General features: G+C 36.3%; 9 protein-coding genes, 1 long non-coding RNA gene and 4 pseudogenes across 14 annotated transcripts in view; 4 read left to right on the top strand and 10 right to left on the bottom strand.

Annotated features, from left to right (window-relative positions):
- LOC125680285 (lactase/phlorizin hydrolase-like) overlaps window positions 1-29,793 on the bottom strand; it is a 43,028-nt gene extending 13,235 nt beyond the window's left edge. The window contains exons 1-19 of the mRNA XM_048919749.2: window positions 29,558-29,793; window positions 16,765-16,875; window positions 14,484-14,614; window positions 14,087-14,344; window positions 13,827-14,013; window positions 13,482-13,724; window positions 13,268-13,397; window positions 12,962-13,146; window positions 12,262-12,591; window positions 6,076-6,206; window positions 5,259-5,703; window positions 4,917-5,156; window positions 4,701-4,827; window positions 4,397-4,581; window positions 3,904-4,233; window positions 1,629-1,759; window positions 1,248-1,505; window positions 915-1,098; window positions 78-320 (exon numbers count right to left, since the gene is read on the bottom strand). Coding sequence (XP_048775706.2) covers window positions 78-320; window positions 915-1,098; window positions 1,248-1,505; window positions 1,629-1,759; window positions 3,904-4,233; window positions 4,397-4,581; window positions 4,701-4,827; window positions 4,917-5,156; window positions 5,259-5,703; window positions 6,076-6,206; window positions 12,262-12,591; window positions 12,962-13,146; window positions 13,268-13,397; window positions 13,482-13,724; window positions 13,827-14,013; window positions 14,087-14,344; window positions 14,484-14,614; window positions 16,765-16,875; window positions 29,558-29,633 — 3,925 coding nt within the window. The 5' untranslated portion in view covers window positions 29,634-29,793. The remainder of the gene's footprint in view (window positions 1-77; window positions 321-914; window positions 1,099-1,247; window positions 1,506-1,628; window positions 1,760-3,903; window positions 4,234-4,396; window positions 4,582-4,700; window positions 4,828-4,916; window positions 5,157-5,258; window positions 5,704-6,075; window positions 6,207-12,261; window positions 12,592-12,961; window positions 13,147-13,267; window positions 13,398-13,481; window positions 13,725-13,826; window positions 14,014-14,086; window positions 14,345-14,483; window positions 14,615-16,764; window positions 16,876-29,557) is intronic.
- Window positions 20,318-28,628, top strand: LOC125680300 (lactase/phlorizin hydrolase-like). Its single transcript, XM_048919773.2, has 16 exons — window positions 20,318-20,602; window positions 20,712-20,958; window positions 21,713-21,843; window positions 22,214-22,394; window positions 22,557-22,633; window positions 22,739-23,129; window positions 23,242-23,371; window positions 23,537-23,712; window positions 23,859-24,092; window positions 24,174-24,278; window positions 24,409-24,794; window positions 24,995-25,178; window positions 25,809-26,048; window positions 26,155-26,284; window positions 27,726-27,907; window positions 28,099-28,628. Exons 2-16 carry the CDS (start codon window positions 20,811-20,813, stop codon window positions 28,296-28,298), a joined length of 2,895 nt encoding a protein of 964 aa, XP_048775730.1. The 5' UTR covers window positions 20,318-20,602; window positions 20,712-20,810; the 3' UTR covers window positions 28,299-28,628.
- LOC125680309 (cytosolic beta-glucosidase-like) lies at window positions 29,249-38,864 on the top strand. 2 transcript variants are annotated; one of them, XM_048919786.2, is made up of 16 exons: window positions 29,249-29,798; window positions 29,998-30,265; window positions 30,848-30,978; window positions 31,346-31,526; window positions 32,527-32,603; window positions 32,705-33,092; window positions 33,212-33,341; window positions 33,503-33,678; window positions 33,843-34,076; window positions 34,169-34,273; window positions 34,702-35,087; window positions 35,310-35,493; window positions 35,686-35,925; window positions 36,057-36,186; window positions 37,936-38,117; window positions 38,464-38,864. In XM_048919786.2, exons 2-16 carry the CDS (start codon window positions 30,118-30,120, stop codon window positions 38,661-38,663), a joined length of 2,892 nt encoding a protein of 963 aa, XP_048775743.2. In that variant the 5' UTR covers window positions 29,249-29,798; window positions 29,998-30,117; the 3' UTR covers window positions 38,664-38,864. The 2 variants fall into 2 exon arrangements, with proteins under 2 accessions (XP_048775743.2, XP_048775752.2); XM_048919795.2 differs by lacking the exons at window positions 29,249-29,798; window positions 29,998-30,265; window positions 30,848-30,978 and adding an exon at window positions 32,202-32,281 and having other exon boundaries at window positions 31,410-31,526.
- Window positions 38,865-47,790: 8,926 nt separating this feature from the next.
- On the bottom strand, window positions 47,791-49,436 carry LOC125672772 (beta,beta-carotene 15,15'-dioxygenase-like). Its single transcript, XM_048909014.2, has 2 exons — window positions 49,275-49,436; window positions 47,791-49,164 (listed from the first exon to the last, which is right to left on the bottom strand). The coding sequence occupies exons 1-2, from the start codon at window positions 49,434-49,436 to the stop codon at window positions 47,791-47,793; spliced, it is 1,536 nt and encodes a 511-aa protein (XP_048764971.2).
- An 8,340-nt stretch (window positions 49,437-57,776) lies between these two features.
- LOC125680353 (uncharacterized) lies at window positions 57,777-59,313 on the bottom strand. Its single transcript, XM_048919854.2, has one exon. The coding sequence runs from the start codon at window positions 59,201-59,203 to the stop codon at window positions 57,827-57,829; it is 1,377 nt and encodes a 458-aa protein (XP_048775811.1). The 5' UTR covers window positions 59,204-59,313; the 3' UTR covers window positions 57,777-57,826.
- A 5,523-nt stretch (window positions 59,314-64,836) lies between these two features.
- On the bottom strand, window positions 64,837-69,449 carry LOC130053800 (uncharacterized). 3 transcript variants are annotated; one of them, XM_056161386.1, is made up of 5 exons: window positions 69,135-69,449; window positions 67,752-67,783; window positions 67,464-67,608; window positions 67,077-67,199; window positions 64,837-64,928 (listed from the first exon to the last, which is right to left on the bottom strand). In XM_056161386.1, exons 1-5 carry the CDS (start codon window positions 69,214-69,216, stop codon window positions 64,909-64,911), a joined length of 402 nt encoding a protein of 133 aa, XP_056017361.1. In that variant the 5' UTR covers window positions 69,217-69,449; the 3' UTR covers window positions 64,837-64,908. The 3 variants fall into 3 exon arrangements, with proteins under 3 accessions (XP_056017361.1, XP_056017357.1, XP_056017364.1); XM_056161382.1 differs by having other exon boundaries at window positions 67,464-67,623; window positions 69,135-69,448; XM_056161389.1 differs by lacking the exons at window positions 67,752-67,783; window positions 69,135-69,449 and adding an exon at window positions 68,363-68,630 and having other exon boundaries at window positions 67,464-67,623.
- A 2,975-nt stretch (window positions 69,450-72,424) lies between these two features.
- On the top strand, window positions 72,425-75,694 carry LOC125654649 (uncharacterized; annotated as a pseudogene).
- Window positions 75,695-77,018: 1,324 nt separating this feature from the next.
- Window positions 77,019-79,400, bottom strand: LOC130053796 (uncharacterized; annotated as a pseudogene).
- A 3,428-nt stretch (window positions 79,401-82,828) lies between these two features.
- On the bottom strand, window positions 82,829-86,057 carry LOC130046540 (uncharacterized). 2 transcript variants are annotated; one of them, XM_056161371.1, is made up of 4 exons: window positions 85,943-86,057; window positions 85,483-85,627; window positions 85,096-85,218; window positions 82,829-82,920 (listed from the first exon to the last, which is right to left on the bottom strand). In XM_056161371.1, the coding sequence occupies exons 1-4, from the start codon at window positions 85,994-85,996 to the stop codon at window positions 82,901-82,903; spliced, it is 342 nt and encodes a 113-aa protein (XP_056017346.1). In that variant the 5' UTR covers window positions 85,997-86,057; the 3' UTR covers window positions 82,829-82,900. The 2 variants fall into 2 exon arrangements, with proteins under 2 accessions (XP_056017346.1, XP_056017342.1); XM_056161367.1 differs by having other exon boundaries at window positions 85,483-85,642; window positions 85,943-86,053.
- Window positions 86,058-88,045: 1,988 nt separating this feature from the next.
- Window positions 88,046-93,273, top strand: LOC125676241 (uncharacterized; annotated as a pseudogene).
- Window positions 93,274-94,568: 1,295 nt separating this feature from the next.
- LOC125666152 (uncharacterized) lies at window positions 94,569-96,971 on the bottom strand (annotated as a pseudogene).
- A 3,387-nt stretch (window positions 96,972-100,358) lies between these two features.
- LOC125680405 (uncharacterized) lies at window positions 100,359-103,669 on the bottom strand. The gene is made up of 4 exons (XR_008802117.1): window positions 103,587-103,669; window positions 103,133-103,292; window positions 102,741-102,893; window positions 100,359-100,930 (listed from the first exon to the last, which is right to left on the bottom strand). It is a non-coding gene; the product is annotated as an uncharacterized LOC125680405 (long non-coding RNA).
- Window positions 103,670-116,017: 12,348 nt separating this feature from the next.
- LOC125680413 (uncharacterized) lies at window positions 116,018-117,614 on the bottom strand. Its single transcript, XM_048920000.2, has one exon. The coding sequence runs from the start codon at window positions 117,539-117,541 to the stop codon at window positions 116,114-116,116; it is 1,428 nt and encodes a 475-aa protein (XP_048775957.1). The 5' UTR covers window positions 117,542-117,614; the 3' UTR covers window positions 116,018-116,113.
- Window positions 117,615-120,686: 3,072 nt separating this feature from the next.
- Window positions 120,687-129,068, bottom strand: LOC125664841 (prokineticin Bm8-f-like). Its single transcript, XM_048897641.2, has 4 exons — window positions 128,934-129,068; window positions 127,216-127,357; window positions 120,897-121,019; window positions 120,687-120,797 (listed from the first exon to the last, which is right to left on the bottom strand). The coding sequence occupies exons 1-4, from the start codon at window positions 128,982-128,984 to the stop codon at window positions 120,778-120,780; spliced, it is 336 nt and encodes a 111-aa protein (XP_048753598.1). The 5' UTR covers window positions 128,985-129,068; the 3' UTR covers window positions 120,687-120,777.
- Between the last annotated feature and the right edge of the window lie 8,432 nt (window positions 129,069-137,500).

The raw sequence follows: 137,500 nt of genomic DNA, 5'->3' as shown, positions 1-137,500 counted from the left end.
CAGAAATCACACTGGATCAGAATCAGTAGACTTTAACAGTTCTATGAATGTCAAACAATGTTACTGGTTCTTCTTACCTTTGATCAAACGTTGCTCCTCTTCTGTGAATGGTGTTAGTCTGGTGCTTGAATAATTTTGAATCTTGCTTTTGTATGCAACTTTATCAAGCATCACCTGTGGATAGTTTCCATCGATAACAATTGGGTGAGCAAACCACCCAAAGTCGAATTGCAGCGCCCGTTCTGAGGCTTCCAAGTGATCCGGATTAAAAGGATCATCCGGCTCTGACCACCCAACATTCAATGTTATTCCAAACTGACCTGAAGACACAAATTACACGTAGATGTCTTTACATTAGTGGCATGATTTATATCCAAATCAGCATTTCTGTAGATGGTAATAAGTTGTTTTGCAATTACCAAACCTTCCGAAATTCTATGATGGTAGAAGTGTGAAAAGTATATGAATTGGGGGAATTTTCGTCCACAGGTTGTATCTTTGTACTTAAATTACATGCAATTATGATATGAAAGGTGAAGATAATGAACAGTGATCACTGGTCAATCTCATAACTTCTATAAGCAATACAAAATAGAGGGTTGCGCAAACACGGAACCCTGGACATACCAGAGGTGCAGATTATGAAAGTCCTATGACTAACCACTCAAATAGTGATGACCAAAGTAAAGTTTTTCAAAAGTAGATCACAGTCCTTTGTTTGGGTCATGAGATCAAACGTTTTGGTACTAATGGGTTTTTTTTTTCAAAAGTATGTCAAACTGCAATGTCGATGGTGGTTAAAGTTTTTGCAGACAAACAGACTAATGAAAAGACCAACAACTTTAAACAAAAGCACCATTCTAAGAGAGGTAGGAAAAATTCCAACTGTTTATCTGAAGAATTGTGGCGCTCACCATTCTGCGTAGCTCGGTAAGTATCATTATAAGTATGAAATGCCTTGGCGTGTGATTTTATTAGGTTGTGAGAAACGATGTAAGTGTTGGTTCCTGGTCCCCATTTGGCCGGGGCAAACGTAGATACACCGTATCCAAGCCAAGATACAATCCATGGTTCATTGAAAGATATCCATAACTTCACCTTTAAATATAAATCAACATTAGCATTAGAGAAAACTTAGAAGAAAGTGTTTGGTACAATTGATGGATACGTTTATCATTGATAACTATTTGTCTTAATATTTCACCGATCGATAGAACTACGAATTGACTCCTTTACGTATTGCTTACCCTATCTCCAAACCTCTTGAAGCAAAATTCAGCATAACGCTGGAAATAATCCACCATTGTTTCATTGAGCCACCCGCCCTTATTTTCAAGAGCCTGGGGTAGATCCCAGTGGTACAAAGTCACCATTGGCTGGATATTATTTCTAAGTAACTCATTAATCAAGTTGTTATAATATTGTACTCCTCGCTCGTTAACATATGAGGTCGTTCCGTCTGGTAGAACTCTGGACCACGAGATGGAGAATCGATAGTGTGATACCTGTAGTTAATTAGGTGAGATGTTCATTTAGCAATTCGTGTTACCATTACTGAGAAAATATATATCATCCACAACCGGAAAACAAATTAGTGCACAATACTTTTTGAAAATTGAAAATCATACCCCAAGATTTTTAAGTAATTGCACATCTTTTTCATACTTGTGGTAGCTATCGCATGCTATATCGCCTGTTGCGTTGTTGTCCATCACATTAGGTTTATGAGCAAATGTATCCCAGATGCTTGGTCCTCGACCTGAATCATAAAAAGCATTTTTCATCCTTAGCCATACAGTATACATTCCTAAATCAGGCTAGATCCAAAGCCACTTTTTTCAAAACGGTAGCGACTGTTCCTTCGCCAAGCGCTACGTATTAGGTTTTTTTAGTCTTCGGCATAATAAAGAACCCTCAGTACTAAATGACCCTGAGTGCATACAGTACATAGTGTGCTCTCACCTCTGGTGTGTACAGGGGTCCGTGCTTGCCCTACTCTTCTTTACAGAATTTATGAGATTGATCACTGTTCTTTACTTCACTTTTTCCTAGTTCTAATTTGGTGGCACTTCTCCTAAAGCCTTTGGCGTCTCTAAACAACTTAACAATTACCAAAGGACGTAATACTCCAGTCAATCGATCCATTTTAAAATGCTGTGCTTACATGTTTTTTTTAGATAACATTTTTAAAAGCAATATTAGAAAGAGTCAATTCTCCAGGTTCGTAAGATGTATATCACTCTGCACATGTATTTTTCATTCGTAAATAAATGAATGTTAACATGGTTACGTTTCCCCATTCTCCGTATAGGCAAAGTTTGTGAAAATAAGGTGAGTGCTTTATTGATTGATTGGTCGTTCTTTAAAAGTTATCCAATTTACAAGTACATGTAAATGAACAGTACAATTTTCATAACGATAAAATATAAGTAAATAATTGAAGGAGAAGCTCTACGAGCATTGTGGGTCAACTTAATCATAGAGATGGTAAAATTGCAGCGCCACAATAGGGTACTGTGCAAAAGATTGACGATTTTTTAAACATCTCGAAATTACATACTGAGTAACACGGTTTTTGACTTGCACTGCAAACACAAATGAAATTGTCAGAGCTATGTATTAACCCTAAATATCACAGAATGCAGTTGACAGGTATGTGTAAATAAGCCCTACCTAACAAATATACACTTCTCCGCAGATCAGCTATTCGTCACGTGAGCTTTTGTAATATCGTACAATTTAAAAAAAAAAAAAAAGAATCTTATGCAATTTGTAAGTTCCTCAAGACCATCGTTATTTACGATTTAAGATAACCTGAAATTTGATACAAAAATGATTTACGTTTCACAAATAAAATGATATGCTCTATGTAGTCTTACGAACGGTTGAGCATGATTTGTTATGCTTCCTCCATAGTTAGGAATGATATGGGATGGGTATTTCTACATACAAATGTACCTAGACATTCTATCTAAGTTTTAATGGATTCACTCTGCTTAACAAATATTATTCTCTTTAATTCTACTGGACTAAAGTTATCTGACGAAGAAGATATGATATACAAAAAACATAATTGAAGAGTATGGACCAAATTAGAAAATCTTAATTATGTTCAAGTTTTTTGCAATCCTGAATTCATTGGTACGCTATGTAACTTGTACAAAGGACTGAAATTTTGAATGGAAAGGAAATTCGATAGTCTTTCTTATATATCATCAAGATGATGCCGTGTCAGGCCATTCTTGGCACACTGATTTCGACTGCGGATAGCTCCGTTTACCTGATCAAGATATAGGGCTCACGGCGGGTGTGACCAGTCAACAGGGGATTCTTACTCCTGATCCCACCTCTGGTATATCCAGGGGTCCGTGTTCGCCCAACTCTCTATTTTGTATTGTTTATAGGAGTTATGAGATTGATCACTGTTCGCTATCTTCACTTTTCATGATAAAGACGTTTAATCACTTTGAAAATGTTGGCCCCATTCTGGTACTAAATCCCCCATTCTTGGAATAATCAAATGAACAATTTTGAATGCACAAGTTTCTATCCATTCAGTTTCAATTTAGTATAAATTGCATTAAAGAAGACGTTATTTAATGATTTACACATAACACTATATGCCAAGTCTGGCGCTGCCCTGCAGGAAAAACCTCTAACCCAGGGATCAGGAAATTTACAATTTCGGCAGAGACCTTCTTCTTCTATATGACTAACACGTAAAGAGATGAATTTCTTCTACATATCTAAATGTTCAATTATTTAATGCAATACCAGATAAGATTGAAAACAACTTGAATAAGTCGAATTTCATTAAAAACTAGATTTGGTAATGGTTTACATTTATTCTGTAATGTTATTGATATACATGACCCCTTAACCTTTCAATTCATTTATAATTACCATCTTCATTCCATGCTCCCTCTACTTGATATGCAGCAGTAGCTGTGCTCCAGACAAAATCCTCAGGAAAAGTGTCATAAAAAAACTCGCTCTCTAACGCGGGAGCTGTGCCGCGCCCTCCGATGCTTGAATATCCCGGTTTGAAACCATTTTCAGCGATCAGTTGTTTGTAAAATCGAGCTGACGCCTTCGGAGTTCTTGTCCTGTTTTTATCGTTGAAATCAACATAATGAAGTCCGAAACGTTCTGAGTATCCCGACCGCCATTCCAGATTATCCATCAAAGACCACGCGGTGTATCCTTTCACATTGCACCCATCCAGCTTAATAGCTAAAAATTAAAAGATAAAAGCCTGATCACCAAAGAAACTGATCTCTTATTTTTTCATCAAAGTCATATCTACAAAAACTTGTATGTTTAAACTTTTCTTAAGTGTCTGTCTTCTGTGTTAGTAAAAAGATAAATAAAGAATGAAACAACAGCAGATGATTACCCTTTAGCATCTCGTTTATATAGGTTCTATAATAATGAATCCTATGGAAATCCGTCAGAGATCCGTTTTTGTCCGATATACCATTCTCAGTGACGTACACGGGCATATTGTTGTAGTGCACATTTACCCAGTTCAACATTTTTCGTAGGCCAAACGGAGTTACTTTCAACCATCCAGAACCAGATCTATTTAACAAAGAGAGCACAAGTTCATTAATATATGCATCATTGTAAAATCTACACACGGTTTCGTTTTGTAAAACGTGTTTTGGTTTAAGTTACTTTCGTGCTATAATCTTACTAACCCGACCCAAGATGGATCTGATTTACCCCCGGTTCCTTTATCCGCGTCATAGCTGATATCAAGTCTGACGTCATTTGGATAGACAATGCTAGAGGTATAGAAGTTCATCCCCAAAAAATCAGTAGCACCTGTTTTAAATACAATCATCCAATTAGTAAATTAATTACCTATCTTCAAGTTAAATATATAGTCTGTTTTAAAGATTCGCTTAGAAAACCTTTCATAGATCGCTGCTCTTCTTTGGTAAATTCTGGAAGTCTACTTTCATTAAGTTTTTGTAGTCTACTTTTCTCTCGAACTCTATCAATCATAACTTGCGGATAGTTGCCATGCACAACGGGATGAGCAAACCATCCAAAGTTGAAAAGTATATCCCTTTCGGAGGCCTCTAGGTGATCGGGATTGTAGGGATCTTCGGGTTCCGCCCAGCCAACGTTTAAAGTGATCCCAACAGCTCCTATTTCAAATACAAATTGACAATAAAGTTACACAAGTTAAGGAAGAATATTTCTTCGTTGATATAACACGGTTACTGGTGAAATAGATACGTGTACTTAACCTCCTTGTGTCCCTTTGTAAGTGTCATTGTAAAGATGGTACACTGCTACATGTGACTTTATAAGGTTGTGTGACACAATGTACGTATTTGTTCCCGGTCCGTATTTATTTGGCGCAAAACTTGCCACACCGTACCCCAGCCAGGATACTATCCAGGGTTCGTTAAATGTTAACCACAACTTGACTTTGTCCCCGTACTCCTTGAAGCAGAAGTCGGCGTAGTCGCGGAAGCGGTTAACGATGGACTCGTTCATCCACCCTCCCTCGTTCTCCTCTAGGGCCTGGGGCAGATCCCAATGGTACAAGGTAATCATTGGTTTTATTTTTGCCTTTTGCAGTTCATTTATAAGGTTGTGATAATACTGCACACCCTTTTCATTTTTACTTTCTTTTGTGCCGTTAGGAAAGATACGTGGCCACGAGATAGAGAATCGATAGTGCGAAACCTACAAAAGCATCATATAAGAATTAAACTGGCTTCGTTTTCATTTTAGAATGAAATCATGTTAATAAGATAATAAATTTCAATATATCATTTAGTCAAGTATTAGCATAGGTTATAAGTCGTTTGCAAAACGGTGTCGTTTCCACTGACACTAAAATCAAAGCATTTTAGCCACTCCTTTCCATTATTCCGGTACTCTCCTCTGCTTCAGGATGGCATTTGCTGCAGATGTGAGACTAAAGTGCAATTATAGTAATGCTGCTGGAAAGCATGGAAGAACTAAACACTCTGTACAGAACCTTAATATATGTCTTGTTTCTGTGAAGTACAGTATTCATTTATTTAACCTTATGATGTACATTTGTATAATTACCCCTAAGTCCTTCAACAGACGGACATCCTCCTTGTATCTATGGTAACTGTCGCATGCCACGTCACCATTGTCATTGTTGTTGATGTAATCTTTTTCATGAGCTTTTACATCCCAGATACTCGGCCCTTTTCCTGAAAGTTTGTACAACGCACACGTATATTGGATGAAAAACAATTCGTACCTAGGTAATCCTACCAATATCATCACCCGAAGAGATTGTAAACGACACAAAATTTGGCTTTTCGTGTAGATTATGAAGAACAAAGAACCTTAGATATATTTTCCCAATTATTTTTTTATTTTCAAATTACATATGTTCATCAATCGGTGCAAAGTCTCCCCTGAGACCCCCTTAGTCTTCACCTGGTGTGTTAAGAATTCACTGGATTGTACACATGCCTCATTTTATAGTTTAACTATGACGAACTAGGTATATATTCAATTATAAAGGAATTGATCTCCAATACACATTGTACATAGATATATCTTTAGCAGTTTATAGTTTCAGATCAATAAAAGTACAATATTTATAATTCATATGATTACATATGCTATAAATATTGAATATAAAATTTCATAATCCATTGTGAATATATATATAAATCCTAGGAAATAAACCTCTTATTCTTCAACTGAGATACTCTACCCCCAGAAGATTGATTCGAACTTATGAAGGCTCGTGGTAGATACAGTATAATTCCAGTTTAGAGACAAGGCTTTTTGGTAATTTCCTTTCCTTGGATCTATGCAATGCTTATAGAACGAGACACTGCGATCTAAATGTATTGTTTAATAGCAGTATTTATACATCACTTGTTTCATCAACTTGTACGATTTTACAATAGCTTTTACATTTATAAATTTTAAAGCCATAAAATACAGAAATTAAATGTACATCTGTGTTGGTTAGTTATCTTCTAGATAGAATCCAACAACGTGTTTCCAAAGAATTTTTGATTCCAAACAAAAGCCATCTGACGTGTTTCATACCAATTGTTAGGCCGTTCTCTTCATACTGATTTCAACTACGGATTACTCTGTTTACCTAATCAAGATGGGGGTTCACGGCGGTGATCTTCTTTTTTAATCAAGCTACTGACAATTAATAAAATGTTACAGGGAGTTCAACAGTCTCGTTTGAAGTCGGCATTTTGCAAATTCTATGATCGATATATATGTAATGATCTTATTTGCAAATACAAGTTTTCGCTGGTTCGAATGTTGTCTGACGCGTTTCATATCAATTGTCAGACCGTCCTTTGCATACTCATTATGGCTTATATTCCGTTCACCTGCTTTTAAGATATAGAGTTCACGGTGGATGTGACCGGTCAACAGGGATGCTTACTCCTTTAAGGCTCATCATCTCACCTCTGGTACATATATATCCTTTCTCTAAATGTTGCTTTGTACAGGGATTCATGAGATTGTTCGCTGTTCTTTGTCTTTACTTGTTCACCAGGAATTTTAGAAAATTCGTATCTTAATTCATTTTTATAGGATTTATGAGATTGATCAATATTCGTTATTTTTTTTTCCTTCTAAATATGCGTTGTATCATCTTATGAAAATAATGGTTGATATTCATATCTACTTTGTATTCCTTATGGGATTTATGAGATTGATCAATATTCGTTATTTTATTTTTTCTAAATATGCGATGTATCATCTTATACTAATCTATAAAGGTTGTATGAAAATAATGGTGGATATTCATATCTAATTTGTACTACGTGTGGGATTTATGAGATTGATCACTGTTCGTTATCTTCACCTTTCATCAGATGAATCATCCCTCTTAAACTACTGCTCTCTGGGAATAGATAATCTGTATCTTATTAAGTTTCAAGGTACGATTATATACATAAAAAGGCCCAAAACTTTTCTCTCTATAAAATGTGTCTGGAATTAACCTTAACCAGCGTTTTAAGAAAGTAAAAAATATATGCCAGGTATACTATGTCAACAAAATCAGAATGATATTCCTAATTGGATAGCATTGTGACATTATGAATAAGACATTTCCCGCCCGTTTTTCAAAATAAGCCTGAAAATTGTCAAATATCATACAGATTATTGCTCAGGAAAAGATGTGCGCATTTGTCGAGCAAAATGAAAATGATATATATTGTGTATTGTTTTAAGATGAAAAACATACTTGAACATGAATTTGCTCGACGTATGCGCTGTATGTTTTCTGAAAGTAAAACCACCTGAATTTGTGGATATTTTCATTGAAAATGGCATTTTTTGCAAATTTTTGCTAACATCTAGCTCTTGTCATATGACACAAATCATTTTGCTGATCAAACTGAGCGGATTTTGGGTTTGTTAATATATTCCTTATTTGAATGCCAGGGTTTGTGCTCCAAGTGAAATCATCGATATTTTGGGCCAAATGACTTTAGAAACTGTACCTACTTCTTTGCTTTACCTGTCCTTTGTGTAATAAAATAGTGAAATATATCTTACCACAAAGGGTCATATTTCAAACTAAAGGCAAATATTTATTTTCTACATAATTCAAAATCGCCATAGTTTCTATAAAAACGTAGCGTGAAATACAGTCCAATCTGCCTTTATTGTACAACTGACAAGTCTAAGTAAGAAACCGTTTTGTTCTAATAATGTATAAAATTTCAAACATTGAAATATAAAACCTTGCAACAAAGAATTAATTTCCATCTCTAACATTTGTTGCAGGATACATTCTAATGGATGATTCCTACATGAAACAAATCGTGTATACATACATGTCGCATTTGATTGTCCTTTTTGCAAGTGGCATTTGACTAATCAACATTGATACAATTAGTACTGATATAAACTAATCAATAGTATCTAAAAGTCGTTTTTTATGGTGAATATGTATAACATTTTATTTAAAGAGTTATTTGCTTACTGCGTGTTGGGTTAATCTTTTGCTATTGTGTTATATTTCTAATGCACTTTTCAGTAGAAATTTAGGTTAGAAAATGAAATATTCATAATTATATAAGCACAGCAAAGTGTGTACTATTTTATATTTTGCGTGTGTTTATAAAATATATTAGAAGACATAATTATATTATATCTATTTTATATAATGATGCTTATGTTTTGTTGACACCAACAGACAAATCAAGTTTAAACAAATAAATCTGGAGTAAATTTTAAGTGCAAAAAGGTGAAGTATAAAACACTGTAGCTCAATAACAAGCACTATGACCCCAGTTTTTTAAATTGGTATCCTAATTCTCCTTCAATGTAGAAATAAAAATTACACTTCCCAAATTTTTTTTTTTTACAATACTACAAAACTAATTTGCGAACCTCTTTAAGGATCGAAAGACCTGTGACTTTTGCTTTGAAGGTCAGGCAGTAAGCGAAGGAACAGGCACTATGTTAAATGTCCTAGGATTGACGTGGTACCAGAATACAGAACCGAGCCCGATCGCGAATGGACCGTCTTATAAATAAGGCCACTGCGATCACTGCAAATTGTATCTCATTGTTTATCATTATTCATTGAGTTATCATTGTACAACCATTAGTAGACATCATACTTCGGTGATTGTTACATTGTACTCCCTACATTAAATCCACGTATCATATAGAGACACCAGGGGATATTCTTAATGCAATAAAAAGTCTGACGACGACAAACGTGTACTTATTTAACGCTTAATAAGACAGACAACCGTATAGGCTCTTATCAGATTACCTAAATCCCACCAACAGAGGAGCTATGTGCGCAGAAAAAAACCTTTGTTCATCTTGCAGCGATCTGTCCATGAGTGATATATATCAACCCTGGAACATTTGGAACCCCACGGTGATGTGAAAAACTCGCATATATGCGTTGTAACATGATATAGCAAACATGTTTTGGGCTTGATCTACTTTTTGGCCGCAAAATTCTTTAGTTTCTATGAGATGAAGTATGAATAGGTTTGACGAGTAAACACACATGTTTTGATGATGAGAATTTATTTAAACAAGACAGTCATTCTAAATAATACCCGACAGTAGAGGAAAGTCATTGAACTGAAATGTCTCTCAGGGTGCAAAACACCTGATGCATTGTGATTTGAACAACATTCTGTCAAAATATACTTATCACAATAACACCTTCCATATAGAAATATCAAACGAATATATTGATATATTTATTCGATTTTTCATTACTGGGACTTTATGTTCACCATTAATGTAAGGGAGTACATATAAGAAATAAATTTCACTTTTGAAAATACATGAAATATGAACTGCGACACTCCATGCCGGCATACTTCATAAAGTGCATTGGTAATGCACACCCTCCTTAATTTTCAATAATGAAGTTTACTTGTTATATATACATTATTCTACTTTATATTTGTCGGAATTCCCAGCCGTTCAGATAGACGCACTGTATTCATCTGTATTCACTCTTTGTTTATGATTACAACGCATTCATGAGGAAATGGATATCATTTGTAATTTGTGGAGATAATCAAAGACAAAAACATGGTAATATAATTGTATATACAATATAAGCCAACTAACAAGCGTAAACAGATGATACGTTAATACACATACACAGGGCAATTATTCTATGACATCATTCATCTATAAATTTCGCAACATCTTTGATGTGAGGGGATTTTTTGTTTTGTTTTACGCCCCTTTGGAGATTTTTCTTTCATACTGAAACGTCACTAGCTATAAGTGAAGTACTATTAATCTAGAGATCAGGACATGGGAGTTTTTATACAACGTGCCAACGACTGCTGTGACACAGGACTTCTGTTTTTGAAGGTCACATCCACTAAGCTCACTTCTGAATGCCGGTCACTGCATAGATTAAGATTTTAGGTTTGTCACAGTCATGGCATGAGCAGGGCTTGAACTAGTTGCAAAAATGTAGCCCTATCCGATATTTTAATTCTGGCGTTTTCGGGATAGGGCTACAATTCATAGGATCACCGTAATGGGGCAAAATAATTTTATGAGTAACCGATGATAAGACCCATGTATTACTCTCAAATGTTATTTACACCAAAAAGAGTACCAACTTTTTGCTCGGGCATGTCTAATGAAGATGTTTTTCATTAAACATCATGTACAGCATGCAAAATTATTCGTCTGCTCCGCCATGCTTATTTTCGCGAGATCTCGTAGGTGGATCTACTGAAAAACTTAAACATTGACAATCTGCGCGAAAATGTAGTTACTCGAGCCAATCCGTCAAAGAAAGGAAAATCATATGGTTGCAAATAGAATTTACACTCTGCTGTTCGTTTTTTAACTTGATATTAAATCTAAAGCTTTTTGATACCGACGATCCGTACTTGTCCATTGATGTAAATACTATATGGCATATGCAAATAACTTGACAATCGGAAGTTGAAACTTCATTACATAAAACATTGCGCACAAATATGAATCGATAAATTATAATATATCGAAATTGTTGAAAACGGTAGAATAGATCCTTACAAATCGTAAATTGCTGGTTGTACATTTATACATTGACTAAGAAATATAGAATATCATTTTATTTACGTAAAGAAAATCAGCAAATGTTTAGAATGATCGAAAATGTTGCGGGAGTTAATCACTCCCGCATTTGTACCATTACGGAGATCCTAAGGAGTTGTAGCCCTCTCCCCCCCAAAAAGATCGGAGAGGGCTACATCATTGCAGCTAGACTTGAACTAACGAAGCAAACTCTCGTACGTAACACTAGATTGTCGCGATGCCGGGAGATAATTTGATTAGTTTACGATAACAAAAAATTCGCTGTAATAGAAAATCAAATCAATTAACATGCTAGATATCCTATTTTGTTCTAATCAGCTAAGTATTGTAAGTGTGACTGCTAGTGTATGACGTCACCACTGTAATAAAACGTTAGAAAGGTAAATCAGGTATGCAAAACGAACTTCTACAAATCAAGGAATATACATGCATTTGATGACGGGTTTATAAATATAAATACCATATTTCATATGAGCATTTTATATGTAACATCGCTTACTATATCTTAAATGTTTTTAACATAAGTTATCATCCTCTAAGATGATACATAATTGTGCATGGGTATTTGTACTGCAAGGTAAGCAACATCTAGACGACACTAGCGGTAACTGTCTTAACTCTCCTGCAGAAATTGTTCACGCTAAATACCAAGTCAACAATACGCATGATAAAATGTTCACATACCGGCTTCATTCCATGCTCCTTCCACCTGATAAGCCGCTGTGGCTGAGCTCCATACAAATTCCTCAGGAAACAAGTCGTAGTAAATTCCCTCCTCGTGTTCCGGGGCAAGTCCACGCCCTCCCTTCCCAGGGTAACCAGGTTTAAAACCATTCTCCTCGATGACTTGTTTGTAGAATCTTGCCGACGCTTTTGGGGTGCGTTTCCTATTGGGGTCATTGAAATCTACATAATGCAATCCGAACTTCTCAGCATACCCTTTGTTCCACTCAAAGTTATCCAGAAGAGACCATGCTGTGTATCCCAAGACATTACATCCATCTCGCCTAATAGCTGCCAATGTCAGAAATTCAAAACGATGAAAATATATTCAATTTTACAAATAATTCTATCTCATTGATTGGTAGAAGTACCATGTTTTTTGTGAAGTAGGACACTCTGAAAAGGTATACCCAGTGATGGGTCCAAATGGGCATCCGGGGGGGGGGGGGGGGTCAGACCCCCCCCTCTTTTTCGGAAGAAAATTTTGCTAAAAATAACGCATATTGAGGGCGGAAACCCCCTTGGATAGCTACATTTTAATTCCAATGGTAAAACTCTCCTTTCAAAATTTCCTGGATCCGCCCCTGATACCGGAGCTGCTTACTTAGACAATGGATTATAACGTTTGACAGTTCTCATACAGTGGAAAATCTCCATATACCTTTCAAAACTTCGTTGATATATGCCCTGTAATAATTAATTCGATGGATGTCCACTAGTGAACCGTTTCTGTCCGACACTCCATTTTCTGTGACGTACACAGGGACATTGTTGTAGCGGTCTTTAATCCATTTCAGCTGTTTTCGAATAGCGAATGGCGTAACCTTTAACCAACTTGATCCAGATCTACGAAACATGAAAATCATTTTATGTGTGTATATTAGCGTGTGTACTAACTTTTGCGATACATGTACACTTGAGTCAGTACTGATTTCTTCTCCATCTAAAACATCAAAAACTAAATTACCCCGGCCAGCTCGGGTCCAGATCAAAATCGGCATCTTTGTCTGATTGGTAGCTGACGTCATCCACACGAAATTGAAAAGGAAATACTTGTGAAGATGTGTAAAAATTAATTCCGACAAAATCCGCAGACCCTACAAAAATGACATGAAGCATTATCTCGCATTGTAGACTTTTACTGGTTGCTTTGAAGACAGTAACAGGGTGATTATTGTCACCTTTGATCTCTTTTTTCTCGTCGTCTGTGAATTCGGGAAGTCTAGAGGAGGAAAGACCCTGGGCTGCACTTTTATTTCCTATTTTCTCGACCATAACGTTGGGATATGAACCGTCCACAAATATAGGATTGGCAAACCATCCAAAGTCAAACTGCATCATTGTCTCAGAGGCTGTCACGTGACTGGCGTCATCCGAGTTCTTAGGTTCGGCCCAGTGAATATTCAGCACTATACCAACTGTGCCTACAAGTATGAGAAGAAATGTATTATAAGAGTAAGAATACCCCTTCAAAGTAAAGGTAGAGTCTAACTGATCACTTTGATCATGTATACCCAGTTGCGTACCATTTTGTTTAGCTTTATAGTTAGTTTCGTATGTTCTGTAGGCTTTTGCATGTGCTTTTAGAATGTTATGAGTTGCAATGTAAGGATGAGTTCCAGGACTGTCGCTTTTACCAGGCGCAAATTCGCCACTACCATAGCCTTTCCAAGAAATTATCCATGGTTCGTTAAACGTGATCCAGACTTTGACCTGCAAACACAAAAAGAGTCAGACGTGGTGTATCACTGGGTTATTATACGTTTGCGATATGCAGATGAGTTACCTTCGAACCATATTCTCTGAAACATAGATCTGCGTAATTTTGGAAATGCTGAACGATAGATTCGTTCAGCCATCCCCCTTCGTCCTCCAGAGCTTGTGGTAGATCCCAGTGATAGAGGGTCACCATTGGTTCAATGTTAGCCGCCAACAGTGCGTTAATTAGTCTGTGATAATAGTCCACTCCGCGCTGGTTTAACATCTCTGTGGTGCCCAGTGGGTAAATACGAGACCAGGATATAGAAAATCTGTAGTGGGAAACCTGTAAAATATAGGTAAAATGAAGGTCATTGAAATACTCTCCACGTATGTCATGAGTGATAGGTTTGTCTTGGAGTAATTGCTAACAGTGTCAAAACAATTTAGAAACAATCTCAACTTTGTTTAGAAGTTTCGTGTACCCCTAGTTCTTTTAGAAGATCTACATCTTGTTGGTAATTATGATAACTGTCACACGCCACATCACCAGTGTCATTATTTTCTATGTTTCCTTTAATATGTGAATACGTGTCCCAGATGCTCGGTCCTCTGCCTGCGATATAATCAGAAATAGACAATGAATAACCTGATTTAAAGAAAATCACATTGAAGATAAATCAAGTAGTAGAAGTCTTACTTAAAGTGGAACCTAAGATAAACACGTTACCGCTAAGCTGGACAAACAAATACCAGAATCTTAAGTACTACAGTCCCTGAAACGTTCTACTTTCCCATTCGCTCATCATGCACTCTCCGTTCACAGTTTACAAAGCTTTCAACGTTCACTCAACGTTCAGTTGTCATTTGGAACTCCGAAGTGAAAGAATTGACGTTTCTAACGACGACAAATGTATGCGTTAGGGTGAAAACACTTTTATGAATACTATATACTAATGTATTTGTGTATTCAGTTGTTTTCACAAAGAAGAAATAAGCTAGACTTAAGTATATAAACTATAATCATTAACAATCTTATCTATTTCTCTACCGTGATGGAAACATACACCCAGGTAGTCGATTTAAAAGTTTAAAATATAATTTCAGCTCTGTGAGAATAAACCCAGCCCTTAACATCGACCTTCCGAAGTAAACTTTCAACGTGTAATACAAAAGAATTTATACTTTTATAGTACATTTACTTTTTTTTTTTTAAAATATTGGTCATTAAACAAGCTAAACAACTTCTTGAAATCCCCATTAATTATTAATTGATCGTATTCTAACTGGGTTTTTTTTTCTTCATGCAGGAAATGTAAACGTACATCTTACAAGTAAGAAACATATATGCAAATCAATGTGTATGTACCGTTGTATGTAGAGATCAATGTGTATGTACCGTTGTATGTAGAGATCAATGTGTATGTACCGTTGTATGTAGATATCAATGTGTATGTACCGCTGTATGTAGAGATCAATGTGTATGTACCGTTGTATGTAGATATCAATGTGTATGTACCGTTGTATGTAGAGATCAATGTGTATGTACCGTTGTATGTAGAGATCAATGTGTATGTACCGTTGTATGTAGAGATCAATGTGTATGTACCGTTGTATGTAGAGATCAATGTGTATGTACTGTTGTATGTAGAGATCAATGTGTATGTACCGTTGTATGTAGAGATCAATGTGTATGTACCGTTGTATGTAGAGATCAATGTGTATGTACCGTTGCATGTAGAAATCAATGTGTATGTACCGTTGCATGTAGAGATCAATGTGTATGTACCGTTGCATGTAGAGATCAATGTGTATGTACCGTTGTATGTAGAGATCAATGTGTATGTACCGTTGTATGTAGAGATCAATGTGTATGTACCGTTGTATGTAGAGATCAATGTGTATGTACCGTTGTATGTAGAGATCAATGTGTATGTACCGTTGTATGTAGAGATCAATGTGTATGTACCGTTGTATGTAGAGATCAGTGTGTATGTACCGTTGTATGTAGAGATCAATGTGTATGTACTGTTGTATGTAGAGATCAATGTGTATGTACCGTTGTATGTAGAGATCAATGTGTATGTACCGTTGTATGTAGAGATCAATGTGTATGTACCGTTGCATGTAGAAATCAATGTGTATGTACCGTTGCATGTAGAGATCAATGTGTATGTACTGTTGTATGTAGAGATCAATGTGTATGTACCGTTGTATGTAGAGATCAATGTGTATGTACCGTTGTATGTAGAGATCAATGTGTATGTACCGTTGTATGTAGAGATCAATGTGTATGTACTGTTGTATGTAGAGATCAATGTGTATGTACTGTTGTATGTAGAAATCAATGTGTATGTACTGTTGTATGTAGAGATGTAACATCTTTCTCTCTGTATTACACGAGTTTTTTTTAAATTCAGGAAGTCTTCACAACAACAGAAAGTGATATAGTTTCCAATCTAGTCTGGTGATGTCTGCAAAATTGATGAAACTGATTTTTTGGTCTGAGAATGGAATGTGTGTATAACGATGGAAACACCCAATACACTCCATATTGTTCATCTGCATCGTGCGTTCAGTGTTTGCTCTGCGCTCCGTTGGCTCACCGTTCACTAACTATTCACAGAGTTGGATTCCGCGTTCCCACGCCGATCGTTCATCGTTCGTTTACCGTTGACGTAGTAAAACACACATATAACGTTTCAGAAACTATACGAAGAAGGCTATATTTGGTTTTTCTAGGCTCGCAGTAATTGTGCATCTTACCATCTTCGTTCCAGGCACCTTCCACTTGGTACGCGGCAGTGGCAGCACTCCAAATGAAGCCATCGGGAAACTGTCCATAAAATACCCCACTGTCGTCTTGAAGGGTTTGTGCTACAATAATTTATAAACGATAATTATGGAGAAAAACATTTATAAACCAATTATACTGTACAGTACGTTTAAACCCTCGTACTTTCTGATCAGCGAAGTGAAATTCTGAAACTGAATCATTGTAAACATGTGCTTGTTTCAAATCTCATTGTCAAACACTAGATTTCGTAAATAGTATGGATACATCATTTTATTGGATCACCATTTCTTTACCATCAGATTGGTTATTAAAAGAATATCAAAATTGCGTATTGGTGGGTGGGTGTGCAAGCATGCGTGCGTTGTACAGTATTAAAAATGACAATTTCTCGAATGGTAATGGATGCCAATCCCTCGCCCGAGTTCATTTCGTGTTATGCCCAAGATACATGTATAATGATATACATTTCTCTACATGTACCTGTTCACTGTAGTGTATAATGAGGACATTCATTTTTCAGTGCTATATCGGCGTTTAGGCAGTTGATAAAAACAAAATTCAGCACACTCACAAATGAAAATTTAGCGCTTGTCATAAGTAAGCAAAGTGATTGAAAATATTTGATTCACGCCGTGTGTTAACGTTTTACTGTTGATTTCAAGGTGTGTACCGCTATATTGAAAATCGGTCATGCACAAATACAGGTGTACTGATAATATGTAATACAAAGCTTTTAATTAGACTTTGTAATGAAAAAAGAGAGAAGAGAACTGATTGGTTCCATCTACCGATGGGATTATGCATCACGAAGAATTGTCAGTGAAATCATTCGATGTTACAGGAGTTTTGTCCAAATAAAGATATAGTACTACAGTTTATCATGATAATAAATTGTTCAAATAAAGAGACTGATATAAACTAAGCTAGTTAAGTATATATTTATCAGTATTTTGAAATTTGTAATCGGAATATTTAAATGAATTGTTAGCATATGAATACAGTACATATAGCACTGTTTTACAATTGTAATATGAATGACGTCCAAATTTCTACGGAAACCAGCTAGGATAAATTCACGTAAAAGAAAATGTTTTTATTAGCGTTATAGCGTATGTACACAATAAAAATGTGTGATAATGCGAATCAAAGGTGTCAGAATTGCAAAATAAAGGGGTTATAACGCGAACGAAAGGCCTTATTAAAATGCTGGAGAAAGTATTATAACGCGAAACAAACGCGTTACATGGATAGCGTGGTTTTAAAAGGTGTAATAATACGAATCAAATATGTAGTTACGCGAAGTTATAAATAATAAAAATCGACAAGAAATACAAAAAGACGGATATTTTACACTTTTTTTTAAAGAAAATGATAGGAGTATCCTAGTTTCTCTTAATTAAGGCCTTTAGTGCTGAATCCAGAACTATTTCTCTTAATGATACAGCGTCCAATGTAGATATGGGACCCGACAATTTTCCCAAATGACGGACAAAGAAATTATACTTACCTGCATAGAACACAGATGTATATATGAAAATGTACATGTAGACTTTTGTACAATAAAAAATATATATGAATAAACTACCTGTAAGATGATCGGACCAGAGCAGAGCCATGAAAGAAAAAACATATTGGGTGTATATTTTGAAAATTACCGAAATACAGCGAACTTGGCGGAGATAGAAGGTCTAGGTGATTGAGATTTTGGTGGTAATGAATACGGTCATGTCATGGTTTTCTAGATCTCTTATCGTAGAAGAGAACGGTGATAAATAAATTTGCATCGCATAATCCGATATTGTCCGATGTAATTTCAATTTAATTACAATGTACATGTACCATGAGTAAATATTCTTAGTATACAGACGTCATCGCTTTATTTAAAGAAACAGTACCTGTGACCTCGGCTGCGCCTTCGTTGACAGTAGTTTTCGCGGGTGAAAATTTTCAATGTTACCCTCAACTACATGTACACGTACTTGCACTACATGTATGAACAGACACCATGCTCGACATTGTTCTTGTTCTAACAAATCTATAGTGATTCGGTCTTTGCATTTATATACAAATATCTTTCAAAACCCTCTAATGCATTTCATCACAGGATTAAAGAGTGCGTATATATATATATATATATATATATATATATATATATATATATATATCAATCATGTTAACACATTTATTTTTCTTGTTTCGATAATGGTATATTAATGAATGTAGTTGTCTTAGTAACAGTGATCCTTTTCATACGTTTATTTTATATAAACCATTGTATTAGAATGCAACCATTGCTCATTCGTTAAATACAGAAAATAACAAGATTATGAACAAAGATATCAAATGAAACAGGATCTTACACTGTGTGTTCAGTACGATATAAGGGGAAAGTGACAGCGTTGTGAAAGCTCACGTAAAGTCATAATCTTTGTGTGAAAAATTGATGACTGAGATTTAAGATTGATTGATTGAATATCATTTAGCGCCCCTCTCGAGAATACTTCACTCATATGGAGACGTCACCATTGCCGTTGAAGGTCTGCAAAATTTAGGCCTATGCTCGGCGCTTATGGCCATTGAGCAGGGAGGGATCTTTATCGTGCCACACCTGCTGTGACACGGGAACTCGGTTTTTGCGGTCTCATCCGAAGGACTTTCAGACAAGATTTCGCACGAGTTACGTATTAGAGCAAGTAAACTTCAAAATCATAATTGGAATACATGTTCTTTAAATATCCGCAAGCTCATATCGATAAGGCATCATAAGCGATGAAGGTTCTATTCCAATGATAACGTCATCAAATCTAATATTTGCTTGGTTTTTTTCCAGCCTTTCTGGAGTACAGGAGCGAATCCAGGAATTTTTGAAAGGGGGTTCTACAATTAATATTGATTTTCAAAGGTGGGGGTTTCATCCTCAAAATAGGTTATTTTTATGTTTTTGAGCGTAAGTTTTCGGAACACCCTCTGGATCCGCCACTGGAATAAATCCTAATACGGATGTTGTGCAACTATCATGATATATTATAATTTTGTCGTTAAAATGGAGCTGCCTCACTCATAGCAATGAACTTTGAGTTATTTAATTTCTTTTTACCCTAGTTAAGTTTCCAGTCACGATAACCTATTACAGTGGTGAGGGAGCACTCTGGTCTGGCATTTGATTCTCGACCCCGACGCTGTTTCACGCGTAAGATGTTTAGCATAGGTAGTGACTGTTCCTTCATCTAACACTCGGTATCAGACGGGAAAGTCACGGATCTTTAGGATGGAACCTTAAGAACCAGTCCCGTGGTAGATGTTGGCACGATAACGAACCTTCTCTGCTAAGCGCCATACATAGATCAAATCGTGTGACACTTCCCTTACAGCTGGTGGAGATTAAAGTATAATTATCAAGCAGGACGTTAAACAACATACATACATTCAATATATCAACATTGTTTAACAATTTTATATATCCAGGACAAGTTCTACTACTTTGGTATGATTATGCATGATGAAAGGCATATAACACAAAGCAAAATTAACCTTACCACTGCATAGAGACTTTAAATTCAGAGTGATCTTTAATACTAAAATCCCAATTCCTGTTACGACTAGCAACATGATTTGTATGAAATAGACCGACCCTCAGACAAACCTAGACTCATTTCAGTTACTATATATCACAATCATCTGACAGAACATTTAAATTTCTTGGTTACAAAATTTGTTTTTTATCTCGCTATGAATTTTTTTTTCAATATAAGGAGCTTATTTTGGAGATAAAATTTCGATCGAAACGTTGTCGACGGAGGATATCAAGTAAGAATTTCCTTTGATTTTAGCATTTCCTGGATTTTTTAACTTATTCATATCATTCAATCTGTATGATTATTGCAGATAAGTAACACGTATTTTATTTTATGCATAGGTAGCCAGGATTTGGATGCAATAACCATTGGGAGCACATTCTTTTCCATGTGAATCTTCACAGAATATTTCAGTGTGGTTTGGTGGGTTGTTAAACACGATGACAGCAAGGCAGACATTTCTTATAGCCATTCTTGGTTTGTCCATCCGAAGCACATTATCGTTTTATCATGCAAAGTTCCCAAAAGGTTTTGCTTGGGGAGCATCTACGTCCGCTTATCAAACAGAAGGAGCTTGGAATGAAAGTGGTAAGTAATTAAAATATTTTCCATTGTAATTGTCTTAATTGTAGAATGTCTCGCTGCTGCCAAATATTGCTGATATTCGACCATGTTACATGTACATGTTGAAGATTGTTACTACTGAAAAAGGTATTTCCAGTTACATAACACGAAAGGCCCATGACCGGAGAAAACATTACATAGTTAGGTTGTCCTTTAAATGTGTATTTTCAACGACTTATTCTTAGATCAATCAAGAACGGTTTAACAATCGGTATGAAACACGCCAGACCGCATTTGAGATCGATGTATATTTATTGGAAAATTGTTTAACGTGCCATTCAAGTATTTTTCACAGATATACAAGTTGTTACATCACGAATTATAAATGGAGTACAACACATTGTTATCTATGGATGAGGTTCAGGGTGGTATCAGTGAAAGTTCTTTATTGATTTGACGCGGTGCCTTTGATTTTGAAGGTCATGTACGAGTTCGAAAGATATGAAATGTTATGAGATTGATCTTCGCCTTTCATCCATAACTTTCACTTCTAATGACGTGCATTTGGCGAAGGAACCTATGTTAAATGCAATACTATACATGTATGTAGGTTCCACGCATGGCCGGTGTCTAAAATCGAACACAGGACATTCAAGGTGCAAAGCGAGTGTCCTACTCACTAGACATCTAGTGTTTTGCCCTCGTTCCATTCTATCTAAATATTTCGACTATCTACATAAGATGTTACATTTACAAACAACCCACTATTTCTTTTAAGGTCGTGGAGAAAGTATCTGGGATAATTTTTCCAAAGTATCGGGAAATATAATAGACGGATCAAACGGAGATAAGGCTAGCGACTCTTATCACAAATTCAAGAAGGATGTCCAGTTACTGAAACAGCTAGGGGTAAGAATAAGAGTATGCTTCATCATACTGATAGAAAACACATTAGGGCAAGCACCACATGAACAATATGTATCCCCAAAGATAGTGATGTCGCTGTTTCCAAACTTTATTTCAAAATGTATGCAAGTTAACACATATTAGTTGAAACGTTGAATATGAAACCCTTTGTACATAACCGATCGGTTATTAGTATGGACAGCACATCTTGCAATATTGACATTATAAATTATGTTGCGCAATAAAGTACTGATCGTTTGCTTAATAGGCGTGTCATTAAGACTCTATTTTTCTGGGGCACTTTTACTATAAGTGTTCTCATGTGATGAGTTTTCATAGAAGCCTGTTTGTTTACATGACATATCTAATCTAGGTAACGCATTACCGATTCTCCATCTCTTGGAGTCGAGTTTTGCCAAATGGTACATTGAGTTCTAAAAATGACGAGGGCATAACATTTTACAAAAATCTGGTACAAGAGTTAAAGACCAACAACATAGAACCAGTGGTGACCCTCTACCACTGGGACTTACCACAGGCTCTTCAGGATATCGGTTTGTAATTCCAGAATATATACTACTTCAATACGGATAACGTTTTCTAATAAAATTTTCAATATGTTTCAATTTGAAATACATGTAATTCAAATTGTGAAACGTATGTAAATGGTTTGATTTTGATGATTGTGGAGAGAAATAACATTTTTATATTTTTAGGCGGATGGGAGAATAGTAGCATTGTTACTTATTTCGAAGATTATTCTAAACTGATATTCGAAGAACTTGGTTCTCAGGTACGTCGAATGAATATATATATATTGCTAAGGAAATAAATACAGGTACGTCTAAAATAGTGAGTTGGAAGCTGTAACTATAAAATCTATTACAAATATAAACAGGTGAAGATGTGGATTACAATCAACGAACCATATAAGATTGCCTGGTATGGATATGGAACCGGACATCAAGCACCTGGAATTAAAGACCCCGGAAGCAAACCTTATGTTGTTGGACACAACTTAATCTTAGCGCATGTAAGGGCGTATCAGGTTTATAAGTCACTTGCATCCAAAGAAGGCGGGAAAGTAGGGATTGCTTTGACCTCAGACTGGAAAATATCCAAAACAAAAAATCAAGATGATGAAGATGCTGTAAAGAGAGCAGTCGAATTTACTCTTGGCTGGTTTGCGAACCCAATATTCGGAGACGGAAACTATCCAGAAATAATGAGAAACCGAGCAGGAACTCGTCTTCCAAATTTCACTCCTGCCCAGATGAGGAGAAATAAAGGTAAATAAAATCTACACCCTGTATCGCATTTAGAATTACAGAACAATAAAGAATTGATTGAATTTGCATACAATGTTCTCTTTCACATGCAAAACCCATAAACTATCAACAGGTTCATCCGACTTTTTTGGAGTCAATCACTATACGACCAAACTAGTTGAGGATAGTCCATCAATGGTAACTGGTAACAGCTACATGAAAGATCTCGGCGTGAAGGAATCATCTGATCAAAGATGGGGCGGGTAAAAGATAAATGACAAACGTCTACAAGTATAATCCATTTATAATTGTTTAGGTTAAACTGATAATTGAATATGATGCATTCGAAAACTTGAGTTGAGTTGAGATATTTTTTGATAAAGTTCTGATGATACTGACTTCAAATATCTAAATCAATTTCATCACAGACCAAGTGACAACAAAATCTATCCTGAAGGAATTCGAGAAATTCTACAGTACATTAATACTACGTATGAGCATCCCGTTGTCTACGTCACAGAAAACGGTGTTGGTGACTGTGGGACACTTTTAGATCAGCTTCGAGTTAGTTATCTACGAAACTTCATCGACCAAGTTCTTACTGGTAATTTTTACGCTTCTTAAGCAAATGATACATGACAAATAGATGATTTAAATCCTCATATCACAGCAGCAGAGTTTTAGAGAATATAAAAAATCAATCTTATTGCTTATTTAGACTTATACTGTAACTATTATTCATCTTGTCAGCAACTGTCAAGGACAAGGTTGACGTTAAGGGCTACTTTGTGTGGTCTCTAATTGACGATTTTGAGTGGAGTGCTGGTTATACCAAGAAATACGGACTTTATAAAGTTGACTTCGAGAGGGACGGCCGCAATAGAACTGCCAAGGCTTCGGCAAACTTCTACAGAGACGTCATCATTCATCATGGATTCCCGACTGATTGGAAGACATCTGACACGGCGAATTACATCAAGCAAGGTATGAATGATTTTACTCCAATGTGTTCATGTACGATTCAAGAGAGTTCAAAATATAAGTAAATTCTCTGGATCTTCTTAGATTTGAATGACCGTGATGATTTCATTATGGGGCAGTTTCCACACGAATTTGCGTGGGGTGCAGCCACTTCAGCTTATCAGATTGAAGGTGGATGGAATGAAGATGGTATGTGAATATATATGTGTGTGTCAGCGCTATATCATATTTTATCTAACCACAAATCTATGCAACACATTCGTAATTTTACACATCTTCTTTTATATGAATTTTTACAATATTGTGTCAATGTCTACAGGAAAGGGACCTAGTATTTGGGATGTCAGGTCACACAAAGGTGAAATAGTCGATCAGCAAACAGGAGACATTGCGTGCGACAGCTACCATAAATATAAAGATGATGTCCAAATGCTTGTCCGTCTTGGGGTTTCTCATTACCGATTCTCCATTGCTTGGAGTCGTGTCATGGCGGATGGTACTCTTCACACCATCAACAGTAAAGGCATCGAGTATTATAATAACTTGATCAATGAACTTTTAGCCAATAATATACAGCCTATGGTAACGTTGTATCATTGGGACCTGCCCCAGGCTTTACAAGATATAGGGGGCTGGCAAAATGATAAGATCATCGAATACTTCAACGACTATGCTAGACTCTGCTTTTCTTCCTTCGGTGATCGAGTAAGACATATTTATAGTCAATGTTCTTTTACTAGGCCTAATACAGTTTTTTCTTCCAAAATGTATGATTTTAAATGACATATGCTATTTCTATTTTCCTTTATTTGATACCACTAGCTTTTATAAGGTTTTCTTACATTTCGTTTTGCAAAATCTGATTCATTATATTGATCATTTTCTTATTCTATTCAATTTAACAGGTGAAATTGTGGATTACATTTAACGAGGCCTTCGTGGTATCCTGGTTGGGCTATGGTGTTGGAATTTTTGCCCCTGGAATTCACAGTCCTGACACGGGTGTCTATGAGGTGGCCCACAACATTATCCGTTCTCACACCCGGGCCTACCGTACTTACGAGAACATGTTCAAATCCATTCAGCAGGGTAGATATTGTCAACAGTGCATTCCTAACAAATACCATCTAGCTTAGAAAATTTACAAGATTTGAATACAGATTGAGATTGTAAATGGATCAGACGATTGACTGCGTTAGTAAGGATGTAGCTTACTGTCTAAAGTATTACACATATTTCAGAATTTAATCTTTAAGAAATGTGACATCTCAATATGAATGAAGAATTCCCTAAGGGACAGAAAACAAAGTCTAATAAATGTAATGGTATCATTTACTTTACATTTTTAATCGACCAGTCGCGGTAGCGGAGAGGTCAGGGCGCTAGCTTCGCAACCGTTAGGCCTGGATTCGATTGTTGATCCCGGTGCCGCTTTAAATAAAGCGTTTAATGTTCCTTCGCCAAGCTTCCAGCTTTAAAAGTAAAAAAAGAACAACCGTCTTTGAGATGTGACCTTAAAAAAAGGTCTTCAATTATGATGTGCTTTGGTATGATAAAGAACCCTCACTGCGGCACTGAGCGTCATGCATAGGTCAAAAACTGTGGCTTTCAACCAAAGCTGGTGCGTGACGTCTCCACATGAAGTGAAAAATTGGGACGTAAAACAACATACAATCAGAAACATTTCAATGAACTTATTTTTAATGGCATACTTTGTAGGACAAGTTGGCATAACTCTAGACTGTGACTGGAAAGAACCCCAAACAGAAACCACCACCAGTCGATACGCGGCAGAGCGAGCCCTCCAGTTTAAGCTCGGTTGGTTTGCCAATCCCATTTTCGGAAACGGAGACTATCCGTCAGTCATGAAAAGGAAAGTAGTGGATAAGAGCAGACGTCAAGGCTATCCAAATTCTCGTCTACCTGAATTTAGCCCAGAGGAGATCCGACAGAACAAAGGTGTGAGAAAGTAGACCTGTTCTAAATGTTATCCATCAGTTTTAAAGTTGTTGCAAAACTGATAAAGATATATTTTGTTATTACATGGCATTTGAATTTGTTGTAGGTGCATTTGATTTCCTTGGCCTAAACCATTACACAACTAACCTTGTACGTGAAAGTATCCATGACATTAACTCGCATAGCTATGACAGTGATCAAGATATTGACACTTCAGAAGATCCGTGCTGGAACACGTAAGTAGTGCATGTCACGAAGTCAGACAAACGTGGCGGGGCTGTTGTAATCACAGAGACAATTCTGTAATTTGATTGGTTCTCTTTATAACTGATCCACTAACTCGGATGGAATGTATTATATATGCTGATATGTTGTAACTATCATTTCTACCATGTAAATATATACCGGCTTTGTTTGTTTTGATGTTTTCTGCCACACTCAACAATTATATACCGGTAGTTACGCCTTCGTGCTTTTTTGTATGTTACCCTCAACTGCATGCACTATTTGTTTTATCATACTGAATGACATACATTTATTAGATGTATACAACAAAGCACACACTGAGACAGCTTATCGAGACGAAAAGCATTCTTTGTGACGTCATAATATAATGACGTAAAGACATAACTTCAATCGTAAACTTTTCGTAACGTATTTCATAGAATAAGCAAAACTCAGCGAAATAGGATATTAACATCAAGCAAAATTGCATTAGAGTGGGAATATCTATCTTGTTTTGCGACTGTTAATGTTGATTTCACGGTCTTAAACATCCGTTTTACCATCTGTGTTGTCTGGCAATCTACCGCGAACCATTCGGCCACAATCTGTGCACATGTGATACATGTATTTCTTTTTATCATACTTTCATGTAAAATACTCGAATCTGATTGGTCGAGAAGAATTTGAAGAAAAAAATTCTCTGAGAATAGAAAACACGCGTTCCAGGGTGATAGTTTATATAGCAACGTGTAACATTACTTGACAACGGGTGATATAAAAATTATCACATGCATCGAATTTATCCGCGTAGGGTTCGCCGTAGATTGTTGTATGACGTCGTTTGAGCGTTTATGATAAACGTAAAATCCCGATTTGATATACAAAACATCGCGTGATAGTGATTGATAAAATGTAAAAAGAAGTAAGGTTGTTTTTTTGTTGTTGGTTTTTTGTTGTTGTTGTTGTTTTTTGTTTTTTGTTTTTGTTTTGCTGTTTATACAACATTCAATATAATAAAACAAGCATTGCATGTAGTTGAGGGTAACATTGAAACATTTTACAACTCGAGAAATCATTTGCATCTTTAGCTACGTCTCAGTTGACATTGATTTTCTTGGGGTGAATTTTTCAATGTTACCTTCAACTAAATTTATATAATAATATCACCCGTTGTCAAGTATTGTTTCCGGTTGCTAGATATTTAATCCCGTCCTAGAGGGCGTGGGTTTTATTTTAAGACGGTAACGATATCTTTTTCTTCCAAATGTTTCTCGAGCAATCAGATTCGACTAATTGACATGAAAGTATAATGATAGGAATTCGAACCATTCACAATACGTCTATCTTCCGACAAGTATTTCTAAGTGATTTTCTCAACTTGGTATTTCCCATAGCTTTATGTTTGATAAGGTTTACAAAGTAAGAAGAAAAAACAATACTTTTCTCAATCAGGACTGAATCAAGTTGGTTACGAGTGAATCCATGGGGAATTCGTCGGTTACTAAAATGGATCAAGGATCGCTATGGGAACCCACCCGTTTATGTTACAGAAAATGGCGTATCTGACAAAGGCGAACTTATGGACTATTCAAGAGCCAGATATTACACCTACTACATTAATGAGATTTTAAAGGGTAGGGAAACTATTAAAGAGATTTCTTACAGACTTATGCAACTACCAATAAATTTTAGTAAACAAAAGCCTATCGTTATCAACTAACCAGATTATCAAAAGACAAAGGCTGGGTGTGCATTTTTAAATATATGAATTATACCTTTGAAGCTCACAATAACTATAATCTACATGTATATTTTTTATTAATAGCAATACGACGAGATGGATGTGACGTCAGAGGGTACATGGCATGGGCTTTGATGGATAATATGGAGTGGAACAGCGGGTACACCCAGAAATTCGGACTCTATCATGTGAACTTTGATGACCCCAAAAGACCGCGTACAGCCAAACACTCGGCTGAAGTGTATAGCAAAATAATCAGGAATAATGGATTCGGCTATTTGTGATCAAACGCTATTATGATTTATAAAAGTAATGTAGGGTGTAGTAATATGTAAATGAGGAATACATAATACACGAATTACAATTATTAACCTTTCTCCTTTCATAAATAACGAGTACCAGAATTGTAACCAAAATGCCATTGTCCAAAGAGTCAATAAAATTGTAATTCATCAGCACCAACAACTGAATATGTTTTACGGGTGGGATGCTGACATAATCATTAATCACTTCGCGCATTGTTGATCAGCCCATTTGACGAATGGAACGTGACCTAATTCGTTGTCTAGAACACTTTGATTAGCAAGTTATAAATAAATACATTTGTAGCTTTTTGTGCGCCTTTTTCTGTCTTTAGTCATCTCATGTAAAACCTTATCGTTTGTCCTGAGGAAGGGATAATCAAGTCAGCTTAGAAAATTCGGTATTCTGTCAATTTGCGATGCACAGTTTACCTACTTTCGATGCAGTCATCGTTTTTGCACAAAACACGTTAGGGAAATGGAACACAAAACACACCGTTATAACATTCATGTTTGCATTTCAAATACTTATAAAAGAATTTCATACCTTGTTGTAATACTACTTACTATCAAACCCGCGAATTCAGTAGAATTGCAGACTTCGCTCTCCGACTACAGAAAAACACTCGCGTGATTAACAGATTTGATATATATTTTCATTGATACGTTCCTTTTGCAATTAATGAGCTTGAAATGTTAAATTAATAAAGTTATCTAGTTTCGTCGACTGCTTCTATTCAAACGTCCTACTTTTACACCCTACTCTTTGGAACGCAATCCCGATCCCGATGAATACAAATATAAATTAATTTCTTAAAACTTCTCCATCAAACGTTAAGAAATTCGAAATTGATCTGTAGTTTGCCACTCTGAAACTACACTGCAAGTTTCGAATGAATCCTAGCAAGCATAACAGAAAAAAAATCTGGAAAACCAATGGGACAAACTGAAAGAGGGATGGACGGACAGAGAAGAAAGCCATAGTTTTATTTTACAAACCGTTAGGGGACTAATAACGAAATTATATGATAAGAAATTATTACTATATATTTTGGAGGATAGGGATATCAACCACAAAAGTGGACTGTACATATGCATCATCGCGCTTCGTGCATTAATGCAGTTGTCGCACGCGTATAATTGTTTCTGTAAATATGTCGATCTTCCAAACAATGAGTTGATTTCTACTGACGTAATCGTATAAAACAAACAAAATACACATACACACACATACATCTTACCGCTGCACTGAGAATTTAAATTCAGAGAGATCTGCAAATACACCAAAACCCCAATTCCTGTTACGACCAGCAACATGGCGTCTATATTAGAGAGGGATCTTCTAATACAAGAAGACGCACTTCAGTTACTATATATAATAACCATCCAGTAAGACGTTTAAATTTCTTGGTTACGAAATTTGTGACCTCTTCTCATGTGACGGGGTGGCACTGTCCCACTTTGAGAATCTTTTCCTGCAAGGTAAGCAGCTTAAATTTCAAGATAAAATCGAAACGTTGAGAAAGGTGTGGTATTTCTAGTGAAGAGATAAGATTTTCTAGAGATTTAAATTTTTCCAAAGTCTGTATTCTTGGATTTGTATATCTTGCAATGCCATAACACGATTTGATGCATAGTGTACATGGTTGTTTGAGAAGATTGTCTTATTTGGTTGAAATAGGTGAACAGTGTTGAACAGGCTGCTATAGGAATTGAATGCAACAAACATACGAAACACATTCTCCGCTGTGTGACTCTCCAACGATTCTTCACGTGTGATAATCTAGATCGTCAAAAAGCGATGGCAACAAAGCATATACTAATCGTGGCCTTTCTTGGTTTGTGCATTCAAAGCACATTATCATTTTATTATGCACAGTTTCCTACGGATTTCGCTTGGGGAGCCTCTACCTCCGCTTATCAAACAGAAGGAGCTTGGAATGAAGGTGGTAAGTGATGATAATAATCATAAATCTCAGACTCAGCATTAAGTAATTTTTTTCATCTAGTCTTTCTCGATAATTGTTGATGATTTTTCATGTTTAGATAGTTACCTTTGTTAAAAGAAATCCCTGTAATTTGAAATACCCTGTACAGTGTATATTGTTTTGCGTCACATTCGAGAACTTTTCACACACAGAGACCTCCCCAGCTTTAGGTGAAATGCCACAAAGTTTGACCTGTGAAGCAGGACTTACGTTTAAAAGCTTATATCAGAAAGACTTTTATTTCTAATGTCAGCCACTTTAATAGGCAAAACTTATGTTAAATGGTTTGGGTTTGACGCGAATCCGATGACTCCCAGTTGCGAGCGTCGGTGTCCCTGTGACATGGTCGGGTCCTAGACATGAATCAACGATATTTTTTGCTGAACTTTCCAACAACGAATCAAAAGATTCTATTGTCAAAATGACAAAGTAGGATTTTTCTTCTTTCTTCCAAAATCCCTTAAACTTTTCATATCGGCTATTGGTATTGTTAAATATTACTTTGAGAAACAACCATTATACATCATTGGATATTCATTTAAGGTCGTGGAGAAAGTATCTGGGATAGATTTTCCAAAGTATCGGGAAATATAAGAGACGGATCAAACGGAGATAAGGCTAGCGACTCTTATCACAAATTCAAGGAGGATGTCCAGTTACTGAAACAGCTAGGGGTAAGAATGAGGACGACTGATATGCAATGTCATTATCTTCACATGCTCTCAAAATGCCATAGGTACAAAATGTGAAGTTTAAGTTACTGGTGAGGATGTGTAGCCGTAGCAATGTATCTGTTAAAACTATTTATAAGGAACCGCAATGTCTAAATGAAAAATGGTGGCCACATCATTCAAACATGGGGATCCATATATTGCGTAGTGACTGGAGCGATGAATATTACTTTAACATCATGTATGTGTTTAGCTTCCAACATCAAAATTCCAACAACCAAACAAAAGATCCTTTTGTGGAATCTCACGATTTTATTTTGTTTTTCTTATTAAAAGCACGTTTGTTTACCAATTAATACATCTAATTTAGGTAACCCATTACCGATTCTCGATTTCCTGGAGCCGAGTTATGCCAAATGGTACATTGAGTTCTAAAAATGACGAGGGCATAAAATTCTACAAAAATCTGGTACAAGAGTTAAAGACCAAGAACATAGAACCAGTGGTGACCCTCTACCACTGGGACTTACCACAGGCTCTTCAGGATATCGGTTTGTAGATTCCAGAATATATACTACTTTATTACGTTCACCAGCTGGATTGATATGCTAAATATGTTTTATCACGGTGCAATTTGAACGAAATAACTTACCCACTGCTTGTGATTATTTGAATCAAACAATTATTAACTAGTGTGGACAAGGCACACTGCATTGCTGCAATAGTTTAAAACTTTTATTGAAATAATCTATAGTGTTTGAACAAGCATATCAACAATAAACAGCAAGTGCTTAAATTCAGAAATAGTTCTTAAGGTTGTTTACAATTTGGAATATTCCATTTATTCAAATTGAATAAAGAATCCAGTTAGAGCCTTTAAATTATTTTTATATTTTCTTAATACTTCCTTATTATTTTTGTCATTGCATTCATTATCATCTGCATATGATGTATTTCTACTGATTCGATACGAGAGAGCATGTTCTGCCTATGATATTTTTTTTAAATCGAGGCAGAACACTGATAAGTTGATGTTGCAGGATTTTCAGCAATCGTGTTGAAAGTCAGCATTTTGTTTGTTATATGGTCATTATAATGACCTTTTTTAAAAATACAACCTGTCATTAGGTCGAATGCTGTTTGACGCGTGTCATACCAAATGTTAGACCCTTCTTTACGTACTAACTTTGACTAAGGATTATTCCATTTACTTCATCATGATAAAGAGCTCACGGCTGGTATGAGCGGTCAACAGGGGATACTAACTCCTCCTGGACACCCGATCCGAACTCTGGTGTGCACATGGGTTCGTGTTTGCCCTACTTTCAATTTTGTATTCTTTATAGGATTTATTAGATTGATCACTGTTCCTTATCTAAACGTTTTCATACATGTATGTTCAAACTCGGAGAATTAGTGTGAAACCTTAAACCATTTCATAAATTCAATTCGTACTTCACAAACGATGAACGTGTCACTATTATATGGCTCAATACATTCATACTTTTGACAAGAAAAACATTCTACATTTTTTTCATTTAAAATGTTTAGGTGGATGGGGAAATAGCGCGATTATCTCTCGTTTTGAAGAATATTCCAAAGTGATGTTTCAAGAACTCGGTTCCCAGGTAAGACAGACTCGACTCTCGTACGCAAAGTTGTGAAGTACTTGAGAATTATAAACGTATGTAATATTTTGCAAAATGATGTAAAAACTATGAATATATAGGTCAAAATGTGGATTACCATCAATGAACCCTATGACATTGCTTGGTACGGATATGGAACAGGAAGTCAAGCCCCTGGAATGAAGGACCCCGGTACTAAACCGTATATGGTTGGTCACAACTTGATTTTAGCGCACGTCAAAGCGTACAAGCTTTATAAATCATTATCTGGACAAGGTGGTAAAATAGGAATCGCACTTAACTCGGAATGGAAAATGCCAAAAACAAGCAAACATGCAGACATACAAGCCGCAGATAGAGCAAAAGACTTTATGATTGGTTGGTTTGCAAACCCAATATTTGGAGATGGAAATTACCCAGAGATAATGAGAACCAGAGTAGGAACACGTCTTCCAACTTTCACTTTCGATCAGATGAGGGAAAACAGAGGTGACAAAAATCATTTTCCATCGCATTCTTAACTACAGATCAATAAAACAGTTCATTGAATTTGCATACAATGTGTTCTAATGTGCCCTTTTATATGCAAAGATATGAATTGTAAACAGGTTCCTCCGACTTTTTTGGAGTCAACCACTATACGACAAAACTTGTTGAGGATAGTCCATCAATGGTAACTGGTAACAGTTATGCTAAAGACCTCGGCGTGAAGGAATCATTTGACCCGACATGGGATGGGTAATAGTATATTTATCCTGTGGAAGTGTATATTCCTGAACATGAAAATTCGTCATTGAGTATGATTTTGATCTGTAAGAAAAATGTAACGAATGCAAACATACTGCAGATGTGGGTATATTGATTAAAGATATTGAATATCTATATAAATTGCGTTACAGACCAAACGACAAGAAAATTTACCCTGAAGGAATTCGAGAAGTTCTGAAATACATCAATACAACGTATAATCATCCTGTTGTCTACGTCACAGAAAATGGTGTTGGTGACTGTGGAACACTTCTAGATCAGATTCGCGTGAACTTTCTCAGGAATTACATTGACCAGGTTCTAACTGGTAATCTTCTTTTGTAACTTTTACAAGCGTAATATTGGATGGTAAATACAGCGTACATAATTGGAGTATAAAAATAATGTAAAAGAAAAATGGGTTCTACTATCATAGACGTTGATATAATATTAGTCTAAACATCACTGAGTACTTCTTATTTATTTTCCCAGCAACTGTCATGGACAAGGTTAATGTTAAGGGCTACTTTGTGTGGTCTTTGATTGACAATTTTGAGTGGGGTGCTGGTTATACCAAGAAATATGGACTTTATAAAGTTGACTTCGAGAGGGATGGTCGCGATAGAACTGCCAAGGCCTCGGCAAACTTCTACAGAGACGTCATCAGTCACAATGGATTCCCGACTGATTGGAAGACATCTGACACGATGAATTACATCAAACAAGGTATCAGAGATACTACAAAGGGTTCGGTTTGTGTAAAATTCTTTCAATAAACCAAGAGAATTCAATTTAATTCCCTTTCAATTATATCATAGATTTAGATGACCGTGATGACTTCATTATGGGACAGTTTCCACACGGGTTTGCATGGGGCGCAGCCACTTCCGCTTATCAAATCGAAGGTGGATGGAATGAAGACGGTTTGTAAAAATACTAATGGTCATAATATCACAATTTTATCCAATGTCTCCACATATAAAGTACAATGTATGTTATTTTAAATTAGTTATTTTACAACTTTGATTTAATTTATATAAAAAAAAATTAATATAATTGGTTTTCTAATGTTTTTTCTAATTCATATAATCTTGATCGAAATCACCTGCATATGGATTTTATACATCTCAAATGATTCGATATACAATGTATGGGTATGTTCGCCGTATGATCACGTTTCAACAAATCCAAATAAATTCATGTTACAGGGTTTCTAACAATCTTGTTTAAAACCTGTTTTCACAAATTCACCTGTTCCCATCTCTGGTGTTTCCAGTGGTCCATTATTACCTTCTCTCAGATTTGTATTCTTTATATCATTGTTCGTTAACTTCATCTTTTTCACCTACAGGAAAGGGACCCAGTATTTGGGATGTCAGGTCACACAAAGGTGAAATAGCATTTCAGCAAACAGGGGACATTGCGTGCGACAGTTACCATAAATATAAAGATGATGTCCAAATGCTTGTCCATCTTGGGGTTTCTCATTACCGATTCTCCATTGCCTGGAGTCGTGTCATGGCGGATGGTACTCTTCACACCATCAACAGTAAAGGCATCGAGTATTATAATAACTTGATCAATGAACTTTTAGCCAATAATATACAGCCTATGGTGACGTTGTATCATTGGGACCTGCCCCAGGCTTTACAAGATATAGGGGGCTGGCAAAATGATAAGATCATCGAATACTTCAACGACTATGCCAGACTCTGCTTTTCTTCCTTCGGTGACCGAGTAAGACAGGGTTTTTTTTGGTAGTAAATTCATTGTTCTATGATTTATATACCTTCCATGACATTTGAAGATATTCTCAGTAATTCATGAAGTCGGGTGTATGTACTTCTATTATCTTTATCTGATGTCCCATGGTTTCAATTCTTTTTACAATTCACTTATATCTGAATGGCGTGTTCCTCTGGCACTTTCAATGCATGTTTTCATCAATGTATTCAACAGGTTAAATTGTGGATAACATTTAACGAGGCCTTTGTGATATCCTGGCTGGGCTACGGTATCGCAGCATTTGCCCCAGGAGTATACAGTCCTGACACTGGTACCTATGAGGTGACCCACAACATCATCCGTTCCCACACCAGAGCCTACCGTACCTACGAAAGCACTTTCAAGTCCATTCAACATGGTAGATAAACCCTTCCCTCCCTCAAATGAAAACTATGATAGTATGTTTAGTTTAGAAACAAAGAGATATTGAAATAGGGCATGGAAAAATATGTATCTAAATTAGTATCAATTGAGGCGTTCGCATATCTCTGGACATGGAATTATATCGTTTTATTTATTTTTGTATCAGTGTACCTTCTATTCACTCTAGGACAAGTTGGCATAACTCTTGACTGTGACTGGAAAGAACCCCAAACAGAAACCACCACCAGTCGATACGCGGCAGAGCGAGCCCTCCAGTTTAAGCTCGGTTGGTTTGCCAATCCCATCTTCGGGAATGGAGACTATCCTTCAGTCATGAAAAGGAGAGTAGCGGACAAAAGTAGACGCCAGGGGTATCCAAAATCTCGCCTACCCGAATTTACTTCAGAGGAGATTCAACAGAACAGAGGCATGAGCACCATATCAAAGGAATTCAGATTTTTAAAATTAAACGTTAATGCGAAATAAAAATACCAGTGATGTGATTTATTTATAATTATTGCAGTATCAAATGAAATATCACTTTTAAATCTTATTTAGGTGCATTTGATTTCCTTGGCCTAAATCATTACACAACTAATCTTGTACGTGAAGATATTCGGGACATTAATTGGCACAGTTATGAGAGTGATCAAGACATCGATACTTCAGAGGATCCGTGCTGGAACACGTAAGTTGTGCGTGTAATTACGTCAATCTACATAAATGGCGGGAAACTCTTAGTCAACAAGCATTCTGTAAGTATTGCATAACAATACATATTGATCCCACATCAAGTTCTAGGCAATATTCTACGTGCGGTCCCCTCGAAAGTTTAATTATATCGCTTTTTTTTGTTTTCTTTAATTCTGATATTGAAAACGTATCTGTCCCAATAATGCCCAACTCTCTATTTTGCATTGCTTTTGGGAGTTCTGAAATTTATCACTGTTCGTTATCTTCACCTTTCATCTGTTCCAACGATCAAAGATGTCTTTGTCTTTTTCGTCGCATCAAACAACTCTTCATTCGTAACTCCAACCTAATTTTCCAAATTAGGGCCCTCTTGGGCATACAACATACATGATTGTTAATATTTCGATGTACAATGTTTATAAAAATGATAATAAAAAGAGAAGAATAAAAATACAGAATATGCACTATTAGTATGAGCTCAAACAATGTTCATAACATGAGACATTTTGAACGTATGATATCGATAATACTTAATGTATTAAATGTAAGTACCACCATGTATCCTAATGCAAAACAGTCAGAAATACACACAGGAGGAAAATATGTACATGTACATAACAATACTACATGTAATAATAGTAAACTCAAGGTAGTACAAATACACATGATTAATACTCCACTGTAATTCAAAAGATACCACAGGACGGTGCATCGGTACTAGGTCAACATGTCTTGTTCATAATGAGTGCATATGTGCAAACATGGTTTCAAATGGTTCACACATAATATACAGTAGTACTAGTAGTATGAACTTAGACATTGTACGTAACATGAGACATTACTTGATGTAATAAATGTAAGTACCACCGTGTATCCTAATGCAAAACAGTCAGAAATGCACAAGGGAAAAATAATAACAATATATGCAATAAAGATCCGTATTTTCAATTCTACCTAGCGTCTTCAACATTCACAGATTTTTACCCGTGTTTCTGTCACCATGTGATGTGCGTTTAAATAAAATATCGAAAAATCAATAATCGGATATTTTTGGACGATCGGATGGATTCATTTTAAATATTATAATTTCGATCTCTAATAATACAGATCCGGAGAATGAGCCGAAGTGGATTACAAACTTAAATAACATGAAACTCATACATTAAAAAAATTACAGAGAACTCGGCAGAGTATAAAAATAAATTAAATTCATTCAACCATGATACCAAGTTTTACATTTTTTGTCAGGATAATTCAACTATAACGGAAGTGAAATCTAACTCATTCAATAATTACATATCAAATTTCTGATTCCTAAGTTAAGGCGTTATAGAGAAAAGTCCGAAAAATTACATTCGGCACAAAGTCCAATAAATTTCGTCAATAATTCATTAAACTGTGTCGAAACTTGATCTGTAAACTTATGGTAGTAAACGCCATACCCAACTTTCAGCTTCCTAAATCAAAGCATGATGAAAAAGTCCGGAAAAAAAACCCTGTGATAGACGGACAGACGGAGTGCAAACATTTTGTTATCTACTCCGTTGGTTTTATCCTCTGACACAAGAAATATGTTATGCCTTACATATATTTATGTAATACCCGTTTAATGATGATCACAGAAACGTGTTGCTCTGACCCCAACAGTAAAACAGACAACATTACTTACATATATACATATATTCTTAATTGGCAATGAAATGCTGCTGTCACACATATATATGCTTATACGTTTTTATACTAGGACTGAATCCGGTTGGTTACGTGTGAATCCATGGGGAATTCGCAGATTGTTAAAATGGGTCAAGGATCGCTATGACAACCCACCTGTTTATGTCACCGAAAATGGCGTATCTGACAAAGGCGAACTTATGGACTATTCAAGAGCCAGATATTACACCCGCTACGTTAACGAGATCCTGAAGGGTATATAAATCTTAAGAAACATTTTGATGCAATTTGCAATGTGTAATGTTTGTCACTTGTGTTATTGATAAAGTAGTGTCCTTAATATGCATGTAATTTCATTCATGCGAACGTCAAATTATCTGTCTTATGCTTGTTGTACAGTAAAACTCGGTTATAGCAAACACGCTTATAAAAATGACCGCTTCTAGCGAAGTATATTCATCCCCGCATTGATCAAAATAATTGAACGTCCTAGCGCTTTGCTATGCCTGTATATTACTGTATGGCAGTTACTAACTAGGAAAGGATTAACATTCTGGTTGTATCTAAATGTATGAATAACCGGTTCTTCCGTTTGTTTCAGCTATAAGACGTGACGGATGTGACGTCAGAGGGTACATGGCGTGGGCTTTGATGGATAATATGGAGTGGACCAGTGGCTACACCCAGAAATTCGGACTCTATCATGTGAACTTTGATGACCCCAAAAGACCGCGTACAGCGAAACACTCAGCTTCTGTGTTCAGCAAAATAATCAGAGATAATGGATTCGGCTATTTATAGACTTTCATAGAGCATTACGTGTATCTATATATAGTCCCTATAGTGAATCAGAAAATGTGAGAAAAGCTCAACTGTAACAATATGCTTAATTACATGTATTCATACTTTATATGTCAATAGAAACTACTAGAACTGCTGTTGTTGTCGAAACCAAAATTCTATGCATTCAAAATATTGCAATAAAATTTTATTTCCATTTGATTTGAATTGTGTAGTACTGTACTGTGATTTCAGCTGTATATGGAATATTTCCAGCCTTGGGTTTGGGCCATTTCAGTTTGGGTTATGCCCGCTCGTCAAGGGAATGGTCTACCGACTTGTACAATGAGGAGGTCCTGGACGATGGAAAATTGTTCATAAGATTGTCTAAAATCGTCAATCATCGGTATCTATATTGAAAGGTGACTCGTTAGGAACAGATCACCCAATGTGATGACCATGATAGATAAATCAAATTCAAGTGGATTTTATAATTTCTGTCAATACAACGATAAAATTCAATCAGCAGTTTAAATGACCGGAATTCCGCGTCTCCCAACATTCACCTGACATGAATACTAAGCTCATTGGCGGATGGAATTGGACGATGATTGATCGCTAGATTTGACGACTTGGTATTGACTGGATTCTCACGATCCTCCACAGTAACCTGGCGTGTTCAATCCGTATTGATAAGACATTTGATAGATAAGTTAGATGTTTGCTTTTCAATATTTAAAATGCCTAGGTGAAGATGCTTGGTCTGAACTTTTCCATTCCTCCAGAAACTAATTTCAGTCAAACGTAAGGTGGGTCATCGTATGAAAAACATAGCTGGTACCCGGTGTGGCATAAAAACAGTACACCAGAAAGATTAAAGAAATGATGTTAAAGATGCATTATATTGAACATGCTGCAAAAACACATTCATTCAGATATATTTGCAGTATTCATTTTCGGTTAATATTCCCTTTTTAATAAACCAATGCCAGTAGTAAACCTTTGATGGTTTATGGTGAAAGAAAAATTAAGCAAGCTCACACACCCTACGTCCTCACAATGAATGACAATACTACACATAATGAATAACAATACGAGCATCTAATTGTCATATAAAATAGATGCCTTTATTTTACGAGAAATACGCGCATTAGATTCGGGTGCGGGATATTGGGGCCCCAATAAATAAGTACAAATATGCATTACATCGGGATCGGCCTCCTTTCTGATGCTGACTTCAATCAGAGCAGTCGAAGAAATAATTTGAGAAGTATCTTTTTGTTATAGCCATTGTATTATGGCATCTGTTCAAACAGACAATGCTACACACAATGAATGACAATGCTACACACAATGAATGGCAATGCTACACACAATGAATGGCAATGCTACACACAATGAATGGCAATGCTACACACAATGAATGACAATGCTACACACAATGAATGGCAATGCTACACATTATGAATGACAATGCTACAATAATGAATGACAATGCTACACATTATGAATGACAATGTTACACACTATGAATGACAATGCTACACACAATGAATGGCAATGTTACACACAATGAATGACAATGCTACAGATAATGAATGGCAATGCTACACACAATGACAATGCTACACATTATGAATGACAATGCTACAATAATGAATGACAATGCTACACATTATGAATGACAATGCTACACACAATGACAATGCTACACATTATGAATGACAATGTTACACACTATGAATGACAATGCTATACATAATGACAATGCTACACATTATGAATGACAATGTTACACACTATGAATGACAATGCTATACATAATGACAATGCTACACATTATGAATGACAATGCTACACACAATGACAATGCTACACATTATGAATGACAATATTACACATTATGAATGACAATGCTACAGATAATGAATGGCAATGCTACAGATAATGCATGACAATACTACACATTATGAATGACAATGCTATGCATGAAGTACAACAAATTCGTGTGTCTCTGTTCTATACTGTACTATTGTAACGCATGTATATGTAACTAGATGACATTACTCAAGCCATAATATAATATTGTTTAGAAAAGTAGATTATATAAAATATCAAATGAGAAATATCTTAATTACGTATTGCTATAAAACTGATTGTACTCGAGTTGAACCAAATAGTATATGTTAGCCATACTTCTATGTTCAAAAGGGACATAACTCACAGAAAAAATAAGAATTTCCTGTGAATATGCACATCTTCATAGTATATCTATATTAACTACAAAGTTACATGATATTCTGATCAGCGGTTTCAGAGGAGTTGCGCACAGATATGTTTCAGTAGAACATGCATATTTAATTTTGGTCAAACTCAGGGGGGAAATCGAATCAGAATTTTCTTTGAATATGTACCTCTACACAGTATGTTCTTGGTTCATCTAACAAGGAAATCTGCTGACAAAAACAGGACTGACGGAAGCCAAATTTCAAAAGGGGCGTAGCTCCCTAGAAAAACATCCAATCAGAATGCATATCTACACCGTGTATCCTTATCAACTACAAAGCTGTATGAAATTTTGTTGAGTGGTTTCGTAAGAGCTGCATGCGCAAAACAAAAACAAAAACAAAAAAACAGAACTGACGGACGGGTCAAATCCACAACTTATTGCGTGGTGTATAATAAATCTCGATTTAAACTGTGACAGGCAATTTACAATTACAGTAAAACTTTGTTCATTACGGGAAAAGTTAAATATCAATATCAGGAATATCCATTTAATTGCTTTGTACATTGGACATTATGGAGAACCAATGCCAGTAGTAAACCTTTGATGTTTTATTGTGAAAGAAAAATTAAGCAAGCTCACACACCCTACGTCCTCACAATGAATGACAATACTACACATAATGAATGACAATACGAGCATCTAATTTTCATATAAAATATATGTAGGGGGTATTTTTCTCAACATGCTTCCACTGCTTTCATACCCCATAATAACAAGAAACTCCGCAGACATTTATTCCTTAAAACTGATTTATTGTTTGATCCAACACGATGACTACGATCACCAATCTATTGTTTATAGAATACACAGTAGGCCTCACCTACCAATGAATAAGTACGCATAAAGTGATTAACTAAAATACTGATAATATTTTTGAAATGTTTATTGTGACTTTTTATCGAGAAATTCAATACAATATCATTTATACTTATGCGACTTTCCAACCAAAACACATACCTTAGATTCATTTAAAAGTTATTGCCATTGTTTTCACACATTCGTGTTAACATTTAACGTTGCTCTACATGTAGATTTTGTATTTATAAAAGGTATCAAATTCTGTATGCAGGTAACGGCATTATAAATTTTTAAAAAGAGACCCAGTTCACGTACATATACCGTTATTATCGTTACGTTACCGGAAGAATAAAATGTTTTAGATATGCTTAATTCGATTGTAAAGAATAGCAATACCAGAAAGAGAACCAGGTGGTACAAATTAACTTAGGACTGTACCACTTTATAAGTCAAAACTTCTAGCAAAGGCATTATTTCATGTTGAGAGCAAAGAAGTGTTATTCATCTTCTTAACAATATGGTTGATCTAGATACGACTTATGTTTTTTATTATTAAAACATTTTTTCTCCATTTCGAGACCACAAATGGAAAACTGTATTAAACGTTCTATTAATCCTGACCTACATACTCCAAAACTTGTTAACTTGGTTTGTAGGCAGAGGAGAGTGCCTGTCCTTGTACCGGATAAACATCGAATATAAGGTAGGTACGATTCTAACACGCTTGGTCCCGTTCTTCATGCATGCTTTTATCATGTTTATTCTTGATAACTAATCCCGAAATGAATCAGCAGCCAGTTTGACTTGTGTCCGTCTTAGATCCGCACACAATCTATCTATAAGAATTGCGAAATTGCTATGAAGTGTTGACCTGGATATCGACCATTAAATAAACAGTATTATCAGATTTAATGTAGAAGTCAAGCATCTGAAATCGTTTCAAATGAATCCCAATTAATAAAATAATACACGATGTTGCCCGTTACTTATTTACTGTTTATATTTCTACTATGAACTGTTTTGACGTTTCCACTATAAACTCTACACCAAGCACCTGTAGCTTTGAAGTTCTATCTAGGATCAAAAACCAATATTACTGGAAATCGATAGATCCAAGTAGAGAAGACGAGAAACAGTGTTCAGGTCTTCAAGATATTTATTTAGAAAATTTAAAGTTGTTTTACCTACAATTCATCTATTATCATTGGTTTGTTGACTCTGAAATAGAAAAGCAACTGATATAATAATTTTTAGCCAAAAGTTCTCACATACCGGTAATTAAAAAGAATAAAGTTATCCCTCTTTCGTTATTCTCTTGATCTAAAGTTTTATTTTTCACAAATATTTTTTATCATTTTGATTCCCAGATGGAAATAGTTTTTTTAAATACCAGATCAAATATGTTCTACATGTGTGTACCTTTCATAAAAGTGCAAAGAACTGCGAACAACAGCATTGTTTCGCTGCCTAATACTAGCCAATTTTTAAAAGTGATTTTTTTTTTACGACAAAACAAAGAGAGATAACTCTATAATTTGGGTTAAAATCACGTATTTTATTACAGGAATAAATGAGTGAAATCGGAAAATATTTTTAAAACATCGTCCCCCTCCCCCTGTGAAACAAATTCCTATTACAGGTATTATAAATTATCATTTAGCAATTGAATTTATACAAAACCTTTAGTTGTTTAACAGGAGGGGGAGGCGTATGTTTACAGACCAAAACAAGGCGAAAATGTCCACTCTCCTTTTTCTTAGGTTATCAAAACTTCCAAACCATGAAGACTAATCATTTTTACTCAATAATACAAAGTAATTCGACTTAAATAGTTACTGATTTACATCAATAAGCATTCTAAAATGCATGACGTTTTATAGCAGATTTTTCTACCCCAAATCAAAAGGAGTTGTAATGAAGAACGATTGATTAACTGGTGTTAAAATCAATTACTAATTAATTCTACCTTTCATTTTAAATAAAGCGTCATTAGCAAAATTGCAAATATTTTGAAAATATGCAAGTTGAAAATGTAGGCGGGAATCCAGAGTTAACGTGCGTAGTTCAAATTCGGTTTGTAGAACAGCAAATATAACACATTGTTTTTACAGAATAATGTAGGTGCGAATTTAACACACCTGGTCCCGTACTTCATGCATGCTTTTATCTTGATCACTAATCCTGAAATATCTAGCAATAGTGAATCAGGTGCCAGTTTGACTTGTACTCCCTTAGATCCGCACCTCTAGTTGTGATGTTACTCCCTTAGATCCGCACTTCTAGTTGTGATATTGCTCCCTTAGATCCGCACACTCTTGTTGTGATATTGCTACATTAGATCCGCACCACTAGTTGTGGTATTACTCCCTTAGATCCGCACCTGTAGTGGTGATATAGCTCCTTTAGATCCACACACTCTGGTTCTGATATTGCCCCCTTAGATCCGCACCTCTATTGTGATATTGCTCCCTTAGATCCGCACCTCTAGTTGTGATATTGCTCCCTTAGATCCGCACCTCTAGTTGTGATGTTGCTCCCTTAGATCCGCACACTCTAGTAGTGATATTGCGCCCTTAGATCCGCACCTGTAGTTGTGATGTTGCGCCCTTAGATCCGCACCTGTAGTTGTGATATTGCTCCCTTAGATCCGCACCGCTAGTTGTGATATTGCGCCCTTAGATCCGCACCTGTAGTTGTGATGTTGCTCCCTTAGATCCGCACCTGTAGTTGTGATATTGCTCCCTTAGATCCGCACCTCTAGTTGTGATGTTGTTATGAAGTGTTGATTCTTCAATAATCTGATTATCGACCCCTAACTACACAGTATTATCAAATTCAGTGTACAAGTTAAGCATGTGTAATCATTTCGATTGAATCCTTGAAACGAATAAAGATAATGAACTGTCCTTTTCTGCTGTTTCAAAATGATCAAATATTGGGAAAAAAATACTAAATCAATGCAAGGTGAAGATAACGAACAGTGATCAATCTCATAACTCCTACAAGCAATACAAAATAGATAGTTGGGCAAACACGGACCCCTGGACACACCAGAGGTTGGATCAGGTGCCTAGGAGGAGTAAGCATCCCCTGTTGACCGGTCACACCCGCCGTGAGCCCCATATCCTGATCAGGTAAACGGAGTTATCCGCAATAGGATAATATTTTGATCATTATTGTACCCGTACACCAAGCGTCTGTTTCCCTGCATTTATTGCTGAAATGTTCGACAATATTTCTATTTCACATTATTCTCATTTGGACATTGATATTCATGGACTTCCGAAGACTTCAAAATTTCTGTTGGGATCCAATGGAACACAGGGCAATTTGTGTATTCCGTTGAGAATTAGAGTGCAGTGACATCTTAGCCATACAAAAATGTATAGTATGTTGTTTTACGTCCGAATTTTTCACTCATACAGAGGCGTCACAACATAAGATGAAAAGAGAGGAGTCACTAGCATAAGATGAAAAGAGAGGCGTCACTAGCATAAGATGAAAAGAGAGGCGTCACTAGCATAAGATGAAAAGAGAGGCGTCACTAGCATAAGATGAAAAGAGAGGCGTCACTAGCATAAGATGAAAAGAGAGGGTCACTAGCATAAGATCAAAAGAGAGGCGTCACTAGCACAAGATGAAAAGGTAAAGTGTCACAAAATGTGATCTATGCACATGTACACAAGACCGCGGTTGTAGGGGTTCCACCAAGGAGAGGTGGATCATATCAGAAAGACCCTTGACATTCACACGAAAAAAATCCTTTTTGAAAATACATGAGTGTAAGAATTGCGACGCTTCATGCCGATGTACCAGCATATTTTGTGAAACGAGTTGGCGCTTCGTAAAAAGTAGGTCGAAGTGCAGCGTCGGCACTTCATATCCTCACGTATTTTCAACAAAGAAATTCATTTTATATTTACATTCTGCATTTATTTCTGTCGGAATTCCCAGCCATTGAAATAGACGTACTAAATTTATCTTTGGGTTGTATTACTTGAAGTTTTTCTCTTTGTGACTTCACGCGTTCGTGTGCAAATTTCTTTTAGTACGTGGGATGATTGATTGATTATATATTGTTTAACGTCCCGCCCAAATTTTTTTTACATAAATGGAAACGCCACCATTGCCGGTGAAGGGCTGCAAAATTTAGGCCTATGCTCGGCGCTTACGATCTTGGAGCAGGGGGATCTTTATCGTGCCACACCTGTTGTAACACGGGACCTCGGTTTTTTGCGGTCTCATCTGAAGGACCGCGTCATTTAGTCGCCTCTTACGACAAGCAAGACGTACTGAGGACCTAGAATACCCGGATACCCGCGGGAGTGGAATGACGATGGTTGTTTTTTTTTTTTACCCTCCCTACTTTTATGCGAGTGTTACATGTATGTTTCGGCTTTCGAGGAACAGGTCAGTCATTGATACATCCAATTAAAAAAAATAAATGAATGTTTATTCGGTACATACATGTACATACATACAAACATACATACATAAAGACCAAGGATAACCCATGAAAGATCGAAAGCTTATTTCCAATGGAGTCCGTTGATGCACAGATGTTTGCGCTAGGGGGTCATCCAGAGTAATCAACAGGGTGTAGCGTAATGGTGACGTGTGGATACAGTGATTGGTATCGCCCTGCATTCAGATTTCCATCTTTGGTGTCAGCTTAACATGATCTGAATGCTGGAGGATGTTAAGGACTGGGGATAGGGTAAGGAACTTGATGAAAATACTTATTACACCAGGTGTAATATCTGGCGACTTTCAATGTTATTAACTTGAAAGATCCATATGATTTTAAATACGTATATGAGGATCTCTAACGAAAAAGGGAGTATTTGTTTGGAAACATTCTTTCGTATGTACAAACTGTTAATGTACACATTTAAAGCTCTCCACGGTCTTGCACCTGTCTACCTTGAAGAACTGGTCAGCCCATACAATCCACCAAGGTCTTTACGATCCGAAAACGCCATGCTTATTCAAACACCAAGAGTTAAGACCAAAACGTATGGCGACAGAAGGTTTGACAAAGCAACCGCCACACTCTGGAAAACCCTTCCAAGTTACATCCGCAACGAAAATTCTTTCGAACTTTTCAAGAAAAATTTAAAAACTTACTTCTTCAGACTTGCTTATCACGATTTTATGTAAGCCATTTCCAGTGACAGTATTAATATTCTTTTTTATAAAACCTTTTTGTATGTATTTTCTTTAGTTTAATCACGATTTTGTGTAAGCCAGTGCTAGAATTCATATTCTTTTAATGAAACGAATATTATTTTTTACACTGCTTTAGATATGATCAATAATTAATTGAAGTTTATTATTGTTTTAATGTAAAGCGCTTAGAGTAATTTTTTTATCATATAATGCGCTATATAAATACTGTAAATAAAAATGTTCCCGTGGGGATCCGTCGATCCGAGAGGGATGTTAAATAATATGCAATAAATTTTTCATGTGAAATAGCCCACATTTTTGTATCATGAAATCCATCCTAGCTTATCCGTAAAACTCCAAAGAATTCTTTCCCCAAAAACTTTTCATTGTGCATATTTTCATCTATTTTGTGGAAAAGTAATTGCAGATTGACATTCATAATCATCAATTTTCGAGCGGTTCTCGTCAGAAAAATGCTTCTCTGACTTGGATTCCTCTGTATATTTCTTCTAGGTAATACAATCAAATATACGAGTCATACATACATACATCCAATACCTTTAGTTCACAATCGATTACGAATAGCGAAAAAACCAAGTAATTTGCTCATTAACTTGTCAAATTAATTTATTCATACAGTGCTGTTTTAAATAAAGCTATTCATTTAAACAACAATATCTAATATAATTAAGTAAATATTTTATTATTTTACAATAGATACGATATTATAAAACATGTATATATCTATATATATCATATATAATAATAACACCTGTTATCTGACGATATATATATATATATATATATGTCATGTTAATGAGATACGTGTTCTTATATTTCTACAAACTTTTACACCTAGACAAACCATAAAATACTACGAGAATGACAATTTTAATGCAAGTTTTCAAAAAAACGTCCATGAAAATGAAAGAGGAGACTGACAGGTAAATACGCTGTGGTCACTGGCTTCATTGTTTTAGGGTCAAGAATCATAAGATAAGCTTTCTCATTGTTTCCGTTGAAAACCGGAACCATGAGGACTCCGTCGTCCTCTGCCGATCCGTTTGGATGTGGAACAAACCAGCCCTCCATCGGATAATGGCCGGGAAGAGACCACGAAAGGTCCCCTGTGGAATTACACATGTCTTTCTTCACAAACGAAAAGTTGCCCCATGTTTTAAAGTCACTTTTAAAAGCGACACCATACACGTAACAGTAGGGTTTGGACCGGTACTGTTCATTAATGGTGGGCAGATCTAGCGTATTGGCTTGGGGAACTCTGGGATTGACAGCAACAGAAACAGGTGTTATCTTCTTTCCTTTCAGATCAATTTTGTATCTTCTTAAAGAGGGTTTATACGGAAATGTGTCGCGTCTTGTTTTGTTCATCAGAATCTTAAATTCAAAGAAAGGCATTATAGCGGCGTCAGGGTAAGCCGCCACGTCCATCAGAAGGGTATCCTCGTCTGCTTCGTACGCGTTGACATGATGCATAGAAAACACAGTTTCCGTCTCAATAGTGGTCACCTTTCCTGTACTAAGGTTTACTATATATGCAATAGTTGGTTCGTCTTTGTGAAATATAAGGCTGTCTATTGGGGTAGATCCCTTTAATATATTTTCTACATTCACGTAAAAAGGGCATGCGAAGATAACGGCATACCGTTCAGTTACCGAGAAAGAGTGCAAATAGGGCATCTGTTTTACATTCCACTCCGCGATTTTTTCCCGAATGCCTGCAGACTTTATTCGGACAAAAGTTAATTTATGAGGCAGCAATGGTAGCATGCTTATACTCTGCAAAACAGTTAAGTGATGGTCTGTACCATATTCTCGGAGCGGATGTGCCACGGATAATTTACTTGCATAAGGGAAACTAATGTCTTCACCCGGAACTTTTGCCGTTACAGATCGTATCGTTTCCAATGTGTTACAGTCGATTTGGTACAACTTCCAGTAGTCATTGAGAATAACACAGTCTCCGGAATAGTTATAGATATTGACGTTCATGTTGTCCATTCCACGAGAGAAGGCCACCTTCTGTTCGGATAGATTCAGAGGCGGGGAGAGGGCGTCCAGTGTTTCGTACATTGCAATATCATTTATTCGCAATGATTCCTTGTATGTTTCGCTTTGAACAAATTTAGATGTGAAGAAAGAGGACCCATTTCCAGGAAATTGCCACGAATGCAATTTTGCAAATCCATCAAACAAATTCTTAAACGATCGTTTACCCACTTCTATACGTCCTGGTCCATTGCGGATCTAAAACAAAACAAAAACTACTGAAAAACTGCTGAAAATAAAATGATGATTATCGACATGTACTAGAAAATATTTTACACTGTAAAATTCATATTTCTACGTCCACAAACCAATGTTCCTTTGATCCATTTGGGAAGAGGATTGTCAAATATTAAGGGTTCTCTCCAAGTCTCATTCAAAACGGAGGTTCCAAAAAATAATTTAAATGCTGGAGTCTGTGCCTGGCATGTCGTGCAGCACAGGAACAACAGAAACAACGATGACCAGTACATGACGAGAGGTTGAAGTACTCAATTTTTCAAAGATTGCATCGGCCTTATATACCCGACAGGACCATAGTTGTGACTATTTATAACATACACATGTACTAGTATTCGAGAATGACTTGTGCGCACTTATCATCTATTTGACTTTGTATTAGATAAACGATAAATTTAGACAGAAATCTGTGACTACAAAAGTTACTAAAGGTGATAGAAGGTATTTCAATAATTCAAAATGATATGAATGTCTAAAAAATATTTTTTAAAAGGTATTTAATCCCCGAGTTACAAAGCAAATAGTATCAAATTTAATAAATTTGTGTTACTGTTATACACACCAAGGAATTGTCTCCGCTCTAGATGGATATAATACAAAGTGTATGGGAGAACTGACATAGCTGATTTACATTATTTCCCAAAATTTCTCTAAATTACATCAAATGCTAATGCATTTGTTAAATCGTCCTTACAGCTTTAAAAATCTTTGAAATCAGTTGTCTTTAAGTATCTGTGCTTATCATATCAAAATATTTTCCAACAAGAACTGTTGACGATTTTTTTTTAATTTTTTTTTTTTTGTTTGTTTGGTTACAACACGGGTAATTGTGGTTAGAACTGTTTAAATGGTCACCAAATAAATGTACAGGCCTGTCTACTTGTCAATTTCATGGATTCTGCCTCCCTGGAACCTGAGGGATGTGACCAAAAGCATCGCCATGAATGTAATATTCAAGAATCATTATTCATGGACTTCTATCAGTCAAACTACTGACATTATAATAAGCGCGATACGAAAACTGAAATTCGTGACCCATCGCTTCAGGGTCCATGTTTTAAAGTGAGGCTAAGCTGGTCATATAGTAAAAATGCATTATAAATGTTTCTTTGAAAATCATCTGTTTACTTCTGGACACCAAGCAGTCAAACCATTGGCATGGTTACAATAAACAATGAGCCTTATACCAAAAATAACATTCATTAGTCATGGGTTCAAGGTTCATGCCACATGCTAGAGCTAATTTGATTACACATCTAAATGCATTATATGTTTGAAAATACCCATCATTACTTCCGGGCATACTGAGGCAAAATGTTTGCATGGTTATAATGGGCATTGAGCCCTCTACAATAATTGTGAAATTCATGACCCCAGGATTCAGGTACGGGGGTGAGGTTACATTAATCATTTATACATTATGTTTAGGAAATTCAATAAAAATATTGTTACTGCTGCTGGGCATCAAGCAGACAAACTTTGTGTATGATTATAATAACCAATGTGAAATTCATGACCCCTGGGTTCAGGCCCCAGGATGGGGCTTATGTAGTCATATGTTTGAAATTCTTTTTTATTCCAGGACATCAAACCAGGCCAATTGTTTCCATGATTACCATGAGTAATGAATCCTCTTTGGAAACTATAAAAATTCATTTGCCCTTTTTGAACTCGATTGATTGATTGTATATTTTTTAAAGTCTCGCCCAAGAATTTCTCACTCATATAAAGACGTCACCATTGGCGGTGAAGGGTTGCAAAATCTAGGCCTACATGTATGCTCGGCGCTTACGACCTTTGAGCAGGGAGGGGCCTTTATCGTACTACACCTACTGTGACACGAGTCCTCGGTTTTCGCGGTCTCATCCGAAGGACCGACCCATTTAGTCGCCTCTTACGACAAGCAAGGGGTACTAAGAACCTATTCTAACCCGGATACCCACAGGAATTTTTAAACTCGAATTGAGAGTACTATTTTACTGTGATAAGGTAGAACTTGTACTCGCCTTTATAAGAATTTTAAATCGAATGTGTACGAGTTATACCAATATATCTTGTTATCAGGGTCGGATCCAGGAATTGTGATGAGGAGGGGGGCGCAACTTTATGAGGCAGGGGGTCTGGGACCGCCTTGAGGCTCCCAGTGGGTCCAGCTACAGGATCTTATAGATATCATATGGCTTGAATTATGTCTCCTATGTTGTCATTTTTACTATTTTCTGTCATTTTTAATAAGGTGAAATTAATAAAATGACGCAAATTTTAAGGGTTTTTGGAATAAAAATGAAAGTTATCCCAATAAAAGTAATCCAATAAATTAAAAGATTTTGTCATTTATTTCTCGAGAGTGGGAGAAATTATTGCTTCCTTTATAGTTTACATCTTTCTAAACAAGAGACCACGATTTACCTTAAATTTGAAAAATTTTAGGGGGCTGCGCCCGCCCCGCCCCCTTAAACCCGCCACTGATCATCTGATACAAAGTACAAAAATGGAGAAGCATAAAAAGCACACGAGTAACACAATGATATCTACAGACCAAATATATTATATTTTATATACCGGTATTGCACATTTCTGAATTCTCATCGCAACTGATCATAGGATGCTGTATTATGATCTTCATTATACGTGACAGTAAACAATTGCCTATTTTCCGAAGAAGCTTCAGTTGTAAATTAAAAGGCTAGCTTTTATTCTTTAATATAACCTATTTCGTCACCTTCTAGTTGGGCCCTCTGAACAAAATTATATGGGATGGACCCCGACTCCCTGTGAATAAAATAAGATTTTTTAAAAAACCTCATTGGATCTGCACTTGCCACTGTAAACATGATGTTCTTAGGTAGAGAAATTCGAGTGTTGGAATCAGTGTTTATGCCTAAATTCTTGAAAACTGGTTGCATGTCAGTAAGTAATCCGAAATTCCTCTGAGCCAAATAATACCTGATGTGAAACAAAGTAATGGGATTTGAATTGTGAAGATATACGAGTATCACGTGGGGACGTCTGTTAGGATGCATATTTATTGTCATTTTCCCCTTTAGATTACCAAACTTATCTTGATTAATACAGAACGTTAATTAAGCACTGGACTTGTCCACAATCCCTGGAGAAAAAACCAAAGAGCTTGTGGAACACTCAGACATTCTCATACATGTCGAACGAATCGGACATTAATTGTTGGTTGGTTACTCTGCATGTAATGATGCATCGCATTAAACGAACGGCGAATTATCAAAGTGGAACCCCATGGCGTATTTGATCGATCGCCATGTACCTTAATGCACTCTCAATGGGTATTAACAATTTGAAATGCTCCTATCAGATACATGCACGACCGGTTATTACCCAGATGTGGTCAGGTAGTATATAATTCTTAATCAGCATTCTACACAGTCTGAATTCCAAGGCCAACAAATAAACTTACCGTACTGATGTAACAATGTATTCAAATCAAATAAAATTTCATCAAAGATGTACGTGTAGATTCCGTTACTAGTTATATACATGTATGTACTGTACTTCAGTCCATTCCGTTACTAATTATATACATGTATGTACTGTACTTCAGTACATTCCGTTACTAATTATATACATGTATGTACTGTACTTCAGTACATTCCGTTACTAATTACACATGTATGTACTGTACTTCATTCCATTCCGTTACTAATTATATACATGTATGTACTGTACTTCAGTCCATTCCGTTACTAATTATATACATGTATGTACTGTACTTCATTCCATTCCGTTACTAATTATATACATGTATGTACTGTACTTCAGTCCATTCCGTTACTAATTATATACATGTATGTACTGTACTTCAGTACATTCCGTTACTAATTATATACATGTATGTACTGTACTTCAGTCCATTCCGTTACTAATTATATACATGTATGTACTGTACTTCAGTACATTCCGTTACTAATTATATACATGTATGTACTGTACTTCAGTCCATTCCGTTACTAATTATATACATGTATGTACTGTACTTCAGTACATTCCGTTACTAGTTATATACATGTATGTACTGTACTTCAGTCCATTCCGTTACTAATTATAAACATGTATGTACTGTACTTCAGTCCATTCCGTTACTAATTACACATGTATATACATATATGCACTATACTTCAGTCCCAAAATGTCAAGGTTGTAAAAAAAGAGTTGAAATCGGTGTATTTTCTCCAAAATGCTCATTTGCCCTTTAATTTTCATGCTATAAATAATCGTGCGTGAATTACAGATTGACATGTTATAATTTGATGAAAATTGACGGAAATGCGTTTTTCCATGGTAGTTTTTTGATAGTAGAAAATGATAGGGCGGATGTTAGAATATAACCGTATAGTCTGTACACATGTAGGTACAGGGGGTCTAATGTTGCTCGATGACTTCGCCTAACTTTTCTAAACTAAAACATATGCTGAAATGATTTATTTTCTTGCGTTTCCAGTTTTCATGTTATATTTATATTTACCTTCACCTAGTATTTAAAAACTAGAAAATAATGCATGCATTATCGTGTGATATTAGTTGTTCTCTAACGGTACAGAAAAGGCAAATGTACAGTACTACTATGTATAGAAAGGAATTATTGCTATAATTCTAAGCATCCGTTTTATATTCTTAATTCTAACTTGGATTAACTATGTAACATTTTCAATTCCATGTTACATGTATCTTATATTTTAATTTCCATTCTTCATTTTTATTTTGCTACATGGTATTCTTACTTCAATGTCACATTATCATGGTTAGATTTGCCTTCTACGTCATGATTATGACATGAAAGGTGAATATTGTGTCTCACCTTATTGCATTCATACATCCCTTACATTTTAAATTCGAACATTTTATTGAGATTCAGTCTATAGTTCGAGTTTTCTTTTTCATCCTATCATACATCGTTGCTTTCGTCGTTTTATGTCTCATGATTACACCAGAGGAAACTGCTCCCTTCCATTCCTCACGATAAATTAAAGACTAGATTTTTTTGACATCATAGACAGTTGCTTCTTCCACAAAAATGGAAATCGAAAATATTCCTATCTAGTGATCAGTCATCCCAAAAATTTGAGGAATAGTCGTGTAAAGTGTTGAAAAGTCATAGTCACATAATTCATAATAGAGGGGTGAAGATAACGAATGGTGATCAATCTCATAACTCCTATATATAAGCAATACAAAATAGAGAGCTGGGCAAACACGGACCCCTGGATATACCAGAGGTGGGATCAGGTTCTGAAGTTCTGCCGCCAATCGAAAGACCGAGGTTCTCTGCATTTAGGACCTTTTAGAATAAGTGATTTGAGGTCCTCATTTTCAACTATATCAACATCACCAGTCATGACATGTCCAGCTGGACTATAGTTGAAAGAAGACGAAGAACAAGAACACATAGGTGGATTAACTATTAGATGGTCTATATCTAGGCACTGCAAAGTTTGTTTATAATTAAAAAGTTTGGATGCAATGATAGAATTATATATATTTGTAGGAAATGCTGGGTGTAGATTTGAACTTGAAATAAGTTGGAATACACGACTGAACTCTTTTATGACGAAGAATGTTGCTTATGTTGACGGCATCTATTCCTTTGTTCGTAAATTTGAGCTTAAGGAACTGGCGGCATGATTTTGAAGGAATATCATCCATGACCCGTGGTGGTTTAAAGAGCCTGTGATTGGCAACATCCATAATCATCTATAGTGTTCAGTCAATATTCAGGTGTTGAAAAATCCAAATATAGACAAGCTGTGGCTTTTTTGAACAACGTATGTAAAATTCTCAATGGAACAGAGTAAAGTTTTGTACGAATATGATGTGGACCCAATTGTCTGTTGACGTAAGACAAAAGTGAATCAAACGTGACATCATTTATACTTGGTCTTTTATATGAACGTTGTCCATGACTGCGTTTCCTTCTATTACTCTCTTTGTTTGAAAATTATATTTAGATATATGATTTGTATAAATTATAGGCCAGTCTGGGTATATACTTTCGATCAAGTTTGATTAGATAATTCTTTGATCTCTATAGCTCTCTTATAAATGAAGGATATGTAGTTAAATTGGTAATTCTGTTTGTATACAAGTGTCAATCGAACGATTCACTTGAAGTTACTTAAACAAAAAAGGCACCATAAAGTAGATGGGGAAGTTGAGGAACATTTGTAACGAGCCTTGTTAGAATAATTAAGCACATATCATGTGTTCACAGCTCTAAAATAAACAGTGGATGATTAGGAGTACTTTTAATGAGTCTTTCACTAGTATCAATCTCAATGGAAGATGATGCAAATTCCAGTGGGGGAACAGTAACCTGCCAATAAATATTTATTAAAACCTTTGCCTTAGTTTTGGAGTTTTCCATAGCTAGACTCTCCACAGAAATACATCTACTCTAGATTATGAGTAGAATTTCTCCATCTTTCGTGCCCAGAAAAAGAGTTCCCTGTCTTTGAAAAAAAATTGCGTAACATTTGCTTATATGAGGAACATGGTTTTGATTTAATTCAATTGAGGTGATTTTTATAGGAAGAATATATTAAAACACACTATTTATTTTCTAATTCCTGGTATTTATTCGCATTAAGTATCCACGACATTGTACACAAGAGCCCCACCAAGCCGTATAAGTCACATGAGTATTACTAAAAGTACATGTATAATGTAAAACTTATACGGTACCAATTTTGATGCACCAAATGCACATTTCGACAAATAATGTCTCTTCGGTGATGCTCAACCGAAATGTTTGAAATCCAAAATAACTATGAAGTTTTGGAGCTAAATATAGCCAAAAACAGCGTGCCAAAAAAAGTGGAGCCAAATTCGTCCAAGGATAAGAGCTATGTACAAGGGAGATAATCCTTAATTTTGAAAGGAATTTCTAAATTTTATAACAGCAATTAAATATACATCCGTATTTCAAGCTAGTAACGAAGTACTTAGCTACTGGACTGTAGAGACCCTCGGGGACTAACAGTCCACCAGCAGAGGCCTCGACCCAGGGGTCATAATGTAAAACTTATACGGTACCAATTTTGATACACCAGATGCGCATTTCGACAAATAATGTCTCTTCAGCGATGCTCAACCGAAATGTTTGAAATCCAAAATAACTATGAAGTTTTGGAGCTAAATATAGCCAAAAACAACGTGCCAAAAAAGTGGAGCCAAATTCGTCCAAGGATAAGAGCTATGCACGAGGGAGATAATCCTTAATTTTGAAAGGAATTTCTAAATTTTATAACAGCAATTAAATATACATCCGTATTTTTAAGCTAGTAGCCCCAAAGACTATGAAATCTAAACTAAATTCTAATAGTCAGTAGCAGTATAAAACAAAATGTGTTCTTAAAACACAAATAACCCCGAAAGTTTCCGGACTGATGAAAGACTTAACATGATTAAATATATATGTATACGTTATATTAACACTGTATGGCTATTGTAGATCCGCCCTAAAGTCAGCACTCTGTGGTTGCAAAATTCACGATTTTGGTACACCCCTTTCTGCTTCTCCTAAATATGGATATGGTTTTTATATAGTATCAGGAAAATTAAAGAAATCTTTCAAACGATAACGACAATACCCTCTATCACGATTCATGGCCACATACCGTGGAACCGAAACCTCTAACCCTGGGATCATGAAATTTACAGTGTTGGTAAAGGGCTACATACCGTGGAACCGAAACCTCTGACCCTGAGATCATGAAATTTACAATGTTGGTAAAGGGTTACATACCGTGGAACGGAAACCTCTAACCCTGAGATCATGAAATTTACAATGTTGGTAAAGGGCTACATACCGTGGAACCGAAACCTCTAACCCTGAGATCATGAAATTTACAATGTTGGTAAAGGGATACCTGCAACCTGTTCCTTCTAAACAATTCAGTATCAATAGCTTTAAAGACGATAACCGGTCGCGATATCTTAGTGGTAGAGCGTTCGCTTCGAAACCGGGAAGTCGTGAGGTCATGTCCCGCTCATGTCATGGCTGCGTCAAACCCAAGACGTTAAAATAATTAGTGATTGGTCCTTTGCCAAACACTCGGCATTTAGAAAGGAGAATCAAGAATCTTTCGCATATGACTTTAAAAACGGAGGTCCCGTGTCGCGGCAGGCGCTGGCTCCCTCACTGCTACAACCCTGAGTGCTAAGCATAGGTCTAAATTCTTAAAACCCTATACCCCCTGGTCAGGTTGGTGTGTAAGGGTTTGACTATCTACCTGAATAAATGTTGTTAAAACTGAAAAAAAAAATCAAAAATGTGTGGTACATCACGTACAGTTGAAGTCTCAATATGAGCGAAAAATTCTGGACGGGACTTCAAAACAATATTTTTAAATGTTTTACACATAAACACTATATACCAAGTTTGACACCGTTGACTCAGAACCCCTCTACCACGCATAAGGGGACATGGCCAGTATTAGAGGAACATCTAATTTGTCTATAAGTAGGACGACAGTCATCTACCTAATAATGACAACATTGTCGTGCAAGGCGAGAGTATAAATTATGTACAAAAAACAAGAGTCATATGACTGTTTCTTGAGAACAAGTACCATTTATTTTCAAACGTACATTTTCCTTACGATACATGACCATACAGTTCCATGAGTTCAATTGCTGACTGAAGTCTACAGTAAGCTAATAAGGGATACAACATAAATGCTATGTATTTAAATACATTGCGTCTTAATACGCGCTCCATGTTCCACAAACCATAGAGAAAACAATTAAACCATTCAGCCATGTTGTTACAAGCCAAAATCAAGACAAATTGTTGTAACAGGTGAATAGTGGATATTTCATTACCAACCAGGTCCATTCTTCTGCCAAACAAAATGATGATGATCTGATACAGAATGGATATCAGGTTGATAACATGAAGTGCTGTTAGCAGACCATCCTCTTCTGACCTATCAAAAGTTTCTATTGTAATATACGCCACCAACGCCACAGTACTAACAAGAAGCGCAACTTCGTCGACATTTAACTTAACATATTTTACGCATAATTTCAGTTTCTTGAATATTAAATAATTAATTGCTAATATACAAATCAACACTGTTGTTTTTTCAGCCAAAAGTGTGTATATCCAAATACGGGATTGTGTTTTGCTTCCAGGATTGACAAACTTAAATGGGAAATAGACCAGAGGGGGAATATTCATTAATGCCACTACTATAACAATCTCTGCCAATCGCCTGGGGGTTCTCCAGGAACATTGGATGAAAGGTGAAGTCAATGTACTGAAGAGTGTTTCTGTGTCTGGTTTCATGCTGAAGGCATGGGTTATTGCCAACGCAGTAAATTGCAGCGCAATAGGGGTTTTAAATGCCTTATGAACAGTTACCATTTTGTTAAGTACATTGTGACTGTATCCGATGCAGTTGACAATAGCTGTGCTGTTTCCATCAAGGATAAGATCTTTGTTTCCGTTGACACTAAGAGTCATCAAAATCAAAAACTCCATAAAGTTCGTCATTACAATTACAGAGACGACATATTTAATTCTGGGCTTGTTGGTGAATGTGTAGCGACCCACATATAAGAAGAAGATCAATTGTAAAATCACAAATGGTATGTTTATAAAACATTCTATGGCTAAGATAGTCGTCAATTTCCTTGGAAATAAATTTCTGCACTTGAGATAGAACGTCTCATGAATTAAATTGAAGACGATTTTGGCAAATCCAAACACCCACAGAAATCCCAGTTTGGTTTTGATGATTAAGGAAGAAGACTTCTTACTGACCCATTCGGTTTTGTTCTTGTGGATGGATACGATAACAAACATTATAGCTGCTGCTGCAAGGACTTTTAGAGTTACGTTAATTCCATTGACGACATTAACAGCATGGACATCAGATTCTTCTCTCTGTCCATACACAATGATAGGCACCACCAGTATCCCCAGCACGAGGGACATCAGTAGGTATGACCCCCTCTCGCCGTCGTCCATACCACGGCCAACAAAATCCAGATGGCAACGAGGATGTTTTATTAAGCCTAATATTTAACAAAGACTCAATTGCTATTCAGTTCAAGTTATAGCTTAAGCATATATCATGTCACGGCGACAACCAAACCAAATAATGCATGATCTGTTGACAATCAGTATTCTTTAATAGAGAATGTTAATACGTCAATGAGGAAGGTATCAGCTAATATCAGGAAGAGGAAACTTGTATGGCTTTTCAACTCAAGATCATTCTTCAATTGTATCATAATGATGATTCTGATTGCACAATGTATAATTGGATAGACCATTAATCTTTAAAACAGCTATAGAGGGCTTAAGGAGGGTGGGACCGGTCGACAGGGGATGTTTACTCCTCCTAGTCACATGATCTCACCTTTGGTATATTTATGGGTCCGTGTTTACCCTACTCTTGGTTTTGTATTTTTATAGGAGTTGTGAGATAGATCACTGTCAGTTATTTTCACTTCTTCATACACACCATATACAGGTTGTAATGGAATATCGCAACATAAATATGGAAAGTTGAGGACAGATTGATTGATTGTATATTGCTTAACGTCCCGCTCGAGAATATTTCACTCATATGGAGACGTCACCATTGCCGGTTAAGGGCTGCAAAATTTAGGCCTATGCTCGGCGCTTAAGGCCTTTGAGCAGGGAGGGATCTTTATCGTGCCACAAAGGCTGTGACACGGGGTCTCGGATTTTGCGGTCTTAACCGAAGGACCGCCCCATTTAGTCGCCTCTTGACGACAGAGAAACTGAAGATATCCCGTTTGTCATGAAGTTCAGTCGTTACTTTGCCGTTAACATCTATGTTCAATAAAATATCTAAGTATGAAACAGATGTGGAAAATTATTGTGTATTTTATTTAGAACACACTGGAATATATCAAATCGACATATGAATGAACATGATCATTGTTAATAGGTAAAACGTCGTCGATATATGTAAATGAAAAGTTAAAGGCCACAGCAAGAGATTTTTTTGTTCTCGCATAGAACTTTTGAATACATTCTGTCTGATAAGAATAAAAAAGATCAGCTTATAAAGGAACACAATTCGTGTCCATAGGAATCCCAAGAGACTGTTGGAAATCCTGATCACCAAAGACTACGAAGATATTGTCAATAAGGAACTCCGACATCTTTTTAATAAGATTTAAGAGAAATCAATCATGGGGGAGAAAGCCTAGGTGAGAGCCAGAAGAATCCTCATCCAAGAATCTCTTCCAGGTCTTCCATGATCCTAGCCGTGGCCGAGTGGTTAGAGCATCGCTCTCAAAATCACACGGCCTCTCACCTCTGTCGGCGCGGGTTCAAATCCCGCTCGCCCCGGTAAGTGAGAAAGTTTCCCAGTTCACTTTCGAAAGGTCGGTGGTCTCTTTCCAGGTACATTGTATCAGGGTTCTCTCTTCCACCAATAAAAACTGGGCGCCACCAGATAACTGAAATATTGTTGAGTGTGGCGGAAAGCATCAATCGATCTCCATTATCCTAACCAAGTTGGATTGGCATTCATACCTACGCAGAACTCTTGGTTGTACATGATTTGTCCGTTTAACAAGTGAGGACCTTGTTATATAAAGTGTTTGTATGGGTATTGAAGATATGCATGTGGGAGATATTTGATCTTCAATCTTTTAGAAAATGTCTCCATGTTAAAGTTAGTCAGTTTTAAGGAAATATTATAAAGCGAGTGCATGGTTTGTCCTTTCATAGTTTTAAAGCTAGCGCCTTTGTAAACAACTTGAAGATGAGCGGATTGCAAGGATTTTGATTCTCAACAAATGGATGGCTTATTGAGGGAAGGTTAAAGGAGGTATGAAAACCCAACAAATTCATAATTAAAGGAAAGTGTGAAAGTATAACATTCATATGATATTGAGCTGATGTAATAAATTTTGCATAAACTCTTACAAAAGAAACATCGTATTGTTATATTGAAAAATTCAACTTCTGCGAGATTCACAGATTTATAACTTAACCCACACCCTGAATAAATATGATAATTGAAAAGACCAGGAAATTTATATTGCTGACCTTCATTCATATGTTACAAACGAAGTACATGTATGTCACAGCTTGATGACGGCTGATATGTCTACCGTGACACAGCTTGATGACGACTGTTATGTAACAGCTTGATGACGGCTGATATGACACAGCTTGATGACGGCTGATATGTCTACCGTGACACAGCTTGATGACGGCTAATATGTTTACCGTGACACAGCTTGATGACAGCTGATATGTCTACCGTGACACAGCTTGATGACGGCTGATATGTCTACCGTGACACAGCTTGATGACGGCTGATATGTCTACCGTGACACAGCTTGATGACGGCTGATATATTACAGCTTGATGATGACTGATATATTACAGCTTGATGATGACTGATATGTCTACCGTGACACAGCTTGATGACGGCTGATATATTACAGCTTGATGATGACTGATATGTCTACCGTGACACAGCTTGATTACGGTTGATATATTACAGCTAGATGATGACTGATATGTCTACCGTGACACAGTTTGATGACGGCTGATATGACACAGCTTGATGACGACTGTTATGTAACAGCTTGATGACGGCTGATATGACACAGCTTGATGACGGCTGATATGTCTACCGTGACACAGCTTGATGACGGCTATTATGTTTACCGTGACACAGCTTGATGACGGCTGATATGTCTACCGTGACACAGCTTGATGACGGCTGATATGTCTACCGTGACACAGCTTGATGACAGCTGATATGTCTACCGTGACACAGCTTGATGACGGCTGATATATTACAGCTTGATGATGACTGATATATTACAGCTTGATGATGACTGATATGTCTACCGTGACACAGCTTGATGACGGCTGATATATTACAGCTTGATGATGACTGATATGTCTACTTTGACACAGCTTGATGACGGCTGATATGTCTACCGTGACACAGCTTGATGACGACTGATATGTATACCTTATACAGCTTGATGACGGCTGATATATTACAGCTTGATGACGATTGATATGTCTACTGTGACACAGCTTGATGACGACTGATATATCTACCGTGACACAGCTTGATGACGACTGATATGTCTACTGTGACACAGATTGATGACGGCTGATATGTCTACTGTGACACAGATTGATGACGGCTGATATGTCTACCGTGACACATCTTGATGACGGCTGATATGTCTACCGTGACACAGCTTGATGACGGATGATATGTCTACCGTGACACAGCTTGATGACGGCTGATATGTCTACCGTGACACAGCTTGGTGACGGCTGATATATTACAGCTTGATGATGACTGATATATTACAGCTTGATGACTACTGATATGTCTACTGTGACACAGCTTGATGACGGCTGATATGTCTACCGTGACACAGCTTGATGACGGCTGATATATTACAGCTTGATGATGACTGATATATTACAGCTTGATGATGGCTGATATGTCTACCGTGACACAGCTTGATGACGGCTGATATATTACAGCTTGATGACGACTGATATGTCTACTGTGACACAGCTTGATGACGGCTGATATGTCTACTGTGACACAGCTTGATGACGGCTGATATGTCTACCGTGACACAGCTTGATGACTACTGATATGTCTACCATGACACAACTTGATGACGGCTGATATGTCACAGATTGGTGACGACTGATATATTACAGCTTGATGACGACTGATATGTCTACCGTGACATAGCTTGATGACGGCTGATATGACACAGCTTGATGACGACTGATATGTCTACCGTGACACAGCTTGGTGACGGCTGATATATTACAGCTTGATGACGGCTGACATATCTACCGTGACACAGCTTGATGACGGCTGATATGTCTACCGTGACACAGCTTGATGACGACTGATATATTACAGCTTGATGACGGCTGACATATCTACCGTGACACAGCTTGATGACGACTGATATGTCTACCGTGACACAGCTTGATGACGGCTGATATGTCTACCGTGACACAACTTGATGACGGCTGATATGTCACAGCTTGATGACGACTGATATGTCTACCGTGACACAGCTTGATGACGGCTGATATATTACAGTTTGATGACGGCTGATATATTACAGCTTGATGACGACTGATATGTCTACCGTGACACAGTTTGATGACGGCTGATATATTACAGCTTGATGACGGCTGATATATTACAGCTTGATGACGACTGATATGTCTACCGTGACACAGTTTGATGACGGCTGATATATTACAGCTTGATGACGACTGATATGTCTACTGTGACACAGCTTGATGACGGCTGATATGTCACAGATTGATGATGGCGGATTCTACCTTAAGTAAAGTTCTACAACTCCTGGCACTTTCGCCATGCTTGATAATAAAAAACACGCTATAAGCCTATTACCTTCACACAGGCGTATATGTACCGTTTACGATACTAAATCCAACTCTGAGGAATGTTAAATCGCATAACTGACCAAGTTGCACAAAAATTAGTTTACTTTAACTGACAGTTAACGCTATATACATGTCAGAGTTAATAACAAATTAACTGTTAGTACGTTTCTATTGATTTTCAAGGGCAACATTAATTGGTCATTCAAGACTGTGTACAAGTTCATTGTATTTGGTTTCTATCAAACGCTCAGAAATTTCACGGTGTATATGTTAAAAGATGTGGGTTCCAGGGGGATTTTATCTGTAATAGGCCACGGTACACTGCACATGTAACATGCAAGAGGATTTTTGAAAAATCCAAATTCAATGAATGTTACCTTCATTTTTGTTTCTAAAACTACAATGTAGTAGTTATGCAACACATTAAACGAACGGCGAATTATCAAAGCTGAACCCCATGTCGTATTTGATCGGTCGCAATGTACCTTAATGCATTCTCAAGAGGTAATAAGTTGAAAACTGTACAGATTTTTCCTATCAGATGTGACTGGTTATTACCCTGAAGTGGTCGGTGGTATAGAATCTAATCAATTTGAATTCCCAGGTCAACAAATAAACTTACCGTACTGATCTGCACTTAACATTTAACTATGAATTTGTCAATAATGAAAGAAAAATGTTTTACCTGCAAATATTTACAAAGTTAAAAATGCTATTAGTCTTGCAAATTTATTTAATAGTGATGACAGATTCATTTTTGGCCAAATTTTGTAGAATTGTAATGTCAATATTCAAAAAATGATAATCCTTCCACTAGCAGCCTGACAATTGTACTGTACGTATGTTACTTTTTACTCATCCATTGCCTGTCTGTTACTGTTTTTTATGTTTGTGCTTTTATGCCTCATGTGAGGCCAAAAAGTGAAATAAAAGTTTCAAAGTTTAAAATTGAAACGGATATTTTTTTCCGAGAACTCTGACTGGGTTATGTTCTAGACTCTGCCCAGAGGTTGTTCTAACTCCCTTCCTTTCTCCAGGTCATACATATCGTACTGTATTTTCTCAACCTCCAGAACTGGAAATGGGGCGGTATAAATCTTTTATATGATAAACGGAAAATATTTGTAGTGTGGAATGATATTAATAAATATCAAAAAGTATGGAACTCGGTCCAGTCTAACTGGCATTAGGGTCAGTTTTACGAAGACGATAAGTATGTTTAATGGGTCTTTCACTCGTTCCAGTTTTAATGGAAGTAGATACACAGCTCAGGGAGTGGAACAGTGACCTGCAAATAAACGCATAACTTTATCAGTACCTGTCCCTTAGTGTAGGATGTTTTCCTCCCAATATGCTCTACATCTAGAGTCAAATTCTACCTAGAACCTAACTTCCCAATCTGTCTGTCCCAGAGTAGACCCCTGTGTTTGACAAAACCTACGTTATATTTGAATCTATGTTGAACATGTGCTTAATTTATACCAAAGGAAGTGAATTTTTATATCCGGTATGAAATATGCAAAAACAAATTATGGTCTGATTTTGTACTAAGTATCCACAGAACAGTGTATGTATGTAACATGTATATATACATGTATATAACTTTTTCGTTTGGCATGAGGAAGGGACGGGTTATCCCTAGGATTTATCGAATACTTTGTGTTGGTGGTCATATCAGTGCTTTATAGATAGAGATAGATAATAGAGAGAGAGAGAGAGAGAGAGAGAGAGAGAGAGAGAGAGAGATAGATAGACAGGCAGACAGACAGAGGGGAGATTGAAGTCTTTAACTGTAAACTAGATCAGAATTTTTCCTCCCAAAAACGGACTCTGAAATGGAATTTACGTGGAAAAATTTCTATTCAAGAGCTTTTTGAGAGGAACATTTTACTTTAAATTCAGTTTTTTCGGAAAGAAACTTTAAAGAGGGTCTCTCACTATATACGACCAGTGTAATACATGTACAAATTACTGCAACACGAGTATTGTTATACTCCCCGAACGAAGTTCAGGGGGTATATAGGAATCACTCTGTCTGTCCGTCTGTCTGTGCAGATCGTGTCCGGGCCATAACTTCTTTATTCTTTGACATAGGCATACCATATTTGGCTCACAGGTGGATCACCATAAGACGATGTGTCAAGTACCTTCATGACCTCTATATGACCTTGACCTCAAGGTCAAATTTAAAGGGTTTTTTTAACAATGGATTCGTGTCCGGTCCATAACTGCTTTGTTCTTTGACATAGGCTTACCATATTTGGCACACAGATGGATCACCACGAGACGATGTGTCAAGTACCTTCATGACCTCCATATGACCTTGATCCCAGGTTTTTTTTTTACAATGGATTCGTGTCCGCGCCATAACTTCTTTGTTCTTTTACATAGGCATACCATATTTAACACATGAGTGTATCACCATAAGACGATGTGTCGGTTACCTTCATGACCTCCATATGACTTTGACCTCAAGGTCAAAATGAAAGTTTTTTACAATGGATTCGTGTCAGTATCATAGCTTCTTTGTTCTTTGACATAGGCATACCATATTTGACACATGTGTGTATCACCATGAGACGATGTGTCGGGTACCTTCATGACCTCCATATGACCTTGACCTCAATGTCAAAATTAAAGGTTTTTACAATGGATTCGTGTCAGCATCATGGCTTCTTTGTTCTTTGACATAGGCATACCATATTTGACCCATGAGTGTATCACCATGAGGCGATGTGTCGGGTACTTTCATGACCTCTATATGTCCTTGAACTTTGACCTCAAGGTCAAAATTGTTTATAAGGTTTTGACATAGTCATACCATAAGACATGGGTGTATCACCATGAGACTATGTGTCATGTACGTTTATGACCTTGACCTTTGATCTCAAGGTCAAAATTATAGGTTTATACCATGGATTTGTGTTCGGACTATATCTTCCATTTCCTTCTACAAAGGCATACCATATTTTTACACTCAGGAAAGAGGTAATTTATACTTATTAACAACACCCTTTGGGAGATTGGGGTAAGCGGGGTGTATTCTTAGTGAGCATTGTTCACAGTACCTCTTGTTATCTTTGTCTCAATACAATCATTAATCCTTTACATGGTGTTATCTGATAGATCTAAACAGGTATGTCTAAGAGAGAATAAAACTTCATATTTCCCTCAAACCTCAAATAATATTATTTTTCTATAATCATATCCATCTCTTCGGAAATTTCTCGTGTATTTTCCATAAACTGTACGTGAAGGTAAACAGATTTTTGTGACGTCACAATACGTTCGCGTCATTTCCATAAAATGAACTTTGTTTACACACACCGTGAATACAAGGTTCTCTGAAGTGTGACGGACCGGCAGACAATCAACGGATAAAGCAATATCAGTTTCGATGTATCGCTATGCTACAGACGACTGTGAAATATGTTACCTATTTCTCCCAAGGGTACTTCGTATCTGTGATCACCGTGACAATACAATCCTGGAGTACAGGGACAGGCAAGTACCATGTGACTTGGTCTGGATGTCGTGTTGCCGAACTTAACCATACATCCTGTGCAGATTGTGGGTGCGGATCAAAAGTCTGGTAATCAATATTATTGCAAACATGCAAGGTCATTTAAAGATACAAACAAGACAATTACTGAAATGAAATTCGAATATAATACATTATATCATACAGAATTTTCCTTTAGTTGATTTTGATTAATCCAACAGGACATAGACCAAAGTTGATATTGTGTTTTTTGGAGTCATTAAATGAACTAAAACGAAAGTCAGTAATCATAATACATTATAGAAAAGAAATTATATGTACCATCCCCAATACGTCCCATAGGAACACAGTGTCCATTGTTGTGCCTAATTTGTCGTTTTCCGATTGGCTGGACGTCAGAAACGCAACATTCGTTGTCGTAGCAATCATTTGCTGTATCACACATTCTTTGTTGATAAATGATTTCCTTGATCATGAAAGTCTATGAAAATTAGGTACAGGTGTGTTAAATATCGTAACGTAATTGGAGTTTAGCATTATGAATCAATTATTAGTGCAATTTCAAAATGAATATTGTTACAGACAGAAGATCCAGACATTTTACAACACCTGTCTCAGGCGCATCTTCAACATCCGATGGCCTGAAAAGATCACAAATGAAGAACTATGGAAGAGAGCAGGTCAGGAACCCATAGATATACAAATCAGACGTAGGAAGTGGGGCTGGATTGGACACACCCTAAGGAAGCCACCTTCCAGCACCACACGCCAGGCCCTGACCTGGAACCCACAGGGTAAGAGAAAGAGGGGACGTCCAAGAAACACCTGGAGGCGTGACTCAGAAGTAGAACTAAAAGCGCAGGACATGACCTGGCATGACGCCACAAAAGCAGCCCAGAATCGTGTTCGTTGGAGGACTGTCGTAGATGGCCTATGTTCCTCACGGAACGACAGGCCTAAGTAAGTAAGTAAGTATTATGAATCAATTATTAGTGCAATTTCAAAATGAATATTGTTACGAAAATAGAAAATAATACATTTTTAAAATTTTCGTTTTTGTACAACGTGTGTCCTCTGTTTTCTGTGTATTTTCCAAGTTTATCAGTTTATAAATTCTGACCTCAATGTATATCTAATATGTAAGTCAACGACATCATAGACTTATCATTTCCCCCATCAGCATTACCCACCCTTTAAAAAAACACCTATGGGTCACTTACATAGCAGAGTCCAATGCATATTGCCAGAGTTAGTACGTGTAGTGTGTGCATCATGATTCAATATCCTTCACTTTCATTTGACCTGCTTTATTATAACATTTCATACGTTGGTTGTAAATGCTGATAACGTATGGCCTATCTTGAGGTGTCGTCGTGTAAATACGGACCATATTTACTGTTGGTACTTACGATGAACTAATATCATTTTTATTGTTGAAGATTACTCAAACCAATAACTATTAAAAGATCAGTTACACTACCAGAAAAGTATGCATACTACTATCTGGTGTTTATTTACTTTTATTCATATATTTTATTCTATTTCACCTGCATATAGTGTTTATATCTCTCAACTGATTCGATACGCAAGAGCTTGTTCTGGTTATGGTCAGTTTTTTAATCGAAGCAAGCTACTGACAAACAAGTTGATGATGCAGAGGTTCTAACAGTCTCATTTAAAGTCAGAATTTTGCAAATTCTATGGTCGTCATAACGATCTAGTTTGCCAATACAACCTGTCATTGGGTCAAATGCTGTCTGACAGTGTTATTTGTGATTTCTCCATATGAATGAAAAAGTCTCGAGAGGGGCGTTAAACGGGATACAATACAATATAATCTAATAATTTAAGATTGGAAAGGAGGCGTAAGTTTGCTGCCCGATTTGTGTTTAAGTTACAGTGTCTTAGCAAAGATATTGTCGATTTTTCAAAATGGCGATCGTAAACAGCTTCAAAATATCAAGGAATAAAACATATCGAACACTGACTTACTTTTGAAAGATTTTGTGAGTTGACCTTTGGATCTTAATACAGCCGTCAGGGAATTAATAGTTATAGGGGTTTTTTGTAGCATACTCAAGGGGGATCCGGGTTAGAATAGGTCCTTGGTACCACTTGCATGTCGTAAGAGTCGACTAAATGGGTCCCGTGTCATAGCACACATATTTTTTGGCAAGATAAAGATCCGTCCCTTCTTAAAGGCCATAAGCACCGAGAACACTCCTAAATTTTGCAACCCTTACACCGGCAATGAAGACGTCTACAAATGAGTGAATGATTCTCAAGAGCGACCTTAAACCATAATCAACTAACCTACATACGCTAGGGCCGTGTTTTGCCATATGTCAAACATTGCGATAGGAAGTGAACATTTATATTCAATTATATTGATGTCCTATGTGGGTGTCTGGAGACCATGTGAGAGAAGGGAGAGTGATTGTTCTGTTAGTATTCACGTGTCATCCTGGCCCTGTGCACAGAAGCATTGCCGTCTTAAAAATATGTACGGTTTCTGGCCACAAATGTTCGTCAAGTATGTCAGTATACTTTTGAGGAGTTATGTTACAATCAACAACACACAAAGTTCCCATGATATCATAAGTGATGCGTCCCCACAGCATAACATGAACATGCCTGTTCATGATTATTATATATATAGAAAGCTAGTGCTTGCTTTTAAGGTTCTTAAAAATATGACATCAGAATATATTAACGTTTTTAGTTTTGTCAGCCAAGTTAGTTCTACACATGTAGAACAACAAGAAGTAGCGATAGTGGCATTTTATATTTACCAAAAGTTCGAACTGAATATTATAAACGGTCTTTTAAGGTATCCTCTACAATTTTATGGAATCAGTTGCCTGAGTCTGTCAGAAGCTGTGGTTCTATTACATCTTTTAAATCAGCATTTTTGCAGCATTATTACTCAAATAAGTGATATATAGATATGCACATGTTTATTTTTCCCAGTGATATAGTGTTTATAATTTATGTATATATTTTATATCATGTTATCTATTTTTCTATTCTCATTTATCTGTCTGTGAATATGCTTTATACAGGACCACAATGTAAACTATCCATTTGATACTAATTGTGATATCCTGTCTAAATAAAAAATATTATAATCCAACGTTTACGAGGAGGACACACGTATTGAAGGTAGATACGCCTCATTTGCTTTTCTCCAGACATAAACCCCGTGTTTATCTCCAATACCAACTGGACTTTTGTCAGAAGATATTATACCTAGTACCCGAGGCCTTCCGAGTGCAAGCACGAAGGCCTGGAATCCCCCGTCCAATGGCTGCGCTCCATGTGAAAATCAATATGGCGGCTAGTAAGGTAAAACAACATTGACACACTTAAATTTTGATCAATTTGGCATTTTCTTGCTGGTTCATATGCAAATCAATTACATGAATACAATTTATGCATCATTTTCTACGCTGTAGAAGCATTATACGGCCTTGAACCATCTATTAATAGCGAACTCGAGTATTAAACGAGCCTCGTCTATCTCACAATATCACCAGCTGATCACCATATCATCTCCCTGCTTAAGTTGAAACATAAACAGTGCATACAAGCGTTATATGTACATCAATATTTTGTGTAGGTATATTTTTGTCACTGGGGCATGAAATTACTTTCTCTTTAGATTATGTCCAAATGCTTGAAAATTAGTCCTACGTTGATTTAGATAAACAAAGTTGCACCATGCATGTACTCCTGATCTATCTTCCAGTTACAGTAAATACAGTGCAACATTGCACTCGGACTTGACACATACACCTATATTGCAAGTAGACATATCTGTATGAAACAATTAAAGGTCTGATATCATAAAAACAACATCCATATATGCAGGGATAGCCCCGCCCCCTTTTTCAGATTTTTTACATGTTAAACATTTTGGAAAGGGGACCTGACTCCCACACTTTTGCCACCCCCCTTCAAAAACGGTGCTGCAGGCCTGCATAGATGGAATGCCTTGGTGTAAGTGGTCAGCACACTTCATGCTTTTACTCAATATTATGGCATTTGAAGAGGATCAGGTTCAAATCCTGGAGGCATTTCACATTGCAATTTTATGTAACCTACTTATCTTAAGCATCCCTCCTTTATGGCTAATTAGTTATGTTTCATTTTTCTGGTTTTTGTGTTTTCATATTAGACACATGAGGAAATTCACAGTTTTTCTCGTCCATATGAGGAGGAAAAGATGCCGTCATTTTTTGTGGAACATTCTTATATGAGGAACAGCAGGAAGAGGTGTAGGGGGACACCCACAGGGAAGACCCCCATTCAAGTTTCCAAAAAAAAGCCCCATTGGTGGGATGTTTTGAAATAAATTTAACTTTTAAATATTGCATATATATATATGTTGATATGTTATTAGCATCAACATTTGTAAGTCCATGTACTTGTAAAAGAAAAGTAGAAAATATGACAAAATCAAGATTCTTATCAGGACCACCTGAATCTCTAGTCAGGTGTTCTTTTCACTGAGCATCTTGCTACTGACTAGTTTCATCTAGTAAAATTAACTATGGTATAATAATTCAAATTATTCACTATGCTATACAGTGATTGTATTGTTGTTCATGAGGTTTTCTTTCAAATAGTCTTCCAGATGGAGTGATGAGGAGAAAAACTACTTAGCTAGTTTTGTGCAGAAAAATATTCCTGAGTACCCTATTTCCAATGAATATTGGAAAAACTGTGCTCGTGATATGAATGCAGACTTGGGCACAAACCGAACTGGTGAGGTTTAAAAATTATAAAATAATGGTGTTAGAAATATGATTTAATAAAGATCAATAGGATTTAAGGATTTCAAATAGCATGGATTAAAAAGAACATAAATCAAATCCTACTCATCTGTACTACCTCAGTTTAATTGAAATTATATATCTTTGATACACAGGCAGTTGTATCGCTTGGGTTCGAATTTACCATTAAAGAGTAATTTAATAGTAAATTCGAACCCAAGCGATATAATTGCCTGTGCTTTGATAATGAATAGTAATTCTGGAAATTCTTTACAGGCAGTTCCAAAAATTGATTCTTTACTGTTGCCCTCTAAAAGCTTTTTCTTTTCACATTTCATCTTGAGTACAATCTATTATGACAGGTGCATCCTGTAAAAGTTTTTACCGGAGATTTCTTGCCTCTGACACCTTACATACCCGTTTGTCTGAAGCCGAGAATGAAATTTTGGCTAAACCACTTAGCAAGAAACTGACCAATACTGTCAGACTGACCTATCATTTCCAGTAATGAGGTATATTTTAAGGTCTTGTCTGTTGTGAAACAGTATAAAAGGCAGTAGGGTTGTTTTTACTTGTGGTTAGACAATAGACATAGTACATTTAATTGCCCTTTGCTTGGCTGTATGATAAAAATACATGTACAAGGAATATTGTAATAAGCATTGAAACAGCCCAATTGAGAATTTGCATTGTTTACGTGAAATTGCTGTCAGATATTTAAACATGAATGAGATGTCCCAATTATTTTTTGTAACCTGACTTTTATAGAACTACCAGTACCTTAACTCAGCCAACTGAACCTGTTGGAGACTGTGATCCCTGGTTAGAAGAAAGGATTACACCGCAAAAATATTTAAATTCTGCATTTAATCAGACAAAACATTCAAAAACAGAAATCGACTCAGACAATCAAGGGAAAGAAATTCTAAAACTCATTACCCTACTTTTTTGTAGTGATAATGCTTTAGACATTTGTAGGGCAATCCTTTAGATAAAAGTCTTCAAAAAGTGCTTATGGAGGCTCTGCTTAGAGGAAATTCATGAAAACACTAAATATATGTGCATTAAAGGACACAGTTATTTAAGTCAAATTGATTTCGAAGCTATGAGAACTTTTCAGTGGGAAAAGATTGTTGAAGAAATGTATGTTCAGCAGAGGCAACTTCTTCAGGTCTTGTTGACAGTTTGTACAAGCTCCAACAAATCTGAGGACGACCAACACTATTTGCATGCAGGCAAAGAAGTAGGACTTATCTATGACATTCTTATGAAGAGGAGGTGCAACAAACTCTCGAGAGTGCAACGGGTGGTATCCATCTCCCTAGCAGATGAACGAGTACACCAAAAGGTGAAAGCAATTCATGTGAATACTTGTTATTGTTTACAGTTCTCATGTTTTACTAATTACTGTTGACAGTTCCTGTGTTTTACAAATTTTTGAAATATTGCTCAAAGTCCTCAAGTTCTGCAATTATTGTTTAAATTTCTCATATCTTGCTATTTCTGTTCTTTTCCCAACAGGTATTTTTAAGTACAATTTGTTGAATTGATTTCTTTACATTTTAAAGACTTTTCAGACAAATCCTGCTGTTGTTCATCCTGTTGTTTTAAAGATCCATTCAATCATTTACTGCGCATTCTTTTTACTAAATGATGAGTATGCCTTTATATGATGAAATTGGATCTTGTTTACAAATTACATGTGCTGCATGAAGTTTTCATTCTGTTGAGTTTTAAAGCAATAGTTGGTATAGTAAGTAGACCAAGGTAAGTTAAGTTTTGATTTCAGCATTCCTTTTTTATGGCAATTTGAATGCATGTATGAACATAAAAAGTATTTTCAAAAATAAACAAATGTGTATTTTATGATGCCACATCAAAAATTAATATTTATGCATACAAATAAAAATAAATTATGATTATAAATTTGTGAGTCTCTTATTTCTTTTTATTTTTAAGGTGTATGACAGATTGCAGCCTCTAGGTGGTACTACTTCTCACTGCGTCATGCTCAGAGCACAGAAACAGATTGGAGGACATTTCAACTTGCAACTTATTAATGCTGTCCAGGAAGGCAAAAAATTTCGTTTGATTGGAGACAATGTGAACTTCATGATTGATGTTAGTCATCAAAGAGAAACAATGAAGTCACATATGGAACACTGGTTTGGATCCATGGCTATTATTCAGCATGGCGACTTCAGCCAACTTTCTACTGCAAAACCACAAGTCCCATTGCTGGAGCTTGAACCAACCACTTTTTTGCCCCAGGAAATGGATTGGGAGAACATCAAAAACTGCTACATTGTTATAATTCTTGAAATTCTCTGTAAATTTTGCAAGTATTTCCAGAATTTTAAGTCTGTACTAGAGAACATGAAACAAAAACTCAGGCCAGATGACTACGACATCTCTGAAGCCCACACAAGTGTTCCATTACCAGTTCTGCCAAAGAATGAACAAAAGTACTCTGATGTGATAGAAATCTTGGATTTTTATGAGAATATTGTGGAAAATGCGTGTGGAGTAAACAGTGGTTCGATACATATAGGAGGAGATCAGCTTACCCGAGAGAGATTCTCTGGTGCCAAGAGACTTCGTGTAGCATCCATCACTCCAAAGGATAGATTTGAACATCTTTCTCCCATAACGTTTGAATTTTTCTATCTTCAAATGTCAGTATTGACTCTTTTTTACAAGCTTCTCTACAGGAAAAGTGGAACTGCTCTAGGAACACTAAATGCTGGAAAAAATCACATTGGGAAGAACCAAAGCAAATGGAGATGATGTCAAGAATCATTACAACGACTGCAGAGAACTTGCAGATTCCTTCATTTCTGGTTATGTGGTCAATGCTGTCATGCATTTCTTTGAAATGGAAACAATCAATTCACAACCTAATCGAGCATTTGCAGCAGTAGATATTTTTTCTGCAACAGAAGAAGAAAAAGAGAAAGTTGTTGTTAGTTCATTTGGAGAATTCATAGATGATGTCATACTGAAAGAAGCTAAAGCTAACCTTACAGAGCTAAAGAACTTGTACCAACAAGTTACATGTGTGCTTCCAGATGGAGGAAAATTGATCTTGAATGTTCCCGTTTCTGTTAATAAGCGTGTTCCAGAGAATAGAAATGACTGTGTATTAGGCTATGGAAAAACTGTCTTAGAAATTGGCCTTTTATATCAATGTTTAAATCTAAATATCAAGATTCCCAATCGAGAAATCATCATATCACTCATGAAATACATCATGTGTGTGTTAAAAGAGAACAACAACCAATCTAAGTATGCCTTGGAAGATTCCTTTTCCTGCAAACTTCGCTGCTGGACCTGAATACTGCCAAAGAAACTTTTTACGGACTCTTTGTTAACCAGAAAGGCAAAGTAGACACAGACATTCCAGCTGATCTACACATGGAACACTTTGTGAAAGAGATAAAAGAGCATCTTAAGTCTCTTCATGCAAACAAGACAGAGTCATCGGTGCAGTCTCGATCATCTGCCATTGCAGGAATGCGACAAATATCAGTAAATTATGATGACACAACACAAGTACTTTACAGAGCTAAAAGGCACAGCACACCTTCCTCAGATGAGGATGAGCTTAATATCATTCATAGGCTATTGCGTGTCAGGCCTTTTGAAAATGATGATGGACGTAGTCTTGAATGCTACACAAAACCACTTACAAGTCCCCTTGCAAATATCAACTTGGTACACTTGCAAGAATGGATCAGGAGTCATCAGTATGAGATTATCAGTGACTTTGGCATTTAATCTGGTGAGCGATTCACAATTAAATATATACAGCCAACTCAACTTTCTAACTTTATATATAGCCAAGGCCTAAGAAAAAAATATATCTGTTTACTGTTACCGTATATACTCGCCTATAAGTCGGTCCGCCTATAAGTCGGTTGTATTTTTTAAGGTTATTTTGTAGGAATTTGCCATTGACCCGCTTATAAGTCGGTACAAATTGTCAGATTCGGTTGACAATTTCAAGTCAATGCTCTAGTGTTTTTACCTATGTTTCAACAAATATTTCGAGAAATTAATAATTATGATCTGCTCAATATCCAAGCCATATCTATTTGGGGTTTAAACGCAACCCTTGTTCTGTAATGGGCAATGATCCCTTGTTACCTAAGCAATTATGGTCTCCTAATTACCAATACCTGACACCGTGTTTACTTAGTGACACGCGCCTCGTGCAAACTGTTATTGTGGGAGTCCGGTATAATTCATTGTATCAACAATAAAGTTTTTAAGAGTCGAGAATGATGATCTAAATTATCTGTTAACAATATTCAATCTGTTATGAAATATATTTCAGTCGGTATACATATGAATATTTCAATATTAAATCGGGTTCGTAATTCAATTTTACCGATATCGATATGTAAATAATTTTTAACTAGATAAAAATATGTAAATACTTGTACTTTATACATGATTTTAAAATACACAAACAATACAATATGTCTAGATATTTATGAACAATAATCATTTGTGTGGTAGTCCATGATAATCGTCAAAGTTGTTAAAACACTATATTTCGCCGCCCAGAGAAATACCAATCTTCTTAGGACGCGCCTATAAGTCGGACATAGAGTTTTGGACCAAAAATCCGACTTATAGGCGAGTATATACGGTACATGCTGTTAAAAAAATAGGGTCGGTAGATAGGTTTTTTTTTCTTTTCAATTTTTGAATATTTTTTTAATTTCAAAAATTTCTGCTATCTACTAAAAACTGGTTCATCTATGTGCAGCATGTGTTTTTAGTTTCACTGTTTCTGTATGAAGAATTTACAATGCTCTTTTTCAAATAATGACCATAAATTGGCAAAAACAAATGTACATGTTTATGTTTGTTCAATGAATTTTACCAATAATAACTGTTGTGTTCACAGAAAAAAATAGCGTTGGTCGGGTAACAGTAAACAAAGATATTTTCTTTTTGTTAGGCACAATTCAGCATAAGAGCTTTTCTGATCACTTGTTGTCCGTTGTCTGTGGTGACACAAAAATTAAGACAACTGATTTTTCCATTAAGTACTTTATCTATGCACTGGGAAGCACAAAACATTTGAAATGCATTACAATGACACACTTAATTTGAAAATGGTACATAAATTTTTTGCGTGTTCATGATTCAAACCAAAATCCTGAATTAAATTGTATGTTCCATATATCTTGAATAATTGTGGATGGCTGCTTCTATTTGGTAAGGAGATATCTCCAAGTTATGAAATGAAATGTAATCTGACAATGATTGTCGGATGGAAGACTTCACCTCTTGCCGAAGAGGTAGAACTGAATTCCATTCCATTAAGCTTGGATCACAAATGTTACAGCACAAAGATTGTTTGTTTTCACTATCATTGGTGTCCTCTGTGAATCCAAAGTAATCATTCAGGATATTTCTCCTACAAGTTGCTTCATTACGGCAGAAAGACTTCATTATCTTGTTCATTTCAGGCCTGCCTACATCACTATTGTTGAAAAACAAAATGGCTGTTGCCTGTTTTCCTGTTCTACCTGTTCTTCCCACTTGCTGAATATATGCTGTTGGAATGAAATTTGTTCTATTAATTACCTTGATTAAACTATATATAATTGTTTTCACAAGATATTGTTTAAATTTGGAATAATCATTTGGCTCAGTTTTCCTTAACATTTTAAATTTTTTGCAAGAAAAATTAAGTTAGAAGTGGTCTATGTGAAGGAACATATCGTTAAAAAGTAGATTGACATGTTCTGTTAATTTCCTTGACACTGGCAGATTAGAGTTTTTAACAGTACATATTTATATTAATAAAGATTTTTATTTGTGCATATTTTTGATTGCTTATTCAAATCTGTTTCGGTTTTGGTTGTTTTTCCCCATTGTTTTCTTTTGGATGCAGTTTATTATAAGCCATATTTTATGCTACATGTAAGTAGTAGGACGTCATGAGTAATGGATCCTTTTTATTGATCTTGACCTTGCATCTACAATAAGATTTGACTTTTTTTTTTTCAAAATCACTAGACCAAATATGATGATGTTCTGTCCAAATTGAATGTGATTTGCAACCATTGTATAATTAAAATGAAAAAGTTACCGGTACCTTCAATATTTTTAGGTGGGCCTGCATGCACAATTCTTTCTACAAGACCAAAATCTGCTCCCATCCCGAGGGCAGAAGAAGCCAATATGATCCTTAGGGGGCTGTCTTCTGAGGAAATCTGATGAAATATCAATTCTCGTAGCTAAAAGAAATAAATTAATTCATTTACTTGGGCACATCAACATTCTTTTCTTGATGATTTAAAAAAGTAAAGAACATCTTAAATTTTTTCGGTCATTTGGTCAAGGTCAACAGTTATTTATGATAACTATACAAGTCATGACACTTCTACCTTTAAATGTTCTTTTTACATTATCTTCAAAAATAAATAATTAATCGTGATGTACATTTAGTGGGGCCCTGGTTGAATTTGTCAGTCTTCTAGTTTTAATTACATTAAAGTCAAACATTGCTTAGCTTTACATTATTTTTCTTTACTGTAACCAACTTTTATTTGCGAGTGAGAAAAATTCGCGAGATTTGAGAGGGCCTTCTAATCATAAGTATTTCTTGTCATGAACAAGCTTTGAACCTCATTTGTTCTTATATTATGTTATGATGATGGCCAAATCATGGAAAATAGTCATCGCGCACGAAGCCATCGTGGACACAGCAAACTAAAGTCGTCACAAATAAAAGTTGGGTTACAGTATATGAAAGAGTAAAAATTGTATATCCTCATTCAACTGTTTAGACGAAGAATTTTTTGTGTGACAAGCAATTCGTACTTCTTCACTCCCATATTCCACAGATGCATGGTACATGACAACTCTGGCATTTTCTGGTGTCTTCTCCCCATCGTATAAAAAGTTCCCCAAGACTCGAGAAGCATGCTCATAGGCAAATTCAATATGGTTCAATGATGAATTGAAATACACTATAGTGAGTGGAGTTGCATTTAATTTAACTTTTAATTCATTGAACAAGACATCCAGAATGTGTCTGTACGACAGTGTCACAGCTGTAGAACTAGCAGGTCTTCTTAAAACACTAATTGAAATATTAGGCTTTACTGGAATTCCACTATGAATCCTACAATCCTTCAGAGATAAACATCTTTTAATATCAGCTTGACCTTTGACGGAAAGTGTTGCCGAAAGACAAAGAATAGTTGCCTGAGGAAGCACAGCTCGAAGTTCAACTAGCTTACTATATTCAGGACGAAACTCGTCCCCCCCATTCCAAAATACAATGGGCCTCATCAATGACTATCACAACTCTGTTCTCTTCAAAACATTTGCACTGAAAAAATTTGTTCACTGATGGTTTACCTAGTATGTTCTCAGGGTGGCTGTAGATAAAGATATAAGAAAAATGCCCATCTTTAATTGCTTTGCACATATTCAACTCTTTGAGTTGTACAGCCATACCATCTAATTTGCTAATTTGCTGATTAATAATCACATTGAGTGGTTCAACAACTATAACTTTAATGTCCTGCAGTAAAAATGGAATTAGCTCATAAATCAAACTTTTTCCATAACCCGTTGGTAATGCTGCAATAACATCATGTCCATTTACAACATCCAAAAGAGCACTATATTGTTTAGGCTTAAGCTTGTCAATTTTGCGACCAATTCTTTCGTTATACTTTGCCAGTGCTTTGTCAATGTCATCTTGAGTAAGCTGTAAATAAATAAGAATGTATAAGAACACCAACCAGAGTAAAACTTACCAAGTTGTAATAACTGGTCCTATTTTAATGTAAGTTGTCTTCAGAGTTTGAAGCTGGTCCTTTTCATTATACATGATAACCTAATAAATAGCATGCAGTGACTGTAAACTAACTAATTACACAAAAGCATTACATGTTGTTGTAATGTTATGATTATGAATTGTAAAAATACATAAAATTGCAAAGTGAAATGCCTCCAGGATTTGAACCTGATCCTCTTCAAATGCCATAATATTGAGTAAAAGCATGAAGTGTGCTGACCACTTACACCAAGGCATTCCATCTATGCAGGCCTGCAGCACCGTTTTTGAAGGGGGGTGACAAAAGTGTGGGAGTCAGGTCCCCTTTCCAAAATTTTTAACATGTAAAAAAAATCTGAAAAAGGGGCGGGGCTATCCCTGCATATATGGATGTTGTTTTTATGTTATCAGACCTTTAATTGTTTCATACAGATATGTCTACTTGCAATATAGGTGTATATGTCAAGTCCGAGTGCAATGTTGCACTGTATTTACTGTAACTGGAAGATAGATCAGCAGTACATGCATGGTGCAACTTTGTTTATCTAAATCAACGTAGGACTAATTTTCAAGCATTTGGACATAATCTAAAGAGAAAGTAATTGCATGCCCCAGTGACAAAAATATACCTACACAAAATATTGATGTACATATAACGCTTGTATGCACTGTTTATGTTTCAACTTAAGCAGGGAGATGATATGGTGATCAGCTGGTGATATTGTGAGATAGACGAGGCTCGTTTAATACTCGAGTTCGGCTATTAATAGATGGTTCAAGGCCGTATAATGCTTCTACAGCGTAGAAAATGATGCATAAATTGTATTCATGTAATTGATTTGCATATGAACCAGCAAGAAAATGCCAAATTGATCAAAATTTAAGTGTGTCTATGTTGTTTTACCTTACTAGCCGCCATATTGATTTCACATGGAGCGCAGCCATTGGACGGGGGATTCCAGGCCTTCGTGCTTGCACTCGGAAGGCCTCGGGTACTAGGCTACCGTTACACAGCTTTCTGACGGCTGATATATTACAGCATGATGACGACTGATATGTCTACCGTGACACAGCTTGATGACGGCTGATATGTCTACTGTGACACAGCTTGATGACGACTGATATGTCTACCGTGACACAGCTTGATGACGGCTGATATATTACAGCTTGATGACGACTGATATGTCTACCGTGACACAGCTTGATGACGGCTGATATATTACAGCTTGATGATGACTGATATGTCTACCGTGACACAACTTGGTGACGACTGATATGTCTACTGTGACACAGCTTGATGACGGCTGATATGTTTACCGTGACACAGCTTGATGACGACTGATATCTCTACCGTGACACAGCTTGATGACGGCTGATATATTACAGCTTGATGATGACTGATATGTCTACCGTGACACAGCTTGATGACGACTGATATGTCTACTGTGACACAGCTTGATGACGGCTGATATGTCTACCGTGACACAGCTTGATGACGGATGATATGTCTACCGTGACAAAGCTTGATGACGGCTGATATATTACAGCTTGATGACGACTGATATGTCTACTGTGACACAGCTTGATGACGACTGATATGTCTACCGTGACACAGCTTGATGACGGCTGATATATTACAGCTTGATGACGACTGATATGTCTACCATGACACAGCTTGATGACAGCTGATATGTCACACCTTGATGACGACTGATATATTACAGTTTGATGACGGCTGATATATTACAGCTTGATGACGGCTGATATGTCACAGCTTAATGACGACTGATATGTCACAGCTTGATGATGGCGGATTCTACCTTAAGTAAAGTTCTATAACACCTGGCACTTTCGCCATGCTTGCTAATAAAAAAAAACACGCTATAGGCCTTTTACCTTCACACAGGCGTATATGTACCGTTTACGATACTAAATCCAACTCTGAGGAATGTTAAATCGCATAACTGACCAAGTTGCACAAAAGTTAGTTTACTTTAACTGACAGTTAACGCTATATATATGTCAGAGTTAATAACAATTTAACTGTTAGTACGTTTCTATTGATTTTCAAGGGCAACATTAATTGGCCATTCAAGACTGTGTACAAGTTCATTGTATTTGGTTTCTATCAAACGCTCAGAAATTTCACGGTGTATATGTTAAAAGATGTGGGTTCCAGAGGGATTTTATCTGTAATAGGCCACGGTACACTGTGCATGTAACATGCAAGAGGATTTTTGAAAAATCCAAATTCAATGAATGTTACCTTCATTTTTGTTTCTAAAAATACAATGTAGTAGTTATGCAACACATTAAACGAACGGCGAATTATCAAAGATGAACCCCATGGCGTATTTGATCGGTCGCAATGTACCTTAATGCACTCTCAAGAGGTATTAATAAGTTGAAAACTGTACAGATTGTTCCTATCAGATGTGACCGGTTATTATCTTGACGTGGTCGGTGGTATAGAATCTAATCAATTTGAATTCCCAGATCAACAAATAAACTTCCCGTACTGATCTGCACTTAACATTTAACTATGAATTTGTCAATCATGAAAGAAAAATGTTTTACCTGCAAATATTTACAAAATTTTTAAAATGTTATTAGTTTTGCGAATTTATTTAATAGTGATGACAGATTCATTCTTGGCCAAATTTTGTAGAATTGTAATGTCAATATTCAAAAAATGATAATCCTTCCACTAGCAACCTGACAATTGTACTGTACGTATGTTACTTTTTACTCATCCATTGCCTGTCTGTTACTGTTTTATATGTTTGTACTTTTATGCCTCATGTGAGGCCAAAAAGTGAAATAAAAGTTTCAAAGTTTAAAATTGAAACGGATATTTTTTTCCGAGAACTCTGACTGGATTATGTTCTAGACTCTGCCCAGAGGTTGTTCTAACTCCCTTCCTTTCTCCAGGTCATACATATCGTACTGTATTTTCTCAACCTCCAGAACTGGAAATGGGGCGGTATAAATCTTTTATATGATAAACGGAAAATATTTGTAGTGTGGAATGATATTAATAAATATCAAAAAGTATGGAACTCGGTCCAGTCTAGCTGTTTTGTATTCGGCATTAGGGTCAGTTTTACGAAGACAATAAGTATGTTTAATGGGTCTTTCACTCGTTCCAGTTTTAATGGAAGTAGATACACAGCTCAGGGAGTGGAACAGTGACCTGCAAATAAACGCATAACTTTATCAGTACCTGTCCCTTAGTGTAGGATGTTTTCCTCCCAATATGCTCTACATCTAGAGTCAAATTCTACCTAGAACCTAACTTCCCAATCTGTCTGTCCCAGAGTAGGCCCCCCTGTGTTTGACAAAACCTACGTTATATTTGAATCTATGTTGAACATGTGCTTAATTTATACCAAAGGAAGTGAATTTTTATATCCGGTATGAAATATGCAAAAACAAATTATGGTCTGATTTTGTACTAAGTATCCACAGAACAGTGTATGTATGTAACATGTATATATACATGTATATAACTTTTTCGTTTGTCATGAGGAAGGGACGAGTTATCCCTAGGATTTATCGAATACTTTGTGTTGGTGGTCATATCAGTGCTTTATAGATAGAGATAGATAATAGAGAGAGAGAGAGAGAGAGAGAGAGAGAGAGAGAGAGAGAGAGAGAGAGAGAGAGAGAGAGAGAGAGAGATAGACAGGTAGACAGACTGAGGGGAGATTGAAGTCTTTAACTGTAAACTAGATCAGAATTTTTCCTCCCGAAAACGGACTCTGAAATGGAATTTACGTGGAAAAATTTCTATTCAAGAGCTTTTTGAGAGGAACATTTTACTTTAAATTCGGTTTTTTCGGAAAGAAACTTTAAAGAGGGTCTCTCACTATATACGACCAGTGTAATACATGTACAAATTACTGCAACACGAGTATTGTTATACTCCCCGAACAAAGTTCAGGGGGTATATAGGAATCCCTCTGTCTGTCCGTCTGTCTGTGCAGATCGTGTCCGGGCCATAACTTCTTTATTCTTATTCATAGGCATACCATATTTGGCACACAGGTGGATCACCATAAGACGATGTGTCAAGTACCTTCATGACCTCTATATGACCTTGACCTCAAGGTCAAATTTAAAGGGTTTTTTTAACAATGGATTCGTGTCCGGTCCATAACTGCTTTGTTCTTTGACATAGGCTTACCATATTTGGCACACAGATGGATCACCACGAGACGATGTGTCAAGTACCTTCATGACCTCCATATGACCTTGACCCCAGGTTGTTTTTTTTACAATGGATTCGTGTCCGCGCCATAACTTCTTTGTTCTTTGACATAGGCATACCATATTTAACACATGAGTGTATCACCATAAGACGATGTGTCGGTTACCTTCATGACCTCCATATGACTTTGACCTCAAGGTCAAAATGAAAGTTTTTTACAATGGATTCGTGTCAGTATCATAGCTTCTTTGTTCTTTGACATAGGCATACCATATTTGACACATGAGTGTATCACCATGAGACGATGTGTCGGGTACCTTCATGACCTCCATATGACCTTGACCTCAATGTCAAAATTAAAGGTTTTTACAATGGTTTCGTGTCAGTATCATGGCTTCTTTGTTCTTTGACATAGGCATACCATATTTGACACATGAGTGTATCACCATGAGACGATGTGTCGGGTACTTTCATGACCTCTATATGTCCTTGAACTTTGACCTCAAGGTCAAAATTGTTTATAAGGTTTTGACATAGTCATACCATAAGACATGGGTGTATCACCATGAGACTATGTGTCATGTATGTTTATGACCTTGACCTTTGATCTCAAGGTCAAAATTATAGGTTTATACCATGGATTTGTGTTCGGACTATATCTTCCATTTCCTTCTACAAAGGCATACCATATTTTTACACTCAGGAAAGAGGTAATTTATACTTATTAACAACACCCTTTGGGAGATTGGGGTAAGCGGGGTGTATTCTTAGTGAGCATTGTTCACAGTACCTCTTGTTATCTTTGTCTCAATACAATCATTAATCCTTTACATGGTGTTATCTGATAGATCTAAACAGGGATGTCTAAGAGAGAATAAAACTTCATATTTCCCTCAAACCTCAAATAATATTATTTTTCTATAATCATATCCATCTCTTCGGAAATTTCTCGTGTATTTTCCATAAACTGTACGTGAAGGTAAACAGATTTTTGTGACGTCACAATACGTTCGCGTCATTTCCATAAAATGAACTTTGTTTACACACACCGTGAATACAAGGTTCTCTGAAGTGTGACGGACCGTCAGACAATCAACGGATAAAGCAATATCAGTTTCGATGTATCGCTATGCTACAGACGACTGTGAAATATGTTACCTATTTCTCCCAAGGGTACTTCGTATCTGTGATCACCGTGACAATACAATCCTGGAGTACAGGGACAGGCAAGTACCATGTGACTTGGTCTGGATGTCGTGTTGCCGAACTTAACCATACATCCTGTGCAGATTGTGGGTGCGGATCAAAAGTCTGGTAATCAATATTATTGCAAACATGCAAGGTCATTTAAAGATACAAACAAGACAATTACTGAAATGAAATTCGAATATAATACATTATATCATACAGAATTTTCCTTTAGTTGATTTTGATTAATCCAACAGGACATAGACCAAAGTCGATATTGTGTTTTTTGGAGTCATTAAATGAACTAAAACGAAAGTCAGTAATCATAATACATTATAGAAAAGAAATTATATGTACCATCCCCAATACGTCCCATAGGAACACAGTGTCCATTGTTGTGCCTAATTTGTCGTTTTCCGATTGGCTGGACGTCAGAAACGCAACATTCGTTGTCATAGCAATCATTTGCTGTATCACACATTCTTTGTTGATAAATGATTTCCTTGATCATGAAAGTCTATGAAAATTAGGTACAGGTGTGTTAAATATCGTAACGTAATTGGAGTTTAGCATTATGAATCAATTATTAGTGCAATTTCAAAATGAATATTGTTACGAAAATAGAAAATAATACATTTTTAAAATTTTCGTTTTTGTACAACGTGTGTCCTCTGTTTTCTGTGTATCTTCCAAGTTTATCAGTTTATAAATTCTGACCTCAATCTATATCTAATATGTAAGTCAACGACATCATAGACTTATCATTTCCCCCATCAGCATTACCCACCCTTTAAAAATACACCTATGGGTCACTTACATAGCAGAGTCCAATGCATATTGCCAGAGTTAGTACGTGTAGTGTGTACATCATGATTCAATATCCTTCACTTTCATTTGACCTGCTTTATTATAACATTTCATACGTTGGTTGTAAATGCTGATAACGTATGGCCTATCTTGAGGTGTCGTCGTGTAAATACGGACCATATTTACTGTTGGTACTTACGATGAACTAATATCATTTTTATTGTTGAAGATTACTCAAACCAATAACTATTAAAAGATCAGTTACACTACCAGAAAAGTATGCATACTACTATCTGGTGTTTATTTACTTTTATTCATATATTTTATTCTATTTCACCTGCATATAGTGTTTATATCTCTCAACTGATTCGATACGCAAGAGCTTGTTTTGGTTATGGTCAGTTTTTTAATCGAAGCAAGCTACTGACAAACAAGTTGATGATGCAGAGGTTCTAACAGTCTCATTTAAAGTCAGAATTTCGCAAATTCTATGGTCGTCATAACGATCTAGTTTGCCAATACAACCTGTCATTGGGTCAAATGCTGTCTGACAGTGTTATTTGTGATTTCTCCATATGAATGAAAAAGTCTCGAGAGGGGCGTTAAACGGGATACAATACAATATAATCTAATAATTTAAGATTGGAAAGGAGGCGTAAGTTTGCTGCCCGATTTGTGTTTAAGTTACAGTGTCTTAGCAAAGATATTGTCGATTTTTGAAAATGGCGATCGTAAACAGCTTCAAAATATCAAGGAATAAAACATATCGAACACTGACTTACTTTTGAAAGATTTTGTGAGTTGACCTTTGGATCTTAATACAGCCGTCAGGGAATTAATAGTTATAGGGTTTTTTTGTAGCATACTCAAGGGGGATCCGGGTTAGAATAGGTCCTTGGTACCACTTGCATGTCGTAAGAGTCGACTAAATGGGTCCCGTGTCATAGCACACATATTTTTTGGCAAGATAAAGATCCGTCCCTTCTTAAAGGCCATAAGCACCGAGCACACTCCTAAATTTTGCAACCCTTACACAGGCAATGAAGACGTCTACAAATGAGTGAATGATTCTCAAGAGCGACCTTAAACCATAATCAACTAACCAACATACGCTAGGGCCGTGTTTTGCCATATGTCAAACATTGCGATAGGAAGTGAACATTTATATTCAATTATATTGATGTCCTATGTGGGTGTCTGGAGACCATGTGAGAGAAGGGAGTTTGATTGTTCTGTTAGTATTCACGTGTCATCCTGACCCTGTGCGCAGAAGCATTGCCGTCTTAAAAATATGTACGGTTTCTGGCCACAAATGTTCGTCAAGTATGTCAGTATACTTTTGAGGAGTTATGTTACCATCAACAACACACAAAGTTCCCATGATATCATAAGTGATACGTCCCCACAGCATAACATGAACATGCCTGTTCATGATTATTATATATATAGAAAGCTAGTGCTTGCTTTTAAGGTTCTTAAAAATATGACATCAGAATATATGAACGTTTTTAGTTTTGTCAGCCAAGTTAGTTCTGGAACAACAAGAAGTAGCGATAGTGGCATTTTATATTTACCAAAAGTTCGAACTGAATATTATAAACGGTCTTTTAAGGTATCCTTTACAATTTTATGGAATCAGTTGCCTGAGTCTGTCAGAAGCTGTGGTTCTATTACATCTTTTAAATCAGCATTTTTGCAGCATTATTACTCAAATAAGTGATATATAGATATGCACATGTTTATTTTTTTCCAGTGATATAGTGTTTATAATTTATGTATATATTTTATATCATGTTATCTATTTTTCTATTCTCATTTATCTGTCTGTGAATATGCTTTATACAGGACCACAATGTAAACTATCCATTTGATACTAATTGTGCTATCCTGTCTAAATAAAAAATATTATAATCCAGCGTTTACGAGGAGGACACACGTATTGAAGGTAGATACGCCTCATTTGCTTTTCTCCAGACATAAACCCCGTGTTTATCTCCAATACCAACTGGACTTTTGTCAGAAGATATTATACCTAGTACCCGAGGCCTTCCGAGTGCAAGCACGAAGGCCTGGAATCCCCCGTCCAATGGCTGCGCTCCATGTGAAAATCAATATGGCGGCTAGTAAGGTAAAACAACATAGACACACTTAAATTTTGATCAATTTGGCATTTTCTTGCTGGTTCATATGCAAATCAATTACATGAATACAATTTATGCATCATTTTCTACGCTGTAGAAGCATTATACGGCCTTGAACCATCTATTAATAGCCGAACTCGAGTATTAAACGAGCCTCGTCTATCTCACAATATCACCAGCTGATCACCATATCATCTCCCTGCTTAAGTTGAAACATAAACAGTGCATACAAGCGTTATATGTACATCAATATTTTGTGTAGGTATATTTTTGTCACTGGGACATGCAATTACTTTCTCTTTAGATTATGTCCAAATGCTTGAAAATTAGTCCTACGTTGATTTAGATAAACAAAGTTGCACCATGCATGTACTCCTGATCTATCTTCCAATTACAGTAAATACAGTGCAACATTGCACTCGGACTTGACACATACACCTATATTGCAAGTAGACATATCTGTATGAAACAATTAAAGGTCTGATAACATAAAAACAACATCCATATATGCAGGGATAGCCCCGCCCCCTTTTTCAGATTTTTTACATGTTAAAAATTTTGGAAAAGGGACCTGACTCCCACACTTTTGCCACCCCCTTCAAAAACGGTGCTGCAGGCCTGCATAGATGGAATGCCTTGGTGTAAGTGGTCAGCACACTTCATGCTTTTACTCAATATTATGGCATTTGAAGAGGATCAGGTTCAAATCCTGGAGGCATTTCACTTTGCAATTTTATGTAACCTACTTATCTTAAGCATCCCTCCTTTATGGCTTATTGGTTATATTTCATTTTTCTGGTTTTTGTGTTTTCATATTAGACACATGAGGAAATTCACAGTTATTCTCGTCCATATGAGGAGGAAAAGATGCCGTCATTTTTTGTGGAACATTCTTATATGAGGAACAGCAGGAAGAGGTGTAGGGGGACACCCACAGGGAAGACCCCCATTCAAGTTTCCAAAAAAAAGCCCCATTGGTGGGATGTTTTGAAATAAATTTAACTTTTAAATATTGCATATATATATGTTGATATGTTATTAGCATCAACATTTGTAAGTCCATGCACTTGTAAAAGAAAAGTAGAAAATATGACAAAATCAAGATTCTTATCAGGACCACCTGAATCTCTAGTCAGGTGTTCTTTTCACTGAGCATCTTGCTACTGACTAGTTTCATCTAGTAAAATTAACTATGGTATAATAATTCAAATTATTCACTATGCTATACAGTGATTGTATTGTTGTTCATGAGGTTTTCTTTCAAATAGTCTTCCAGATGGAGTGATGAGGAGAAAAACTACTTAGCTAGTTTTGTGCAGAAAAATATTCCTGAGTACCCTATTTCCAATGAATATTGGAAAAACTGTGCTCGTGATATGAATGCAGACTTGGACACAAACCGAACTGGTGAGGTTTAAAAATTATAAAATAATGGTGTTAGAAATATGATTTAATAAAGATCAATAGGATTTAAGGATTTCAAATAACCTGGATTAAAAAGAACATAAATCAAATCCTACTCATCTGTACTACCTCAGTTTAATTGAAATTATATATCTTTGATACACAGGCAGTTGTATCGCTTGGGTTCGAATTTACTATTAAAGAGTAATTTAATAGTAAATTCGAACCCAAGCGATATAATTGCCTGTGCTTTGATAATGAATAGTAATTCTGGAAATTCTTTACAGGCAGTTCCAAAAATTGATTCTTTACTGTTGCCCTCTAAAAGCTTTTTCTTTTCACATTTCATCTTGAATACAATCTATTATGACAGGTGCATCCTGTAAAAGTTTTTACCGGAGATTTCTTGCCTCTGACACCTTACATACCCGTTTGTCTGAAGCCGAGAATGAAATTTTGGCTAAACCACTTGAGCAAGAAACTGACCAATACTGTCAGACTGACCTATCATTTCCAGTAATGAGGTATATTTTAAGGTCTTGTCTGTTGTGAAACAGTATAAAAGGCAGTAGGGTTGTTTTTACTTGTGGTTAGACAATAGACATAGTACATTTAATTGCCCTTTGCTTGGCTGTATGATAAAAATACATGTACAAGGAATATTGTATTAAGCATTGAAACAGCCCAATTGAGAATTTGCAGTGTTTACGTGAAATTGCTGTCAGATATTTAGACATGAATGAGATGTCCCAATTATTTTTTGTAACCTGACTTTTATAGAACTACCAGTACCTTAACTCAGCCAACTGAACCTGTTGGAGACTGTGATCCCTGGTTAGAAGAAAGGATTACACCGCAAAAATATTTAAATTCTGCATTTAATCAGACAAAACATTCAAAAACAGAAATCGACTCAGACAATCAAGGGAAAGAAATTCTAAAACTCATTACCCTACTTTTTTGTAGTGATAATGCTTTAGACATTTGTAGGGCAATCCTTTAGATAAAAGTCTTCAAAAAGTGCTTATGGAGGCTCTGCTTAGAGGAAATTCATGAAAACACTAAATATATGTGCATTAAAGGACACAGTTATTTAAGTCAAATTGATTTCGAAGCTATGAGAACTTTTCAGTGGGAAAAGATTGTTGAAGAAATGTATGTTCAGCAGAGGCAACTTCTTCAGATCTTGTTGACAGTTTGTACAAGCTCCAACAAATCTAAGGACGACCAACACTATTTGCATGCAGGCAAAGAAGTAGGACTTATCTATGACATTCTTATGAAGAGGAGGTGCAACAAACTCTCGAGAGTGCAACGGGTGGTATCCATCTCCCTAGCAGATGAACGAGTACACCAAAAGGTGAAAGCAATTCATGTGAATACTTGTTATTGTTTACAGTTCTCATGTTTTACTAATTACTGTTGACAGTTCCTGTGTTTTACAAATTTTTGAAATATTGCTCAAAGTCCTCAAGTTCTGCAATTATTGTTTAAATTTCTCATATCTTGCTATTTCTGTTCTTTTCCCAACAGGTATTTTTAAGAACAATTTTGTTGAATTGATTTCTTTACATTTTAAAGACTTTTCAGACAATCCTGCTGTTGTTCATCCTGTTGTTTTAAAGATCCATTCAATCATTTACTGCGCATTCTTTTTACTAAATGATGAGTATGCCTTTATATGATGAAATTGGATCTTGTTTACAAATTACATGTGCTGCATGAAGTTTTCATTCTGTTGAGTTTTAAAGCAATAGTTGGTATAGTAAGTAGACCAAGGTAAGTTAAGTTTTGATTTCAGCATTCCTTTTTTATGGCAATTTGAATGCATGTATGAACATAAAAAGTATTTTCAAAAATAAACAAATGTGTATTTTATGATGCCACATCAAAAATTAATATTTATGCATACAAATAAAAATAAATTATGATTATAAATTTGTGAGTCTCTTATTTCTTTTTATTTTTAAGGTGTATGACAGATTGCAGCCTCTAGGTGTTACTACTTCTCACTGCGTCATGCTTAGAGGACAGAAACAGATTGGAGGACATTTCAACTTGCAACTTATTAATGCTGTCCAGGAAGGCAAAAAATTTCGTTTGATTGGAGACAATGTGAACTTCATGATTGCTGTTAGTCATCAAAGAGAAACAATGAAGTCACATATGGAACACTGGTTTGGATCCATGGCTATTATTCAGCATGGCGACTTCAGCCAACTTTCTACTGCAAAACCACAAGTCCCATTGCTGGAGCTTGAACCAACCACTTTTTTGCCCCAGGAAATGGATTGGGAGAACATCAAAAACTGCTACATTGTTATAATTCTTGAAATTCTCTGTAAATTTTGCAAGTATTTCCAGAATTTTAAGTCTGTACTAGAGAACATGAAACAAAAACTCAGGCCAGATGACTACGACATCTCTGAAGCCCACACAAGTGTTCCATTACCAGTTCTGCCAAAGAATGAACAAAAGTACTCTGATGTGATAGAAATCTTGGATTTTTATGAGAATATTGTGGAAAATGCGTGTGGAGTAAACAGTGGTTCGATACATATAGGAGGAGATCAGCTTACCCGAGAGAGATTCTCTGGTGCCAAGAGACTTCGTGCAGCATCCATCACTCCAAAGGATAGATTTGAACATCTTTCTCCCATAACGTTTGAATTTTTCTATCTTCAAATGTCAGTATTGACTCTTTTTTACAAGCTTCTCTACAGGAAAAGTGGAACTGCTCTAGGAACACTAAATGCTGGAAAAAATCACATTGGGAAGAACCAAAGCAAATGGAGATGATGTCAAGAATCATTACAACGACTGCAGAGAACTTGCAGATTCCTTCATTTCTGGTTATGTGGTCAATGCTGTCATGCATTTCTTTGAAATGGAAACAATCAATTCACAACCTAACCGAGCATTTGCAGCAGTAGATATTTTTTCTGCAACAGAAGAAGAAAAAGAGAAAGTTGTTGTTAGTTCATTTGGAGAATTCATAGATGATGTCATACTGAAAGAAGCTAAAGCTAACCTTACAGAGCTAAAGAACTTGTACCAACAAGTTACATGTGTGCTTCCAGATGGAGGAAAATTGATCTTGAATGTTCCCGTTTCTGTTAATAAGCGTGTTCCAGAGAATAGAAATGACTGTGTATTAGGCTATGGAAAAACTGTCTTAGAAATTGGCCTTTTATATAAATGTTTAAATCTAAATATCAAGATTCCCAATCGAGAAATCATCATATCACTCATGAAATACATCATGTGTGTGTTAAAAGAGAACAACAACCAATCTAAGTATGCCTTGGAAATACTAAGATTCCTTTTCCTGCAAACTTCGCTGCTGGACCTGAATACTGCCAAAGAAACTTTTTACGGACTCTTTGTTAACCAGAAAGGCAAAGTAGACACAGACATTCCAGCTGATCTACACATGGAACACTTTGTGAAAGAGATAAAAGAGCATCTTAAGTCTCTTCATGCAAACAAGACAGAGTCATCGGTGCAGTCTCGATCATCTGCCATTGCAGGAATGCGACAAATATCAGTAAATTATGATGACACAACACAAGTACTTTACAGAGCTAAAAGGCACAGCACACCTTCCTCAGATGAGGATGAGCTTAATATCATTCATAGGCTATTGCGTGTCAGGCCTTTTGAAAATGATGATGGACGTAGTCTTGAATGCTACACAAAACCACTTGCAAGTCCCCTTGCAAATATCAACTTGGTACACTTGCAAGAATGGATCAGGAGTCATCAGTATGAGATTATCAGTGACTTTGGCATTTAATCTGGTGAGCGATTCACAATTAAATATATAAAGCCAACTCAACTTTCTAACTTTATATATAGCCAAGGCCTAAGAAAAATATATACTCGCCTATAAGTCGGTCCGCCTATAAGTCGGTTGTATTTTTTAAGGTTATTTTGTAGGAATTTGCCATTGACCCGCTTATAAGTCGGTACAAATTGTCAGATTCGGTTGACAATTTCAAGTCAATGCTCTAGTGTTTTTACCTATGTTTCAACAAATATTTCGAGAAATTAATAATTATGATCTGCTCAATATCCAAGCCATATCTATTTGGGGTTTAAACGCAACCCTTGTTCTGTAATGGGCAATGATCCCTTGTTACCTAAGCAATTATGGTCTCCTAATTACCAATACCTGACACCGTGTTTACTTAGTGACACGCGCCTCGTGCAAACTGTTATTGTGGGAGTCCGGTATAATTCATTGTATCAACAATAAAGTTTTTAAGAGTCGAGAATGATGATCTAAATTATCTGTTAACAATATTCAATCTGTTATGAAATATATTTCAGCCGGTATACATATGAATATTTCAATATTAAATCGGGTTCGTAATTCAATTTTACCGATATCGATATGTAAATAATTTTTAACTAGATAAAAATATGTAAATACTTGTACTTTATACATGATTTTAAAATACACAAACAATACAATATGTCTAGATATTTATGAACAATAATCATTTGTGTGGTAGTCCATGATAATCGTCAAAGTTGTTAAAACACTATATTTCGCCGCCCAGAGAAATACCAATCTTCTTAGGACGCGCCTATAAGTCGGACATAGAGTTTTGGACCAAAAATTGACTCCCAAAAATCCGACTTATAGGCGAGTATATACGGTACATGCTGTTAAAAAAATAGGGTCGGTAGATAGGTTTTTTTTTTCTTTTCAATTTTTGAATATTTTTTTAATTTCAAAAATTTCTGCTATCTACTAAAAACTGGTTCATCTATGTGCAGCATGTTTTTTTTAGTTTCACTGTTTCTGTATGAAGAATTTACAATGCTCTTTTTCAAATAATGACCATAAATTGGCAAAAACAAATGTACATGTTTATGTTTGTTCAATGAATTTTACCAATAATAACTGTTGTGTTCACAGAAAAAAATAGCGTTGGTCGGGTAACAGTAAACAAAGATATTTTCTTTTTGTTAGGCACAATTCAGCATAAGAGCTTTTCTGATCACTTGTTGTCCGTTGTCTGTGGTGACTCAAAAATTAAGACAACTGATTTTTCCATTAAGTACTTTATCTATGCACTGGGAAGCACAAAACATTTGAAATGCATTACAATGACACACTTAATTTGAAAATGGTACATAAATTTTTTGCGTGTTCATGATTCAAACCAAAATCCTGAATTAAATTGTATGTTTCCATATATCTTGAATAATTGTGGATGGCTGCTTCTATTTGGTAAGGAGATATCTCCAAGTTATGAAATGAAATGTAATCTGACAATGATTGTCGGATGGAAGACTTCACCTCTTGCCGAAGAGGTAGAACTGAATTCCATTCCATTAAGCTTGGATCACAAATGTTACAGCACAAAGATTGTTTGTTTTCACTATCATTGGTGTCCTCTGTGAATCCAAAGTAATCATTCAGGATTTTTCTCCTACAAGTTGCTTCATTACGGCAGAAAGACTTCATTATCTTGTTCATTTCAGGCCTGCCTACATCACTATTGTTGAAAAACAAAATGGCTGTTGCCTGTTTTCCTGTTCTACCTGTTCTTCCCACTTGCTGAATATATGCTGTTGGAATGAAATTTGTTCTATTAATTACCTTGATTAAACTATATATAATTGTTTTCACAAGATATTGTTTAAATTTGGAATAATCATTTGGCTCAGTTTTCCTTAACATTTTAAATTTTTTGCAAGAAAAATTAAGTTAGAAGTGGTCTATGTGAAGGAACATATCGTTAAAAAGTAGATTGACATGTTCTGTTAATTTCCTTGACACTGGCAGATTAGAGTTTTTAACAGTACATATTTATATTAATAAAGATTTTTATTTGTGCATATTTTTGATTGCTTATTCAAATCTGTTTCGGTTTTGGTTGTTTTTCCCCATTGTTTTCTTTTGGATGCAGTTTATTATAAGCCATATTTTATGCTACATGTAAGTAGTAGGACGTCATGAGTAATGGATCCTTTTTATTGATCTTGACCTTGCATCTACAATAAGATTTGACTTCTTTTTTTCAAAATCACTAGACTAAATATGATGATGTTCTGTCCAAATTGAATGTGATTTGCAACCATTGTATAATTAAAATGAAAAAGTTACCGGTACCTTCAATATTTTTAGGTGGGCCTGCATGCAAATTCTTTCTACAAGACCAAAATCTGCTCCCATCCCGAGGGCAGAAGAAGCCAATATGATCCTTAGGGGGCTGTCTTCTGAGGAAATCTGATGAAATATCAATTCTCGTAGCTAAAAGAAATAAATTAATTCATTTACTTGGGCACATCAACATTCTTTTCTTGATGATTTAAAAAAGTAAAGAACATCTTAAATTTTTTCGGTCATTTGGTCAAGGTCAACAGTTATTTATGATAACTATACAAGTCATGACACTTCTACCTTTAAATGTTCTTTTTACATTATCTTCAAAAATAAATAATTAATCGTGATGTACATTTAGTGGGGCCCTGGTTGAATTTGTCAGTCTTCTAGTTTTAATTACATTAAAGTCAAACATTGCTTAGCTTTACATTATTTTTCTTTACTGTAACCAACTTTTATTTGCGAGTGAGAAAAATTCGCGAGATTTGAGAGGGCCTTCTAATCATAAGTATTTCTTGTCATGAACAAGCTTTGAACCTCATTTGTTGTTATATTATGTTATGATGATGGCCAAATCATGGAAAATAGTCATCGCGCACGAAGCCATCGTGGACACAGCAAACTAAAGTCGTCACAAATAAAAGTTGGGTTACAGTATATGAAAGAGTAAAAATTGTATATCCTCATTCAACTGTTTAGACGAAGAATTTTTTGTGTGACAAGCAATTCGTACTTCTTCACTCCCATATTCCACAGATGCATGGTACATGACAACTCTGGCATTTTCTGGTGTCTTCTCCCCATCGTATAAAAAGTTCCCCAAGACTCGAGAAGCATGCTCATAGGCAAATTCAATATGGTTCAATGATGAATTGAAATACACTATAGTGAGTGGAGTTGCATTTAATTTAACTTTTAATTCATTGAACAAGACATCCAGAATGTGTCTGTACGACAGTGTCACAGCTGTAGAACTAGCAGGTCTTCTTAAAACACTAATTGAAATATTAGGCTTTACTGGAATTCCACTATGAATCCTACAATCCTTCAGAGATAAACATCTTTTAATATCAGCTTGACCTTTGACGGAAAGTGTTGCCGAAAGACAAAGAATAGTTGCCTGAGGAAGCACAGCTCGAAGTTCAACTAGCTTACTATATTCAGGACGAAACTCGTCCCCCCCATTCCAAAATACAATGGGCCTCATCAATGACTATCACAACTCTGTTCTCTTCAAAACATTTGCACTGAAAAAATTTGTTCACTGATGGTTTACCTAGTATGTTCTCAGGGTGGCTGTAGATAAAGATATAAGAAAAATGCCCATCTTTAATTGCTTTGCACATATTCAACTCTTTGAGTTGTACAGCCATACCATCTAATTTGCTAATTTGCTGATTAATAATCACATTGAGTGGTTCAACAACTATAACTTTAATGTCCTGCAGTAAAAATGGAATTAGCTCATAAATCAAACTTTTTCCATAACCCGTTGGTAATGCTGCAATAACATCATGTCCATTTACAACATCCAAAAGAGCACTATATTGTTTAGGCTTAAGCTTGTCAATTTTGCGACCAATTCTTTCGTTATACTTTGCCAGTGCTTTGTCAATGTCATCTTGAGTAAGCTGTAAATAAATAAGAATGTATAAGAACACCAACCAGAGTAAAACTTATGAAGTTGTAATAACTGGTCCTATTTTAATGTAAGTTGTCTTCAGAGTTTGAAGCTGGTCCTTTTCATTATACATGATAACCTAATAAATAGCATGCAGTGACTGTAACCTAACTAATTACACAAAAGCATTACATGTTGTTGTAATGTTATGATTATGAATTGTAAAAATACATAAAATTGCAAAGTGAAATGCCTCCAGGATTTGAACCTGATCCTCTTCAAATGCCATAATATTGAGTAAAAGCATGAAGTGTGCTGACCACTTACACCAAGGCATTCCATCTATGCAGGCCTGCAGCACCGTTTTTGAAGGGGGGTGGCAAACGTGTGGGAGTCAGGTCCCCTTTCCAAAAATTTTAACATGTAAAAAAAATCTGAAAAAGGGGGCGGGGCTATCCCTGCATATATGGATGTTGTTTTTATGTTATCAGACCTTTAATTGTTTCATACAGATATGTCTACTTGCAATATAGGTGTATATGTCAAGTCCGAGTGCAATGTTGCACTGTATTTACTGTAACTGGAAGATAGATCAGCAGTACATGCATGGTGCAACTTTGTTTATCTAAATCAACGTAGGACTAATTTTCAAGCATTTGGACATAATCTAAAGAGAAAGTAATTTCATGCCCCAGTGACAAAAATATACCTACACAAAATATTGATGTACATATAACGCTTGTATGCACTGTTTATGTTTCAACTTAAGCAGGGAGATGATATGGTGATCAGCTGGTGATATTGTGAGATAGACGAGGCTCGTTTAATACTCGAGTTCGGCTATTAATAGATGGTTCAAGGCCGTATAATGCTTCTACAGCGTAGAAAATGATGCATAAATTGTATTCATGTAATTGATTTGCATATGAACCAGCAAGAAAATGCCAAATTGATCAAAATTTAAGTGTGTCTATGTTGTTTTACCTTACTAGCCGCCATATTGATTTTCACATGGAGCGCAGCCATTGGACGGGGGATTCCAGGCCTTCGTGCTTGCACTCGGAAGGCCTCGGGTACTAGGCTACCGTTACACAGCTTTCTGACGGCTGATATATTACAGCATGATGATGACTGATATGTCTACAGTGACACAGCTTGATGACGGCTGATATGTCTACCGTGACACAGCTTGATGACGGCTGATATGTCTACTGTGACACAGCTTGATGACGACTGATATGTCTACCGTGACACAGCTTGATGACGGCTGATATATTACAGCTTGATGACGACTGATATGTCTACCGTGACACAGCTTGATGACGGCTGATATATTACAGCTTGATGATGACTGATATGTCTACCGTTACACAGCTTGGTGACGACTGATATGTCTACTGTGACACAGCTTGATGACGGCTGATATGTCTACCGTGACACAGCTTGATGACGACTGATATGTCTACCGTGACACAGCTTGATGACGACTGATATGTCTACCGTGACACAGCTTGATGACGGCTGATATATTACAGCTTGATGACGACTGATATGTCTACCGTGACACAGCTTGATGACGGCTGATATATTACAGCTTGATGATGACTGATATGTCTACCGTGACACAGCTTGGTGACGACTGATATGTCTACTGTGACACAGCTTGATGACGGCTGATATGTCTACCGTGACACAGCTTGATGACGACTGATATCTCTACCGTGACACAGCTTGATGACGTCTGATATATTACAGCTTGATGATGACTGATATGTCTACCGTGACACAGCTTGATGACGACTGATATGTCTACTGTGACACAGCTTGATGACGGCTGATATGTCTACCGTGACACAGCTTGATGACGGATGATATGTCTACCGTGACACAGCTTGATGACGGCTGATATGTTTACCGTGACACAGCTTCATGACGGCTGATATATTACAGCTTGATGACGACTGATATGTCTACTGTGACACAGCTTGATGACGACTGATATGTCTACCGTGACACAGCTTGATAACGGCTGATATATTACAGCTTGATGACGACTGATATGTCTACCATGACACAGCTTGATGACGGCTGATATGTCACACCTTGATGACGGCTGATATATTACAGCTTGATGACGGCTGATATGTCACAGATTGATGACGACCGATATATTACAGCTTGATGATGACTGATATGTCTACCGTGACACAGCTTGATGACGGCTGATATGTCTACCGTGACACAGATTGATGACGACTGATTTGTCACAGCTTGATGACGACTGATATATTACAGCTTGATGACGGCTGATATGTCACAGATTGATGATGGCGGATTCTACCTTAAGTAAAGTTCTACAACTCCTGTCACTTTCGCCATGCTTGCTAATAAAAAACACGCTATAGGCCTTTTACCTTCACACAGGCGTATATGTACCGTTTACGATACTAAATCCAACTCTGAGGAATGTTAAATCGCATAACTGACCAAGTTGCACAAAAGTTAGTTTACTTTAACTGACAGTTAACGCTATATATATGTCAGAGTTAATAACAATTTAACTGTTAGTACGTTTCTATTGATTTTCAAGGGCAACATTAATTGGCCATTCAAGACTGTGTACAAGTTCATTGTATTTGGTTTCTATCAAACGCTCAGAAATTTCACGGTGTATATGTTAAAAGATGTGGGTTCCAGAGGGATTTTATCTGTAATAGGCCACGGTACACTGCGCATGTAACATGCAAGAGGATTTTTGAAAAATCCAAATTCAATGAATGTTACCTTCATTTTTGTTTCTAAAAATACAATGTAGTAGTTATGCAACACATTAAACGAACGTCGAATTATCAAAGCTGAACCCCATGGCGTATTTGATCGGTCGCAATGTACCTTAATGCACTCTCAAGAGGTATTAATAAGTTGAAAACTGTACAGATTGTTCCTATCAGATGTGACCGGTTATTATCTTGACGTGGTCGGTGGTATAGAATCTAATCAATTTGAATTCCCAGGTCAACAAATAAACTTCCCGTACTGATCTGCACTTAACATTTAACTATGAATTTGTCAATCATGAAAGAAAAATGTTTTACCTGCAAATATTTACAAAATTTTTAAAATGTTATTAGTTTTGCGAATTTATTTTATAGTGATGACAGATTCATTCTTGGCCAAATTTTGTAGAATTGTAATGTCAATATTCAAAAAATGATAATCCTTCCACTAGCAGCCTGACAATTGTACTGTACGTATGTTACTTTTTACTCATCCATTGCCTGTCTGTTACTGTTTTATATGTTTGTACTTTTATGCCTCATGTGAGGCCAAAAAGTGAAATAAAAGTTTCAAAGTTTAAAATTGAAACGGATATTTTTTTCCGAGAACTCTGACTGGATTATGTTCTAGACTCTGCCCAGAGGTTGTTCTAACTCCCTTCCTTTCTCCAGGTCATACATATCGTACTGTATTTTCTCAACCTCCAGAACTGGAAATGGGGCGGTAGAAATCTTTTATATGATAAACGGAAAATATTTGTAGTGTGGAATGATATTAATAAATATCAAAAAGTATGGAACTCGGTCCAGTTTAGCTGTTTTGTATTCGGCATTAGGGTCAGTTTTACGAAGACAATAAGTATGTTTAATGGGTCTTTCACTCGTTCCAGTTTTAATGGAAGTAGATACACAGCTCAGGGAGTGGAACAGTGACCTGCAAATAAACGCATAACTTTATCAGTACCTGTCCCTTAGTGTAGGATGTTTTCCTCCCAATATGCTCTACATCTAGAGTCAAATTCTACCTAGAACCTAACTTCCCAATCTGTCTGTCCCAGAGTAGGCCCCCCTGTGTTTGACAAAACCTACGTTATATTTGAATTTATCTTGAACATGTGCTTAATTTATACCAAAGGAAGTGAATTTTTATATCCGGTATGAAATATGCAAAAACAAATTATGGTCTGATTTTGTACTAAGTATCCACAAAACAGTGTATGTATGTAAAACTTATACGGTACCAATTTTGATGCACCAGATGCGCATTTCGACAAATAATGTCTCTTCAGTGATGCTCAACCGAAATGTTTGAAATCCGAAATAACTATGAAGTTTTAGATCTAAATATAACCAAAACAAAAGTTATATACCTGTATATATATACATGTATATAACTTTTTCGTTTGGCATGAGGAAGGGACGGGTTATCCCTAAGATTTATCGAATACTTTGTGTTGGTGGTCATATCAGTGCTTTATAGATAGAGATAGATAATAGATAGAGAGAGATAATAGATAGATAGAGAGAGAGAGAGAGAGAGAGAGAGAGAGAGAGAGAGAGAGAGAGAGAGACAGGCAGACAGACAGAGGGGAGACTGAAGTCTTTAACTCTAAACTAGATCAGAATTTTTCCTCCCGAAAACGGACTCTGGAATGGAATTTACGTGGAAAAATTCCTATTCAAGAGCTTTTTGAGAGGAAAATTTTACTTTAAATTCGGTTTTTCCGGAAAGAAACTTTAAAGAGGGAATCTCACTCTATAAGACCAGTGTAATACATGTACAAATTACTGCAACACAAGTATTGTTATACTCCCCGAACGAAGTTCAGGGGGTATATAGGAATCACTCTGTTCGTCTGTCTGTGCAGATCATGTCTGGGCCATAACTTCTTTATTCTTTGACATAGGCATACCATATTTGGCACACAGGTGGATCACCATAAGACGATGTGTCAAGTACCTTCATGACCTCTATATGACCTTAACCTCAAGGCTTCTTTGTTCTTTGACATAGGCATAACATATTTGACACATGAGTGTATCACCATGAGACGATGTGTCGGGTACCTTCATGACCTCTATATGTCCTTGAACTTTGACCTCAAGGTCAAAATTGATTATAAGGTTTTGACATAGTCATACCATAAGACATGGGTGTATCACCATGAGACTATGTGTCATGTACGTTTATGACCTTGACCTTTGATCTCAAGGTCAAAATTATAGGTTTATACCATGGATTTGTGTTCGGACTATATCTTCCATTCCTTCTACAAAGGCATACCATATTTTTACACTCAGGAAAGAGGTAATTTATACTTATTAACAACACCCTTTGGGAGATTGGGGTAAGCGGGGGTGTATTCTTAGTGAGCATTGTTCACAGTACCTCTTGTTATCTTTGTCTCAATACAATCATTAATCCTTTACATGGTGTTATCTGATAGATCTAAACAGGGATGTCTAAGAGAGAATAAAACTTCATATTTCCCTCAAACCTCAAATAATATTATTTTTCTATAATCATATCCATCTCTTCGGAAATTTCTCGTGTATTTTCCATAAACTGTACGTGAAGGTAAACAGATTTTTGTGACGTCACAATACGTTCGCGTCATTTCCATAAAATGAACTTTGTTTACACACACCGTGAATACAAGGTTCTCTGAGGCAGACACTCAACGGATAAAGCAATATCAGTTTCGATGTATCGCTATGCTACAGACGACTGTGAAATATGTTACCTATTTCTCCCAAGGGTACTTCGTATCTGTGATCACCGTGACAATACAATCCTGGAGTACAGGGACAGGCAAGGACCATGTGACTTGGTCTGGATGTCGTGTTGCCGAACTTAACCATACATCTTGCGCAGATTGCGGGTGCGGATCAAAAGTCTGGTAATCAATATTATTGCAGACATGCAAGGTCATTTAAAGATACAAACAAGACAATTACTGAAATGAAATTCGAATATAATACATTATATCACACAGAATTTTCCTTTAGTTGATTTTGATTAATCCAAGAAACAGGACATAGACCAAAGTCGATATTGTGTTTTTTGGAGTCATTAAATGAACTAAAACGAAAGTCAGTAATCATGATACAATTATAGAAAAGAAATTATATGTACCATCCCCAATACGTCCCATAGGAATACAGTGTCCATTGTTGTGCCTAATTTGTCGTTTTCCGATTGGCTGGACGTTCGAAACGCAACATTCGTTGTCATAGCAATCATTTGCTGTATCACACATTCTTTGTTGATAAATGATTTCCTTGATCATGAAAGTCTATGAAAATTAGGTACAGGTGTGTTAAATTTCGTAACGTAATTGGAGTTAAGCATTATTAATCAATTATTAGTGCAATTTCAAAATGAATATTGTTACGAAAATAGAAAATAATACATTTTTAAAATTTTCGTTGTTTGTACAACGTGTGTCTTCTGTTTATTGTGTATCTTCCAAGTTTATAAAATTCTGACCTCAATGTATATCTAATATGTAAGTCAACGACATGAAAGACTTATCATTTCCCCCATCAGCATTACCCACCCTTTAAAAATACACCTATGGGTCACTTACATAGCAGAGTCCAATGCATATTGCCAGAGTTAGTACGTGTAGTGTGTACATCATGATTCAATATCCTTCACTTTCATTTGACCTGCGTTATTATAACATTTCATACGTTGGTTGTAAATGCTGATAACGTATGGCCTATCTTGAGGTGTCGTCGTGTAAATACGGACCATATTTACTGTTGGTACTTACGATGAACTAATATCATTTTTATTGTTGAAGATACTCAAACCAATAATTATTAAAAGATCAGTTACACTACCAGAAAAGTATGCATACTACTATCTGGTGTTTATTTACTTTTATTCATATATTTTATTCTGTTTCACCTGCATGTGGTGTTTCTATCTCTCAACAGATTCGATACGCAAGAGCTTGTTCTGGTTATGGTCAGTTTTTTAATCGAAGCAAGCTACTGACAAACAAGTTGATGATGCAGAGGTTCTAACAGTCTCGTTTATAGTCAGAATTTTGCAAATTCTATGGTCGTTATAACGATCTAGTTTGCCAATACAACCTGTCATTGGGTCAAATGCTGTCTGACAGTGTTATTTGTGATTTCTCCATATGAATGAAAAAATCTCGAGAGGGGCGTTAAACGGGATACAATACAATATAATCTAATAATTTAAGATTGGAAAGGAGGCGTAAGTTTGCTGCCCGATTTGTGTTTAAGCTACAGTGTCTTAGCAAAGATATTGGCGATTTTTCAAAATGGCGATCGTAAACAGCTTCAAAATCTCAAGCAATAAAACATATCGAACACTGACTTACTTTTGAAAGATTTTGTGAGTTGACCTTTGGATCTTAATACAGCCGTCAGGGAATTAATAGTTATAGGGGTTTTTTGTAGCATACTCAAGGGGGATCCGGGTTAGAATAGGTCCTTGGTACCACTTGCATGTCGTAAGAGTCGACTAAATGGGCGGTCCTTCGGATGAGTCCGCAAAAACTGAGGTCCCGTGTCATAGCACACATATGTTTTGGCAAGATAAAGATCCGTCCCTGCTTAAAGGCCATAAGCACCGAGCACAGACCTAAATTTTGCAACCCTTCCAACGGCAATGATGACGTCTACAAATGAGTGAATGATTCTCAAGAGGGACGTTAAACCATAATCAACTAACCAACATACGCTAGGGCCGTGTTTTGCCATATGTCAAACATTGCGTTAGGAAGTGAACATTTATATTCAATTATATTGATGTCCTATGTGGATGTCTGGAGACCATGTGAGAGAAGGGAGTTTTATTGTTCTGTTAGTATTCACGTGTCATCCTGGCCCTGTGCGCAGAAGCATTGTCGTCTTAAAAATATGTACGGTTTCTGGCCACAAATGTTCGTCAAGTATGTCAGTATACTTTTGAGGAGTTATGTTACCATCAACAACACACAAAGTTCCCATGATATCATAAGTGATACGTCCCCACAGCATAACATGAACATGCCTGTTCATGATTATTATATATATAGAAAGCTAGTGCTTGCTTTTAAGGTTCTTAAAAATATGACACCAGAATATATGAACGTTTTTAGTTTTGTCAGCCAAGTTAGTTCTAGAACAACAAGAAGTTGCAATAGTGGCATTTTATATTTACCAAAAGTTCGAACTGAATACATGTATTATAAACGGTATTTTAAGGTATCCTCTACAATTTTATGGAATCAGTTGCCCGAGTCTGTCAGAAGCTGTGGTTCTATTACATCTTTTAAATCAGCATTTTTGCAGCATTATTACTCAAATAAGTGATATATAGATATGTACATGTTTATTTTTTCCCAGTGATATAGTGTTTATAATGTATGTATATATTTTATATCATGTTATCTATTTTTCTATTCTCATTTATCTGTCTGTGAATATGCTTTATACAGGACCACAATGTAAACTATCCATTTGATACTAATTGTGCTATCCTGTCTAAATAAAAAATATTTTAATCCAGCGTTTACGAGGAGGACACACGTATTGAAGGTAGATACGCCTCATTTGCTTTTCTCCAGACATAAACCCCGTGTTTATCTCCAATACCAACTGGACTTTTGTCAGAAGATATTATAACCTTATACCAATACTGCTCTACTGTCATTTTCCTTAATACCAAGTTAATCGCTTTTCCCGATAAACTTCGCAAATAACCATGACTATACCGGGTACTTCGATATTATTATATACATGTATTATTATTATTATTTTATTCATTTATAAAGCGCAAAATTACATATAGTTTCTATGCGCTGTACAATGTTTGTGCTAATAATCAATGATAATATATTGGCACTATTATTAGATATCATTATTAGCATTATCAGTTATCTTTTTTCTAAGGAATATCTGGGTAGTATACATGTACATGTATTTCCTAACAGATGTAACGGTAGATTCAACGCTCGATCGATTTTTAAGATTCACGATTTCAAAAGCAATGATTGTATTTTTGACTTGCTCACACGGTTCACTAGATTTTTTACCTATAGTAAGATGCTACCTTTTACCTATAGTAAGATGCTACTTGTTTATGGAAGTTAGAACTCGGTCCAAAAAAAATTAATAACTCGTATTTATCATAGAGTTATCTCTCTTTTCCTAATCGAGACGCACAATTGTAGAGCTTTACATATATTGATTGATTGTATATTGTTTAACATCCCTCTCGAGAATTTTTCACTCATATGGTAAAGGGCTGCAAAATTTAGGCCTATGCTCAGCGCTTATCGGTTTTGGGCAGGGAGAGATCTTTATCGTGCCACATCTGCTGTGACACAGGACCTCGGTTTTTGCGGTCTCATCCGAAGGACCACCCCATTTAGTCGCCTTCTACGACAAGCAAGGGGTACTGAGGATCTATTCTAACCCGGGTCCCCACGGGTACGCTGTACATGTAAGTATAAGAAAATTCAATGAAATAGAATACTTAAAAAGGTTTTCTCTAATTATTTAAGTTAAAGAAATCTTATTCTCATTAATTTTTCAACATGGAAAGATTTATGTAAAGAAAATTTGCTCTATCTTCATATTTTACTTTTTATAACCACACATACAGTGACTTCCGTAGATAGTCAAAACATCTTATACTGTGTCCTTGTAATCACCTACAGGAGGAAGGTTATTGTGAACAGACCTGTAGGCTATAAAACCTTTTTGAGCATGTTTTCATACTCAAACTCCGTGTTCTAAATCTTACTCATACGCAAAAGTGAAGGTTATAAAACTTTTGAAAATCATTCTCATACTCAAATGGAGTACATGCTCAGGATTTTTCGAGTATGCTTCGGGCTTGCTCAGAGTTGTACTAAAAAAAACTATGGCTGAGTTTGAGTATGAGTACGGTAACAGTTTTATAACCTCCAGGCCAGGTGAGAATGAAACTTTGTGAAGATGTGTGTGCATCTACCGGTAGTTTGTTATTGTGATGCATATCCCCCATACACTAGCAACACATGTGTAGTCTGTCGTATCATTGAATTACAGGTACCATGTAATATGGGTAACTGAAATGTAATAAGGATCTTTATTCATGGGGGTTGGTGGTGATAATATTATCGCCTAAGCTTTGAGTCTCCATGTATGTTCTGAGACATCATCACAGCTTATAATTAATAGCAATCTATTGATCGGTGTAAAGTATGTAATGTAGCATTTTCAATGATTTTGTATATAAATGATCCCAAAAACATTCTGTGTTCGTTACATCTGGAAATTATGTGCTTACTTTTAGCCGAGTGTGTAAATGATGTGTATGTAAATCAAATCATTTTCTGTGTAGTACGAACTGATCAACGCAAAAACGCAAACTGATCTGGAATAATCATTGTTTATAACCGTGCGTGCGAGGACTCGTCAAATGACGCGTTCCAGATAGGGAGGAAATTAGTGCGTTTAAAAAAAATGGAGATTTTAGATGTCGCGATCAGTCTGCATTATAATCAATCGTAACTTCCGGTCGAGAAACGAATTCATTTGCCAAGAAACTCTTTTATTCATTTTTTTTCTGTACGTGTGGATATGCTTATGAGGTATTTAGAGAATATTATTTAATGATTTATCTATTTCTTTTTACGATAAATTTTGAAAAAGTAACACTTCCGGTAGCCATCTTGGCTCTGTATTTTGTAAATACAAAAGTCTGTTGTTAATTTTATTTATATCTTGACCAAGTTGATGCGGATTAAACAAACAAGACCAGACGCTGAAAAGTTTGATGTAAAGAGGTGTTTTGAGAAATTCAACAAGGCCATTTGAAGACCGAAGAAAGTTACTTTTGTGAATGATGGACATAAGTGTATTTTGAAATGCCTGTCTCAATGTATATATTTTGTTTAATTTATTGCAATAAAAACATGTATGTTAAAAACCATTGTTGTTTTCAGGGCCGTAAATTACATGGAGGCGAAGGAGGCAGCTGCCTCCTCCAACTTTTGAGCCAAAAAAAAAAAAATTTAAAGTTCATTAGAATTTATGTTGTTTCCAATAACTAAGAACATGATACCTCCCTTAAAAAGCATTCCAAATCTTTCTTTTAGAATGAGTTCGTCAAGTAACATCTTAGAAGGCCCTAGAATCAAGGATTTTGCACGAAACGTGTTCAGTGTGCACAAAATGTGCTCAGCGTATGGGGGCCTGGGCGGCCCCTAGACCCCCGCCTAATTTCCTGCCTCCTCCAAATTGAAGGTTAATTTACGGCCCTGGTTTTGACGTGAGTGTACAATAGTGGTAAATCGAGACTCGGTCTATGACGTGAGTGTACAATAGTGGTAAATCGAGACTCGGTCTAGTTGTTCTGGGACTCCTCACAGTTAGCTCAGATTTAACTTTTTCAAATTCCATGAGTCCTGGGACCCAATTTTTAACAATCTTACTGAGTACCCTGCTGATACTGTCACGCATGTCAGTTGGTCGTTTGTATATATAAAACTGAACAAATTCGAGCTGTACATTGTTGTCAATATTAGTAGTTGGAGCAATAGTTGAGTTCTAAAGTTGCCAGTATTGATATTCTATATAATCGAGTAAGTGATACATGCAATACGTCATTCATGGTTCGATTTTTTTAAAGCAGGAGAAACGAAATTCACAGGGAGTCCTTAAAATGAATATAAGGTAACTTATCACCCCCTGGCAAGAGTAGGCGGGGGAATAATTACTGTCGATTGAGTAATAATGAAAGTGCGATTACTGTTATGACTTCCGGTGATGTAGTAGTGATTACTGTGTGTAGACATGGAGGTAAGTAAATCGTCAAATTTTGTCATAATGCTTTAAAATCACTTCACTTTTAAATACATTGGAGTGACCATCCAACAACATGTTTCATTGCATAGAAACATAATTTAGAATGGAACACGGGTTGACCGTTTCTGTAATCTCATTATCTTTCTCTCAAATTTTGTTCATTTCTTACTTCATATACATAGTTTACTTTTATTTATTTATTTATTTGTGTGTGTTGATATTTTTTTACTTATTATTATCTTTTATAAATTATTTATTCTTAATGCATAGTTAAAATAGAATCTCTCTGGGTACGAGTTAGCTTTGGTGGCAGGGGACAGTTTCTTTGGTTTTGAAACATGTGGATAGGGGGTATACACCAAAGTCAGATTATGACAGACTAATGAAAAATCATATTTCCCTTTTATGTCAATACTTGTATTTCATATTAGTGTAGTTAATAAATTATGACCCTAAATTACATGTAATCTATAGATACTGGTGCTGGTGCACAAAACATGGTCTGAGCAGGTTCCCCTTTTTTGCTTTGATTTTCCCTCATTTGGGCTAATCCGCACCACCCCCACACCATCACAGTACCAAACATGGGGATTTAGACACTGTGCACAATCAAGAACCCTATCTGCCCTTCTCAAAAATCTACCTCTCATATGGGGCCATCCACCTTCCCTCACAGCTACAGACCTTTTGCTAGACCCTGCATGTTTTCACCGGAATTTCTTCAGCAACTGATCACGTGTCTTAGTTTCGTATTTGCACCCATCTATATGCTAGGAATCATGGTGACACCTACATGTTGTATATCAACATTTTTACTAAGCACTCAGCTACGTTTGACATGCATCCTAAAATTATTGTATACATTTTTACACATGTAATATCACTTCAAATATGGGGTATTTCCATTTTTTGAAAAAGTTTCGAAACTGTCCCCTGCTACCTTTACTATTTGTCAACGTAATTGGGTTAACTCGTTCCACTTGAGATTAATTAAGTCTATTTTTATCACTTCGTACATTTTGGATCAGCTCTTTGGACGAATAAGGCATGTCCTAATTCGCTCCACTTTTAACATTGATTGGCAAGCCTAAAGACCTAAAAACGTATAGTCTGCGTTGTAAATACGTTTGTAGATTAGTGTAGTTGTAGTGCTAGATGTATTTATATGTAGTTTTTGTTATTATTCTCTGTTGATATTGACCACATTATGTAATTCTTTTAGTTTGTCCTGAAGAAGGGACGGGTCGTCCCGAAAATTTGACAATCTGGTTGTTCGTGTCGTTGGTCATTTTAGTGCTTTGTATATATATATATATATATATATATATATATCATATGCAGGTGATAATGAAATATTGCTACATAAATATGGGAAGTTGACGCGATGGAAAAGCTGAAATCATCCCTGTTGTTATAAAGTTAGTTGTTAGTTTGTCGTTTGTATTTGTTTTAGCCCCCGAAGCTCGTGTTCCATATCATATATGGCTGTGCCGTTATAGTTACATCAGTGTACACATAACAACAGAATGTGATGACGTCGACCTGCACATGTACATACATGTATGAGATTTATTTGCGAATACGGAGATAACCGAGTAGTTACGATTGCAGCCGATGAAGAGCAAATCATAATAATTGGAGCGTTTTACGTTCATGCTTGAAACATAGGCAATGCCAATTTGTATCATTGTTGTGAGTTTTTTCATTTGATGGCAATAATATTTTTTTATCTGATAAACTACAGAAAGTGTGTTTCATCTCAAGTTTTTTCATTAAATGAAATAATTTTTTTAAACTAATGAACTTGTCCCAGTATATCTGGTCAAATACAAACGACGTAATTCTGTACATTTGTTACCAAATTATGCATAATGTTGCGTGAGTCAACTCCTTTTTATTATTTGGAGTGTTTGCGTGGTTCGATGTTTTATTCATTGTATATTGTGTAATTTTCATATACCAGGCAGCTGTTTTTATTTATGTTTATTTGTTGTCAGTTATACTTAATAATTGACCTAATTTATTTATGGTGAGTGGCAAACATAAAATTATTATTAAAATGATGTAATCATCCGACCCCCGTTCACAAAAGTTTTTAATCTTAATTTCAAAGAGGTGCGCAAGAGAGAGAGAGAGAGAGAGGGGGGGGGATATAAAAACAGATAAATTGGTGAAAATGAACACTACATAATACACAGGTTTACCCCATCCGAATCCGAAAATTTATGAACGCCGAGAAAATCCACTTTGGCACATTCTTTGCATGAATATATCAAACACATTTCCTATATGTAAGTTCTTCTTGTGTCGAAATGCATGGACATCCCCTTTTAGATTATTAATTTAGGTTAATTTATTGACAAATTTTCACGATACTCCTACAATTTCTCGTGTTTATAGGTTGAAATAACTTTGTATTGCAACAGCTACGGAATAGCTAAGGTTGTACATCTATACAATGTAATTCTTTAGATTTACATTGTGGTGCTAATGTGATACGTGTTTACATATAGATTTACATATATATTTACATTCATAGATGCAAGGTGAAGATAACGAACAGTGATCAATCTCATAACTCCTACAAGCAATACAAAATAGATAGTTGGGCAAACACGGACCCCTGGACACACCAGAGGTGGGATTTACATTCAATAATTTTACTTTCCTTTAACAACTCTGCTGTGTAGTTTCGAATTGATGTTAATGATGAGTAAAGTAGTTGGAAGTGCTTCATTCGTTGAAAAACCACGATCCGGCGGACCATGTGTCGACTTCCGGCCACGATCCGGGCGGGCCATGTGTCGACTGTTGGCCACGATCCTGGCGGACCATATGTCGACTCCCAGCTACGATCCGGTTGGGTCATGTGTCGACTCCCGGTCACGATCTGGGCGGGCCATGTGTCGGCTCTCAGCCACGATCTGGGTGGACCATCTGTCGACTCCCGGCCACGATCTGGGCGGGCCATATGTCGACTGCCGGCCAAGATCCGGGCGGGCCATGCGTCGACTGCCGGCCAAGATCCGGGCGGGTCATGTGTTGACTGCCAGCCACGATCCGGGCGGGCCATGCGTCGACACCCAGCCACAATCATGGCGGGCCATGTGTCGACTGCCGGCCAAGATCCGGGCGGGTCATGTGTTGACTGCCAGCCACGATCCGGGCGGGCCATGCGTCGACACCCAACCACGATCATGGCGGGCCATGTGTCGACTGCCGGCCAAGATCCGGGCGGGTCATGTGTCGACTGCCGAAACATTGAAAAGTACAGGTGTCCATCTTCCTTCATGCAAGGTGAAGATAACGAACAGTGATCAATCTCATAACTCCTACAAGCAATACAAAATAGATAGTTGGGCAAACACGGACCCCTGGACACACCAGAGGTGGGATCAGGTGCCTAGGAGGAGTAAGCATCCCCTGTTGACCGGTCACACCCGCCGTGAGCCCCATATCCTGATCAGGTAAACGGAGTTATCCGCAGTCAAAATCAGTGTGCCAAGAACGGCTTAACAATCGGTATGAAACACGTCAGACAGCATTTGACCCAATGCGAGGTTGTATTGACGAACTAGATCGTCATAACGACCATAGAATTTGCGAAATGCTGACTTCAATCGAGACTGTTGAAATCCCTGATCCATAAACTTGTTTGTCAGTAGCTTACCTCGATTTAAAAACTGACTATACCCAGAACAAGCTCTTGCATATCGAATCAGTTGAGATATATAAACACCATATGCAGGTGATAATGGAATATTGCTACATAAATGTGGGAAGTTGACGATGGAGAAGCTGAAATCATCCCGTTTGTCATACAGTTGAGTTGTCAGTTTGCCGTCAATGTCCAATTTCAATAAAATATCTAAGTATGAAGCAGAAGTGGACGACTCCGTGGTGTCCTTTATTTCGAGCTCACAGGGATATATCAAATCGACATATGAATGAAAGCTATCGTTGTTAATAGACAAAACGTCATCGATATATCTAAAAGTCGAATTGAAGGTCACAGCGAGAGATTTTTTCTTCTCACGTAGAAGTTTTTGAATAAATTCTGCTTCATATGAATATAAAAACAGGTCAGCTAACAAAGGAGCACAATTCGTGCCCATGGGAATTCCAACAGACTGTTGGAAGACCTGATCACCAAAGACCACGAAGATATTGTCAATGAGGAACTCTAGAATATTTTTTATTTCAACTTCAGAGTACTTGTGCGTGGAATCAGAGTGGTGTTTAACAAAGTAAGTTTTTGAATGACTGATCACTAGATATGAATATTTCCGTTTTTGTTGAAGAAGCAACTGTCTATGATGTCTAAAAGTCTAGTCTTTAATTTATCGTGAGGAATGGTCGTGTATAGTGTTGAAAAGTCATAGGTTTTAATGCTATTGATTTGGGGAAAATTCTGTGATTTCATGTTTACTAAAAGTTCTTTAGAATTTTTTAGAATCCACATTTGATTAACACCACTTCTGGCATATGTAGTCGCACAGTAAGTTTGAAGTTTCTCCTTCACAGCTGTTATCATTTTCGTGAGGAACAAAGATAGGGGCTTGGTAGAGCACTTACTGGATCCAGCAATGTATCTTTGTTTGTAAGGGTTTTTATGTAGTTTAGGAATCCAGTATAGGTACGGTAACTCATATTCATTCGACATGATTACCAAAAGTGGAATTAATGCCAAGTTAGTTTAAAATACAGTTGTAATAATGAGCCTTACAAACAAAGACAATGTTGTTACTAGTTTTGTCAGCTGGAACCAAAACATATTCCTCATGTAACCTATCTAATTCTTTTATCACTTCTGGTTTACTAAACACAGAAGGATAGATGGTACGTACTTTTGTTTTCATGTGTCTAATGCGGGATTTTAATATCCCTCTTATGCTTTTAACCTATATTTTGATTGCTATTTTAAGAAAAACACATACACAAATATAAAAGCTTTCTATATACATTTTCTTTATTATTATTTTTCACTGAATCATCAATAAAAACCAAAGAAGCAAACTTTAGAGTTTTCAAAAATTCCTATAGCCACCTAATTAGTGATCCTATATTGTACGTCTTAATTCTATGTAAGAATCAAAGAAATTAGATAGGGTCCGGCCACTCAATGTCACAGATTTCTTTCATTTTCACAGTATCAACCTCATTTGCACTATCTTACATAATTTTAAACTTTAAACCAAATTTCTACTATCCGTTACCATGGAAACCAACAGCAGTCTATGAAGACTAAATTTAACTGCAACATCTAGCCTGTTTTATCCATTTTTGACCGTGAAGTATACAAAAACTTAAAGTTAAAAACAAACACTCTCAATAAATCTTGTTTTCTTATACCATTGCCTCTTTATTTATGCAACTTATAACCCTTCATGGGTAGAGAGTGTGTTACTGGCCCATATATCAATGTACATGTATTACAAATTGGCTCTTTGCCAAAAGTGGTTTTTTTGGTGTATTTCAACAATAAATATAAATAATTTGGAAAATACATTCAGCATAATCAACTGTCATAAAAACAAATTCATATTAAAGACCTTTAATGCATATAAATAGATTAATGGTGAAACGTATCAGATTTGAGCTATTGTAGTATGAAAAATGTAGGTTTGGGCATTTGCCAAAATTTATAATATTTGGGTATTTCAATGATAAATTTAAATAATTTGGAAAGCACATTCAGCATAATCAACTGTCATAAAAAAAATTCTAACTTAGTGTACATGTGAATGTGTAAATTAAAGATGCGGGGTTTTTTTTTTTTGGTCGATTCAGTTGCAGTTGGTGTAATATAAACAATGGAAAGATGAAGACAGCTAACAATGATCAATCTCGTAAATCCTAATGATTGATATTTTTATGGTTTAACGCCGTTTTTGGACATACTTCAGCCATTATACAAAAGCTAACAAAATGAAATACGATCGGATTTAGATAGTTTTGGAGTTTCCCTGACGGCTTCCAGTGAGCCTACTCATTTTTTTGGAAAACCAGAGAAACTATCGTTTTCGTGTATGGGGATATAAAGAATTTAAAAATTGAAAGTATGGCAAGTACATACCCCTGGAAACACCAGAGGTAGGATCAGGTACCTATAGCTAGAAAAAGTAAGCATCCTCTGTTGACCGGTCACATCTGCCGTAAGTATAGTACGGAGTAATTCGAATTCAAAAGCAGTATGTAAAGGGTGGCCTATGGTATGCCATGATATGTATAGCGTGAAAGGTGAAGATAATGAACAGTGGTGATCAATCTCGTAACTCCTATCAGCAATACAAAACCGTGAGTTGGGCAAACATGGACCCCTGGATATACCAGAGGTGGGATCATGTGCCTAGCCGTGTAAGAGGAGGATTTCTACCCCTTTTTATCTGGTCCAGAACCAGTTCCAAGATCGCGCTTCCAATAAAGATGAAGGGCCTTCGAAAAGATTGCAGTACTTCCGTGTTCGCATAGATGATCGTCCTTCATTTTCCACCAAGATGACGGTCCTTAACTTTTCGATAAGGGCTAAAAGTAGTAAACCCACCTGCCTTCGGGCAGCAGGTCTACATTATGTCCTGGTAAAGGGTGATGGTTACTTTTGACCGCCAAATGAGGCGGCGGAAAACGTGAAAGGGCCACTATCTTGGCCGAAATTTGTCATTTAGTGGAAGCAAAAGTATTGCCATTTTGAAGGAAACCAAAGTGCCGTCAACTTGGTAAGTCGTCATTTTGAGCGGAAACATCGCCATCTTGGGCGAAAACAGAAGTGTCGACATCTTGGCGGAAGCGGCGTCTTCTTGGTTGGCCGCCCTCTTGAGAAGAATCTCCGCCATTTAAGACGGAAAGGCTGTCATCATGGGTGGAAACGGAAATGTCGCGATTTTGGCGGAAACAGAAGGGCGGCCATCTTCGTAGACCGTCATATTAACCGAAACGGAATTGCCTCCTTATCGGACTCGATTTTGGGGTGGTCAAAATCCTCCTAAACTTCACTTTAGCATGATAATAGGAAAAGTTGATTTTCCCACAAATCTAGCGATAGTCATCTCAATACTGACAGCAAAAATCACAATTAATTGTATAGGTATGCTGATATTGTTATATGCCATCATTGAGAATTGACAAATGCGTAAATAAACACATTTGAATGAAAATATGATACGTTAAACGTTACAAATTTAAGAAAAGAGAGAATTCCTGCTTTTGGGGTGAGGGTTTAATTCATGTTATATGCAAAAACAAGAGTCAAATTAGTGTTTGTTCAGAGCAAGTTATCATTTTCCAATGCATATTTTACTTAAGACACGTGTCGATACAGTTCCATTAGCTCCGTGGCTGATTGAAATCTATAATAAGCTAATAAAGGATATAACATAAGTGCAATGTATTCAAAGACACTGTGTCGTAATATGTGATCGTTCGACATATCCCACAAACCATACAGAAAGTCATTAAACCATACAGCCATGTTGTTACAAGCCAAAATAATGACAAATTGTTGTATGAGGTGAATAGTGGATATTTCATTTCCGATCAGGTCCATTCTTCTGCCAAACAAAATGATGATGATCTGATACAGAATGGATATCAGACTGATAGCAATGAGGGTTGTTAACAGACCATCCACTTCGGACTGATTGAAAATTTGCATTGACATATACGCCACAACCGCAACACCACTGACAAGAAGAGCGACTTCGTCGGCAGTTAAGTTGACATCTTTTACGCATAATTTCAGTTTCTTGAATATCAGATAATTAATTGCTAATATACAAATCAATACTGTTGTTTTTTGAGCCAAAATTAAGCTTAACCATATTCGGGACTGTATTTTGCTGTCGGGATAAACAACATTAAAAGGAGCACACACCAAAAGAGGAATATTCATTAATGCCACTACTATAACAATCTCTGCCAATCGCCTGGGGGTTCTCCAGGAAAATTTGATACACTGTGAATTCAATGTGCTAAAGAGATTTTCTGTGTCTGGTTTCATGCTGAAGGCAAGGGTTATTGCCAACGCAGTATACTGCAGTGCAACTGGGGGTTTAAACGCCTTATGTACAAGTATCAAATTGTCAACTACAGTTTGGCTGTATCCGATGCAATTGACAATAGCCGTGTTGTTTCCATCGAAGATCAGGTCTTTGTTTCCGTTGACACTAAGAGTCATCAAAATCAAAAACTCCATAAAGTTCGTAATTGCAATTACAGAGGCGACATATTTAATTCTCGGCTTGTTAGTGAATGTGTATCGACCCACATATAAGAAGAATATCAATTGTAAAATCACAAATGGTATGTTTGTAAAACAGTCTACAGCTAAGATAGTCGTCAATTTCCAAGGAATAAGATCTCTGCATTGAAGATAAAACGTCTCATAAATCACAGCAAAGACAATTTTTCCTAATCCAAAAACCCATAGAAATCCCAGTTTGGTTTTGATTATCAAGGAAGAAGACTTTTCACTGACCCATTCGCTCTCAGCTTTGTGGATTGATACGATGGCAAAAACTATAGTTGTTGCTGCAAGGAATCTAAGCGTTAAGTTAATTCCAATGACGACGTCAACCGCACCGACATCAGATTCTTCTCTCTGCCCATACACGATGATAGGCACCACCAGTATCCCCAGCACGAGGGACATCAGTAGGTACATGTAGGATTCTCTCTCGCCGCTTTCCACACCAACAAGATGGCCACGGGGATGATCACCTTCCTCCATTTTGTTTAAACATTACGTTTGAAAAATAAAAGCTTACTTCCTTATAAGTTGTGCATCATTGTGATGACTAAAACACATAACGTATGATAAACAACCAGCATTATTTAATCGAGAATGTTGAAATTGCAACAAGGAAGTTCTCAACTAAAATAAGGAAGAAGTTGAAACTTTGAATATGGATTTTCCTTGGGACCATTCATTACATAGAATGACAAATCTAAAGTTTATTCGTGTGCTGAATACATGTACCTGGAATGTGCAGGAGCCCGCCAGACGAATCCATACCCTAGACAGCCCCAGTTTCATCGAAATGTTGTGTTTAAGTCGTTCTACTTAGATCACTACCAACCAGTCTCGTGGAGGAAAATAGGGGTCACTGGGTGATTTAGCGCCGAGGAACTGTATTACCCATTTTGTGTCGGAGCTGGAGGAGGTTAAGTGTGCTGAAGCTCCCTGAGCCGCCTTTAGGGACACATGTCCTAGTTCCATTCTTAGGCGTGATGATTAAAGAGGTTCGAACCTGAGTTTTATACTATACTATATTAGGAAGTATATTTTTAATTCCAACATTGAAGGAAAATTCTAAAACCAAATAAAAAAGATATGTTGCTACAACAGAGATGCCTCCTTGGTGCAAAATTGAAAAAGGGTTATACACATGTATCATTAATTGATAGTAGTGCCAAACCAATTCAAATTATTGAGCGGACGATGTCCAGAGTAGATTGGCCCTTGGGTCTCTGACAATGTGACCTTAAAATCAATAGGGGTAATTTATTCCTTATTATATACTGAGGAGCTCCTTGGCGTAGCGGTTAGAACATCGCGCTCAAAATCACACGGCATCTCACTTCTGCTCGGCGCGAGTTCGAATCCTGCTCGCGCTGGTAAGTGAGAAAGTTTTCCAGTTTACTTGAGGAAGGTCGGTGGTCTCTTCCCAGGTACATTGTATCTGGGTTCTCTCTTCCACCAATAAAAACTGGGCGCCACCATATAATTGTTGAGTGAGGTGGAAAACATCAATCAATCCTTATTATATACCCGTGTACGAAGTTTGGTGTCAATTAAGCAAATGACTTTTAAAATATAGGAGACAATATATTACTTTATCCAATTTGAACCCAAAATTTATACTTTTTTAAATAGATAAAACTTCGATGTACCTAAATGTCGAGTTAAACGCCATAGCAAGAGTTTTTTCTTCTCATGTAGAAAACAAAACCAAGTGCATGTAGGATGATAAAAAGAAGCAGAATTTGTGCCCAGAGGAGTTTGAAAGACCACCGGGATTCGTAAAAACACTTAAGATTTACACCAAAAGTTACTCATAAGTAGGAAATAGATTGTAAGTGAAGAAATTATTCTAATGAGTATTTCAGGAGCACATTAAATCTCACTTTCACCTGTGTATAGCACGTAACACTGAAGTAAAAACTTCGTTAAAACATAGGCGGAAACCGAGTTTATTGAAATTATTTTTGTCCTGACTAAACACGGTTGATATTGATATTTCTTTCAAAGATTTTTTTCCTAAGTATAGAATAATATTGAATATTTATTGACGTTTCGAAACTGATTGAAAATTTTTGTTTTAAAATGATCACTATTTACACTTTTGGACAAAATTAAACATCTCGTCTGACTCCATGTACGTGTAGGTCAAATTGTAGGTCGCAAGAGGGAAAGAGTTATAATCGAGTCCTTATCCATATGTAAACAATTCTGTAGCAATTTAGTTAAGCATTCCAGTCACCCCTTATCTACATTGTATACATCTGAATTGTTTACCAGGAAGTTTTTTTTCAAAGCACAGTAGATGTTTATATACATTTCTTTTTTATCTTTTTAAAAGCCGTTTTTTTAAAACAGAATTTCCACAGAAAATAGTACATGGCTTCAGATCACTGATTAAACAGTGATTAAATTTCAATTATCTTTCTGAAAGACGTTTTCGAAAAACAATTCCCCAAGTAGACGAGTTAATTTCCTATTTTTATTCCCCGTAATCCACAACATCCCAGTCGATTACAACTTGTGCATACAACTATTAATTTGAAATATCTATATCCTGGTTGGTAGGTGAAGATAACGAACAGTGATCAATATTATAACTCCTATAAGCAATGGAAAATAGACAGTTGTGCCAACACGGACCCCTGGACACACCAGAGGTGGGATCAGGTGCCTAGGAGAAGTAAGGATCCCCAGTCGACCGGTCACATCCGCCGTGAGCCCTATAGCCTGATCAGGTAAACGGAGTTATCCGTAGTCAAAATCAGTGTGCCAAGAACGGCCTAACAATCGGTATGAAACACGTCAGACAGCATTTGATCCAATGATAGGTTGTATTGACGAACTATATCGTTATAATGACCATAGAATTTGCGAAATGCTGACTTCAATCGAGACTGTTGAAACCCCTGTACCATCAACTTGTCTGTCAGTAGCCTGCCTCGATTTAAAAACGGACTATACGCAGAACAAGCTCTTGCATATCGAATCAGTTGAGAGATTCAAACACCATATGCAGGTGATAATGGAATATTGCTACATAAATATATCTAAGAGGAACAAAGACTTGCTCACCTTAACAATGTTATTCATACATAAAGATTTGTTACAATTTCTCGATAAAATTTCTAAAGTTAAAACATTTCTTAATTATCAAAATCTTAATACTGTACAAGTATATGATAAGGTACTTTCAAGTTATTCTTAATCAATGCTTTATTCTCATAACTGTACAGTTATACATTACAGAGAGGATGTTGGAAAATACAGAATACTGCATATACAACATGTGCAGGAATAAATATTTTTATATTACTATGTATAAAGTGGAGAAACATTGATTCAACAAATGAGCATTACCACGAGACCAAGTTTTATCCTAATGAAAATATTAATGCTACGTAAGGTCCACATTTTTCTTTACAGCAAATAGAAATTTACAAAAACTTTTAAGCAGTGCAAGATCTGTTGATGTAAATAGTTTGTGGAGTTTTATAATATTTAGATTAATAAAATTTTAACTAACAATTACATCATCCGAACTTAAATGTCATTTACTTTCCGTAGCTGCCATGTATAAAAAGGACGTTGTCGCAGATCTTGTCGACAGAGCAAACAGGAATAGAAAACAACGTGTGCATATAGCTATTTAATTGTAAAATATTCATGTCAATAGTTCACATCCATGTCAATAGGTTACGCCAGTTTGGAACATTTCCACAAACTCATGCAGAAGTACAGTGACCTAATAAGATGAAAAAAGTGTATAATATGTTTCGTCTCGAAACATCTTGTCTCCAGGAATATATTTCTATGTACTTTCGCAATAAATCATGAACTTTACCTCTTTCTCCCAGTGGAACTTCATAGAGACCATCACCGTGACAATGCAGCCCTGTACTACAGGGGCATGCGTATACAACTTCTTCTGGCCTCGTTTGCAAGTGTACATACCTCATAAGACAACCTAGTAAAAGTACATTTAAGTAAGAAAGTGTTGTTTCGTGTATTACTATTAAGTCGTAAATTGGCAATTTTAATTTAGAAAAGTCAATGCCGAGCAGTGACCAATCTCATAACTCCTATAAAGGTGAAGATAACGAACAGTGACCAATCTCATAACTCCTATAAAGGTGAAGATAACGAACAGTGACCAATCTCATAACTCCTATCAAGGTGAAGATAACGAACAGTGACCAATCTCATAACTCCTATCAAGGTGAAGATAACGAACAGTGATCAATCTCATAACTCCTATAAGGAATACAACATTAAGAGCAGGGCAAACACGGACCCCTGGATATACCAGGTGGAATCGGGTGTCTAGGAGGAAGAAGCATTGTTACGGCACGTTTGGTCGTTTTGGCACGTTTGGTCGCCGGCGACCATTCGTGCCGCACGTATCGTCGTCGGGCGACAGAACGTGCCGTGAGGGTGGACACGATTGGTCGCCAATTTTAGGTCATACCCGAGCACGAATGGTCGCCACCCAAGCCCCAACTCCAAAACCCCAACTTTGCTTTTCTCCTCTTCCAGCACCTATTCCCCTTCCTTCTCTTTCTCCCTTTTAATCCTCCTCCACCTTCTTCTCCAAATTCGTCATCAATTTCTTCCGGTTTGATCAAACCGAACGAGTCTTTTGAATTGGCAGGTAATAGTTATAAGGAGGATATGGCGCTTTCTAAGAACCTTCGATTAACAATCAGATGCTAATGGACCCTCCCTAGAAAAATCACAGCACATCTTATTCCGATTCGAAACAGCTCTTCAAACCTTCGACATGTTTTAAGCGTGCAGGGAATAGGCCTAATTTTGCATTTCATAAATGTGGCGTAAAAGGGTAGACCTACAAGAGGAGAGAATGCACAAAACATGGCATGGATATACATGTACCCACAAAACTAGTATTCCTCCATAGACGCCTACTCTTTAACAAGTCTGAGCTATCCCTGCGCTGTCCCTACAATCATCCCATACAATCTTTCTTTCTCGAGCTCTTTCACACACACACACAGTCTCCGTCTCTATCTCTTCCACGCCAAATTCAATAACAGAAAAAGACAACTGTGTTTCTGCCAAATACATTTAAAAATAGTGGCTCTATTTTGAGAGAGCCAATTTCATGTATGTAAAGTGATTCATACCTATGAAGTTGCAAATTTATAGATTTGCTTACTCCGCTTGTTCACTTTGATGCGTACTTTGTTAAAGTACCAATTTTGTAGCTATTTCGTACATTCTACTTCATGCTTATCGCTAGTACAGTAGTTGGCTTAAATTCCTTTTTTTTTATTTCGTTCATCATGGTAGTACTGATGGATTTCTTTTTTATATTAAGTTAACATGGTATGTGGTAAAGTGCTGTTTATGAATATTATGTTCACTAAAATTAAAACTGTGCACGCAGTGTTGTTTATACCGAATCTAAAGATTTCATTTTCTTATCAAACCATGACAAATGGTAGTACTTGCTTTGTATTTCACTCTGTGTGCTCATGTGTATTTGTATGCGTGTTTGCGCACTCATACTTGGCAGGTTGTATGTCATGCCATATTTATATTTACTCCTTTATCAATGTATCTTATATAATCTATGAGATATCTTCTATTTTGAATAAGATATCTAATAAATTTCATAAGATGTCTCATATAATTTACAGTTAATAATATATCTCATAAAATAATTAAGATATTTTAAACTATATAAGATATCTCATAAACTTTATAGGATATCTTGTATATTAAACAAGATATCTTATAAAGTTGATGAGATACCTTATAAAAAGATAGAAGATATCTTAGAAATTTATCTTTGTAATCTATCTTATAAAACATCTAATATATCTCATATGTTTTATAAGAAGATATATCATAAATGAATTCTTATAAGATATCTCATCAACTTTATGAAATATATTATAAAACATACGGGATATCAAATATGTTTTATAAGATATATTATACATATTGTAAAAGTAAATTCATATTGTTTTGGGTCAGGATGACCCAGCAGCAGAATTTACTAACAAAGGCAGTCAAACAAGTAATGACATTAATTTGCAATTATTGGAAGAAAATTATAATGATAACAAAGTACTAACGTACAATAGGTGACCAATAAACAATGTCCGTGCCGAGCTGAATCTGTATACAAAACAAATCACAAATCAGCTGATAATTTCCACCGAAATTCCTACATCCTAGTCCCAGTTATAGAATAATCCAAAATAACTAAAGTGCTTGTCTAACCAGAGCTAAATTCCCATTGTATTCATAATCAGAATAAATTTTCTGGTACATTCTTGAAAGACACAGTTCGTCATCTTTCTACTACATGATAAACATCGAACGCTAGAACAATCTAGGTCACATGTGTCACTCAAGTGCAAGTATTACACAACAATGTAAAACTTATATGTACCAATTTTGATGCACCAGATGTGCATTTCGACAAATAATGTCTCTTCAGTGATGCTTAACCGAAATGTTTGAAATCCGAAATAACTATGAAGTTTTAGATCTAAATATAGCCAAAAACAGCGTGCCAAACAAGTGGAGCCAAATTCGTCCAAGGATAAGAGCTATGCATGAGGGAGATAATCCTTAATTTTGAAATGAATTTCTAAATTTTATAACAGCAATTAAATATACATCCGTATTTTCAAGCTAGTAACGAAGTACTTAGCTACTGGGCTGTAGAGACCCTCGGGGACTAACAGTCCACCAGCAGAGGCCTCGACCCAGGGGTCATAATGTAAAACTTATACGGTACCAATTTTGATGCACCAGATGCGCATTTCGACAAATAATGTCTCTTCAGTGATGCTTAACCGAAATGTTTGAAATCCGAAATAACTATGAAGTTTTAGATCTAAATACAGCCAAAAACAGCGTGCCAAACAAGTGGAGCCAAATTCGTCCAAGGATAAGAGTTATGCATGAGGGAGATCATCCTTAATTTTGAAATGAATTTCTAAATATATGATACTTTATATAGTTTATAAGATATCTTATAAGAAATCATTTATGAGACATCTTATAAAAATATAAGATATCTTATAAAAATATAAGATATCCTATAAAGTTTAAGAAATATCTTATAAAACTTATAAGATATCTTATATGTTTTAAAAGATATCTTATAAAGTATATGACATATATTATAAATTTTCTTTTATAAGATACCTTAAAAAAGTTATAAAATATCTTATAAGAGTTAATGAGATATCTTAAATCAAGAAAGTTAATAAGACATCTTATAAAGTTTATCAGATATATTATATACTATATAAGACATCTCGTATAAAAAACATCTTAAGATATTTTGTGTCTTTAATAAGATGTCTTATAAGGTTTATGAGATATCTTCCAAGAGGAATACATGCGTATAAAAAACATCTTAAGATATTTTGTGTCTTTAATAAGATGTCTTATAAGGTTTATGAGATATCTTCCAAGAGGAATACATGTAAAAACGGCGTGCCATAAGGATGGTATGTAAGATTATTGTGTTGCTAAAATGTTGCAACTCGTGTGTTTGCAAAATATATTCCCATCAATTTTCATCCAAAAATGCCTAGATTTTTTGTTTGTTGGCTTTGTATCATACTTGACTTGTGTCACAAAAGTGTGTACGTATGTGCGTTTGTAATGTAAAACAAATTTATTACACATGAATGCACACACACACACACATACGCACGCATATATATATATATACGCATGCACGTATACGCACATGCATATACACATACACGCACGCACACTCACATCGTCACTCAAATACACACAGACACGCACGAACGAACACATATACACATGAACACACACACCCCTTTTGCAAAACAAAAGCAAAGTTGGGGTTTGGAACAGGACAGGGCGTGGGTGGCGACCATTCATGCTCGGGTATGGCCTAAAATTGACGACCATTCGTGTCCACCTTCACGACACATTCGGGCGACGATACGTGCGGCATGTTTGGTCGCTGGCGACGAAACGTGCCGCACGAATGGTCGTCGGCGACCAAACGTGCCGCACGTATCGTCGCCGGGTGACCGAACGTGCCAAGGCGACCAAACGTGCCGTAACAAAGCATCCCCTGTCGACCGGTCACACCCGCCGTGAACCCTGTTTCTTGATCAGGTAAATGGAGTAATCCGTAATCAAAATCAATGTTTAAAGAACAGCCTACAATGTAATAATAGGTATGAAACACGTCAGACAGCATTTCACACAATAACAGGTTGTATTGGCAAACTATATCGTTATAACAACCATAAAACTTGCGAACTGTTGAAACCACTGTAACGTTAACTTGCTTGTAAGTAGCATGCCTTGATTTAAAAATGATCATACGCAGAACAAGCTCTTGCGTATCGAATCAGAAGAGAGACATGAACACCATATGCAGGTGATAATGGTTGGATGGTTATATATTGTTTAACTTTCCACTCGAGAATCTTGCACACATATGGAGACATCGCCATTGCCAATGAAGGGCTACAAAATTTAGGCCTATGCTCGGCGCTTACGGTCTTTGAAAAGGAACGGATCTTTATCGTGACACGGGAACTCGGTTTTTGTGCTGTCATCCCAAAGACCACATCATTTTGTCGCCTCTTACGACAAGGAAGGGGTACTGAGGACCTATTCTAACCCGGATCCACACGGAAATAGGTGATGATGGAATGTTACTACATAAATATGAAAAGTTGACGTTGGAAAAGCTGAAGTCACCCCGTTTGTCATAAAGTTTAATTGTTAGTTTGCCTTTAGCATCAGTATTCAATAAAATATCGAAGTACGAAGCTGATGTGGAAGACTATATAGTGTCTTTTATTAAGAGTTTAGTGGCATATATCGAATCGACATATGGATGAAAAGCATTATTGTTAAGAGATACAACATCGTTAATATATCTAAATGTCGAAGCTTTTGAATAAATTCTGCCTAATAAGAATATAAAAACAGGTCAGTTAACAATGGAACATAATTCGTGCTTATGGGAATTCCAACAGACTGTTGGATGACCTGATCACCAAATACTACGAAGATATTGCCAATGAAGAATTTTTTTAATATCAACTTCAGAGTACTTGTGCGTGGAATCAGAGTGGTGTTTAACAAAGTAATTTTTTGAATGACTGGTCACTAGATATGAATATTTCACTTTTCCTTTTTTGTTGAAGAAGCAACACTCTGTGGTGTCCAAAAGTCTAGTCGTTAATTAATGTGAGGAATGGTCGTGTAAAGTGTTTAAATCATACGTTCTGATGTTGATTTCAGAACAGTTTTGTGAATTCAAATTTACTAGAATTTCTTCAGAACTGAATTCAGATCAATGCACAATCTCTAATCTATTGATAGATTCAAGCAGTATTTTGTGATATATTTCAATCGCTCGGAAAAATAATACTGCTAGAAAAACTAACCAGTGTACATCGTGAAAGTTTGGTTGATGCTGTTATAGATGAAAGGTGAAGATAACGAACAGTGGTCAATCTTATAACTCTTATAAGCAACACAAAATAGATAGTTGTGGAAACACGAACCCCTGGATATACCAGAGGTGAGATCAGGTGCCTAGGAGGAGTAAACATCCCCTGTCGACCGGCCACACCCGCCGTGAGCCATATATCTTGATCAGGTAAACGGAATTATCCGTAGTCAAAATCAGTGTGTCATGAACGGTCTAACAATCGGTATGAAACACGTCAGACAGCATTTGACCCAATGATTCATGTAGGTTGCAATTGTATTGGCAAACTAAATCGTTATAACGACCATAGAATTTGCGAAATGCTGACTTCAATCGAGACTGTTGAAACCCCCTGTACCATCAACTTTTGTTTGTCAGTAGCTTGTCTCGATTTAAAAACTGACCATAAACAGAACAAGCTCTAGCGTATCGAATCAGCTGAGAAATATAAACACCATATGCAGGTAAGATAAGATGAAATACAAAGAAATCCGTGCCACCCGTGCTGAAATCTCGAACAATTCTCCCAAAAATTACATTTCGTTTTTAAAGACTGAATCAGGACCAAGTGTCAAGCAGTGATATGTAAGGGGGAAAGATTCACAGACACCTATGATAGTTTGGATCATAGAGGCTCACTTCAACATTTTACTCAAATACACTTAAAAGTAATAAAGCGTCTCACTATTTCCGTCTTTTGCCATTGGAACGCAATGTCCCACATGGATTCTATCCAAAAACCTCCTCCCACGAGGGGGGTTGTTTGACACGCAGCATTCGCTGTCACCGCAATCGGACCCTCTGCTGCACATCTTCAGTGCTGCTTCCTGAATCATTAGAAATAAATATGTATCAGACAAATACCTGGGTTTGCCTGAATTGGGGTAAGAAATTCAACTTTAAACTTATATTCAATGCTGCATATTCTATGTAATAGCTTGTTGCAGTGCACAAACATTCTGTTTAGTGGTACATGCACTGACCCAGGGCCCAGCTAAACGTCGACAAAAATAATATACATTTTCTGAATTCGTTTCTGCTTATCTTGGGAAGTATACCAAATTTCGGGATGAACATTGGTAGTAATGTAGTTTGATTATGTGATTGTATCATAATACAGAGTAGACTTTTTGGTTTATTGTTTTTTCATCGGCAAACTTGGGTACCCTATATTTAGAGTTCTATACCTTTACTCTTTAATAGTAAATTCGAACTCAAGCAATATAATTGTCTGTGATCATAGGTAATAAGCACAACTACCCACCTTCATAATGACAAATGCATAATTTGAAATGTCTTCAATGGCACTGATAGTTATAGAATTGCAAAACCATTATAGACAAATTTAAAGAACATATATCGAATCATCTCCAGCTCCAAATTTGTTTGAAAAATGATCAACACAAAGGTGTTTGAAAAATTGTAGCAAATCTAATTTGTCGATTCTTTGAAATATATTTACTTTTAATTGTTTTTGCCTTTGATATTTCCTCATGAATGTGCTGTATCTGTAAACAATGCGCGTATGAATCTTAATGAATGTAGTACGTCTATTTTAACGACTGGGAATTCCGACAGAAATGAAAGTTGAATGTAAATATAAGAAATAAATTTAATGTTTTGAAATATACGAGGATAAGAACTGCAACCCTTCACTACGACACGCTTTTCATGAAGCCTTAACCAGCTTCATAAACTACACTAAAGTGTCGCAGTTCATACCCTCATGTATTTTCAAAACTGAAATATGTTTCTTCCAAGAAATAAACACCGGTTTGGAATTTTCCAATACTTTTCAATGATTGCTGATTTTGACGTCCTTGATGAAATTTCGCAGTCAGCTCTCAACATTTTTTAATTGCTACATGTATATCATTTGTGAAAAATACTGTACATCTTATGCGCATGTGCCATACCTTAACAGCTCTATGATTGCGCTTTTTCCACTTCATTTACATTATTTATGAATTTATACTTTTTCAAGTAGCAATGGATAGGATGGGATATCATTTTGAGACCTGTCGGTAATTTGGAACAGTGCCCGTTAAGACTATAACTCAATCTGACTAAAGTACAGACCTATATTATTATATATATATCTGTACTTTAGTCAGATTGGATTATAACTAGGAACTCTCATAATTGTATATCTTATCTATCCTGATTGGCTACTGGGCAGGCATTGGGTTTTATACACCTTAACTAGTACGTTTTCTCAGTAATTATTTGACGAATATCCACAAACTAATTCATATAATGAGCTTTCTACTTTTGAATTTCTCTCTGCAAACAATCAAATTAAAACAAAGATGTTCATTTTATCTCTGTGTCGCAGGTAGGGGTAATTTAGTGATTAATAAAAAAAAAATGTCAAAATATAGGAAAACTAAACCAAGTACTCACATTTGGAGGAAAGAATATCATAAATATTACAAGAAATATAAAGGTTTTCATTGTTCTGCTGATTCCTATAACAGTGGAGGATATTCCAAACTCTTATCAGAACTGTTATCAGCAAACGTTGTTCGTACCTACTACATGTGTATCTTAGAGGAGTCATGCATGTTTGCTTTGAATTATTGTGAAACAAACAAATTTTGGAATCATATAAAACTGTGCTGACAGGATTTGTTTGATTAATACATGTAAACACTTTAACCACACGCATTTTGTGTTGTACTTTACTGATTTATAAACACTTTTTTTACTATATCCCCCCCCCCCCAATACGGTATTCGAAATAAATCATGGGTGCTTATGGACATGACTTCCGGTAAAGACCAACACCCCAACACCCCCACCCGGCTTTTCCTTGGGTATTTAGCGATATATTGTTGTTTGGTTTTTTTTACAAAATATGTAACTTAACTAGTTTATCTTATAGAATCAGTGAATTGATATAAATTTATACACACGGTGTCAATGCGAGATGTGTATATTCCACTGAAATTAAAACACTCTTTTACATATATGTAAACATCACGTGCGCTAAATACTCAAGGCATATTAAAAACATTCAAAAATATAAAGGAGAGGGTACTTGAAGTCCTCGAGCTCTTCACAAGCACCTGTGGAAATAATATCTTGTGAACGAAAGTATAATGTACCTCTTGAGTCCCTCATCATCCGACCTTCAAAGACATTGTCAATAGAGTTTCTAAGCAAAATTGAACGATCGCATGGAAGTATTGTATCTTTCAAAATACTTTTCCATCTAAGTTTTTATCTAGTGAGTAGTAAAATAACTTTTCAACGAATCAATCATTTCCACTTCATACTACATGTATCAATCAAACAAAGCACCTAATTAATCATCTTCCGTTAATTAAACAGCATCTCCACCTCGTTTTTAGTTAAGAATGCTTATTGGTTTAAAGGGGCATGGGCACGTTTTGAGCTGAACATTTTCCAATTTTATTTCTTCATTTTAATTGTTTACAATGCTTAACTATAAATAAGGCTCGTGCCATGTTTTTGTCTACATATAGACTGCTAAATAGAAAATAGCATGTTTAAAACAAAATGATATGTAACTTGTAAATTAAAAGAAAATTCTGCTTTAAACGAAACATTTACTAGTATATTCAACCTATGTAGGCCTAAACAAAAACATGGCACAAGCCTTGTTTACATAACAAACAATTGTGAATGGCATTCAAATTTTTGCTGACCATTGAAAGTACCATAGTTAAGTATTCTAAACATTAAAAATGGAAAAATGAGATTTGAAATTTTTCAGCTCCAATCCTGTCCATGCCCCTTTAAAGCATTTAAATTTTGTTTCCTTATATTTATCACCCAGGTATTGGGTAACACAAGGAAGTCGACGGGGATTCGCAACTCACGGTTCACACGAAACTTCTCGGTCCTGTTAAAGTAAACAGCATTCAAAGGCAGATTACTAATGATCCTCAACACGAGATTCAGAATTCTTTATAAATACTCTTATGGTATATGAATACATGAAAGTATGCTGGACGAGCTGGGAAGAAGCGAAAGGGCAGTGTTGACGCATTGCACACAACCTTTCTCATATTGGTAAATAAAAACGTTAACCAACCTAAGAAGTCATTGTGATTATTGCAATTTCCCTTCTTTGTGTGTCGAGGAACAGAAAAATTACAAAGTTCATGAATTCTTAATACTGCGTCAAATCCAAAGCGTCACACTAACCAAATTACAGTACCAAGACTCTATATTCATTTATTTATTCTCAAACCATTGATTTGTTATCATATTTGTTTCCAGGCCTAAATTGTACACGGCAGGCCCGTAGGCAGGATTTTTCAAGGGGGGGTTACATAGACTCGCCACTACGGCAGGGGGTCTGGAAGCTCTGGGGTATTTGGTGCAAAATCCTGCAATCTAGCAATTTCCTGGCACTTAATTTGAATTTTGGAATCATGCCTTTTTTACTATGAATTTTCATAAAAAATCCCGACTTTAATAGTCACAATTCAAACAAAATGCCGACTTTAATAGTGCTTAGTGGTTTTCAAGGGGGGGGGGGGGGTCGTACGAACCCCATGACCCCCCCCCCCCCGGCTACGGGTGTGCACGGTATCTTCATGATCAATTTTATTGATGTCTTTACAGAAAATAAGACAATCATATTTCATATGAAATCATTTACTAACAATAGATACTATCCAAGAGGGCATTTCTCGGTTTGCATGAGATGAATTGATACTTAATTATAAAGCGTAAAAATAATCTTGCACACATATATCTCACAAAGTTTTGGTTTATACATATTGTTTTACTTTCCATGTCCAAAAGACCCGTGACTTTATTAACTTCTGTTGCCAGGAGCTTGATGAGGGAACAGTTTGACGCGTCACGTGATCTATTCTGGGCTACTCGTTTGTGAATCGAACGCCTTTACTATTAGGTACATGACCAGTTATCTGAGTAAGTAACAGTATGTGTATATTTATATACCGCCGCGGTGGCCGAAAGGTTAAAGCGTTCGCCCCGCATGCGGAAGCGACAGACCTAAGTCGTTAAAATAGGTAGTGAGTTCCATCGCCAAGCGCTCGGCATCAGGTGTGAATGTCACGGGTCCTCGGAGATGACCTTGAAAACGGATGTCCCGTGTCGCAGTAGGTGTGGCACGCTAATGAACCCTCACTGCTCACGCCGAGCATAGGCCTAAATTTGAAGCCCTTCACCGGTCTTGGTGACGTCTACATGTAAGTGAAAAATTCTCTAGCGAGACGTTAAGCAAGATACAATCAATCAATCAAACAACGTAAACAAGCCAAAATGGCAGACGACGGTCCTCCGAATCTGACAGAGCTGACAAAATCAGTTTGCTTCATGCATTAATGACGGGTTAAATATTGAACAGTTAAGAAATGCATGCTGTTATTGCACACCTTCACATTAGATGCCAATATTGATGAATTCTCGTCTATTTTGGAGTAGTTTGATTGAAAAGGGATATATTTAACAACTAAATACTTTAGCTATATACTAAAAGGGTTATTGAACTTATATAGGTGAATATTGGCACTCGTTGGCTGTCAAAATGCACTCGCAAGCTCGTGCATTTTCACATCCAACTCGTGCCAATATTCACCAATATAAGTTCAATAACCCTATAATATATATCAGGGGCGGATCCAGGAATTGCGGTTACGGGGGCGCCACTTTATGAGGCAGTGGGTCTAGAGCGAAGCCCTGGTGAGGGACCAAGGGGCGAAACCCCCAGAAGTTCTTGGATTTTACAGATTTATAAGGCTTGAAATATGTCTCCTATTTAAGTCATTTGTATTATTTTTCATCATTTTTGATAAAGTGAAATTAGACAGTAATAGTTAAAAGACGCAAATATTAAGGGGTTTTGGAAAAAATTAAGTTCTCCCAATTAAAAAATTCAAGAAATCAAAAGATTTTGTCATTTATTTCTTCGGGAGTGGAAGAAATTATTGCTTCTTTTATCGTTTAGTACATTTTTCTAAACAAGATAGGCCAATACCATGATTTACCTTAAATTTGAAAATTTTAGGGGGGGGGGAGCGCTGGTTGGCCCCCCCTTTTAAATCCGCCACTGTTAATATATATATATATATATATATATATATATATATATATATTTCTCGTATTAGACGTCACCAGCTGTAGGTGAAGAACCACAAATTTATCCTCGGACATATGCTTAGCGCTCTGGTATGTAGCAGTGAGGGTTTCTTTTTTAGCACGCCTGCTGTGACACAGGACGTCCATTTTAAAGGTAATATCTGAGGACCCGTAATTCTCACTTCTAAATACCGAGCGTTTGGCTGAGGTATATTATGTTTGACGCGGCCATGACACCTCGAGACCTTCCGGTCACCAAATGAACACTCTACCACTGACCTACCACGACTGGTTGTACGATGATTTATTGATGAAAAGGCTACTATTAATGTTGTATCAAATTTAAATTCTGGGGGATTTTTAATAAGGCATTCGGGCATGCGAGATAAATGTCTATCCAGAGTTATCGTTCCTTACACTTACAAAATTATATGCTAGTGTTAGGAACGATAACTTTGGGAAGAATACTTCAAAGGAAGATAACTCTGAATTTCCATATTTTCTGCCAAGCATATTCTTTGCGCTGGTAGTGTGTGAAAAAGGAATTATGATTTTTTTTTAATACACATATACGCCCATAGTACTAGAAGATGCCTAAAAATCAATACATTGTTTGCAGGCTCTTTTAGGCTTTTATTGACTATCAATTAATTCTCAGGTGGACTATTATTTCCTTAACATAGCATGCAAAATATTGATTCCAGAATGGGATATATAATAAAATTGTAAACTATATGTTCAAAACAATATTTAATCCTTCAAATTATAAAATGACAATTGCGATAAAATGGTATGTTTCAATAGCAATCGTTGAAAATGTTTCCCCTATTCATTCAACATGTACAAAATCACGATTCTCATACAGAAAGAGAATAAAGCATACTCAAAAACCCTTTTTTTTTTAAAGGGACTGATTCACAATTTTCCCCAAAATCTTCTTTTTCACTTTTAATGATCAAAAGCCACTGTCTAATGTGTTTAAAAGATTTCACATAAAAGTTAAGGTTATACATTATTACAGAAGCTCATTTTAGAGAGTTTGATATTTGTTTTGTAAACAAAGATTGCGGTATGCTATTGATTACGAAATTTTTTAAATAAATGGATATCGATCTAAAATTATATCTTTCACATTTCAAGCATTTTGGGGGTAAAATGTGTTATCTAAAAGTTAAAATTTGTGACTATGCAGAATTAAGATGATTTATATAACAAATTTAATATTCACTTCTTTGTTTGTATACATAAAAAGACTCGAGTCTTTGATTACATAACACATATTTAAGGCTAAAATATTGCTTTTAATGTTTCATTCAGAAGGTAAATATTTTGGCTGTCAACATTAAATGAGTTATATTTTCAATATTTACCATCAAAAATGAAAAAATATTTTCATAAAAAATCGTGAACCAATCCCTTTAAAAATTCTTCACAATGTTCTAAATATTCTATTACTTGGATTCAATATAGCTATTTATTTTTATATCAAATTATTTAGGCAGATAATTTCCCAGTACGTAGTTATTAACAAAAGTATGGGAATAAACGTGGACCCATGTTATGGATAGCCAATCCATATATTAACGAGAGGCTTCTGGTCACCTGTGTATGCAGATTTTTACTCCTTAGAAATCATTGTGTTAACCGTGTGCTTTGTACTAGATGATTGTTAAAACTATCACACACAACTGATAATTTACAACTCTTTTTGTAGGAGAGTATTATAAGTTTTATCACATCACAGTTCTAAAAGGGCAAATGAATTTTTACAATTCTCATAGAAGGCTAATTAATTATACAAACAGTTTGCCTGCTTAATGTCCATGTGTAGAAAAGATTTTCCAAAATACATTGCATTTCCAACATATGATCAACTAAGCCCTACCCTGGTAATTGAACCTTGGGGTCACAAATTTCATAAATGTGATAAAGAGCTCAATAACCATACAATCGTGCAAACATTCCACCTTCTTGATGTGTAGAAGTTAAGAAAGGTGAAGATAACGAACAGTAATCAATCTCATAACTCCCATAATCAATACAAAATAGATAGTTGGGTAAACACGGACCCCTGGACACACCACAGGTGGGATCAGGTGCCTAGGAGGAGTAAGCATCTCCTGTAGACCGGTCACACCTGCCGTGAGCCCTATATTGATCAGGTAAACGGAGTTATCCGTAGTCAAAATCAATGTGCCAAGAACGGTTCTTTTTAAGATATAATGTATTTTCAATATGTGACCAATTTAGCTCTACCTCGAACGTAGGTGTCATAAATTTCACACATTTGGTGTAGACCCATTGTTCATTATAATCATAATTATAAAACGGACAAAAATAGATAGCAGTAGGTCATCTGAGCGACTCAGGAGCCCTAGGAACGTTCAGGTGAACATTGAGTGGGTTGGTCATGCTAAGGGGGAGGGGCACGTAATTTAGGATAAAAGAGTATCATTCCCATTGCAGACTGAAATCTGTAAAATGACAGAAGAGGGTATAAAAGGAAAAACAAAATTTTAAAAAAGTCACTTCGAATGTCAGTTTCAATAAAAGAAATAAAAAACATTGAGTCTTTTACCCAATACAAGAGATTGAAACTAATTAGAATAATCATAATCATTTTGAATTTTATAAATAGTCGAGAGTTTCCTCCGCGAAATTCAACGAAATTTAAGAATATTGTAAAAATTGTTTGATACAATATATATAAAACATTGAACCAAGTGTGGAAAGTTATCAAGAAGGGGTTGCTGTCCCGTTGATACAGGAAGTTCACAACCCCACAGGCATTTACAGCGGACGAACTTAAAATCAGAGCCTGATCGTTGAAATTTAAATGAACTGGACGCTGTTTCATGTCACTGATTTTGTGTAATATGTAGTAAGCAGTAAGTATTAAAATGAATATCACGATTTTGGCAACAACTACACTCAGAACCCATGCATTGATTATTCTTAAAAGAAGTTCTTTGGATAATGGAAAAATTGTGATATAAAAAATAAAAGGAGCATTCAGAATGACCGCTATCGTAGTTGTGTATAATTTATCCTTTCTAGAAAACGACTGTTGTTGCCCTATCTCTTCACATTCGTCACGTGACTGGTACCTTGTCATATCCGAACAATAGAAAGTCCCACATTTATTTCGAAAGGGTATGCTGATGATGACTGTAGTAGCTAGAATGCTGAATTCCATGGCATTGGGAAGCAGAAATACATCCATGAGCCGAGATGTGTTTTGGTTGTTGGTTACATGTGTACAATTCCAGTTTTCACTATCGTATGTTGCGTTGGATTCCGTCAACAGAAAGACGCTCATGATGTTTGCTTCAAGCCAGTTCACCATGTTCGTAACAACGAGTACCGCTGAAATATATTGAATTTTTCTACTCTCATAAAATTCGTAGCGACTGCAACATGTGGTGAAGAGCGTTTGTAAAATAATGAACACTAGAGACGCACCTTTATCAATGTTTGTGTAAACCTGAAGGACAGAATTTCTACAGTCCTGGTAAATATTGCCATCCATTTGTCGAAGAACACATAGAATAAATCCAAGAATCCACAAGACAATAACTCTGACTTTCTCGTCCATCGATGTGCATTTTCTCGTGATCCACTTGTTCCTATTCCTACTGACAGCAATAGCTGTGTACAGGATCGTGATGGACCCCAGCAGCTGAGTGCATGACGTGATTGTGCTGACGATCGGGTGAGTAGATCTACCCCATCCCAACTGATATGAAATTATAGGTGTGGATAATCCACCCAACAATCCGGAAGCTAACAAAAGGTTACCAAAGCCTCTTCGAGAAGAGTATTTCACAACAGACATTTTCAAATAATTGCTGTTCGGAGGACGCTTGTTTGATCTTGGATACTATCGTGTTGATATTATAGTTCTGTCATCATAACGTTCATAATTCTGCTATGTATCTGTATACCAGATCGCACGCTTTCTCACTAATCACGTATATTACTGAACCCATGAAAGGAAATCGATTCTGGAATTTGGAATGTATTGTCCTTATACCTCGACCGATGTATGCATGAGTTTCTTTCCCTGAAATAATTCGTAGTCAGTTCCGTGTTACTCTAGCACAGATAAAACAGGAAGAATATGAATTTAAACTTTCCGGGTTAAACTAGGTAACAAAGTAATTACAAAAATAATTTGTTAATTGTTGCCATAACAATTTGAATCACATTCTATTTACAATACATCAGGTATAGCGGTACCTTTACATGCTACAAAAAGTGGGGAATCAAAACAAAGGTTTTCTCTTATTTTAGGTGAATAGTTATTGTTAGAAGTTCATGGCATATACATATATATTATTTACACTACAGTATTTTGATCCAAAGAGTTGGATCACGTCGAACTTACAGGCGCAGACCATTTGATGATCCGCGCATTTCAATGATGATAAAATTATCACATGCTCCCTTTGTTTTCTCATAGAGACTTAATCAATTGACCAGTCCCGGTACCCTAGTGATTTGCTAGAGCGATGCGCAGCCGAGAAGTCCGGGTTAAACCCCGGTGTCGTATCAAACGCCCCCACCCCTTCGTAAATGTATAGCTATACTTTTCGTTATACAATGGATATCCAAGTTGACGTCACAAACAGAGTAAAGATTTGGCGAGCACTGGATAAAGATAGTCATAAGAAAGTTGAGTCTGTTGGTTCTAATATAGACACTACAACCAAAGCTCTCGAGATGTTGAGCATTTAATTATAATGTAAGAACACAACTCTTGTAGAAATTATCAGGCATATCTATACATCTTCTCCCTTTTCTGTTCTCTTTTATTTCGGTTGCTTAGCTTTACATGTGAAGGAACAATTACGAAAAGTGAAAGAAAACTCCGACGAATTAAGAAAATA

Source organism: Ostrea edulis, chromosome 1 (genome assembly GCF_947568905.1).
Source record: "Ostrea edulis chromosome 1, xbOstEdul1.1, whole genome shotgun sequence".
Classification (NCBI taxonomy): Eukaryota; Metazoa; Mollusca; class Bivalvia; order Ostreida; family Ostreidae; genus Ostrea; species Ostrea edulis.
The sequence above is the reverse complement of the archived record's forward strand: the minus strand, read 5'-3'. Positions and strand labels throughout refer to the sequence as shown.

Excerpts from the sequence above, each read along its gene's own strand:
- LOC125680300 (XM_048919773.2), top strand. The coding sequence starts at position 20,811 with ATGACAGCAAGGCAGACATTTCTTATAGCCATTCTTGGTTTGTCCATC. Across the intron at positions 23,130-23,241 it reads CCAGATGAGGAGAAATAAAG|GTTCATCCGACTTTTTTGGA; the intron begins GTAAATAAAATC and ends AACTATCAACAG. Across the intron at positions 25,179-25,808 it reads GTTCAAATCCATTCAGCAGG|GACAAGTTGGCATAACTCTA; the intron begins GTAGATATTGTC and ends CATACTTTGTAG.
- LOC125680309 (XM_048919786.2), top strand. The coding sequence starts at position 30,118 with ATGGCAACAAAGCATATACTAATCGTGGCCTTTCTTGGTTTGTGCATT. Across the intron at positions 31,527-32,526 it reads ACAGGCTCTTCAGGATATCG|GTGGATGGGGAAATAGCGCG; the intron begins GTTTGTAGATTC and ends TAAAATGTTTAG. Across the intron at positions 35,494-35,685 it reads TTTCAAGTCCATTCAACATG|GACAAGTTGGCATAACTCTT; the intron begins GTAGATAAACCC and ends TATTCACTCTAG.
- LOC125672772 (XM_048909014.2), bottom strand. The coding sequence starts at position 49,436 with ATGTACTGGTCATCGTTGTTTCTGTTGTTCCTGTGCTGCACGACATGC. Across the intron at positions 49,165-49,274 it reads AATGGATCAAAGGAACATTG|ATCCGCAATGGACCAGGACG; the intron begins GTTTGTGGACGT and ends GTTTTGTTTTAG.
- LOC125680353 (XM_048919854.2), bottom strand. The coding sequence starts at position 59,203 with ATGGACGACGGCGAGAGGGGGTCATACCTACTGATGTCCCTCGTGCTG.
- LOC130053800 (XM_056161382.1), bottom strand. The coding sequence starts at position 69,216 with ATGCTACAAAAAACCCCTATAACTATTAATTCCCTGACGGCTGTATTA. Across the intron at positions 67,784-69,134 it reads ACTCACAAAATCTTTCAAAA|GCCATCGGATGTTGAAGATG; the intron begins GTAAGTCAGTGT and ends TGATCTTTTCAG. Across the intron at positions 67,624-67,751 it reads TGAAGATGCGCCTGAGACAG|ACTTTCATGATCAAGGAAAT; the intron begins GTGTTGTAAAAT and ends TAATTTTCATAG.
- LOC130046540 (XM_056161367.1), bottom strand. The coding sequence starts at position 85,996 with ATGATGTACACACTACACGTACTAACTCTGGCAATATGCATTGGACTC. Across the intron at positions 85,643-85,942 it reads TATGCATTGGACTCTGCTAT|ACTTTCATGATCAAGGAAAT; the intron begins GTAAGTGACCCA and ends TAATTTTCATAG. Across the intron at positions 85,219-85,482 it reads TATGGGACGTATTGGGGATG|GATGTATGGTTAAGTTCGGC; the intron begins GTACATATAATT and ends CAATCTGCACAG.
- LOC125680413 (XM_048920000.2), bottom strand. The coding sequence starts at position 117,541 with ATGGAGGAAGGTGATCATCCCCGTGGCCATCTTGTTGGTGTGGAAAGC.
- LOC125664841 (XM_048897641.2), bottom strand. The coding sequence starts at position 128,984 with ATGAAAACCTTTATATTTCTTGTAATATTTATGATATTCTTTCCTCCA. Across the intron at positions 127,358-128,933 it reads TGATATTCTTTCCTCCAAAT|GAAGCAGCACTGAAGATGTG; the intron begins GTGAGTACTTGG and ends CTAATGATTCAG. Across the intron at positions 121,020-127,215 it reads AATGGCAAAAGACGGAAATA|GTTGTCTTATGAGGTATGTA; the intron begins GTGAGACGCTTT and ends TACTTTTACTAG.